Raw genomic sequence first — 104,414 nt, 5'->3', positions numbered from 1 at the left:
AATTCCATCTTTTACATTAATTAGAATAATGATAGACATCAGCAGTCCTAAATGTGAACCTTGTGGCAAAAGACAGAGGTGCATCTCATTCAGTATTGCCTACCAAACAACTTATTTCCAGTTCATTTTAATACACCCAAAAGGTTTAGACCTTTGTGGTAGGTCATTGTATGCAACAGTCCAAAATCCCTTCCAGAAGTTCTAAAATGTCAGCCAGAATTCAGAACCATTGATCCAGAGACTTGAGTTTGAATTTCACAGAACAGTTGAGGAACTTAAGTTTAATTAACTAAAACAAAAAAAGAATTTCTGAAAAACTAATAATGGTAGCTTGAAGATGCTGGAATAAACTCAACTAATTCACTTATCTGCCATTTTCTCCAGCTCTTACTTATATGTGATTACAGATCAACCAATGTCGTGACTCTAACCTGCCCCCTTGGTAGAGGGGCAATTAGGGGCAATAACTAATGATATCTGCATCTTGTGAACAACTGAAAGACCCCACCTCTTTATGTTGGATTTCTCATCTCAAGTTCAAAGTCAATGTAAATTTATTATAAGAGTATATATATATATGTCACAATCCACTACTTTACAATCATTTTCTTGCAGGCATTTACAGGAAAATAAAGAATTACAATAGAATGTATGATAAAACTATACATGAACAAAGACTGACAAACATTCAATGTGCAAAAAAAGACAAATTATGCAAATAAATAGATAGATCAAAGTCCAAAATAGATTTATGAACAAAGTACACAGATGTCAACCCTGAGATGCATTTTTTGCGGGCATTCACAGTAAGTGCAAAGAAACAATTGAATCAATGAAAGATTGCACACAAGACAGATGAACAATCAAAGAACAACTAATTGTGCAAATATAACAAAAAAAACAAAATGATAAAGTAAATAAATAAGCAATAAATTTCAAGAACATGAGATGAAGAGTCTTTGAAAGTGATTCTATAGGCTGTGGGAACAGTTCGGTGTTGGGGTGAGTGAAGTTATCCCCTCTGGTTCAAGAGCCTGATGGTTGAGGGATAATAACGGTTCCTGAACCTGGTGGTGTGAGCCCTGAGGCTCCTAATCTTTCTTCCTGATGGCAGCAGCGAGAAGAGACCAGGGCCTGATGGATGCTGCTTTCCTGAAACAGCACTCTCTGTATATGTGCTCAGTGGTGGGAAGGGCTTTACCTGTGATAGACTGGGCCATATCTACTACTTTTGGCAGGCCTTTCTGTTTAAGGCCATTGGTATTTCAATACCAGGCAGTGATGCAACCAGCCAATATAGTCTCCACCACACATCTATAGAAGTTTTTCAATGTTTTGGATTGATAGATAATCCGTCGTCATCGTGGCTATCCCTCGAGGTTGAGGATGATGGTCTTCGTTCTGAAGAAGTGGCCCACAGAGTGAAGAGGCCTGTGCGTGTATTTGTTTAACGTGTACTTGATGTTGCACTCCAAGAAGCACACGATACTTCACAAATCAACCAACTGATTCCAATGGCATGGAAACCACGACGATTGAAGCTGATGGATTTGTTGCAGCCTTCATCCGCCTTCACAGCCGTTGAGTTCGAAGTAACTTCATCCGCCTGGTCCACCGTTGAGGTCTTGGTTGGATTGTTCTTTGTCAGGGACCTCACCCTCGACCTTACCGCCATGGGTGACCCTACTAGGAGCATAGCTCTAGACGGCATTGTTCTCGGGATCACAGGACCACACAAGCTTCTCCACCACGACAAGGTGACAATCCAAGGAGAAGGATAGATAATACCAAGAACCTGAGTTATAGAGTCCTTGAAAGTGAGTCTGTAGGTTGTGGAATCAGTTCAGAGTTGAGGTGAGTGAGGTTATCCACGTTGGTTCAGGAGCCTGATGGTTGTAGGATTATAACTGTTCCTGAATCAAGTGGTGAGGGACCTAAGGTTCCTATGCTTCCTGCCTGATGGTGATAGTGAGAAAGGAACATGGCCTGGATGCTGGGTGTCCTTGATGATGGATGTGACACTGTTCCTTGCAAATGTGCTTAATGTTGAGTAGGACTTTGCCTGTGATGGACTGTCTGTTCAAAAAATAATCTCATAAACTTCAACCTTTATTTCTTGCACGTTTGGAGCAAGACTCATGTCTCTATAATTAAAAGATTCGTCCCTCTTTTTAAGATGAGGAATGTTTGGTTTATACCAGTCTTAGATAATACAGGCTTCACTGAGAGCTACAGTGCATAGTGTTTTAGCTACTCTGCAGTGCTTGTTGCCAAGAGAATCATCTGCTGTCCAGCTGTTTAACATCACTGATTGGCAAAGCAATCTGAATGGACGGGTCATTAATCAACATTATTAATATTATTAATGTTTGGTAGGATTGACCGATACTGGCTCTTTTATTAATACGGGTTTTCATGTGTTCTTGTGAATAAATAATTGATATTTACAACTATAAAGTAACTGCTGTTCCCTACAGTTTGACCTATTGTGTTGTAGGAATGAGTAATTTAAGATTAATAAAGTAAAGTTTGGAGGAGTCCAAATGAAGAGTCTCAATCTGAAACATCGACTGACCATTCACCCTACCCCCACAGATGCTGCCTGACCAGCAAGAGTTCCTCCAGCAGTTTGTTCTTTGCCTCAGATTCCAGTGTCTGCAATCTCCTGTGTCTCAATTTAAGAGTAACCTTGTATTAATGCAAAGCTCTACTTGGTGTTTTTTTTGATAGACTGTACTATTACGAGTCCTGATGTCGTACTGAATGACCCAGGAGAGAGAACTTTTGCCGAGATATATAGGGGCAGCTCAGCCACACTTTATAGAATGGAGAAAAGCACAGCAGTGGAATAGCCTCCCCTCCATGGACTGTCTATTTTTCTCACTGCTTCAGCATAAGCAAATACCCTGCGCAATCCAGGCATTCTCTCTTCCCCTCTCTCCCGTGGGGCAGAAGATACAAAAGCTTGAAAACACGTACCACCAGGCTCAAGGACAGCTTCCTATAGGACAATTGAACAGTTCCCTAGTATGATAAAATAAACCCTTGACCTCATAATACACCTCGTTATGATCTTGCTCCTTATTGTTTACCTGCACCGCACGTTTCATTAGTTATTTCCCTTTATTCTACATCTTGTTATTGTTCTACCTCAATGCACTGTGTAATGATCTGATCTGTATGAATGGACATTTGATCTGTATGACAAGTTTGCCAGACAAGCTTTTCACTGTATCTCAGTACATATGACAGTCATAAACCAATGCTAATTTCAATTCCCTTTTGCCAATAGTGTTGTTCCAAACTAATTAAACTAGTATTAAATGCTTAGCCAAACTAATATCTTCTGCATATGCAAGGTCCATATCCCTTCATCCCTGCAAATTCATGTACCTCTCCAAGAACATCTTAAACTCCTTTTTGGTATTTGCCTCCACTACTGCCCCTGGCAGCCCATTCCAGGCATCTAACATTCCCTGTGTAAAAAAAAAAATGCTCTGCACATCTCCTTTGAACCTACTCCCTCTCACCTTCAATGCATACCCTTTAGTATTAGAGACCGACACTGGGTAAAAAGTGCTGGTTGTCTACTCTATCTATGCCCCAATAATCTTAGAAACCTGTCACATCTCCCCTCAGTATCTGCTGCTCTACAGGATACAACCCATGTTTTTCCAATCTCTTCCCCGAATCTCTTGCCCCCTACTGTAGCCACAGTCTGGTAAACCTGTTCTGCACCCTCTTCAAAGCTCCTGTAAGCCTCCATAATGGGGCAACCAGAACGGAATGCAATACTGCGGTTGTGGCCTATCTGACTCTTATACCCAGTGCCTTCACTAATGAAGGCAAGCATGCCATATGCCTTCTTTATCACCCTATTAACCTGTGCAGCAGCTTCAGGGAGCTATGGACTTGGACCCTAAATCCCCCTGTACATCAACACTGTTAAAGGTCTTGTCTTTAACAATGTACTGTCTCTTTACATTTGATCTCCCAAAGTGCACTTGGTCACTTAATTAACCTTTGTCATTTCTCTGCCCCTATCTGCAACTAATCTATATCCTGCCATATCCCTTGACAATCCTCTACACTATTCACAACACCACTAATCTTTGTATCACCTGCAAACGTACTAACTCACCCATCCACATTTTTATCTTGGTCATTTATAGATACCACAAACAGCAGAGGTCCCAGTGCAGTCAGAATAATTCCCATTAACCACTCCCCCTCTCTTCTGTGGGAAAGGCAATTCTGAATTCAAACAGCCAAGTTACCACGGATCCCATTCATCTTAATCATCTGGTTGAGCACCCCTTGAGACACCTTGTGAAGCACCTTACTAAAATTGATGTAGACAACATCCACAACTCCACCTTTATCAATCACCTTCAACACTTGCTCGAAAAAATCCAATTAAGCTCAGGCCGTGTAGCGGTTAGTATAACGCTTTACGATGTCAGCAGTGGGAAGATTGGGGTTTAATTCCCTCTGCTATCTGTAAAGAATTTTTATGGTTTCCTTCCACATTCCAAAGACATATGGGTTAGGGTTAGTCAACTGTGGGCATTCTGTGTTGTCGCCAGAAACATGGTGACTCCTGTGGGCATCTCCCAGCACATCCTCGGACTGTGTTTGTTGATGTAAACAACACATTTCTCTGCAACATACATCAAAGTTGCTGGTGAACGCAGCAGGCCAAGCAGCATCTATAGGAAGAGGCGCAGTCGACGTTTCAGGCCGAGACCCTTCGTCAGGACAACACATTTCTCTGTATGTTTTGATGTGCATGTGACAAATAAAGCTTAATCTTTATTTTTAATCAAGTTAGCGAGAAACATCTTGGCCTGCACAAATCTATTCAGGTGTCCGTAATTAGGCCGGAGTTTTCCAAAATGTTACCCCTAAGAATACTCTCTAATAGTTTCCCTACCACTAACACAATACCCAACTTTCTATAGCCTTCAGGTTCATTCCTATTTCTCTTCTTGAACAATGGAACAACATTAGCTATTAGCCAGTCCTCCAGGACCTCGCCTATGGTTCTGCGGATGATGGTGGGCAAAAGCTTTTCAAAAAACATTCTCCTGGATGAGCTGGCACTCAGTGGCAGCATTCTCAAGATTTATGTGTACCCTCTAGAATTAGTTGTCAGATTACCTCAATTATAAAGGTGATTGGTAATGGCTTTGCTGATATTTCCTACGTCAATTTCAGGGTCAGATTTTCAGTGTCAACAAACCTAGCCAAATAGAATGAGATTAAGTAATTACAAACCTTCTTGCAGGTGACATTATGAATGATTGAATAATAATAATTAAGCTGTAATTTAATCAGTAATCTTAAAAGACATTATGGACAGATCTCCAGTTATTGTGGCATTAAATGTCAAGTGCTCTTTACGTTAAATACTTTACAGATTAAAAACAGAATAAATCTTTATCTCTGAACTAAAAGCAGAAAATACTGAAAATACTTTGCAGATGTGAAATGAGAAACTAAGAGTTGACATTTCAGGTCAAATACACTGCTTGACCTCTGAGCATTCCCGGCATTTTCTGTTTGTCTTTCAAATTTCTGGATCTGCAGCTTTTTTGATTTTTAAATCTTGACTCCGTTAACTCCTCTGCCTTATTTCTGGAGACACTAACTTAATTCTAGTCCTTTTATTCTATTTAACATAGAAAAGTGATGTTAAATTGAGTTATGCCCATCGGAAGCTGAATTGCATCAGTCTGCCTTCATTCCAAAGCTGATGGATGGACTTTCTCAACTCATAATTTTAGTCTAAGCTTTGCCTAAGTAATGCCTTTCTCAAGTGATATTTTAATTGAATAGGGACTGCATTAATTTTCATCACAATACAGAGCACAGAAAATTTTGACCAGTCCTAAACCCCTGCTAGCATCTGGGCTAAATCAATATGATGTGCCTCTTCACATGAATTGTCTGTGAACCTGCTAAAAATGGATTGCCTCAATCAGAGTCTTATTGTGCATAGGATTCCAAGTAATTTGGGACTATATCGTGCTGAATAAATTTTGCCCATTGGACAATGAACCCCTAAAAACCTCTCCAAAAAAGGTTAATGTTGCACAGAATTCAGCCTCTTCATTGTTGGTCTCTCCACATCTCTGCTTCCTTACAATCAATCTACATCCCTCAATCCCTAATAGATTTTGAACAGGCAGGGTGTATGACAAAGCGTCTGAAATTCCCACTTCCAGTCCAGGAAACAGACAGTTGTTGAACCTTTATATGACCCAGGAATTGTCTATACTTAGAAAGAATAGTTCTCCTGCTCAGAGAAAGATGATCAAGAAGCACTTTCTGTGGTCTGGCACCAGTCATGCCCCTAGTTGCCAGACTAGAGTTTCAATCTGTATTATCTTTAAAAAAAATTAACATTAATAAAAACATGAAAGTTAATACACACACACACACACACTTAAGGAAAATAAACAGACTTAAATTCATTAAAATTAGACAAAATTAAAAGCACTGCTTATTTTTGTGATGGCAGCTGACTGCAGCCCATTCATTTCAATGGCCCTGCTGAACCTGTGACCTTACTCATGGGTGACTTCGCTCACTTCATCTCTGAACTGATTGCACAACCCATCGACTCACTTTCCAGGACTCTGTAACTCATGTTCTCTGAATCATTCCAATTGAATTGACTTTATTTCTTACGTCCTTCACATACATGAGAAGTAAAAATCTTCATGTTATGTCTCCGTCTGAATGTGCAATTTATAGTAATTTGTAATAAATCGCATTTACTTCTTTAGTGTTTGCTTGTTTGTTTGATTTTTGTATTTGCACAGTTTGCTTTCTTTTGCACATTTGGTTGTTTGTCAGTCTTTGTAGTTTTTATTGATTTTATTGTATTTCTTCGTTCTTCTGTGAACACATGCACAAAAATGGATCTCAAGGTAATATATGGTGACATATATGCACTTTGATAATAAATCTACTTTGAACTTTGAACTTGTCAGGTTAATCTGCCAAGAGTTTGGGGCACAGTATTCCACCCCGAGAATTGCAGAATCTATGGGGGTACTGGTCCACTGGTTTCCATGCGGAGTCCACTGGCATAGCACATAACCTGCTGCCATTGATTTGCTGACTAGATGACTATGCTACAACCTTTGCTTGGAAACTGCTCACTTACAGAGATATCGACCAGCTGGTAGATATCCATACAGATCTTAGTGTAATAGCGGCTCGCTCGTGGCTAAATGTGTAGAACCATGGTTGAACCACAGATGGAGCACGGGATACCGTCTCAGTCTCAAAAATGGTTAATGAAGTGCAAGGGAAGCGGCAAGAGACTGACAAGGCTGAAGAGAGATTATAATAATCAAGAAAAAAAAACACAAGGTGGTTCTCCTTTCTCTGGATAGAGATCTATAAATTATGAGGGAATTGACAAGTTGGATGCAACGAAACTAGGGTTCAACAATATAAGTCACTTCATTTCCTGACTGATTACTTTTTACAAACTCCATTGTAAGAATGTGGAGCTTGTAACATGTAATCAGTGGAGGATTAAAGAGGAATTGGGGAAAAATATTTCACCAAGAAAGGGCCTGAGATTGACACCTCACCGTCTGAAAATTTGGTATTTCAAAAATACCTGAACAACTATGACCTGCAGGGTTACAGATCAAGCACTGAAAGGTGCAATTTGCCCTAGTAGTTATTTTAGATTGGATTAGATTAGATTCAACTTTATTGTCATTGTGCTGCGTACAGATACAAAGCCAATGAAATGCATTTAGCATCTGACCAGAAATGCGAAGAATGGTGTTAATTACAAAATAACTGCGAGTAAAAAGAGTGCTACAGCACACAAATATAAAAGTACTGAGACAGTATAATACAGATGCAATTCTGCTTAGTGCTGTGATGAGAGGTTCAGCAGTGTCACAGGCTCAAGGAAAAAGCTCTTCCTGTGCCTGCTGGTGCGGGAGCAGAGGCTCCTGTAGCGCCTACCGGATGGGAGGAGAGTAAAAAGTCCATGGTTAGGGTGAGATGCATCCTTGATAATGCTTTTTGCCCTGCCCAGGCAGTGTTTATAGTAGATTTTCTCAATGGTGGGCAATTGGATGCCGATAATCCGCTGGGCAGTTTTTACACTGGAGTGCTTTGCGGTCTGATATGGGACAATTGCCATACCACACTGAGATGCAGTTGGTGAGTATGCTGTCAATGGTCTGGCACAGATATGATGGGCTGAATGACCTCCTGTATCATAACTCCTCGAATTCTATGATTCTTGTTAACACATTGAGTACTTGAGCTGCCTTTAACAGGAATCTAGGTAAGTCGAGGACAGAATGAACAGAAGGATTTGATAATAGGGTGAAATGAAGGGGATAGTTTGAAGATGGCAGGAAAGGGAAAGGAAAACAGAAAGAATCAGAGGAAGGGAGTTGAAATTTTACATTAGACTTTATGGATACCGGAGAAAGTAACAACAAATGTAACATTTTTAACATAAAAGCATTAGAGGTGCATTATAGAAAGGGCATAATGTGTGACAGATGATAGAAGGCACATAATGGTGCATTTGGAATCAATGAAGTTATCTGATACGCACCATAGACTAGACTTGGAAGTTTGTATATCTTTGTTGGTAAAGTCTTCTTTTCCCAGCTTTTGACCTTCTGAAGGTTAGCTGCTCCTGCAATGAAGTACAGAGCAATGGGATTCTAATCTCTTCTTTTGCTCACCCTATTTACTCAGCTAATAAAGTTTGACTTTGTGAGCTGTAGCTACCTAGGTTACAGCTCGGATTGTACAGTGTTTGAAAGAGTTCACAACACATGGAACAAGAACTAGTGGTGAAATGTATCACTGCTTTTTGTAACACTGCAATGCAAGAATTGTTTGTCTTAAAGGTCAACAGCTGTATGAAACTTAACACTTTGGCTCCCTGGCAGTTCTCTCACATTCAAGGAGTTGCGAGAATCAAAGGTAACTGCAGATGCCGGAAATCTAAACTAGAAACAGAAATGTTGGAAACACTCAGCAGATCAGGATGCATCTGTGGGAAGAGAAACAGTGTTAATGCTTCAGGTAAAAGACCCTCATCAGAACTGTGATGGAGTCAAACAAAGCTTGTTAGACTGTAAGGAGGGTAAACCTGGAGTGATAATGGGGATAAATCATTAACAAGGTAACCTGGTCATTGAGTGAATGAGACCAGTTAGAGAGTGAGAACATAGATTAGACAAAAGAATGTCAGAGTTGCAAATGTAGAGTGGGAATAGATACCCAGTGGTGGTTATTATCACTTACAGATTCTTCAGAAGGAAATTGCTTTTGCATTTGTTTGCAGCACTGTGGTTGAAACCACAACACCAGAAAAGTTGATAGGTTAAGTGTACGTTATGGACAAAGCTTCTTGTCAGAAAGTGAGATGACAGTGAACCCCTTTATCATCAAGGCAACATCTGACTGTTAGTGGTGTTAGAGCATATTCTAGAGTTAGGGTGTATAACGAAATATTAAGTTCGGTAACTAATCCTTAGAGCTGAACATGGACTGTAGATTAAATTTTAAATGCAGCCCTGGACAATAGGCTCCTGGAGCTGTGAACAGCAGTTAATTGAAAAACCAGACAATGCAGGTTAACATTCATTTTGGTTGTCTGGAGTGTGGTTGTGAAGAAGGAGGTGTGAAAGTTATATATAATTCAAAGGAAGCATTGTAGATACGTTGTAAATATATAATTGTCTTTTGATCTTTAGCATATAAAATATCATCTAATATCTGGTCAGACAGGCCTCTTCCTCCAAAAGGGTCTCAATATGATATCTGCTGTGTCTCATTTTGTCAAATAAAAGACCACTTCATATCTACCAGCTGCGTCTCTCCGGTGACTGTATTCACATTACAACAAGCGGCATCAAGGAACTCTGGTAAAGACGAAGTTAGTGGCTTCACAAGGAAAACACTCTGTTGGTTGGAGTCACTTGATTGCACCCCTCACCATCATAAATCTCTGTCTGTAAACACCTGTTCCCTCCAGTAACAATAATACATTCAAGCAACACACACAAAATGCTGGTGGAACGCAGCAGGCCAGGCAGCATCTATAGGAAGAAGTACAGTCAACATTTCGGGCCGAGACCCTTCGTCAGGACTAACTGAAAGAAGAGATAGTAAGAGATTTGAAAGTGGGAGGGGGAGGAGAGATCCGAAATGGTAGGAGAAGACAGGAAGGGGAGGGATGGAGCTAAGAGCTGGAAAGTTGATTGGCAAAAGGGATACAAGGCTGGAGAAGGGAGAGGATCATGGGATGGGAAGCCTGGGGAGAAAGAAAGGGGGAGGGGATAACAATACTTTACTAATCTAGAATCTCTTACCATTAAGAAGAACAAGCCCACCAGCCACATGGGAACACCACCACCCATGGCTTTTACTCCAAGTCACACACCATCCTAACTGGGAAATATATCACAGATTTTTCTTCATGACATGTTCTAAATCCTGGACATTCCTGCCTAAGAGTACTTTAAGTCTACCTCCACTTGCAGAATTGCAGTAGTTCAAAAGGAAAGCCCGGCCACATCTTTTCAAAGGCAGTTACAGATGGGCAATATATACAGGCTTTGTCAACAGCACCAAATTCAGAAATATTAATTTCAAAACAGTTGTTGGCTGTCATCTATATTCTTTACTTCATTTTGATGTTTCAATTTACATTTGCTAAGATCTCTTAATCATTACCTTTGATTCACCCTTGTAGCTCAGGTGGAGAAGGGGCACTTTTAGCTTTGAAGATTACATGTAACATAGAAACATAGAAAACATAGAAAACCTAAAGCACAATACAGGCCCTTCGGCCCACAAAGCTGTGCCGAACATGTCCCTACCTGAGAACTACCTAGGCTTTACCCATAGCCCTCTATTTTTTCAAGCTCCATGTAGCCATCCAGGATTCTCTTAAAAGACCCTATCATTTCCGCCTCCACCACCGCTGCCGGCAGCCCATTCCACGCACTCACCACTCTCTGTGTAAAAACTTACCCCTGACATCTCCTCTGTACCTACTTCCAAGCACCTTAAAACTCTGCCCTCTCATGCTAGCCATTTCAGCCCTGGGGAAAAGCCTCTGACTATCCACACGATCAATGCCTTTCATCATCTTATACACCTCCATCAGGTCACCTCTCATTCTCCGTCGCTCCATGGAGAAAAGGCAGAGTTCACTCAACTTATTCTTATAAGGCATGCTTCCTAATCCAGGCAACATCCTTGTAAATCTCCTCTGCACCCTTTCTATGGTTTCCATGTCCATCCTGTAGTGAGGGGACCAGAACTGAGCACGGTACTCCAAGAGGGGTCTGACCAGGGTCCTATATAGCTGCAACATTACCGCTCAGCTCTTAAACTCAATCCCATGGTTGATGAAGGCCAATGCACTGTATGCCTTCTTAACCACAGAGTCAACCTGTGTAGCAGCTTTGAGTGTCCTATGGACTCGGACCCCAAGATCCCTCTCATCCTCCACACTACCAAGAGTCTTACCATTGATGCTATATTCCGCCATCATATTTGACCTACCAAAATGAACCATCTCACACTTATCTGGGTTGAACTCCATCTGCCATTTCTCAGCTCAGCTTTGCATCCTATCAGTGTCCCATTGTAACCTCTGACAGCCCTCCACACTGTCCACAACACCCCCAACCTTTGTATCATCAGCAAATTTACTAACCTATCCCTCCACTTCCTCATCCAGGTCATTTATAAAAATCACAAAGAGTAGGGGGTCCCAGAACAGATCCCTGAGGCACACCACTAGACACTGGCCTCCATGCAGAATATGACCCGTCTACAACCGCTCCTTGCCTTCTGTGGGCAAGCCGGCTCTGGATCCACAAAGCAACGTCCCTTTGGATCCCATGCCTCCTTACTTTCTCAATAAGCCTTGCATGGGATACCTTATCAAATGCCTTGCTAAAATCCATATACACTACATCTACGGCTCTAGCTTCATCAATATGTTTAGTCACATACTCAAAAAATTCAATCAGGCTCGTAAGGCACGATCTGCCTTTGACAAAGCCATGCTGACTATTCCTAATCATATTATGCCTCTCCAAATGTTCATAAATCCTGCCTCTCAGGATCTTCTCCATCAACTTACCAACAACTGAAGTAAGACTCACGGGCCTATAATTTCCTGGGCTGTCCCTACTCCCTTTCTTGAATAAGGGAACAACATCTGCAATCCTCCAATCCTCTGGAACCTCTCCCGTCCTTATTGATGATGCAAAGATCATTGCCAGAGGCTCAGTAATCTCCTCCCCCTCTTCCCACAGTAGCCTAGGGTACATCCCATCCGGTCCCAGTGATTTATCCAACTTATCAAACGCTCCAGCACATCCTGTTCCTTAATATCTACATGGTCAAGAACAAGTCCTAATGATCCAGAAATCTGAATCCCTGCCCCCTTCTCCAATCCCTCAGCCAAGCATTTATCCTTCACCTCATTCTATTCCTATACTCACTGTCGTGTGGCCCAGGCAGTTATCCCAAGATGACTACCTTTGAGGTCCTGCTTCTCAACTTCTTTCCTAGCTCCCTGTAGTCTGTTTTCAGGACCTCCTGTCTTTTCGTACCTATGTCATTGGTACGAATATGTACCATGACCTCTGGCTGTTCTCCTTCCCACTTCAAGATATCGTGGACGCGATCAGAAACATCCCGGACCCTGGCAACTGGGAGGCAAACTACCATCTGTGTTTCTTTCCTGTGTATACAGAATCACCTGTCTGACCCCCTAACTATATAGTCCCCTATCACTGCTGCCATCCTCTTTCTTTCCCTACCCTCTGAGCCACAGGGCCAGACTCTGTGCCAGAGGCACGATCACTGTTGCTTCCCCCAGGTAGGCCATTCCCCTCCAACAGTACTCAAGCAGGAATACTTATTGTTAAGGGGGGCAGCCACTGGGGTACTCTGTAGTACCTGCTTCTTGCTCTTCCCTCTCCTGACAGGTACCCACTTCTCTGTCTCCTGTGGCCCCGGTGTAACCACCTGCCTATAGCTCCTCTGTATCACCTCCTCACTCTCCCTGACCAGATGAAGGTCATCGAGCTGCAGCTCCAGTTCCCTAACCCGGTCTCTAAGGAGCTGCAGCTCGACGCACCTGGCGCAGATGTGGTCGTCCAGGAGGCCGGGAGTCTCCAGGACCTCCCACATCTGACACTGAGCACAGAAAAGCGGCCTGACGCACATCCTTTCTGTCTTTATTTTAAACATATATCCTACCTGGCCTCGACCCGTTATCACCGAAGCCCTGTTGAGACAAAGCCTTCCTACTCTGTCTCCCTCTACTCAGTTGCCCGCTCTGCCGACGCCCACTCTGTAAATCTATCTTCTTTTTAAACTCTTTCCGCTGTTCTCACTGGCTGATCTTCACATGCTTGCACAGTCATGTCCCCTTCAAACCGCTGAAGAAATATAGCTTTGGATAACTTTCCATCTGCTAACTACAAATTTTGGGCAACAGTGTATATACTCCAGTGAAAGCTTGAGCATTATGTCCTCCTAATATATTAATTAATAAATGAACATTAATTATTGTAATCTTTGTTTTGTTTTTTTCCCTTAAGTGTCTGAACTTGTTGCTGGCAAGAACTTCTATTTAGTTTTGTACATGCAAGCAACTGAAATGAAGACTGCTCACCTTTGTAGCCATAGCAGAGTTAATGTTCACATTCATTCTGATACCTGGCTTTGATATTTACTGGTAATTTGTTTTAGAGTCAGGCTTGTTGGACTGTGGGTTAATGATATTCCTATGAAAGAAAAATGCATGAATATGAAAGGTGCTTACTTTTTTCATTTCGCACTGCTGGGCTGGGTGTGGGAATCCCCGGTGGAGTTAAAGAGATACTGTACTTCCATGGTGACAACATGATTTGCTTGAAATCTTAGCAAACCTGAGAAGTTTACGCTGCAATCGTTTCAATGCTAATTAGGCTCGTTACTCATAAGATTGTCCAAGTTGAGACAAATGTCTGAGGACTGCACTGCAGTGGTTTGTGGGAGGTGGCATTACTGCAAGTTCTATTTCTTTAACATTGTTAGCTGGAAACTTCGAGGTGTCCTGTCAGCTTTTCATGAGCCTCAAACTGGAAAAAAAGGAAGGCTTTAGACAATTATCCCTCACTTTTAAAAATAATAAAGAGGCTATGATTTTATTAGAAATATAAATTAAAGTTTGTAAGAATGTGATACTATTTTGAGGTGGCTTCCAGTTGGAGGTAACCTTAGAATTGTTAGAGGTTCTGATGAAGGGTCTCGGCCTGAAACGTCAACTATTTATATACCCTTTTCCATAGATACTGCCTGGCCTGCTGAGTTCTTCCAGTATTGTGTGTGTGTATTGCTTGGATTTCCAGCATCTGTAGATTTTCTCTTGCTTGTAATTGTCCCCTTAGCTGTGTTTTATGCTGTTCATTTTAAATCTGTCCAAAATGAATGCATGTAGTGCAGAACGATGCAGAATATATATAGTGCGGCTGGACTCCAAGAGTTCTGTATTAATTCTTCTGGCAGGTACGAACTCTGTCTCTTGGATAAGCTCAATCGAATGTATTTAGGCTAACAGTTCTCATGGTGATACTGACAATGGAATCTTTCTGTGTGTACCTGTCCAGCACATTTGCAAACACTGAGTTCATTCACTGCAGGAAATGGTGGTTTTCTGTGTGTACAGAACACTTTGAGAAATATTTTGTTCCGTTGGCATATTTACCAGAGTGCAACCTGATCTATGAAAAAAATCATGCAGGTCTCAGAAGATATTTTTTTGTTTGTATGGGGCAGTGTATTTACATGAATGGGTGTATCTGGATAGATAGAAACAGTGTTGTTGAGATTTCAACAATCAAACATATTTGTAACATGATTATAGAAATTCTGACATTTTTAACATAATATGGTAAAGCACTTTGGTCCATGATGTTGTGCCAGTCTTTTAATAACTGTAAGATTAATCCTTCCCTCCCACATAACTTAATGTTCCTAATGTATACGCCTCCATCACCACTGAAGAAAGTGTGCTCCACAAATTCAACATTTTGTGTGTGTAAAACAAAACTACCTTTGACATTCTGTCTATACTTTTCACTAATTAACTTAAAATTACAGCCTCTTGTATTAGCCATTTCCGCACGGGCGGGGGGGGGGTGTCGCTGTTATCCACTCTGTCTTTGCCTCATAAACACAATATGTACGGAAACACAATAAAAATACGACGATTGTCAGAAATGTTGAGAAGCTTGGGCAAATGCTGACGGCTTTAACTTGTCTCGGAGCCGAGGGGCGTGGCTTTGCCGTCAGTCAGGATTTCCCGGGTGGAATCTGTTCTGGCCCACCCACCTGTCTCGGTCACGTTGCACGAATACCTGAGGGGGTGGGGGTGTCGCTGCCTGGCTGTTGGATAATCACAGTTAGGGAGATTACCTATCTGAACGCGGGCAGGGCAAGTGCGCAGAGTCGGCGTTGCTCTTGCTCAGAGCTAGTGCGGTCAGCCGGCTCCACTCAGGAAATCGACGTCCGTGCTTTGCGTTAAGTCATGATAGGTACTGAACAGTGCACGCTCTGCATTTGTAATGGTACTTTAGAGCTGCCTTCTTTACCTTAAATGTTTTACTGATTTTTTTCCCCCCGTTGTAGACCTACTATCATGTGTGAGACTGAGATAATCTCCAATGAGCCCAGTCGCCCAACATCACCGTTCTACGGGGAATCATCCGATTCGTACTACCGCGTGGATCGGTGGCAGAAACTCCGAACTGCTGTCAGAAAGCTGGAGTTCTGGGAAAACTTCAGCTCCGAATTGGCAGGAAGTGGGTTCTTTTCTAAAGTGTACAAGGTAAGGGAAACTGTCCACAATTTTGAGTGCTGCTTTTTGTGTTTGCTGATCTCTTTCATCGATCGGCTGAGTGCTGTGGAAATGAGCAGCGTGAAGGCGTTACTAGGCGATGGATCGAATTTCCTTTCAGGTGCACGGTGCTTGGATGTGATAATTAGGTAACTGTTGTTCGGGTTTGCTTTGAGCTTTGTTGTGGCCCCACAAGTTTTTGGGTCTCTCGTATGGTGTCAGAAAATATTGGTTTATTATTGTCAGATGTACAAAAATACAGTGTCTTACGGAGCAAACCATTACACCGTGCATTGAGGTAGAACAAGATTAAACACTAACAATGCAGAATAAAGTGTAGCAGCTACAGAGAAAGTGCAGTGCAGGTAAACAATGAGATCATGACGAGGTAACTTGTTAGGTCAAGAGTCCAACTTATTGTGCAAGGGATCCATTTAAGAGTTTGATAGCAGGATAGGCGCTGCCCTTGACTTTGGTGGTGTGTGCTTTCAGACTTTTGTACCTTCCTGTGGGAGAGGTGAGAAGATAGAATGTCTGGATGGGGGGGGGGGGTTGATTACAAGCAAGAGAAAATCTGCAGATGCTGAAAATCCAGGCAACGCACACAAAATGCTGGAGGAACTTGGCAGGCCAGGTGGCATCTATGGGAAAGAATCAACAGCTGACGTTTTGGGCTGAGACCCTTCATCAGGACTGGAGAAAAAAAAATGAGGAGTCAGAGTAAGAAGCTGGGGGCAGGGCAAGAAGAAACACAAGATGATAGGTGTAACTGGGGGGGGGGTTGAATTAAAGCTGGGAAAGTAATTGGTGAAAGATACAGGGCTGGAGAAGGGAGAGACTGATAGGAGAGGACAGAAGGCCATGGAAGAAAGAAAAGGGGGAAGAGCACCGGAGGGAGGTGATGGACAGGTTAGGAGATAAGGTGAGGGAGGGAAATGGGAATGGTGAAGGGGAAGAGGTGGCATTACCAGTAGTTTGAGAAATCGATGTTCATGCCGTCAGGTTGGAGATTACCCAGACCTGCGATCGCGACTGTACAGTAGGCCATGAACTAACATGTCGGAATTGGAAGTGGAATTAAAATGGGTGGCCACTGGGAGGTCCCACTTTTTCTGATGACGGAGCGTGGGTGCCTGGTGAAATGGTCTCCCAGTCTATCCCGGGTCTCACCAATGTACAGGACGTTGCATCGGAAGCACTGGATCCTGCGGATGATGCCGACCAGACTCTCAGGTGAAGTGTCGCCTCACCTGGAAGGACTGTTTGAGCCCCTGAATGTTAGTCAGGGTGGAGGTGTAGTATTTGTTCTGCTTTCAAGGATGAATGCCAGGAGTGAGATGAAGTGAGGATGGACGAAAGGACAAGGGAGTTGTGTAGGGAGTGATCCCTGCAGAAAGTGGCGGGGAGGGAAGCTGTTCTTGGCGGTGGGACCCTGTTAGAGATAGCGGAAGTTATGGAGAATTATTTGCTGGACGTGGAGGCTGGTGGGGTGGCAGGTGAGTCCAAGAGGAACCCTATCACTGGTGGGGTGGCAGGAGGATGGGGCAAGGGCAGACATGCGCAAAATGGAAGAGATGCGGTTGAGGGCAGTGTGGATGGTGGTGGAAGGGAAGCCCCTGTCTTTGAAGGAGGAGGACATCTTTGTTCTGGAATGAAAAGCCTCACCCTGATCATGCTGGTTGCTTCACTGAGGCAATGAGAAGTAGAGACAGACAGAGACCATGGAGGGGAGACTAGTTTCCATAATGTGCTGAGCTGTGTCCACAACATTGCAGTTTCTTATAGTCATGGCCAAAGCAGTTGTAATGCCAAGCCATTATTCATCCAGATGGGGTGCTTTTTATGACACATTGATGAAAATTAGTAAGGATCAATGGGGACATGCCAAATATTTTTGGCCTCGTGAGGAATGTTGAGTTCTGTAAATTTGGACTATGTAAATATTTACTAGGATGCACACTCTCCCTGTTATGCATGTGTGTAGGAAAAGAGGTATTGGTGGATGTAGAGATGGCAGCCCTTGGTTATTGAAGGAAGACATTGGAAGTAAAGTTGTTTAAACAAAAGAAAAATGTGTGCTTGTTGTTTGGGCATTAACAAGGAAGTAGAGGTATTGATAACTTTTCTTGGCCATGACATCAGTGTGGTTGGATCAAGGCAGATTATTGGAAATGTTCATTCTTAGGAGCTAAAGGCTTTCAATCAAAGGTTTTCAAAGTCAGTATCCTGTGTGTGAGTGTTTCCAGTGTAATAGATCTTAAGGACTGCATGTCTGGACAGTCTTACTCATGCGAGAAATCTAAGCCAGCAATCTCCATGTCTTCTCATCTGGATTTGTCTACTTCCTGCTAGCTTGGTCTCTTCCCTCCTCCCCTACCTTTTTATTTTGGCTTCTGCTCATTTTCTTTCCAGCCTTGATGAGGAGTTTTGGCCCGAAACATTGACTGTTCAATTTCCTCCATGCATGCTGCCTGACCTGTTGAGTTGCTCTGGTATATGTGTGTGTATCTCCATGTTAAAACCTTGTTTTAATCATATAACATGCAGCATTTCATCCTACACTCTACTTTTTCACATGTACCATACAGAATACCAATTAAAGGTGTTACATGTAAATAGTTGAATGAAGCCATAAAGAAAATAAGAATGGGAGCGAAGCATTTTGCCTACTATCCAGTGACAAATTTGTAAACTAGCTTCATACACGTGGCTTTGTCCATCATCCCATAATATCTTCGGTCAACGGCAACGGTCGCCTCCCTTGTGTGTTCTGTAACCTCTACTTCAAAAAGACTTTGCCTCCACTGATGCAGGGTCTTGATCTGAAATATTGAGATATGACTTTTTTTCTCTCTGTACCTCTTCATAGTTAGAGGAATAGAGATGAAATTCTGTGGATGCGATAGAGACACCCGGATGGTATGTATGCCTCCCAGGTGCCAGGGTCTCGAATTGGATCTACAACATTCTAAACGGAGGGGGTGAACAGCCAGAAATCTTGTTACATACTGGCACCAATAACATAGATAGGAAATGTGAGGAGGTCCTGAAGAGAGGTTTCAGGGAGCTAGGTAGAACAGGGGAAAACTTTATCAATATCCTTGTGGGCAGGTTTGGTACAGCTGTTTGAGAGGATTTGAACTAATAAGGCAGGGGATGGGAACTGGATTGACGGTGCTGAGGATGAAGTTATTGGTTTACAAACAGAGACGGTGTGTAGTAAGACTACTAGCAAGGACAGGCTGACGCTAGGGCAAAATTGTAGTTAACAGGATGTGTTGCAATGTAAAAGGGGTCAAAACTGAAAAAGGGTGATGAATACAGGACTGAAAGTGCTGTGTTTGAATGCATACAGTATATGGAATAAGGTAGATGAACTTGTAGTACAGTTGCAGATTGATATGTATGACATTGTGGGTATTGCTGAATTGTGGCTAAAAGACAATTATAGCTAGGAACTTAACATCCAAGGATACATATTGTATCAAAAGGACAAGCAGGTAAGCAGAGGGTTTGGGGTGGCTGTGTTGCTAAAAAATGAAATCAAATCCTCAGCAAGGTGATATAAGATCAGGAAGTATAGAATCATTGTGAGTAGAGCTAAGAAGCTGCAAGGGTAAAAAGTCCCTGATGAGACTTGTATATAGACCTCTGAACAGCTGCAAAGATGTGGTCCACAAATTACAATGGGAGGTAGAAAATGAATGTCAAAAAGACAATGTTGCAATAGTCATATGGGGATTTCAATATGTAGGCAGATTGGGAAAATCAAGTAGGTGCTGAATACCAAGAGGGGGAATTTATAGAATGCCTGCAAGATGGCTTTTTAGAGCAGCTTGTGGTTGAGCCCACTAGGGAAGCGGTTCCCAACCACTGGGCCGCGGGCCATGAGGAAACGATATGATTTGGTGATATGAAACGATATGAGTCAGCTGCACCTTTCCTCATTCCCTGTGACGCCCACTGTTAAACTTTAACACACGCGAGGTCATCAGTGACCCAAGACGCAAATGACCCAAGACGCAAATGACCCAAGACGTGCAAAGGAATGGGTCCGTGACCCATTTGTGAATGTTTCCGGTGAATCTTCCATGTCAGCGTGGGGAAAAGTTCAACTCTTCGAGCTTGCAAATGACGATGGGCTGAAAAGTATGTTTGACATAACATCTCTGCCGGCATTCTGGATCAAAGTCAAGGCTGAATATCCTGAGATAGCCACGAAAGCACTGAAAACGTTGCTTCCATTTCCAACATCATATCACTGCAAAGTGGAGTTTTTTGTCATGAATACAACGAAAACTAAATTGCGGAATAGGCTGGACATAAGGAACCCCCTTCGAGTATCGTTGTCTCCCATCACCCCTCGATGGGACCGTGTTATTGCAGGAAAACAAGCCCAGGGCTTCCACTGATTCAGCAACATTGGTGTGTGGCAATGATTTTATATGTTCATACAAGGAAAATATGTGCTGTGTGTTTAATAGCCAAATGTTACTTAAAATGTTATGATGCTACTGACTTGTAAGTGACTTATAATTCAGTTGTCCCCAGCCTCCGGGCTGCGAAGAATACAACGGTGGCCGGAACGCACCCAGCACATCTTTTTTTAAAAAAAAAACCGAATAAACAACCGAATTAATTAGGTGCCGCCTGGTACATAAATGTCGGCCCAGATCAGAGACGATTGCCGATTGCATCGCCTCTGATCTGGGCCGGCATTTACGTGCCGGGCAGCACCTAATCGATTAGCTTGTTTATATCGGCATTTTTTCTTAAAGACGGGCTGGGTGCATTCCGACCACTGCTCTACCGCTGCATTCTTCACGGCAATGTATCAGCCCGTGGCCCGGAGGTTTGGGACCACTGTTATAATTCACTTATCACTACATTCATGCGAGGAAAATGTGCGCTGTGTTTAATATTAAATTCGTTAGATAATCCCCTTTAGAAACGAAATTGAATTTATTAGCCACTTATAAATGACTTATCACCTATATTCCGGTTGTGAGTAACACCCCCCCCCCGCCCCCGGTCGGTCGGTCCACAAGAATATTGTTAATATTAAACTCAGCCTCATTTTAAAAAAAAGTCAAATGCTATGGAAATGCCAAAAATGCTACCTGATGCGTCACAAGGCATGAAAAGCAACAACGTATATACAAAGGGAATTTTAGAGGAAGGAGAGATGACCTGGCCAGAGTTGATTGGAAGAGGACACCTGCAGGGGAGATGGCAGATTAGCAACGGCTGGAATTTCTGGGAGCAATTTGGAAGGTTTAGAATAGATACATCCCAAAGAAGTAGAATTCTAAAGGCAGGAGGATGCAACTGTAGCTAACAAGAGAAGTCAAAGCCAAAGAGAGAGCATATAATAGGACAAAAAATAGTAGGAAGTTAGAGGATTAGGAAGTTTTTAAAAACCAACAGAAGGCAACTTAAAAAGATTGTAAAGAAGGAAAAAGATGGAATATGAAAGTAAGCTAGCCAATAATATTAAAAAGGTGCCAAAAGTTTCTTCAGCTATATAAAGAGTAAAAGAGACGACAGTAGATATCAGACCACTGGAAAATTATGATGGAGAGGCAGTAATAAGGGACAAGGAAATGGAGGAAGAATTGAATAAATATTTTGCACTGTGGAAGACACTAGCAGTATGCTGGAATTTCGAGGGTGTCGGGGCAGAAGTGATTGAAGGTACCATTACTAGGGAGAAGGTACTTGAGAAACTGGAAGGTCTGAAGGTAGATGAGTCACCTGGAACAGATGGTCTACATCCTGGGGTTCTGAATTAGGTGCTGAGGAGATTGTGGAGGCATTAGTAATGATCTTTCAACAATCAGTAGATTCTGGCATGGTTCCAGAAGACTGGAAAATTGCAAATATCACTTCACTCTTCAAGAAGGGAAAGAGGCAGAAGAAAGGAAATTATAAGCCAGTTAGTCTCACCTCAGTGGTTGGGAAGATGTTGGAGTTGATTGTTAAGGATGTGGTTTCGGGGTACTTGGAGCCAGGTGATAAAATAGGCCAAAGTCAAGCATTATTCCTTAAGAGGAAGTCTTGCCTGACAAATCTGTTGGAATTCTTTAAGGAAATAGCAAGGAGGATAGACAAAGAAGAGTCTGTGGATGTAGTGTACGTGGATTTTCAGAAGGCCTTTGACAAGGTGCTGCTCATGACGCTGCTTAACAAGTTAAAAGTCCCTGGTACAGGAAAGGTATGAGCATGGGTAGATGATTGGCTGACTGGCGGGAGGCAAAGAGTGGGAGTAAAGGGAGCTTTTCTGATTGGCTGCCAGAGACTGGCAGTGTTCCACAGGGGTCTGGTTTGGGACTGCTTTTTCCCTTGTATGTCAATGGTTTGCATGAAGGATTGTTGACTTTTTGGCCAGGTTTGCAGACAATACAGTACAGAGATAGTTGGAGTGACACGTAGTGTTGAGGAAACAGGGAGTTGCAGATGGAGAATAGGCTGATCTAATACAGCGTTGGGAAGTGTATAGTCATGCACTTTGCTAGAAGAAATGAAAGCATAGATGTTTTCTAAATGAGAGAAAATTGGAAAAAATCCGAGATGCAAAGGGACTTGTGACTCCTTATGCAGGATTCCTTAAAGTTAATTTGCAGCTTGAGTCAGTGGTGAGGAAGGCATGTGCAATGTTGGCATTCAATTCAAGAGGACTAGAATATAAAAGCAAGGAACTAACGCTGGGGCTTTATAAGACACTGGTAGGCCCTCATTTGGAGTATTGGGCCCCTTGTCTAAGAAAGAATGTGCTACCATTGGAAAGGTTTCGGAGGAAGCTCACAAGAATGGTTCTGGGAATGAATGGGTTACTGTTTGAGGATGGAGTGATGGTTCTGGATCATTTCCGACTGGAATTCAGAAGACTTTGCGGCGGGGGGGGGAGAGATTCTCATTGAGACTTATCAAATGTTCAAAGTCCTCAATAGAATGTACGTGGATAGGATGTTTCCTGTGGTGGGGTGGTTTAGGACCAAAGGGCACAGCCTCACAATAGAGGGGCGTTCATTTAGAATGGAAGTGAGGAATTTCTTTAGATGGGTAGTGGTGAATCTGTGGAATTTACTGCCACATGTGGCTGGTAGAGGCCAAGTCACTGGGCATATTTAAGGCAGAGGTTAATAGATTCCTCATTGGTCAAGGCATGAAGGTTGAAGCGGGGAATGCAGGAGATTGGGGCTGAGAGGAAAATGGATCAGCCATGATGAAGTGGCGGAGGAGACTCAGTGTGCCAAGTGGCCTAATTCTGCTCCTTCATCTTATGGTCTTGTAATGTTTTTATCAATTACTCTAATCTAGGTGTGCAACATTGAAGGGAAAATTGGAGATTATTGTATTTGTATGCAGGTGCAACCCTTATTCTTTTCAGTAGTAGGGATTGTTATTTTGGGAGGTGATGTCGAAGTAGCCCTGGTAAATTACTTTAATTGAATTGTACTGAGGTTATTGATTTCTTTTTTGTGTGTATGAGCTGTACACATCTAAGCAAAGAATAATCTGCACCATTCCCAATTTGTGCTTTGTAGATGATGCAAAGCCTTGGTAGAATTAGAAGATAAATAATTTGTCACTGAATTCTCATTTAATAACCTGCTTTTGTACTGAGGATATTTACTTGGCTGAGCCAACTATGTTTCCTGGAAAGTTGATTTAATGGACGTTTTAACGTTGTAAATTACAGGAAAATGTCTGTCTTTTGGAAGCCATTCCTCATAATTTAACAAACAAGGCAAAATCTGCAGGTGCTGGAAATCTAAGTGTAGCACCCACCCCCCACCCCCGGCCAGCCTCAGGGTCGCTCGGCTCGCTATCGTCTAAGGAAACAGCCCTTGGCCCCAGCAAACTGGGTAATAAGTTTGCGTGGATGCTGTGTGATGTACCCCACCCCACTCAAATAACAGACAATACACCAGATACGATTAAATGATTTACAGTTTATAGATATTACTGGAACTATATAATTAATAGAGAATAAAATATAAAAGGAAAATAAAAGGCGCCACACTTATCAAAGTTCAATCTCTTCATGCACAAACAGTTGGAGCTCAGGACCCTTCATCTTCACCCTGCGACCCTTCGGACCACCTCGACCGGCCGCCTGGGACCAACAACGGTGGTTGACCAGATGCTCCACACAAGTCTGTCTCCGTCTCCTCTCCTCGCCGAACGCCCTGCTCGGCGTCTGACCCCGTTAGCGGACATCACAGTACCTGGTCCATCTTCTGTCTCTCTCTCTCCCGCCTTCTGCCCCAAAACCCCACACATACAGTATCTTCAAATACACCAAAAACATAACAACTATCCCAATTGGTTCGTAACATAATCTTATCACACTCCAAGCCAAAACAAGCTGCTAGCGCAAGAACTTTCTCAGCGTTTAACATAACAGAGAAGCATTCCCAAGTATAACATAGCAAAGAAGCCATTTTAATTAGCCTACACAGTAACATAAAAGACAAAACCCCCTTACACAAGCAACACACACAAAATAGCTGGAGGAACTCAGCAGGCCAGACAGCATCTTTGGAAAAGAGTACAGTGGATGCTCTCAACACGCTGGAGGATCTCAGCAGGTCGGGCAGCATCTGTGGAAACGATTAGTCAATGTTTCGGGCTGGAACCCTTCATCAGGACTGAAGAGGGAAGGGGCAGAGGCCCTATAAGGAAGGTGGGGGAAGGGTGGGAAGGAGAAGACTGCTAGATTCCAGGTGAAAAACCAGTAAGGGGAAAGATAAAGGGGTGTGGGAGGGGAAGCAGGGAGGGGATAGTAACGCCAGTGATGTTGTGGGGATGGAACTGGACTCTCTGACGGTGGTGTCTGAAAAGAGGATGCTATCCAAGTTGCATGCCATCTTGGACAATGTCTCCCATCCACTACATAGTGTACTGGCTGGGCACAGGAGTACATTTGGCCAGAGACTCATTCCACCGAGATGCAACACAGAGCGTTATAGGAAGTCATTCCTGCCTGTGGCCATCAAACTTTACAACTCCTCCCTTGGAGGGTCAGACACCCTGAGCCAATAGGCTGGTCCTGGACTTATTTCCTGGCATAATTTACATATTACTATTTAATTATTGTTTTATTACTATTTATTTATGATGCAACTGTAACAAAAAACAATCTCCCTTGGGATCAATAAAGTATAACTACTATGATAGGCAGAAAAGGTGAAGAAGGAATAGGGGAAAACACTAAGGGTAGTAGAAGGAGGCGGAACCATGAGGGAGGTGATAGGCAGCTGGGGGAGGGGGCAGAGTGAAATAGGGATAGGGGGAGGGAATTACTGGAAGTTGGAGAATTCTATGTTCATACCAAGGGGCTGGAGACTACCTAGACGGTATATGAGGTGTTGCTCCTCCAACCTGAGTTTAGCCTCATCATGGCAGTAGAGGAGGCCATGTATGGACATATCTAAATGGGAATGTGAAGCAGAGTTGAAGTGGGTGGCAACTAGGAGATCCTGTCTATTGTGGAGGACAGAGCAGAGGTGCTCGACGAAGCAGTCCCCCAATCTGCATCGGGTTTGACCCCAGCATCTGCAGAGTATTTTTTGTTTACAGTGGACACTGTGGTAGCGGGTCTGGGTGAGCACATGGTCCTGTGGTAGCGGGTCTGTGTGAGCACATCAGGTGAGCCAGTCCTGATGAAGGGTCTCAGCCTGAAATGTATACTATAATCTTTTTCTATAGATGCTGTCTGGCCTTTTGAGCTCCCCCAGCATTTTATGTGTGTTCCGTGTAATATAACATTTAAGTACCATTTCAAATTGCATTCTGGTACAGCTACTGTGAAATATAAATCCTTTGGTCGAACTGTATAGAATGGCTGTAACGTATTTCATTACATTATAGTCATTTTTTAGCCTTTAAATTATTATCTCTACGTGTTTATTACAGTTTAATAGAACCATGGAAAATACAGCACAAAAATGGGCCCTTCAGCCCATCTATCCATGCCAAACCATTTAAACTGCCTACTCCCATCGACCCGTTTTTGGACCACAGCCCTCCATACCTCTACCATCCATGTACCTATCCGAACTTCTCTTCAACGTTGAAATCGATCTTGTGTATAGCACTTGTGCTGGCAGCTCTTCACACTCTCATGACCCTCTGAGTGAAGAAGTTTCCCTCCATGGTCCCCTTAAACTTTTCACCTTTCACCCTTAACCCATGACCTCTCGTTGTAGCTGCACCCTTGGTGGATAAAGCCTGCATGCCCTATCTAAATCCCTCATAATTTTGTATACCTCTATCAAATCTCATCTCAATCTTCTATGTTCAAAGGATTAATGCCCTAACCTATTCAATTTTTCTTTATGACTTGGGTCCTCCAGACCTGGCAATATCCTCGTAAATTTTCTCTGAACTCTTTCAATCTTATTTACCTTCCCCTGTAAGTAGGTGACCAAAACTGCACACAATACTCCCAAATTAGGCCTTGCCAGTGTCCTGTACAGCTTCAACATAACATACCATCTCCTGCAGTCAATACTTTAAAGGCGAATGTGCCAGAAGCTTTCTGAATAATCCTACCTACCTGTGATGCCACCTTCAATGAATTATGGACTGTATTCCCAGATCCCTTTGTTCTACTGCACTTCCCAGTGCCCTACTGTTCACTGTGTAAGACCTACACTGGTTGGTTCTATTGAAGTGCAACAGCTCACACTTGTCTGCATTAAATTCCATCTGCCATTTTTTCAGCCGATTTTTCCAACTGGTCCAGATCCCGGTGCAAGCCATGATAGCCTTCTTTGCTCTCCACTATGCCTCCAAGCTTAGTGTCATTCAGAAATTTGCTGGTCTAGTTAACCACATTATCATCCAGATCATTGATATAGATGAAAAATAACAACACTCAGCACTGATCACTGCGGCACACCACTAGTCACAGGCCACCAGTCAGGCAACCATCTGCTAACACTTTCTGCCTTCTCCCGCAGAGTCAATCTCTCATCCAATTTACTATCCCATCTTGAATGCTCAGCAACTGAATCTTCTTGACCAACTTCCCATGCAGGACCTTGTCAAAGGCCTTTCTTAAGTCCATGTAGACAACCTCCACTGCCTTGCCTTCATCCACTTCCCTGGTAACTTCCTTGAAAAGCTCTATAATATTGGTTAGATATGACGTACCACACACAAAGCCATACTGATTATCCTTAATCAGTCATGTCTATCCAAATGCTTATATTTGGATAGACAAGGAAGGTTCCTTGTAAAACTTTCCATTACCTTCCAATAACTTTCGCACTACTTATATCAAGCTTAGTCACCTATTATTTCCAGGTTTATTTTTAGAGCCTTTCTTAAACAGCAGAACCACATCGGCTATCCTCTGGTACCTCACCTTGCTCTTGTATATAAACCCCTAAGCCTCTTTGTACCTCTATTGTTTCTAACCTTTCATCCTGTGGAGGATGCATTGTATTTTGTTCCTTTTGTGGTTCAAATATGCCTAAATTGAAATCATTCACTACAATCTGTCTATTTGTTTAATCTCCTAATAATCTTATTGTAATTTTGTTCTTTCTCCACATTGCTTAAAATGCTGCTTATCTTTGTGTCATCAGCAAATTTTGTGAGGCTGCTTTCTATTTCATCAGCTAAGTATCTTGAATAGTGGAGAACCCAGCACATTTGTGTGGAAAATGCACTGATTGAAGGGATATAGGATTCCTTTCCTGTAGTGCTCCAGTAAAGTGAGATGATGCATGCTTTGCTGTACTCAGCTGCACCTTTCGGTATTATTGTGCTTAATTGGTAACAGCACTGGAGAACTATCTTCAGTGGGTCTGGGCCAGTAAGGTTGCAAGTGTAAACCTGCATCAACCATTTCAAAGCATCCTCAGCTAACGCACACAGCTTGAGATGATACAATCTGAAAGAGCAAGAAGATATTGCACCTGGAGGCTCAAGCTACTTTTTGACACACTGAAACACCATTTTTAAAAAGGTCTGGATAAAATTAAGAAAAAATTAGGCAGCAGCAGCTACATACTGTAGAATGGGCTGCTCCCGTGCTTCAATCACTTCCCAACCCCAATTTTTTTTTTAGATATTTTAAATTCATGTAGTTTAACATTATAAACACCATTAGTACTTCTCTGAACCTTGATTATTTTGGTTAAAATAACATCAGTTTCTTATTCTCAATTTATGACTAACACATTCCAATTAGTATTTTCCTCATCTGTACAATCTATGCAATCTTATTCCTTTTCCATGATTTCTCAATGTAAGTGTTAAACACCAAAATAGAGGCTAATCAAGTATTCTCAGAGGTTTTAAGTATACTCTATTTATTAAAAGTTCTTGTGCACTGATCAGAAAGCTATACTTCCAAGAAGTAATTTATCGGTGAGTATGAAGACTTAATGGTTTTGGAATGTGCACACAGTGGCCATTTTATTAGGCATTCCAGGGACAAAGTCACTTAGATGTTTGATCTGAACAACAGCTGAACCTCTTTGATCATGTCTGCATGCTCTCGAGCATTGAGTTGCTGCCATATGATTAGCTGATTAGATTTTTGCATTAGTGAGCAGATGTATAGGTGTACCTAGTAAAATGACTACTGACTAAAAAATGTGCAAGATTGAATAAAAATAACTTGGGAAATCCTGCTTGTTTGAGGAGATTGTAAAGGTCGCTCCTAGAGAAACAGACTTTAGAATTTATTATAAGACCATAAGCCATAGGAGCATAATTGGGCCATTCCATCATAGTGATTATTCCATTCCTCTCCAATTCTTTTTCCTGCCTTCTCCCCGTAACCTTTGTGCCCTTATTAGTCAAGAAACCATCAACCTCAGCTTTCAATTTTTCTAATGACTTGGCCTCCACAGTTATTTGTGTCAGTGAATTCCACAGATTCACCACCCTCCTCAGAAGGAAGGAATTCCTCCTCATCTCTGTTCTAAAGGGACATCCTTGTATTCTGAGCCCATGCCCGTGGTCCTGCACTACCCCACTACAGAAAACATCCTAACCACATTACTCTGTCTAGGCCTTTTAATGAGACTATAAGACATAGGAGTAGAATTAGGCCATTTGGCCCATTAAGTCTGCTCCGCCATTTCATCATGGCTGATCCAATTTTCCCCTCAGCCCCAATCTCCTGCTTTCTTAAAATATTATTATAGAAACCATAGAAAAACTACAGCACAGAAACAGGCCTTTTGGCCCTTCTTGGCTGTGCCGAACCATTTTCTGCCTAGTCCCACTGACCTGCACACGGACCATATCCCTCCATACACCTCCCATCCATGTATCTGTCCAATTTATTCTTAAATGTCAAAAAAGAACCCAAATTTATCACCTCGTCTGGCAGCTCATTCCACACTCCCACCACTCTCCGTGTGAAGAAGCCCCCCCCCAATATTCCCTTTAAACTTTTCCCCCTTCACCCTTAACCCATGTCCTCTGGTGTTTTTGTCCCCTTGCCTCAGTGGAAAAAGCCTGCTTGCATTCACTTTATCTATACCCATCATAATTTTATATACCTCTATCAAATCTCCCCTCATTCTTCTACGCTCCAGGGAATAAAGTCCTAACCTATTCAACCTTTCTCTGTAACTGAGTTTTTCATGTCCCAGCAACATACTTGTAAACCTTCTCTGCACTCTTTCAACTCTATTATGAACCTCTTTTGGATACATTCCAATGCCACCATGTACCTTCTCAGGTAAAGGCCCAAAACTGCTCACAATGCTCCAAGTGTGGTTTGACCAATGCCTTATAAAGCCTCAGCATTACATCCTTACCCTTGTATTCCAGTCCTCTCAAAATGAATGTTAACATTGCATTTGCTTTCCTTACTAGCGACACAACCTGTAAGTTAACCTTTAAGGAATCCTGCACGAGGACTCCCAAGTCCCTTTACATCTCTGATTTCTGAATTCTCTCCCCATGCCTTTATCTCTTGTACCAAAGTCCATGACCACACACTGCCCTACACTGTCTGCCACTTCGGTCCATTCTCCTAATCTGTCTAATTCCTTCTGTAGACTCTCTGCTTCCTCAACGCTATCTGCCCCTCCACCTATCTCAGTATTGTCTGCAAACTTGGCTACTAAGCCATCAATTCTGTCATCCAAATCATGACATATAACGTGAAAAGAAGCATTCTCAATCCCGACCCCTGCAGAACGCCACTAGTCACTGGCAGCGAACCCGAAAAGGCCCCCTTTATTCCCACTCTTTGTCTTCTGCCAGTCAGTCATACCATGGGCTCTTGTCTTGTTCAGCAGCCCCTTATCAAAGGCCTTCTGAAAATCCAAGTAAGCAACATCCACTGAGTTGCCTTTGTCTATCCTGCATGTTATTTACTCAAAGAATTCCAACAGATTTGTTAGGTAAGATTTCCCCTTAAGGAAACTATGCTGACTTTGGCATATTTTTATCATGTGCTTCCAGGTATCCTGAAATCTCATCCTTGATCTTCCCTGACACTTTAATGTCCTTTCCTCTGCCTCTCTTGCTTCTTGAAGAGTGGAGTGATATTTGCAATTTTCCAGTCCTTTGGAATCATTCTGGAATCTAGTGATTCTTAGAACATCACTACTAATGCCTTCACAATCTCCTCAGCTACCTCTTTCAGAGCCCTGGGGTGTAGTCCATCTGGCCCAGGTGACTTATCTACCTCCAGAGCTTTCAGCTTTCCAAGCACCTTCTGTTATGTGGAGGGTTAGCTTATTTGCGGATGGAAAATTGTTCCGGAAGTCGCTTCCACTGTGCTGATTAATGATGTTCCTTCCTGAGGTGTGTAGCCAGCATTCCATTGGTCAGCTTCCAGTTTCTGGTCCCAGGTCATGCGTTGTGATACCAATTGGCTTCTGGTCCTCAGGTGTATAAAGGTGAACTCACATGTGTATGTCTCTCTTTTTTGCTCTGAGCTGCAGACAGCACTAGAGTAACCATTTAGAAGGTGTGTTGCAGTTAATAAGTGGAGGGGCTTGTTTTGGAAGCACACCTGGTTAAATAGCTGTTTACTGCTCGTTTAATCTTGCTGTGTAACGTGGACAGATTAACAAGTGTAGTGAGTACTTAATGCTGTAGTTTCAATCGTTCGGGTGTCTTGGATGAGTGCTTGTTCGACTTGCATGTGAGTGAAGTTTCGTTGCTTGCTTGTGAATAAACAGTTGCTGTACTTGTCCTGCAATAGCGTCTCCTGCTGCACCTACTGAACCTGTGAATCTGCTCCTTCACCTTCTCTCTCTTTAACGAACTATAGAAGTTTATTTACATAACAATCACACAAGGTACAGATAGTCAGTATTTACAAGACTGAGTACACTCAGATTAAGATATGGTTACTACCATCTATTAAACAGTCAACATCCTGAGAGGCCCACTGCTCCTGGAAGTGCCCCAGTGTACTGATTGCCACTGCGTACTCTCGCTCTAAGGAGAGCTGGGCACAAACATATCCTCGGAATAGGGGCAGGCAGTGCCTTCCACTTTCTGCCACCTGGACCCATGAATGCCCATCTTAGCCAGGCCCAGGAGCAAGTCCACCAGGAGATCCTCCTTACAATCCATCCCTTCCGAACTGCCTTCTACTGAGCACGAGCCACGACGCCCACTTCTGTCCCCTGATACTTTTGAATTTCAGCACATTGATGGTATATTCCATGAAGTACTTATTGAGATACTTGTATAAAATACTTGAGTTTTTCACCAGTTTACCAGTCAACCTAATACATCCAAAGTAAATCAATGTTTAATGAAGATGCACAATAAGGAGCATGCTAATATTAGCATAATATTTCAAAGCACATTTTTAGATATTAAAACACTCAATAAAGTTATATTATTGCACCTCTAATTAAATTATGAAGGCACAGTTAATTATGTTCTTTGAACCATTGCTGGTGTTTATGGAGAATGGTGAGTTTTTCATGGTGTTATTTAACTTGGCAGTAACAGTGCAGTCATTACTGTAAAACAAAGTCTTTGTGTAAAAGACCAAATGTCACAGCAGGCCTGTACTCAAATTTTAAATGTAGCTACTTTCAAAATTTTGCAATACAGATTTCATATGATATCCTGCAATATTGAGGTACTATAATTAGTTTTATTCTTTGAAAGTAAAACTAATTAGAAAATGATATGTTAATTTTGAAACAGTATATAATTAAGTTGCATGAAAAATGATTTGTAATAATCTATGGAAATCTAGAGGATTAAGATGTGTATTATTTTCCATTTTTAGTTGTACAAATTTGATAAGGCACCTTCTATATTATAATATATCGATATTACAGATTATATGATCAAACGCGGAAACTCCTTCAGTTTGGAACATTTGATTAGTACTGAGTGTTGTTAAAACTGTGACTATTTCTGATTGGAGGATATGTGTCAAGCAGAAAGTTGAATCACTTTTTATAGACTGGGCTCTTTTCATTAACTAGCAGAAGATGCTGTACAGCTTTTGATGAAATTGTATGGACTGAGTCTGCGGGAATATAGCCTACACCTCCTGGGTGTAGGTGAGGGCAGCACTGCCGATCTGTTTGCTAATTGTGCTAGCTTCTCCAGGAATGATTGCAATGAAGAACACTGCTTGCCTTCATCCTTGGCTCACCTGCTAAAGAACCCACATCCATACTTTGGTTATCTCTAGACTTGACTGTCTAGATTGAGGGTTCCCAATCTGGGATGTACGGACTCCTTGGTTATTGACAGGGCTCCATGGCATAAAAAAGTTTGGGAACCCCTGGTCTAGATGCTCTCTGAATCATTAAATCTCTGTAAACCTAGCTAATCCAAAATTTAACATGCAGGTAGTCTTGTGCGTTCATTGACCTAGTGTTTACTGACCGGCATAGGAATCCTCTCTGGTAATGTTTTGAATTTTCTATTCTCTTCCTTGGTTCCAAATCACTCCATCAACTTCACTCCTATTTTTTTTTTGTTGCCCACTTTGAACTCAGAAGTTTGAACACATGGATGTCATGGGCTGAGGACCTGTTTCTATGCTGTACAACTCTGTGACCAGCCCCTACACACTATCTGATTGTAATGAAAGGCTACAGTGAAAGTTGTTGTGTCTGTGTCAAAGTAAGGTTGTTAGCAAAGTATGTATATGTCACCGTATATTCATTTGTTTTGCAGGCATTTCGGGAAAATAAAGAACCATAGTAGAATTTATGAAAAACTGCATAAACAAAGACTGACAAATAACCAATGAGAAAAAAAGACATTGTGTTTCTCTCTCCGTAAAGGTTCCCTGAACTGCTAAATACTTACAGAATTTTAGAGTTGTGTAGAAGTAGAGCACAGAAACAGACCCTTTGCCCCATCTAGTCCATGCCAAAAGCATTTAAACTGCCTACTCCCATCAACCTGCACCAGGACCATTTCCCTCCATACCCCTGCTGTCCATGTACGTATCGGAAATTCAAGTCACCAAATTTTCTGCGTTTGTCTCCACTTATCCCACTGAAACACCAATTCTGCTGAATCCTCCGGACACTTGTTCATTATGCCCAGAGCTGGAACATCCTTTTTAGATTCTTTGTAACCTTTTAAGAATTGATGGTACCACATTGTATGATTTTGGATGCATTGTTGTAATGGACATTTTCCATTAGTTGAGAATGTACTGCCTTCAGTAATGCCTCAAGGATGTGTGCTTAGTCCACTGCTCTATTCTTTGCACCCACGACCATGTGCCTAGGCACAATTCAAGCACCATCTACAGATTTGCCAATGACACACCTATTGGCAGAATTTCAGGTGGTGACGAGGAGGCGTACAGGAGTGAGATAGATCAGCTGGTTGAGTGGTGTCACAACAACAACCTCGCACTCAACATCAGTAAGACACAGAAATTGACTGTAGACTTCAGAAAGGGGAAGTCGGTACACAGATCAGCTCTCACTGGGGGATCAGAAGTGGGAAAGGTGAACAGTTTCAAATTCCTGGTGCCAATATCTCTGAAAATCTATACTGTGTCAAACATACTGATGCAATTACAAAACAAAATCTGACGGAGGCAAATTTCATTAGGAGCTTGAGGGCACTTGGTATGTTATCAACGACTCTCACAAATTTCTACAGATGTACCATGGAGAGCATCCTAACTGGTTGCATCACCGTCTGGTATAGAGGGGCCACTGCACAGGATCGGAAGAGGCAAACTCAGCCAGCTGTATCATGGGCTCTAGCTTCCCCAGTATTGAGGACATCTTCAAAAGGCAATGCCTCATCATTAAGGACTCCCATCACTTAGGATGTGCCCTCTTCTCATTGCTACCATCGAGGAGGCGATACAGAAGACTGAAGCCATCCACTCTGTATTAGGAACAGATTTCTGAATGGGCAATGAACCCATGCATACTAATTCACTTTGCTCTTTTTGCACTACTAGTTTATTGTTTATCTAGTTCTTAGTGGAAGTTGAAACATATCAGCTCCTGCCTGAGAGGCAACTTAGATCCACTTCAATTTGCCTACCGGAGCAACAGGTCCCCAGCAAGTGCCACCTCATTGGCTCTTCACTCAATTCTGGAACATCTGGACAGTAAAGATATATACATTAGGATTCTCTTTATTGACTAGAGGTCAGCACAATGCCATTATCCCCTCAAAACCAATCAATATGCTCCAAGACCTTGGCTTCAATACCTTCTTGTGCAATTGATCCTGGATTTCCTCACTTATTGACCCCAGTCCATTCAGATTGGCAACAACGTCTCCTCCATGATCTCCATCAGCACAGGTGCACCCCAGTGCTATGTGCTTCGACCCCTGTTCTACTCGCTTTACACCTATGATTGTGTGGCTAAGTACAGCTCCAATACCATATTCAAGTTTGCTGATGACACCACTGTTGTGGGCTGTATCAATGGTGGTGATGAATCTGCATACAGGAGGGAGATGGAAAATATGGCTGAATGGTCTATAACAACACCCTCTCTCTCAATGCCAGGAAGCCCAATGAGCTGATTGTAGATTTCAAGAGGGTGATACCAGAGCCCATTGAGCCAGTCCTCGTCGGGGAATCAGAGAATCAGAGATGGAAAGGGTCAGCAACATTAAATTCCTAGGTGTAACTTCAGAGGATCTGTCTTGGACCCAATGCATCAATGCAAATGCAAAAAAAAGCAAGGCAGCGTGTCTGCTTCCTTGGGAGTCTGCAGAGATTTGGCATGTTCATCTAAAACTTGGACAAACTCTTGTGCAGTGGAGAGTATATTAACTGGCTGCATCGTGGCCTGGTACAATGCCTTTGAATGGAAGATCCTATTTTTAAAAAAAAAGTAGTGGATTCGGCCCAGTACGTCATGGGTAAGATCCTCTCAATCACTGAGCACACCTACGTGAAACGCTGTCATAGGAAAGCAGCATCCATCATCAGAGATCGCCACCACCCAGGCCGTTTTCTTTCCTCGCTGCTGCCATCAGGACGAAGGTATAAAAGCCTCAGGATAGGCACAACCAGTTTCAAGAACAGTCACTACCCCTCAGAAATCAGGCTCTTGAACAAAACGGGATAACTACGCTCACTTACCCATCCATTGATAATCCCACTTTTAAGACTCTTTATCCAATTATCTCATGTTGCCATTATTTATTGCTATTTATTTATATTTGCATTTGCACAGTTTGTCTTCTGCACTCTGGTTGATCTTTCATTGATCCTGTTATAGTTACTCTTCTGCAGGTTTGCTGGGTATGCCAGCAGGAAAATGAATCTTGGAGTTGTACGTGATGACATGTATGCACTTGGATAATAACATTTACTTATTATTTATTGCACCTGTGATATTAAACCCGATTCTGATTTCTTTTGGTAGACTGCCCTTGTTATTTGCACTGGTAAGCCCTGCACTAAAAAGCCCACAGTCATTATAGCCACCGTGGACCCTAAAAAGTTATTGCCCACTATGACTTCATAGGCCAGCAGTGTGTCAATCTACCTGTGAATGAGCTTCAAACCTAGCAACCTCCACTGTTCGCCCATTAAAACTTGCCCCAAGCTAATTATGTTTGTTCTCACTAGAGACGTAACTAACAGTTATTTACAGGACACTCCAGTCGTGTGCAACCAGCTCACCAACGTCACTTTTGGTTCTGGGATTAACCACCTGCGTCACACACTGGGAAACGCAGTACTTTATTGTGTACACACATAGTAGCACAATATCCAGTCCTAAGACTAACAGTGGGGCTGCAGTTAATATTGCTGCTGCACAGCTCCAGCTACACAGGGTTGCTTGTGGCCTCTGGCGCTAACTTTGTGGGGTTTTTTTCCTCCCTCTGAGCATGTGGGTTTTTCTGCCACCCGTTTCCTCCCACATTTCTAAAGCTGTGCCTGTAAATTAATTAGGTATTGTACATTGTTCCCTGCATAGCATGGTTGCAGGAAAATCAGAGGAGTCATTGGGTTTCTGAGAAATCATAGGTTGCAAGGAACAGGAATGGTAGTTTGGTTCTGAGAGCTGGCATGGACTTGAAGAACAAAGTGGCATTCTCTATGTCATTAGAAAGTATGAAAATGGGAAAATAATGTGAAAAGATTGTAAGGCAATAAGAGTCTGGTTAATGTGGCCAGAACTGTCCCTGATCTCGTGCCATATTTCCATCATTCTGTGATGAACAGTTATCAAAGCAAACAGCATGGTTGAATTAATCTAAATTTGCACTGAAGCCTATTTGTCTTGGCAAGATTGTTATGAGAAACCATGAATAAATAATAGTCTTTGGGGTCTGTTTGTACTACCGTTATTATTGGCAGGAGTTGTATAGTTTGAATTTTAAGATCTTGTCTGCTTCCAAAAGTGTGGAGAAGGTTTAGGCATGGAGTGAGTGGAAATTGCTCTGAAAAGATTCACCAAGTTCAAGGATGCCAAGGTTGTATAAACATTAAAAGTGAGCTTGAATGCAACAGTAGTATTTATTTTAGTTTTCAAACTGCATTTGCATTTGAACAGCATTTACTACTGTCCCAACAGCATGATGCTAAAACAATTTAAGCAGAGCTAACAGTTAAGCTGCTTATTACAGCACAGGCAGTTCATAGTTCAATCCCCATTCAATCACCTTGCAGACTGCAACGCAGGGCAGCTGTATTAGGAACTGTGGAGAAGATATGGATCCCTAAACACATGCAATAGACCAATGATCCCAGGCTCAGATGTTTTATTGCAATATTATGCACACATTAAAATACTGACTTCATCTATACAGTGGCATGCAAAAGTTTGGGCACTCCGGTCAAAATTTCGGTTACTGTGAATGACTAAGTGAGTAAAAGATGAACTGATTTCCAAAAGACATAAAGTTAAAGATGGCGTATTTCTTTAATATTTTAAGCAAGAAAACTTTTATTTCCATCTTTTACAGTTTCAAAATAACAAAAAAAGGAAAAGGGCCCGAAACAAAAGTTTGGGCACCCTGCATGGCAGTACTTAGTAACGCGCCCTTTGGCAAGTATCACAGCTTGTAAACGCTTTTTGTAGCCAGCTAAGAGTCTTTCAATTCTTGTTTGGGGGATTTTCGCCCATTCTTCCTTGCTGAAGGCTTCTATTTCTCTGAGATTCTTGGGCCATCTTGCATGCACTGCTCTTTTCAAGTCGTCACTTTTTATTGTCATTTCAACCATAACTGCTGGTATAGTACACAGTAAAAACAAGACTATGTTTTTCAGGACCGTGGTGCTACATGAACAATACAAAAACTACACTGAACTACGTAAAACAACACGAAAACTACACTAGACTACAGACCTACTCAGGACTGCATAAAGTGCACAAAACAGTGCAGGCATTACAATAAATAATAAACAAGACAATAGGCACAGTAGAGGGCAGTAGGTTGGTGTCATTCCAGGTTCTGGGTATTGAGGAGTCTGATGGCTTGGGGGAAGAATCTGTTACATAGTCTGGTCGTGAGAGCCCGAATGCTTTGGTGCCTTTTGCCAGATGGCAGGAGGGAGAAGAGTTTGTATGAGGGGTGCGTGTGGTCCTTCTTAATGCTGTTTGCTTTACCAATGCAGCGTGTGGTGTAAATATCTGTAATGGCGGGAAGAGAGACCCCGATGATCTTCTCAGCTGACCTCACTATCTGCTGCAGGGTCTTGCGATCCGAGATGGTGCAATTTCCGAACCAGGCAGTGATGCAGCTGCTCAGGATGCTCTCAATACAACCTCTGTAGAATGTGGTGAGGATGGGGGGGTGGGAGATTCACTTTTCTCAGCGTTCGCAGAAAATAGGTTGTTCATTGCAGCCAAAAAGTTCTATTTTAACTTCATCAGTCCCCAGGACTTGTTTCCAAAATGCATCAGGCTTGTTTAGGTGTTCCTTTGAACCTTTTGAATAGAACTTTTTGGCTGCAATGGGCAAAGGTATGTTTGGAGGAAAAAAGGGAGCAGAATTTCATGAAAAGAACCCCTCTACAACTGTTAAGCATGGGGTTGTATCAATCACGCTTTGGGCTTGTGTTGCAGCCAGTGGCACGGGGAACATTTAATGATAGAAGGAAGAATGAATTCAATTAAATGCTGGCAAATTCTGGAAACAAACATCACACCATCTGTTTAAAAAAAAAAGCTGAAGATGAAAAGAGGATGGCTTCTACAAGAGGATAATGAACTTAAACACACCTCAAAATATACAATGGACTACCTCAAGAGGCACAAGCTGGAGGTTTTGCCATGGCCCTCACAGTCCCCTGACCTAAACATCATGGAGAATCTGTGGATAGACCTCAAAAGAGCAGTGCATGCAAGACAGCTCAAGAATTTCACAGAACTAGAAGCCTTTTGCAAGGAAGAATGGGCGAAAATCCCCCAAACAAGAATTGAAAACACTCTTAGCTGGTAACAGAAAGCATTTACAAGCTGTGATACTTGCCAAAGGGGGTGTTACAAAGTACTGACCATGCAGGGTGCCCAAACTTTTGCTTCGGGTCCTTTTCCTTTTCTGTTATTTTGAAACTGTAAAATATGGAAATAAAACAGTTTTCTTAAAATACTAAAGAAATGTGTCATCTTTAACTTGATGCCTTTTGGAAATCAGTTCATCTTTTACTCCCTTAGCTATTTACAGTAACAGAAATTTTGACCAGGGGTGCCCAAACTTTTGCAGCTTCTCAGGGTTGCTGTTACCACCTGGGGATGGTGGACATGGTCTGAGAAACACAAACTGGTACTAAATCAGGGAAGTTTTTTGGCAATTCCACAGAATACAACCTCAAGGGGGGAGATACAACCTCAGCAAAGGATATTGCTTTTGTGGTCTATGTGCCTTGTTCTCAAGGTTCTTATTATAAACCATCTCTAAATGTCTTGAACTGAGCGGCCTATAGAACCATTTGGAAGTGTTGTTGACTGTTTGCCTGGAATCATTTAGCCAGATTTACCTCTAAAGACAACTCATAATCTTGTTGGGATTTTACTTGTACATAATATCAGTTTAACCAAATGTTACATTTCCTTTGTAATTTATTTATTGAATTTCATAATCAAACATTCCATAAGATGTATTTCAGATACTGTACATATATATCATATGGTCATATTTGTCACAAATCTCCACATAATATTTATCTGAGGTATTCACTTATAGAAGGGAGAGGAAAGAAAGAACAATCGAAAGAAGAAAACTACGTACAGAGTATGGAGTGATTTTTTTTACAACATATTCATTGACTTGTGAGAATAAAATCAGGCCTATGAGGTGTTATGTAGTTGAATCATTTTTTCCAGTATGAATAAAATTGTTCCAACTTGTGATTAACAGATGCTGTTATCTTCTCCATTTTGTAAATGTCCATTGTTAATTTCCATCCACACATTTAAAGTTGGGCTCTCCTGTGATAATCATTTCCTGGTAAGGGTCTTTTTACCAGCCACCAGCAGTACATTCATTAAATACTTATCTCTTTTCAACCATTCTTGAGGTATATCCCCAAAATATATGGTCTTACTCTCTAAGGGTATTTCACATTTAAAGATGTCTTGTAGGGCATTATGTATCCCACTCCAATAGTCTTTGATAACGGGGTATTCCCAGAAAATACGATAATGGTTTGCATTTTGATTTCCACAATTTCTCCAGCAAGCAGGGGTTTGCTATTATCATGGGATTTCTGAGAGGGTGTAATAAAATATCTTATCAAGTTTTTCCACATGAACTCCCTCCATTTCTGTGAACTGGTACACTTCCATTGATACCTCCATATTATTGTCCAGTCTTCCTCATATTATTTATCCCTCCTTCCTTCCCAAAGGTGGTATTTAAATTTCTTCTCATCATTTTCCTGGATTGTTACACCAGCAACTAAATTAGTTTCCTTTTCACAGCAGAGCTGATGGAACATGATTTGTGAGCAAGAAGGCTTGGTGATTGAGTATCATGCCATGGTCTGTGGTTTCTTGCGTTCTTATTGAATGCAATACTATCTACTCAAACAACCTTCTGAAGGGGTGAAAACTCCAAAATAAAAGCAGCAACTGCAGCAATCTAGTATAGAGATAAGAAACGGATTTAATGTTCAAGCTTAATCAAGCTGAAATATTAACTCTATTCACAGGAGCCAGGAAATGTGGTAGCCTCTTTTTCAAATCATCAGTAGATTTCTCAACCAAAAAAAATGTTGCATCCTTTCACTCATCATTATCTCCTATTCAGATACACAGATGCAACAGGAAACCCTCTGTAACAAAAAATAGTTAATAAATATAAAGTTCTTCCAGGAATTTCAATCTGTAATCCTCACCAGGAGGAAAATTTACTAGTTCAAATGGAGACATTCATGAATATTGTATTCCATTAGACAGACTAACATTTTATAATGGAAATCATAAATGAAAATGCGTGGTAAACACAGACAATTATGCTTGTTCATGTTTAGCTTTTAGTTGATGCTACTTTGCTATCCAGATCAACAGACTGTATGTTCATTGAAAGCTGATTTTTTTTTTATTATAACATTGGAATAAAACATAGACAGAAATGAGAAGGAATTTCATTGCTGGTACAGAGGATGGGCTGAATTGAAAATATCAATAATGTTGCGAAACATTTGCCTGTACCTTGAAAGCTGGAAGAAACAGTGAATTTATCTGTTTCTGCCTTTGTGTTTGTGTTCAAATCACCATTAGATTCAGTTTCTTTTTGAAATGTATGATAGGATTATTTGATTATAAGGTTAGCTTTATTTGTCAGATGTACATTGAAAATTGAAAAAGAGAGTGAAATGCATTGTTTGTGTCAACAACTAACATAGTCTGAGGATGTGCGGAGAGTAGCCTGCAAGTGTCACCATGCTTCTGGTGCCAGTATAGCATGCCCACAACTCACTCGCCCTAACCCGTACGTCTTTGGAATGTGAGAGGAAACTAGAGCACCCAGAGCACGCCCACGCCGTCACGGGGAGAACGTACAAACTGCTTGCAGACAGCAGTGGGAATTGAACCCTGATCACTGATGTTGAAAAGCGTTATGCTAACTGCTACGCTACTGTGCCAATTTGGAGAAATGTTTGTTTGATTACAGGTTATAAGATGTGAGCCCGTGGAATTCAAACAGTTGATACCGTTCCTTGGGTCAGTGGAAAGATACCCCAGAATTCCATTTCAGTTCCCTGTTTGTGATAGAGAATACCACAGGTTTACCACATCTTGGGTAAAAAAAAATATTCTCAGTTCCTGATGGCACACCCCATTTCCTGAGATTCTGACTGCTGGTTCTGAACTCCCCAGTCACCAAGAATCTCCTGCTCGGAACTGGTCTGTCTGGTTTGTTGGAACTTTTAAGTGTTTCCAGTGACATTTCCTTTCATTCTTTGAACCTCATGAACATGGGCCTGACCACCCTACTCTCTCCTTGTATGCCAGTCTCTGGATGAAGTCCAGTAAACTTTTGTTGCACTCCCTTCTGAGAAAGTACTTCCCACCTTGGATGTGGAGAGCAAAAAATATGCACACAACTCTGAAAGACCCCAAACATCTGTGGCAAGGTATCATTGTTCCTGCACTCAAATCTTTTGCGAAGAAGGTCAACATATTGTTTCCCTTTTTAAACCTCTTTCTGCACTCTAGATGTTTGCTTTCAGTGACTGAGGTCATGGTTTCAACTTCCACTTCTCAGTCTATCACCTTTTGAATTTACAAGCTATTACTCTGTTTTTAAAAACAATGTGTGTAACTCTACATTGTCCAAGTTAAATTTCATCTGCCTTGCTTTTACCCACTCATCTAACTTGTCTAATGGAAACTGGAGCTTTTTTTTTGCAACTTCTTCACAACTTGTGCTCTCTCCCCTACTTCTAATTTTTGTGTCATCTACAAGCTCAGAGATGTTAGTTCTCTTATCTTAGTTTTTGATAACATGCTGAGTAGCAACAGCTCAAACACTAATCCCAGCAGCGTTTGCACTAGCCGCTGCCTGGAAAAAGATCCATTTATTCCCACTTTGTTTTTTGTCTTGTCAACTAATTGTTAATAAATGCCAGTATATTACCCACAATTCTAATTAATTTAGAATACATAAGCAATGAGTTCAGTTCTTAGAATTGTCTGTTACCAGGGAAACACTCTAATGCAGTCTTTGGACCTATCAGGTTAAGATTTTGGAGGAGTGAATGGAATTCCGTTGCCACTGACAGAGTCAAAAAGGACCTTGCTCTTTCAAAACGTGTGTATTCTATGTTTACTACCCCTTATGCCTCCAGTATTTTGGGCAGTGACAAAGTTCTTCTGCCCCTCTTCTTCTTTTTCCTCCCTCCCCATCATCCTCCATACAGATGTGCCCCGGGGCTGAATGCTGAGCCTATTGCTGTACACTCTGCTCACATTGGCAAACATCTGAGTCATCACAGCATCAAGTTCACCGATTGCACTACAGTGGTGGGGCTCTTGACCAACAACAATCAGACGACCTACAGAGAGGAGGTGGAGGAGCTTGACGCCTGGTGCCAGGCAAATAACTTCCTCATGCCAGCAAGACAAAGGAGATGGTTATCGACTTCAGGAGAACTCGCACCACTCACTTCTTGGCGGCACAACAGTGAAAACTGCAAGCAATTTCAAACCCCTGAGAGTGCACATCCCACACACAACCACTCATGGTCCTGGAGCACATCTAACACTGTTAAGAAAGCTCACCAATACCTCTTTTTTTTTTCTTTCTCTCTCTCCGAGGAGAGCTAGACTTTGCACACGTCATTCTACAGATGCGCGATAGGGAGCATCCTGACAAGCTGCATTGCTGATTGCTACAGGAACTGCACTGCTGCAGTCCGGAATCATCCACAATGGGTGGTCAAAGCCGACACCACCTTACCCACCAAGTGTATGTATACAGAAAATTGCTGGGAAAGGACCAGCTAAATCATGACGGATCCCAACCACCCTGCTCATGGACTGTTTGTTCCACTCCCATCAGGGAGACTATGTAGCATCCATGCCAGGACCTCCAGGCTCAAAAAGAGTTACTTTCTCCAAGCAGCAAGTCTGATCAACACCTCCACCCATTAACTCCACCACTATATTATTTCCTGTCAGTCTCATTATGTACGTTCTAGTGTCACTTTTTGGACATTCAGGCAATCTATGTATACAAACTATTGTGTATTTATATTTATTGTTTTTATTACTATTGTACTTTTCATCTTTTTGTTTTTATTGTGCTGCGTTGGATCTGAAGTAATAATTATTTCATTCTTCTTGAATTGAATTGACTATTTCTTACATCCTTCACATACGTGAGGAGTAAAAATCTTTGTCTCCGTCTAAATGTGCAATTTATAGTAATTTATAATAGTATGTGCAACAGTACAATTAATATAGCATAGAAATAGAATTCTATCAGTGTGAATTAATCAGTCTGATGGCCTGGTGGAAGAAGCTGTCCTGGAGCCTGTTGGTCCTGGTTTTTTTGCTGTGGTACCATTTCCCGGATGGTAGCAGCTGGAACAGTTTCGGTAGGGGTGACTCGAGTCTCCAATGATCCTTTGGGCCCTTTTTACACACTTGTCTTTGTAAATGTCCTGAATAGTGGGAAGTTCACATCTACAGATGTGCTGGGCTGTCCGCACCACTCTCTGCAGAGTCCTACGATTGAGGGAAGTACAGTTCCCATATCAGGCAGAGATGCAGCCAGTCAGGATGCTCTCAATTGTGCCCCTATACAAAGTCCTTAGGATTTGGGGACTCATGCTGATCTATTTCAACCCTCTGAGGTGAAAGAGGTGCTGTTGTGCTCTTTTCACCACACAACCGGTATGTACAGACCATGTGAGATCCTCGGTGATGTGTATACTGAGGAACTTAAAGCTGTTCACCCTCTCAATCCCAGATCCATTGATTTTAATATGGGTTAGCCTGTCTCCATTTCTCTTGTAGTCCATAATCAGCTCCTTTGTTTTTGTACTTGTGTATAGGAAAACAATCTTGGTTTTTGAACTCCAACCTTGCTCCAGGCTCTGCTGTTCATCTTCCACAGCTCTTTGCCATGTTCCTCTGATGACGGGCCAAGTAGCTTAATTCTGCTCCAATGTTTTATGGTCTTAAAAGATTCAGGGGAACTTTCCAAGGCATATTTTACGAAACAACAGTTTTGTCATATTGCATTATTCACCAGCACTCCACTCAATGGAATATGCTAAGGGTTTGCACTATGATCAATTTTAAATCTGAGTTTAGTGCTGCATTTTGATGGTGAGACATTGTGAAAGGTTTTGAAATCTATTTCATTATGGTTAATTTTCAGTATGGTTTGCTGTGATTTTTTTTAAATCTTGTATTTGACATGGAGTGTTGTTTGTGATGCAAAAAGTACTGTATCAGGGTATTCTAGGGGTGAGAAGGGTGTTCATGTGATGCCTTTTTGACTGTTTCTGTGTGCATTGCGTTACCCAGTCAGTTGAAGAGAATTGCAGGCATGTTTCTGATGCATTGCTGATTTCAATTCGAGGTTCCCTTGGAGATCAATCCTGCTTGTCAAGTTGGAGTGGAACCCTTTTGATGTTGATTGTATGCTGAGGGATTCCATGTGCCCATGTATTGCTCCTTAGGCTGCTCCTGTGAATTCTGAAATTCCAGGAAGCGAGTGTAGAGTTGCCAATGCCATTGTAACTATAGTTCAATTTTGTTTGATTTGCCCTTTCTGAGATCTGCCTTGCTTTTTCTGATAATTACCTTTGATGTTTGTTGGGTACCATAGCTTGCTTGGCATGAGTGAAAATGTAACACAGTCTTTGAGTGCTTCTTGGCTATTTTCAATCTAACCTCACTTGTCCTCTTATCAGATGTTTTTTCCCCCTCTTGTGCTGATGTGAATGGAGGGGTCAGGATAAATGCTTCTAACTGGGGATTTACCTTGAACAGTTTGATATACAAGGCAACCCTGCCAGGAGTTTTCCTGTTTTTTGTTGTTTGTGGATTTGTCAATCTTTGCTGGTGTGTCTGTGTTAATAGCTAGACCTTTATGTACCTCACCAATGTCTCGTACAACTTCAACATAACATCCAAACACCTGTTCTTATTGCCCTGATTTATCATGGCCAATGTGCTGAAAGTTCTCTTTACTACCGTGTCTATTAACCTGTGATGCTACTTTCTTGAATTATGAACCAGTACTCCCTGGTCCCTTTGTTCTACCACACACCTCAGAGTCCTACCATTCTGTTTTTTTATTTATTAAGAAATAAATTTCTGTGTTGCGTTGTGTCTGACATATTTTTGTTGTACAGTCATAGAGCACTGCAATACAGAAACAGTCCCTAAGGCCCATCATATGAATGTCGACCTGGTCTTCTACCTATTCCCACGTACCCACACCTAGACCATGTCTCTCCAAACTCTTCATGTCCATGTACCTATGGAAGTGTTCAGGCTGGGCCTGAACACCTCCCTCTGCAACTGGCTCCTAGACTTCCTGACTGGGAGACCTCAGTCAGTCCAGATCAGGAGCAGCATCTCCAACACCACCACACTGAGCACAGGGGCCCCCCAGGGCTGTGTGCTCAGTCCACTGCTGTTCACTCTGCTGACCCACGGCTGTGCCGCAACACACAGCTCGAACCACACCATCAAGTTCGCCGATGACATGACCATGGTGGGTCTCATCAGCAAGAATGATGAGTCAGTATACAGAGAGGAGGTGCAGCGGCTAACGGACTGGTGCAGAGCCAACAACCTGTCTCTGAATGTGAACAAAACAAAAGAGATGGTTGTTGACTTCAGGAGGACACGGAGCAACCACTCTCCGCTGAACATTGACGACGACTCTGTTGAGATCGTTAGGAGTACCAAATTTCTTGGTGTTCACTTGGCAGAGAATCTCACCTGGTCCCTCAACACCAGCTCCATAGCCAAGAAAGCCCAGCAGCGTCTCTACTTTCTGCGAAGGCTGAGAAAAGTCCATCTTCCACCCCCCATCCTCACCACATTCTACAGAGGGTGTATCGGGAGCATCCTGAGCAGCTGCATTACTGCCTGGTTTGGAAATTGCACTGTCTCAGATCGCAAGACCCTGGAGCAGATAGTGAGGTCAGCTGAAGGGATCATTGGGGTCTCTCTTCCCGCCATTACAGACATTTACACCACACGCTGCATCTGCAAAGCTAACAGCATTGTGAAGGACCCCACGCCCCCCTCATACAAACTCTTCTCCCTCCTGCCTTCTGGCGAAAGGTATCGAAGCATTCAGGCTCTCACAACTAGACTGCGTTACAGTTTCTTCCCCCAAGTCATTAGACTCCTCAATACCCAGAGTCGAGTCGAGTCTAGTGTAGTTTTTCTCGCTCTCACTCTCTCCTCCCCTCCCCCATTTCTTTCTCAATTCCTGCTTTACATCACTTATTATTATATTGTAATTTGTCCTTTATTGTACCTATTGTCTATTTTAATTTTCTACTGTTTTGTGCACTTTGTGTAGGCCTGTAGTCTAATGTAGTTTTGTGTTGTTTCATGTAGCACCATGGTCCTGGAGCATGGTTGTTTCATTTTTACTGTGTACTGTACTAGCAATTATGGTTGAAATGACAATAAAAAGCGACTTGTCTTGACTTGATCCAGATTTCTCATAAACGCTACAGATGAACTCATAGCTTCTGTGGGCAGATCTTTCCTTGCCTATGCTAATAAAGTTTCCCCACTCAAAATTCCTGTAAATATTTCACTGTTTATTCTGAATTTATGACCTCTACTTCTAGTCTCAACCAATCTGAGGGGAAGAGTCTTCATGCACTCACACTATTTATACCATATAGGAGCAGAATTAGGCCATTTGGCCCATCGAGATTGCTCTGCCATTTCATCATGGCTGATCCAGTTTCCCCCTCTCCCCCAGGATCCCTGCCTTCTCCCCGTATCCCTTCATGCCCTGACCAGTCAAGAATCTATCAACCTCTGCCTTGAACATACATAAAAACTTGGCCTCCATAGCTGCCTGTGGCAAAGAATTCCACAGATTCACCACCCTCTGGCTAAAGAAATTACTCCTCATCTCTATTCTAAAAGGATGCCCCTCTATCCTGAGGCTGTGTTCTCTGGTCTTACTCTTCCACCATAGGAAACATCTTTTCCACATCTGCCCTATCAAGGCCTTTCACAATTCAATAGGCTTCAAAGAGGTCACCCTTCATTCTTCAGAATTCTAGTGAATACCAGGCCATGACCCATCAGACACTTTTCATATCACAAGCTGTTCAATCCTGGAATCATTTTTGTGAACCTCCATTGAACCCCCTCCAGTTTCAGCACATCCTTTCCAAGAAAAAGGGCCCAAAGCTGTTCACAACACTCCAAGCGAGGCCTCACCAGTGCTTTATAAAGTTTAAACATAACATCCTTGGGTTTACATTTTACTCCTCTCAAAATGAATGCTAACGTTGAATTGGCCTTCCTAGCCATATACTTAATCTGCAAATAAACTCTGAAGTCCCTTTGCACCTCAGTTGCTTTTTATTTTCTCTCCATTTAGAAGATAGTCAACCTTTTCATTTCTTCTACCAAAGTGTATGACCATGCACTTCTGGGCACTGTATTCCATCTGTCACTTCTCTGCCTATTCTCCTAATCTGTCTCAGTCCTTCTGTAGCCTCTCTACTTCCTCAAAACTACCTGCCTATCTTCATATTGTCTGCAAATTTTGCAACAAAGTCATCAATTCCATCATTCAAATCCTTGACATATAACGTTTTTTTAAAAAAAAAGTCCCAATGCCGACCCATGTGGAATACCAGTAGTCACCGACAGCTAGTCCTAAAAAACTTGCTTTATTCCCATTCTTTGCCTCTTGCCAATCAGTCATTGCTTTATCCATACTATAATATTTCCTGTAATACCATGAGCTTGTAGCAGCCTCATGTGCCACCTTGTCAAAGGCCTTCTGAAAATCCAAAAGCACAACTTCAGCCAATTCTCCTTTATCTATCCTGCTTGTTACTTCAAAGAATTCCAACCAATTTGTCAAGCAAGATTTTCCCTTGAGGAAACCATGCTGACTACAGCCTGTTTTATCATGTGCCTCCAAGTACCCTGAGACCTCATCCTCAATAATCAACTCCAACATCTTCCCAACCACTGAGGTCAGACGAACTGGACTGTAATTTCATTTCTTCTGCCTCTATCCCTTCTTGAAGAGTGGAGTGGCATTTGCAATTTTCCAGTCTTCTGGAACCGTTCTAGAATCTAGTGCTTCTTGAAAGATTATTAATGCCTCCATGATCTCTTCAGCCACCTCTTTCAGAACCCTGGGATGTACACCATTTATTCCAGGTGATTTTATCTACTTTCAGACCTTTTGGTTTCACAAGAACCTTCTCCCTAGTAATGGTAACTTTGTGCCCCCTGACACCTGGAGCTTCCAGCATACTCCTAGTGTCTTGCACAGTGAAGACTGATGCAAAATATTTATTCAGTTCATCTGTTATTTTCTTGTCCCCTATTACCATCTCTCCAGCATCGTTTTCCAGTGGTCTGATATCCATTCTTGCCTCTCTTTTATACTTTTATGTATCTGAAGAAATTTTTGGTATCCTCTTTAATATTGGTTAGCTTACTTTCATATTCCTCCTTTGCCTTCTTAATGACTTTCTTAGTTCCCTTCTGTTGGGTTTTTAAAAGTTTCCTAATCCTCTAACTTCCCACTAATCTTTGCTCTATTATATGCCTTCTTTTTGGCTTTTATGTTGGCTTTGACTTGTTAGCCATGGTTGTGTCATCTTTCCTTTTGAATCGTTCTTCCTCTTTGGGATGTACATGTTCTATGCCTTCTGAATTCCAGCCATGACTGCTCTGCTGTCATCCCTGTCAATGTCCTTTTCCAATCAATTCCGGCCAAACCAACTACTCTCTCATGCCATTGCAATTCCCTTTTACTCCACTGTTATACTGATACATCTGACTTTAGCTTCTCCTTCTCAAAATTCAGGGTGAATTTGATTACCTTCCTCCTGAGGTTCTTTTACCTTAAGCTCTCTAATCAATTCTGGTTCATTGCACAACACTCAGTCCGGAATAGCTGATCCCCTAGTCAGCTCAACCACGAGCTACTCTAAAAAGCCATCTCATAGGCACGCTAGAAATTCCCCCTCTTGGAATCCAGCACCAACCTGATTTTCCCAATCTGCCTGCATATTGAAATCCCCCATGACTATTGTAGCATTGCCCTTTTGGCTTGCAATTTCTATCTCCCATTGTAATTTGTATACAACATCCTTACCAATGTTTGGGGGGGGTGGTCTGTATACAACTCCTATTGGGGTTTCTTTACTCTTGCAGTTCCTTAGCTCTTTAGCTCTATCAACAATGGTTCAACACCTTCTGACCCCATGCCACCTCTTTCTAATGATTTGATTTGAATCTAACCCACGGAGAAAGGCTGCCCCTTCTGCCTTCCTGCCTGTCCTTTTGATACAATATGTATCCTTGAACATCAAGCTCTTGTCTATTATCTTTCAGCCATGATGCCTACAACATTATACCTGCCAATCTATGAGTTCATCTACCTCCAATCTGCAACTGTGCTGCAAGTTCATCTGCCTCATAATTTTGTATACCTCTATCAAGTCTTCCCTCCTCCTACGCTCCAGGGAACTAAGCCATAGCCCATTCAACTGTTCTCTGTAACTTGGGCTGTCAAGTCCTGGCAACATCCCTGTAAATTTTTTTTCCCTGCACCTTTTCAACCTTATTGGGATATTTCCTGTAGTTAGATGATGAGATCTGCACACAGTATTATAAATTCAGCCTCACCAATGTCTTCTAAAACTTCAGCATAACATCCCAACCTCTGTTCTCATTATCCAGTGTGCTAAAAACTCTCTTTGCAACTACTTCTACCTGTGAAGTCACTCTAATGGATTTGTAAATCTGCTGCCAGGCTCCTGTGTTCTACCACACACCTCAGTCCTACCATCTCCAATGGGATCCTACCACCAATCACATCTTTCCCTCCCCCACCCCCAACCCAACCTTCTGCTTTCCGCAGGCATCGCTCCCTACGCAACTTCCTTATCCATTCGTCCTTCCCCATTGATCTCCCTCCTGGCACTTAGCCCTGCAAGTGGAACAAGTGCTACACCTGCCTCTACACCACCTCACTCACTACCATTCAGGGCCCTAAACAGTCCTTCCAGGTGAGGTATATACTGCATACGGTGCTCCCACTGTGCCTCCTGTATATTGGTGAGACCTGACCTGACTATATTGGTCTGCCAGAAAAAGTGGGATCTCCCAGCAGCCAACCATTTTAATTCCACTTTCCATTCCCATTCTGATATGTCTATCCATGGCCCTCTCCGCCGTCGTGATGAGGCCACACTTAGGTTGGAGGAACAACACCTTATATTCCATCTGGGTAGCCTCCAACCTGATGGCATTAACATCGATTTCTTGAATTTCCGGTAATGCCTCACCCCCACACCCCACTTCACCATTCCCCCTTCCCTTTTCCTTCTCTTACCTTTTTGCCTGCCCATTACTTCCCTCTGGTGCTCCTCCCCCCTTTTTTTATTTCTTTCATGGCCTTCTGTCCTCTTCTATCAGACTCCCCCTTCTCCAGTCCTATATCTCCTTAACCAATCAACTTCCCGGCTATTTACTTCATCCCTCCCTCTTCAGGTTTCACCCATCACCCTGTGTTTCTCTCTCCCCTCCCTCCCCAGCTGCGGCTCAGCTTTTTTTCCTCCAGTCATGCTGAAAAGTTTTGGTCTAAAACGTTGACTGTGCTCTTTCCCTTAGATGCTGCCTGGCCTGCTGAGTTTCTCCAGCATGTTGTGTGTGTTGCTTGGATTTCCAGCACCTGCAGATTCTCACTTGTTTGTGTGCTATCATTCTGTTCTTTTCCTGTTGTCAGTAGGCCTGTACCTGAGCATCATTATTTATGTTTACCAGTTGCCACTGATGAGCTGTGTTATAGATAGTTCCTTGTTCACCGTACACAGCAATTTGTGTTGGAGTTATCAGTGTTGCTTTCTCTATTCTTACAGAATGCTTAATCTTCCTATGTTCCTATTGAGGCATCTGAAACAAACACGGAAAATACTGGAAAATCTCGGTGTCAGGCAGCATTTGTGGAAAGGAAAACAAAGTGAACATATCAAATTGATGAAGGTTTTTTTGTCTTTAACAGTGTTTAATCAGTTACCCTTAATGACATCAGGTGTCCTATGGGTCACTGCATGGCTGTTGCTTTAGCTCTGACTGTTGTGATGTTTTGACCTGAATTATTAATTCAATTTACCTTTGCAGAGGTGGTGCCTGACCTGACAATTTCCTGTGTTTTTATTCCAGAGTTCCTACATTTGCAATTTTTTAAAAGTTCTTTTTGCTCCTGCTGTTAAAATCTGGATTTTTTTTTTGTACAGGTACCAAATATTTTTCTCAGGGCTTATCTGGCTTCTACATCCCAGCAAATTATTAGTCTCTTCTACTTGGAGTCTAAACAGGACCCCTGTTCTGTTTTCAGATTGTTGCCAGTTTGATCTATTAAGTGTTGATCTCCTCGTCTGCATTTCCCTTCATTAAGGTAGAAGGGACTGAAGCCTGTATTTTCTCAGCGGAACCAAGGCGTTCAATGTTCAGAACATTAGCATGTTAATACTTTAGCTTGTGGTGCTTGTTTGGTGGATCCTTCCCAATCTGGCTTGAGATAGGGTGTCACATTTGTTGGTGAGCATTACCGTTTTCCATTACTTGCCATATTGGCAGTCCAGTTCTTACCTCTACGGTTTGGAGAACACCCTATCATCTCTGAATTTCCCTGTGATAAAATAATGTTTTGCAGATGACCAAGTGTTCCTACTACAGAGAGCAGCAAGCCTGTCTTCACTTCCACCCATGTTCCCACCTTCCTGTCTTCCAATTATAGTGAATGCTGGATAATTGGGGCACATCTGGATCAAGTACATTTTTGCCCAAATAAGCAGCTGCCCCAATTAGCTGAAATTTCATGGAAATAGTTAAAAAGTTTTAAAAAAACAAACAAAAATGTATATAAATGAAATGCAGAACACTCAAGACTACAGTACCATAACTGTATTATTTCCTAATAGTTATTGAGGGAGGAATTCATCCAGTGTACTCTGCCACATTCTTTTGACTATAAATAAACAAAATCAGTGCAAGCATCGAGCGTAGATAATGGAATTGCTTTCATTATAATGTTTTTGACGATTGCATCTCATTTTCATTGTAACATTCAAGATGATTGTCGATACCTTCGAACTCTTCATAGTTCCTAACATGTTGAACTAATGAAGTTGTTTAATTTTTACTCCCCACTGTTTGTGGCATCTCCAACCCTGAATGCTTGAAACCGCAGTGAACAAAACAGTTTTGAATTGTTTTGCTGCTTTTTTTTTGCCAGCACATGCAACTGATGCTATTTAAAAGCTACATACACAAGATGTTGGAGGAATTTAGCAGGCCAGGCAGCAACTATGGGAAAGAGTAAATAGTTGACATTTCAGGCCAGGACCCTTCATCTATTTACAAACTGTTTGATCTAAGCGCGGTGTAGTGTCTAACAACCACACAAGTGCATGTGTCTGATATTAGTTAGAAATGGTTTCCTGTGCAAATTAAGCAGCACAGTGTCCCAAATAGATGAAGGTAATTCTGGCTATTTTCTTCTTGTTCTTTTAGAGTCGTCCCAAATAAGTGGTTGCCCTGATTAGCTGATAGTTCTGTTTTTGGTCTCTGGTATCCTTAGCGCTCTCTCTAACTCTGAGAATGAGAATTTGGTATTTGCTTCTTTGTTACCATCACGTTAGAGCTCTGTGTTGTTTCCACAATCCTGCGAGTGATGGGCTTCCTCTCAAATGGGGCAGTAGCACTTCCTTTAACAAAAGGATGGCCATGCCCTGATTGGGTTGCCCCAGAATACAAGTGCCATCACAAGGAAGGCACAATAGTGCCTCTACTTGCTTAGAAGTGTGCAGAGATGTGGCATGTCACCAAATTTTTAACAAACTTCCGTAGTTGCACAGTAGAGAATATCCTGATGGGTTGCATTGCAGCCTGGCATGGAAACATCCATGTCCAGGAATTGAAAAGACTGCAGGAAGTGGTGGATACAGCCCAGGTGAAACACTCCGCACCGTAATCACACTTACATGGAACACATCCACAAGAGAGCAGCATCCACCATCCAGACCACGTACTTTTCTTGCTGCTACTGTTGGACAGGAGATAGAGAAGCCATGTTCAGGAATCTGATCTGGCATGGATAACTTCATTCACATCAACATGAACTGATTCTACAACCTACAGATGCCCCTTAAATGACTCTTTCCAACTTGTGTTATTGAGCAGGCTAGACAAAGGAGAGTCAGTGGATCTTCACTTGGAATTTCAGAAGGCCTTTGACATGTGAGACTGCTTTAAAAAGTGCCCACCATATTACAGAAAAGATGCTAGCATGGGTAGAGCATTGGCTGATTGGTAGGAGACAAAGTGTGGCAATAAAGTGGGCCTTTTCTGGTTGGCTGCCAGCGACTAGGGGGTCAGTGTTGGGACACTCTTTTTGTGTTATATGGCAATGATTTGGATGACAGAATTGATGGCTTTGTGGCCAAGCTGGTGAATAATACAAAGGTAGTTGAAGGGGCCTGTAGTGTTGAGGAAGCAGGGATCTGCAGAAGGACTTGGATTAGGAGAATGTTGCAAAAGAAGTGGCAGATCTAATAATATGTTGGGAAGTGTATGGTCATGCAATTTGGTAAAAGAAATAAAGGTGTAAATGAGAGAAGATTTAAAAATGTGAGGTGCAAAGGGACTTGGGAGTCCTTGTGCAGGATTCTCTAAAGGTTAACTTGAAGATTGAGTCATTGGTAAGGAAGACAACTGCGCTGCTGGCACTATTTCAAGGGTTAGAATGTAAAAGTAAGGATGTAATACTGAGGCTTTATAACACATTGGTCAGATTGCACTTCAAGTATTGTGTTACGAGAATACACATAAAATTAAGATGTTTGCTGGCCTGGGCTAGCATCAGTGGCATCAGCAGTTGGTCTGCCACCTGCCCTCAGGGGAAGGAGAGATAAGGAACAATGGAGCAGCGTCTGGAGATGTGTAATGAAGGGATGTGGGAGAGAGAGCTGTCTGGAGCGGCTCCCCCCTTTGAACCCTGAACTGTTTGAAGTGATGGACAGGCGATACCCCAGCAGGGGGATAAAAAGGGACAGGTTCGCTAAGACGGACACACACGCCACCCGAGGTAACGAGACCCTGGAAGCGGTGCGCCTCTCACGAGTGGGTGAGAAGTGCCAGACAACGACAAGGGTGGAAAGGTACGATCAGCGGGAACCCGGTGTGTGTCCGCCCTTGCCTGGGTGCCGGGTTCACTGCAGAGGATCGACCGCATCTGGAGGAGGGGTCACAGTCGGTGACCTCAGGTGACATCACCAAGGACCCGCCCAAATGCCGTTTGTGAGCAATCTCGCTGGTCTGTGAGTGAAGCCGTTCTGAATGATGAGTTGTTCCTATTCTATGTCTCTCTTCCCCCACCTTGTCCATCGCCATGGCAACGATTACTGCGAACTGAACTACTAACTGGACTGAACTTTGAGTCATTTTGAAATTGGTCATTTACCCCTAGACAACGATAGAGCTTGATTGATGCTGTTATCTTAATTCTGTGCACATGTGTGGTTATCATTGTTGAATTGTTGCATTTATTATCCTTTCGATTACTGTGTTGCTTGTTTCTTTAATAAAACTTTCTTAGTTCTAGTACTCCAGACTCCAACTGAGTGATCCATTTCTGCTGGTTTGGCAACCCAGTTACGGGGTACGTAACAATTGTGTGCAGTTTTGGGGCCCTTGTCTAAGAAAGGATGTGGTGGCATTGGTGAGGGTCCAGAGGAGCTTCATAAGATTGATTGCAGGAACGAAAGGGTTAATATGTGAGGACTGTTTAATAGCTCTGGGTCTGTACTTGCTGGAGTTTAGAAGAAAGAAGGGAGATCTCATTGAGGCCTATCAAATATTGAAAGGCCTAGATAGAGTGGATATGGAGAGGAAGTTTCCTATAGAGAGGGAGTCTAGGATTAGACTCAGAATAGAGGGATATCTATTTAGAATAGAAATGAGGAGAAATTTGCATTCCCACAGACGGCAATAGAAGCCATGTCATTGGGTATGTTTAAAGCGGAGGTTGATGGGTTCTTGATTAGTAAGGACATGAAAGATTATGGGGAGATGGCAGGAGATTGGAGTTGAGAAGGATAATAACTCAGCTATGATGGAATGGTGGCACAGACTGGATGGTCCAAATGGCCTAATTCTGCTCCAGTGTCTTACGGTCTAACATTCTATGTATTATTTTTTTTAAATTTATTTGTCTTTTGCACATTTAATGTTTGCCAATTTTTATATTTTTTTTGTAAATTCTACTTAATTCTTTATTTTCCTGTAAATGCCTGCAAGACCATGAATCTGAAGGGATATATGGTAACATGTATGCACTTTGATAATAAATTATACTCGGAACTTTGATCCGAGATTCATCAGAATTTCTCCTTGTGCTATTATTGATCTTCCTGATCCCATGGGTCTGCTCTCCGGACACCCAAGATGTATAAGCTGTGACCTCTCGTCTCTGCTGTGGCCACAGCTCTTTTTTTAGAGGCAAGAGGTGGCCTGCACTGCCATGAAATAAAATCATGGCCGAGCTGATTGTAATCTTTACTCTCAGGAATCGATCAACCTTTTATTGTATTTCCACTACTCTTGGAGCAGGGGCCCTACTTTGTACCTTGCAAAAGTATTGCTAATAATTAGCACGTGACTTGAGCGTTGTTCTTCGCGATCATTGTCTAACATCCTTTGGTCTCTGATCAATTCCTACAATGTAAAGTATTCTAATGTAATTCTACTATCTAAAAATGAAATGAAGGGAGAAAGTCGGTTATCCTGACTGGGATAACAAGGAATATGCTTGGATTCATTATTAAAGGTGTATGAACTGATTGAGAGAGACAGAGGAATAGATGGCTTTGTTGCCAAGTTTACAGATGATATGAAGATTGGTGGAGGGGCAGTTAGTGTTGAGGAAATAGGTAGGATGCAGAAGGACTTGAACAGATTAGGAGAATGGGCAAGAAAGTGGCAAATGAAATACAATGTTGGAAAATGCATAGTCGTGCACTTAGTAGAAATAAATGTGTGGACTATTTTCTAAACTGGGAGAAAATCCAGGAATCTGAGATGCAGAGGGACTTGGGAGTCCTTGTGCAGAACCCCCTACAGGTTAACTTGCAGGTTGCGTCGGTGGTGAGGAAGGCAAATACCATGTTAGCATTCATTTCAAGAGGTCTAGAATAGGAAAGCGAGGATGTGATGCTGATGCTTTATAAGGCACTGGTGAGACCTCACCTTGAGTATTGTGAATAGTCTTGGGGCCCCTCATCTTAGAAAAGATGTGCTGGCATTGGAGAAGGTCCAGAGGAGGTTCACAAGGATGATTCCAGGAATGAAAGGATTATCATGCGAGGAATGTTGGCTCTGGGTCTGTACTTGCTGGAATTCAGAAGGATGAAGGGGGATCTCATGGAAACCTTTCGAATGTTGAAAGGCCTAGACAGAGTAGATGTGTAAAGGATGTTTCCCAATGTGGAAGAGTCTAGGAAAAGGGGGAACAGCCTCAGGATAGAGGGGCACCCTTTCAAAACAGATGCGGAGAAATTTCTTTATCCAAAGGGTGGTGAATTTGCGGAATTTGTTGCCGCATGCAGCTGTGGAGGCCAGGTCGTTGGGTGTATTTAAGGCAGAGGTTAATAGGTTCTTGACTGGACAAGGCATCAAAGGTTATAGGGAAAAGGCCGGGAACTGGGCTCGAGGAGAAGATTTAAAAAAAAAAGGATCAGCCATGATTGAATGGTGGAGCAGACTGGATGGGCCAGATGGCCTATTTCTGCTCCAATGTCTTCTGGTCTTATGAGACAGCACAGAAACATGACTTTCAACCCATTGAGTTCATGCTGACCATTAATCCCATTTACTCTAATCATGCATTAATCCCTTCTTTTTTAAACATTCATCCCACCTTTTCATTAACTCTCCTCAGTTTCTACCACACAACAACTCAGTAGGGGCCAATTAACCTGCTAATCTGTATATTTCTGAGGAACCAGAGCACCCAGAGGAAGCCGACTTGATGACAGGAAATAAACTCCACACAACACTTAAGTCTCAGGATTCAGCGTGGTCAGGGCCCAAACCTTTGGAAAATGATGGCAGGATTGCTCGAAGTCAGCATGGATTTGCAAAAAGGAGAAAATAAAGATTTGAATAAAAGAAAAATCTAAAACACAATTACAAAGATGGAAATCTGAAATGTAGTCTGAAAACATTTGGAAAAATTCACTGATCAAGCATCATTTATATATTTTTTAAATTAATAGCTCCATTACACCACCCCATTACTGACATTTCCTCTGCGTCACCCATTGCTCTCCTGACCTTCTCTGCTATCTGGAATGATTGACTCTCTCCTCAATTTTGATGAAGCGTTTTGACCTGAAGCATTAACTACCTCTTTCCAGAATTAGTACCTGACCTGTTGAGTTTTTCCAGCATTTTGGTTTATATTAAATAAAATAAAAAGCTCCTATTCTGAGTGGTAAGAAATGAGTAGTCAGTACTTGGACCTCACCTTTTACGCAATATATGTTAGTGAATTAGGTTTTTTATTAATTCATTGTCGAGAGATGGGAACAGGATGTGGTGACACCCAAATGACCATCTATGTCAATCATTGAAATTAAGCATACGAGTGCAGCAAGCGTTTAATGAGGAAAATGGTATGCTGACCGTCATAGAGGAACTGGGGAGCAGAGAAGGGATGTCTTGCCTTGCCTCAGTGCAACCAACCTTCAGAGTATGCTTGTATAATATCTTCAATGTCCAGAGGTACTCTAGAACAGGGGTCCATAGACACTTTGCTTAATGGTATTGGTCCATGGCATAAAATAGGTTGGGAACCCCTGCTCTTAAAACAACTTGTAAGCAAGGGGCAAATAGATTTAGAGATTGTGTCTTGACAGGTAAATGTGTGGCCATACCATGGTGCAGTGACTAAACTTAGGCCAAAATTTGATGCTTTCAAGATGAAGGGCTAGAGATGATTAGAGCCGTAGAATAATACATTATTTTAGTTCCTTTTCGATAAACTTGAAGGGATTTGTCAGACATGACTCCCACACATAAAACCTGATTAGACCATGACTATCCAAATGATGGTAAATCTCGTTACTCAAAATTCTTCTAGTAATGTCCCTACAACTGAAAGACTGAAGTCATGCTAACAGACCTGTAGTTCCCAGGCCTGTCCTTGCTTTCCTTGAACAAAGGAATAACATTAACCACCCTCCAGTCATCTCGACTAAGCAAGTCTCTCTACAAAGACCTCTGTAATTTCTTCACTGGCCTCCCATAGGTTGCAGGGTGCCCATGGTCAGTCCCTGTGGATTTGCCCACCTTAATGCACCTCAGATCTGCAGTCACCTGCTCCCTTGTGTTATGGATATGTTTCAACACCTTACTACTTGTCGCCCTCATTTCTGTAGCATTCATGATTTCCATATTTCCTCTGAGAGTGTCTTCCGAGTAAACACTAAAGAGAAATAGCCATTAACAATCCTGACCGTTACCGAGATAGAAAATTTGACTTCCATGAAGGAACTTGAAAATATTAAGACTTTCAAAACTAAGATGTTTAATCAGAAGTCAATGTTCGTTCGGAAATAGATGGATGTCAGTTGAATGATTCTTGGTGTGCTGTGGATTTTCAAAAGACCTGAAGTTTACTGGCAGCAAGCAAATTGGGAAGTAGTTGTTGGGATAAAGGCAATGTTGTTGGAAAGCATCCTAAGGTATGTTTGTGGGCTCACTACCAAGAGCTCAAATATATGATTTGGGAAGACTCTGCAAGTAATTGTGAAGATAATGTGGATTCTAAATGGAGGAAAAAATTCAAGGAAGATGGAAGGATAACTGATGTTCACAAAGTTATATTGGTATTAAACAAATGTAAGTGTCCCCTTAATACAAATAGTTTCGATGTTAATAGAGAACTAAAGGATTTGAAGGCACATTGATTTTGTGTCCCATCTAGATGATGGCACTGAATCAGAATTAAGTTGATTATTACTGACATAGTGTCTTGTAAAAGTATTCTGCTTCGCAACTGTTTGTTCACGTAAATGAGTATTACCACCAACAATTTTGATCAATTTAACTGAGAATTTTTATTTGTGAATCGCATACACATTGTTCCACAGTAGAGCCCAAAATACAGGGAAAATTGTAAAGCATGAAAAACTATAAAAATCCAAAAACTGAAATATCAGTAGCTCAAAAGTATTCATCCCCCTTTGCTCAGTACTTAATGGAGCCACCTCTCGCAGTTATTACAGACGGTAGTCTTTTTTGGATAAGTCTCTGTTAGCTTTGCACAGTGTGATGGAGCAAGATTTGCCCATTCCTCCTTGCAAAATTGCTTAGGCTGTGCCAGGTTAGTTGGGGAGTGGTGGTAGACAGCATTCTTGAGGTCTCACCGGAGATGTTCGATCATGTTAATGTCAAGATTTTGACTGGGCCACTCAAGGACATCACTTTTCTTCATTTGAAACCACTCCATGGTTGCTCTGGCAGAGTCCTTTGGGTCATTGTCCTTCTGAAAGACTAACTTCCTCCCCAGTCTAGGTTTTCTGGCAGATATGAACAGGTTTTTATACAGGATCTCTCCTGGATATTTAGCCACATTCATCTTCCCATCAATCCTGACCAGATTGCCAGTCCCAGCTGCTGAAAAGCATCCTGATATCATGATGCTACCTCCACCATACTTTATGGTAGAGATGGTGTTACCTGGCTGATGTGCAATATTAGAATTTTGCCACTTCTTTTGCTTAGTGTTCAGGCCAAAATATTCTGCTTTAGTCTCAACCGACCAGAAGACCTTCGTCCACATGTTTACAGTATCTTCTAAGTGATGCTTTGCAAAATCTTTATGGGCAAGGATATGCTTTTTTTTTTAAAAGCCCGGGAATCTTCCTTGTACTCTTCCATAAATATACGTAGATTGTGGAGAACTGAACTTCATCTGCAGTTGCAACTACTGACTTCTGCAACTCACCCAGAGTGACTGTTGGTGCCACAGTAGCCTCTCTTACAAGTGCCATTCTTCTCTGGTGACCAAGTTTGGAGGGGCAGCCCAAGTTTGGCAGCGTGGCTGCGGTTTCCTATTTTTTCCACTTTTTCACGATCGACTGCACTGAGCTCTGAGCTATGTTCAGTGTCTTTGGGATGGTCTTGAAGCCGCCTTTCCCAGATTTGTGTTCATGGACGGTTCAGAATCTGATGGCAGAGAGGCTGTTTCTAAAATTTTGAGTGTGGGTCTTTGGGCTCCTGTACCATCTCCCCAGTGATAGTAATGCAGGAGGCACGATCTAGATTAGGTGGTGAGGGTCTTTAGTGATGGATGCTGCCTTCCTGAGGTCCCACTTTTGAGCATGTCTTTAGTAGCAAGGGGGGTTGTGCCTGTGATGGAACTGGCTGAGTCTAGAATCTTCTACAACCTCTTATGATCCTGTGCTTTGGAGGCTCTATACAGCCAATCAAAATGCTCTCCAAGGTACCTCTGCAGAAATTTGCAGATTTGGCTTGGCTTTGGTGAAGCACCAAATCTGCTCAAACTCCTAATGAAGTGGAGCTGCTGGCATACCTTCTTCATGACTGCATCAATGTGTGGGGCTCAGGACAGATCCTCTGAGATGTTGATGCTCAGGAAGCTGAAGTGGATCACTGAGTATGTCCCTGTTCACTGCCGGTTTTGGTTCCTTAAATAATAAAAAAAAAAATATATTATTTGGAGAGGCCACTTCATTGCTAGAGCAGCTGGTCAAAAATGTACAAAATGGGGCCTCTTCTGTGGATCTGGCAATGGTCCCTTTATTGTGGCAGTTTAAAGGATCTTTAACTCAAAATCCAGTTCTGATTGCTTGCTGCTAATGAAAATAAAACCTGAGGTAGTGCTGTTTCTGTCAACAATCCGTGCTGTGTCCTGATCATCAATTCTAATGAAAGATCATTGATCAAAAATGCTCTTTCTCTCCTCATCCTTAATTTAATCCGCTGAGTTTTCAAACTTTTCTGTTTAGTATCAGTAGTAGGAAAGAATGGTAGAACAAAACAGCTGGTGTTAGCCAAGCAATTGGACAGTCTTATTTGTGCTCTGATGTTTCAAAGGGAAAGGTAGAGTATTTGGAAGGTTTCTAATTTTTTGGGGTTACCTATTGAATTATTCCGTGTGATGTTGTGCTAAAACAATGCCGAGGCTATTGATGCTTTACCATAAAACTTTCAGAAACTACAGTTGCACAGTTAAACAGGAACTCTTGTGTCTAAGTTGGCCTAAGACCACAGAATTTGTAAGAGACTTGGCACTGACAGACACTATATTTGTTTTGTGTGTGTTTATTTATATTTGTATTTATTTATTTCTGTGTGTGCACTTTTAAGCAATGCGTTAAATCTTAATAACTAAGCAATTCGTCTTGTAACAAAATTTGAATTTATACAAGTGCAGAGTTTAATTCTTTCAGATTTTAATTATTGTTAGAAATACTTCAGGATTAAAAGACCTGCATGCATTTGTAACGTTCTCCTCCTTTTACCTCCTTGATCCAACTACTTTCCTCTCATTATTTCACTGTCTGTGTAGTTGTCAGTAGTATTAAACTTGCTGTCCCTGGTTCTCTCATTGCATGACAGACAAGTTGTGCATTTAAAGTGATGTATGTTTGCTTCTCCTGTTCCTGCAGCTAGCAGATGCTGTTATTCCCTGTAGCAGATGTTGATTTTCTAACCACCACAACGATGCTGAATAGCAAGGTCAAAAATAATGCATAGGAATGTGTATATACAGAGAACATGCCAATGAATTTCTATCCTTGGAAAGATGTCACTGAAAACATGGGTTAAAAACTGCCTTGTTAACCAACTCTGTTTCTTTCATGGGATTTATTTGATAATATTCTCTTCCCCTTTTAACAGGTAACTCATAACACCACTAATAAAGTAATGGTGGTAAAAATTTACAAGAAGGATGTTGACCAAGATGTCATTGTACGTGAGATTAGCCTCCTTCAGAAACTCTCTCATCCAAACATTGTCAGGTAAAGTGTTCGAAACGATCCTCGTGCTTCATTACAAAGTTCCTTAGGATTGCATTAAATGATGGTAATTGCAAAATGTAGTAATATCTCTTTGCCTCAGTGGATACTAAATAGAAAAATCAATTTTATTTTTCTTTGTTCTTGCATTGCAGGTGATGTTGAAATCTGCTCAATTTTAGTTGCTCTTGCAGACCTTAACCTGTAAGTTTGTTAGTCCAGTTGAAGACAGTGTTTAAGTGAGACTAGATTTGAGTTATAAGTTGCTTTTAGTACAATACATTAGTGATTTATTGCATCTAATTCCACAATCTACTAGTTCAGTTTCAGAGCAGCTGTATCACCATACTTGGAATTTTGTCTACAATAAAACAAAAATGCTGGAAATATTATCCCCTAATTTCCTCACACACTGCATCTGTACAGATGTATATCTCTTGTGTTAATCCAAGTATCAAAGGCAGAGAGATCATTTCTTTTCTGATCTTGACTATAAAGCCTCCCCACTTAGCAAATGTCATGTCCATTTATAGAAAATTCTTCAGTGGTTGACAAGTTACTGGACTTCGAATATACAACGTAGATCATCTTTACGATGTATATGACACTGGTCATTTTTTACTACAGAAGTTATAATCTAAAGAATTTAGATTTGCATTTTATAGCAATGAAAATATTAGAAGTTATTCAAGGAAATATGAGCACTGGATAAAGATTTGTGATCTAGGAAAGTTCCTGTATTTAGCTGCTTTGCTTTTCAGACTTTCAAGTTATTGTGGGTAGTTTTAACTTCCCTAATGCTGACTGCAACTATCATGCTGAGGGCTCGTATAGGGTCGAATTTAAGTGTGTCCTGGAAATTTTTCTTGAGCAATATTCAGCAAATTTAGCAATATGGACCAATTAGTGGGGGAGCAACCTTGACTTCCTCTTGGGAAATGTTGCACAATAGATGGGGAATATCTGACATAATATTTCTCATCTGTAAATGTTGCCTGGATTGGAGAGCGTGCCTTATGAGAATAGGTTGAGTGAACTTGGTCTTTTCTCCTTGGAGTGACGGAGGATGAGAGGTGACCTGATAGAGGTGTACAAGATGATGAGAGGCATTGATAGTGTGGATGGTCAAAGGCTTTTTCCCAGGGCTGAAATGGTTAACATGAAGGGTATAGTTTTAAGATGCTTGGAAGTAGGTACAGAGGGGATGTAAGGGTTAAGTTTTTCACCCAGAGTGGTGGGTGCATGGAATGCACTGCCAGCAACAGTGGTAGAGGTGGATATAATAGTGTCTTTTAAGAGACTCCTAGGTAGGTACATGGAGCTTAGAACAATAGAGGTGGGGAAATTCTAGGCAGTTTCTAGAGTAGGTTACATGGTAGGCACAACATTGTGGGCTGAATGGCCTCAATGTGCTGTAGATTTCTGTGTATATACCATGCAGCAAGTTATGAAAGCTAGAAATTTTGGAGAAGAGAATACTGATGTTTTGAAACATAACCACATTACAAAAGATAGGTGCTGATGAACTTAAGGTTTGCAAAGGTGAATAGAATCTCATTAGGTGTACTCTAGGACATTGTGAAAAGCTTGGGTTTGGGGGCTTGTCTCTTCCTAGTTACCCTTTATTCTTAATATACTTAGAGAAACTTTTGGGATTCTCCTTTACCTTGTCTGCCAAGGATATCACATGTCCTCTTCTCGCCCTCCTGTTTCCTCCTAACTGTAAATCTAGAATAGTGTGTGCAGTTTTAGTCTCCTAAGCTCCTTTTCTTTTTTTAAAAAAAAAAGATGCAGTATGGAATCCAAAGACTAATTCCTGGGAAGTGAATGTTGTCCTATAGTGATAGGCCAGACAGTTTGGTCTTGTAATCGTTGGAGTTTAAAAGAATGTGGGAAGGTAAAGAAGAATGATAAAAATAAGATACTGAGGAGATTTGACAGGATAGGTGCTGTGATGTCTCCAGTAGTAGAAGATTATGATCAAAGGATTCAGCCGCAAAATTACAGATCTGTCATTTAAAATCGAGGACCATCAATCTTAAAATTCTTCCTCTTCCTCTTCAGTTTGACTGTGGCTGAACTCTGTAAGCCTTGTGTGCCAGTTTTCCCTGAACATCTCAATTCCTTGATTAAAATGTGTTTAATCATCTGGCTGTCACCACCATTAGGGTATCTGAGGAAGAACTACTTCACCTAAATAATGGTTGCAGTGTGGACTGCAGTGTGAGTGGAAACAGAGACTTGACATTTTAAGTAATATCTGGGACCAGCACTTGAATCTCTGGAATGCCATCTCATATGTGAAATGGCAGTTCCGGATCAAACTTGAATCGCTGTGGGATGTTCGACAGCTGTGGCGGGGCTTGAATGCCGTTACTTATAAAGTGAAATGAAGCAACATGGGTGACAACAACGCTTTGCTTCCAGGTGAGCTCAGTACCTCCTATGCTGGCTTTGACTGTCAAAACACAGGGGAACCTTCATGAACTCCGACAGCCCCCAATGACCCTGTGACTTCATTCTTTGAGAACAGCCTTAAGGAGGATGAACCCATGGAAAGCATGTGATACATATTGGGTATGTGGCCAATTACTAAAGACCTGCGCTGATCAACTGAGTGTTCACCGATACCTTTAACCTCTTTCTTCAGCAGTCCGAGGTACCCTCCTACTTCAAGCAGTCTTCAATTATACCGGTGCTTAAGAAGAATGTGGTAACCTGCCTGAATGGCTGTCATCCAGTAGTGCTTACATGCACTGTGCTGAAGTACTTTGAGAGGTTGGTGATGAAACACATCAACTCCCGCCTGAGAAGCATCTTGGATCCACTCCAGTCTGCCTGCTGGCACAACAGGTCCACGGCAGATGACATTTCATTGGCTCTTCACTCAATCCTGGAACATCTGGAAAGCAACAATGCATAAATCAGGTTGCTCTTTATCAACTACAGCTTGGCATTCAATACTATCAGCCCCTCGAAACTAATCAATAAGCTTCGAGACCTTGGCTTCAACACCAGCTGTGGAATTGAATCCTTTATTTCCTCACTTGCAGAACCCAGTCAGGTCAGATTGGCAAAAACATCTCTTCCACAACCTCCATCAGCACCGATGCACTGTAAGGCTGTGTGCTTAGCCCCCTGCTCTATGACTGTGTGAGGCTAAGCACAGTTCCAATACCATATTTCAATTGGGTGATGAAACTACAGTCACACGCTGAATCAAAGGCGGCGAAGAATCAGCATATAGGAGGCAGAGTGAAAATCTGGCTGAGTGGTGCCACAGCAACCTCTCACCCAGTGTCAACAAGACCAAGGAGCTGATCATTGACTTCAGGCAGAGGAAGCCAGAGGTGCATGAGCTAGTCATCATTGTAGGATCAGAGGTAGAGTGGATCAGCAGCTTTAAATTCTTCTGTGTTCTCATTTGTGAGGATCAGTCTTGGGCCCAGCAGGTAATGCAATTCCAAGAAAGCACAGCAAGGCCTCTACATAGAAGCCTGCGAAGGGTTCAGCATGATATCTAAAACTTTGGCGAACTTCTACAGATGTGTGCTGGAGAATACATTGACTGGTTGTACCATGACCTGGTGTGGAAACACCATTGCCCTTGAATGGAAAAGCCTACGAAAAGTATTGGGTATGGCCCAGTTCAAAACGGGTAAAGCCCTCCCAGCCATTGAACACATCTACGTGGAGTGCTGTCGCAGGAAATGAGCATCATTATCAAGGACCCCCACCATCCAGGCGGTGTTCAGTTCTCATTGCTGCTAGCTATCAGGAAGAAAGTACAGGAGCCTCAGGACCTGGTTTAGGAACAGTTATTACCCCTCAACCATCAAGCGCTTGGATAGAGCAGATAATTCACCCAGCTTCACTTGCCCCATCACTGAAATGTTCTCACAACCTATGGACTCACTTTCAAAGACTCTTCATCTCATGTTCTCGATATTTATCGCTTATTTATTTGTCATTATTTTATTTTGCATTTGCGCAGTTTGTTGCCTTTTGCACATTGGTTGTTTGTCCTGTTGGGTGTGGTCTTTCATTGATTCTGTTGTGTTTCTTGGATGCCCTCCAGAAAATATATCCCAGGGTTGTATATGGTGACATGTACTTTCATATAAATTTACTTTGAACTTGAACTTTGAATTGCTCAGGCTGGGAAGGCTATGGACCGAGTGCTGCTAAAGGGACGGATATTTGATGGTCGACGTTGATGTGGTGCACTATAGAGCCTGTTTCCAGATGTGCAACATTATGACTCAACGTGCACAGCCAGCAAACATTTGCAGGCTGCTTTTCAGCTGATCCAATTGCCTCTGAAGGAATCCAATCTAAATATAGCCCTCCAGCCAGTAAACTTGGTTCAGACTAAACCCTGTTAGTCAACTTTGACGTAATGGAAAGTGGAACAATGAAAATCCCTTGTACCAACAGAAAAATGTTTAGAAATGCTGAGTCTGACTTGTAGGTTAGATAGCTGAACATGAGACAAAATGCTGATGTTTGCTGTTGTCTTCTTGTGACCGCTTGTGACATTGATCATGCGTGTATCCTGTATCATTACATATAAAGTGTGGAAAATAGTATTGATTGTAAAATACATCAAAATTCATGCTCTGTCCGCCAGAAAAAGCAGCAACTCTGGATGGCCATCTATTTCAATTCTACTTCCCTTCCCATTCTGATATGTCAGTCCATGGCTTCCTTTACTGCCTTGATGAGGTCACACTCAGGTTGGAGGAGCAACCCTTTATATTCTATCTGGGTAGCCTCCAGTCTGATGGCATGAATATCTGGTTAAATCTCTCCCTTGCCCCCCCCCCCCACTCATCACCATTCCCCGTTCCCATTTCCTCTCTCACTTTATCACTTTGCCTGCCCAACAACACCTCTGCAGCTCCTCCCCCCTTCCTTTCTTCCTTGGTCTTCTACCTTCTCCTATCAGATACCTCCTTCTCCAGCCCTTTATCTCTTTTACCAATCAACTCCCCTGCTCTTTACTTCACCCCATCCCACTCTCCTGGTTTCACGAATCATCTACCACCTTGTACTACTTCCTCCCCTCCCCTCCACCTTCTAACTCTGACTTCTTAGCTTTTTTTTCCATGCCTGATGTAGGGTCTTGGCCTGAAATGTCGACTGTTTACTCTTGTCTATAGATGCTGCCTGCCCATTGCATTCCCCCAGCATTTTGTGTGTGTTGCCTTGGATTTCCAGCATCTGCTGATTTTTCTTACGTTTGTGATTCTGATGGGTCGCTAATTTTCTTTTACAAATTAACTTAAGTCAGTACTAAAACTACTCACCAAGCAGGTAGCTGGGCTTGAGGTAGAACAACTTAGAGATAGGGCCATCAGTTTTAGTCCTTGACTTGTAATTTCTTAGTTTGTGGCACTAGGGATCTGTGAATGAATGAGATAGCGATTTGCAACATATTGGTACTCGTTTACAAATGTTTAGCTTTTTAATTTCAGTCAATCTGATCAATTCTCTCTGAGCAGGATTTCAATTGGTTGAACATTATACTTTTCAAATCATTACAAATTGCTTCTTGCGACATTATAATGATACCAAAGTAATCAGAAACCTTTCAAATCAGAAAGCTCCAAAAGTCAATTAGAAAAGAGAATAATCCCCTTTACCTGCAACAATTTAAGCACCTCACCTTAAGAAGGGCTCCAAGGGGAACAAAATAATTGCGAGATTTAATTGCAAGAAGCAACTTAGAACCTGTAGTGTTAAGTGGTGAGGTGAGGCTCTCGGGCATATCATGTGACCCTCTTTGTTAGTAGGATTTGCCACTTGGAAGCATCATTGCAAACCTATTTATTCTGCAGACAGTTTAATCCTAATGATATTCAGAAGTTTAAAAGCACAATTTTATAGTTTGCATGCTTCGGATTTTTTCTTTATTTGCTGAATGGTTCTCTATTCCTAACAGAATAAACAAATGTGTTCTTACTCTATTTTCTCTCCCTCGGTTAAATTCTCTGACTGGGGTTTTTTGCAAGGATCTAATCAGAATCAGAGATTCAGTTGTCGGTCTGATTCTTTTTTTTCCTCTCCCATTAATCTTTTCAATTGTGGAAGGCTTCAGAACTATGCCAGATTTTGGTGTACAGCAACTGAACAACGTGACAAAACATTAGTAAGTTGCATCTGTGTAAACAGCACATGGGAGGATGTAGGATTTTGTGAATAAAACATATGAGAGTCATTTGTTGTGCCTAACAAAAGCCCAGCCCTTTACTGCCATTATGAATAAACCAAAAGCAGTTGCTTTGCACTGACATCATTATGTCAGACACCGCCTGTTAAAGTGAACACCATAACTCAATGACGGTGTTTGTGAATTATGTAGAGCAGTTTCTATTATGAACAATGTGTGTCATCTATTACATTACCCTACAAGGACATTAAGGAGTGATGATGAACAGAAAGACTTGGGGGTCTGTCTATATTTCCCTGATTGTGCCAATACAGACCGGTTGGTTGTTTGGTTACCAATTAACCTACTAAGTGGTATGTCCTTGCACTTTTGGAGGAAGCCTGTGTGATCACAAGGCAAACGTACAAATTCCTTACAGGCAGTGGTGGGAATTGATCCTGGGTCACCTGTACTGTAAAGCACTGTGCTAAACACCACACTACTGTGTCACCCATGCTTGTCCCCAAAGGTTGAGGAGTTGAATATAAGAGTTAGGACAGTAAAGTTGTGACTTTACAAAACATTGGTTAGGCCATAACTGCAATATTGTGCAGGTCCATTTGCCACCAGAGAACTTGGCTATGGGCTGAGTTTGGATAGGCTGTGCTTCTCTCCCTGAAGCCAAGGTGGTTGCAGAATGCCCTGAAAGAGGTGTATAAAATTATGAGGCATAAATAGAACTCATAGTTGGAATCCATTTCTCATGATAGGGGTGTCAAAAACAAGAGGCCAAAGTTTTTAAGATGCGAGGAATGAGCTTAAAAGGAGATTTGATGGGAAGAGTACGATTGATATCTGGAATGTTTGGCCAGTGGAGGTAATGGCATCAGATATAATCTGTAATTAAAGAGACATTTAGACAGATACTTGAATAGGCAAGGCATAGATGAATACATTCCTAATGTGGGCAGGTATTAGATAAAAGAGTAAAAAGGTCGGCATGGATGTGGAGGACTGAATGGCCCATTTCTGTACAATTGTGACTCACTAATGCCACCATTTAACGTACCTGTTTCCACTTCAATAACACGCCCAGACCCTACAACACATCTGCTTTGGAACATTTCATTCATAATTTCGATCCCAGTTGACTTGAATATTCAAATGTGTACCTGCCAACCTTTATTGTTCTCATCCCCAATAACTCAAAGATCTCACTCATGTCCTAACTTGTAGCAAATCCCACTCATCCATCGTCCTTGTACTTATTGGCTGACAAACGCTTATGGTTCTGCAGTGCCTTGATTTTCCACAATCTGTCTTACCCTCTCCATCCTGCGCAATGCCTGAGGTATCTGCACTCCTTAATGAGCTGCTTGCTCATTCTTAAATCATCGCCTCCATCACTGGCACCCATGCTTTCAGCTGCCAACATTGCAAGTTATGAAATCTGAGGGAAGTGAGATTGGTAAAAAGAAGATATGAGATGGATCTGGTCAGCAGGATTAAAGAAACTCCCAGGAGATTTTATAGGTATGTGGAGAGTAAAAGGGTGGCTAGGAGAGAATAAAAATCAAGATGTGGAACCACAGGAGATGGGAAGGAATTTAGTGAATATTTCTGATTGGTTTTTACAGTGGAGAAAATAATGGATGCTAAAGGAATGAGTGTTGACTTGCAGCACATACAAATTACCAGGGAGTAGGTATTGGCAGTCTTAAAGGGTATTAAATTGGACGTATGTCCTTAAGTGGATCGTTGGGATCTTCTGGGAAGCTAGGGAAGAAATTTATGAAGCCCTTGTGCAGAGGTATTTGCTTTGTCCTTAGCTATGGGTGAAGTCCCTGAAGACTGGGTGTGCCCAATGTTGTATCATTATTTAAGAAGGGCAATGAAGACTAGTTTGGGATCTACAGTTCAGTGAGGTAATTAATGTACGAGGTGCTGAGTGACAGGATCTGTCAGCGTTTCAGTAGACACTGAATGGTGTCAGTCTGCGTGGCTTTATGCATGCATGTCTGACAGGTTTCACAGGAGTAACCAAGAGGAACGGTGAGGGTAGAGCAGTAGACGTTTTCCATGTGGACATTAACGAGGCTTTTGTCAAGGTCCCCCATGGTAGGCTAGTGTGGAAGATTAGATAGTGTGGGATCCAGGAAGAAGTGGGCTGCTGAAGTCCTAATTGGTTCAATGGTAGGAAGCAGAGGGTCATGGGTGTTTGGCATGCTGCTCTTCATCTGTCAGGGCATCTAGCATAGGAATTGGCGTGTTATATTGCAGTTGTACAAGATGTTGCTAAGACTTCATTTCGAGTATTATGTACAGTTTTAGTTACCCTGTTATAGGAAACATTATTCAACTAGAAAGAGTAGAGAAGATTTGAGGATGCTGCCTAGACTCAAGGGCCTGAATTCCAGGGAAGAGTTTGACAGGCTAGGACTTTATTCCTTGGAATGTAGGACATCGAAGGGTGGCCTTACTTCTGCATTAGTCTTCACTGGGAGACCCCAGTAGCATGCCAGAAACTCGAGTGCGTCGGGGTCAGAAGTGAGTGCAGTTGTTCCTACTAAGGAAAAAGCTTGAGAAGCTGAAAATATCTAAAGATAGAAAGGTGACCTGGACCAGATGTTATACACCCCAGGGTTCATAAAGAGATGGCTGAAAAGATTGTGGAGGTATTAGTAATGATCTTTCAAGAATCACTAGATTCTGGAATGGTTTTGGAGGACTGGAAAATTGGAAATGTTACACGCTCTTTAAGACGAGAGGGAGGTGAAAGACAAGGAATTATAGACCAGTTAGCCTGATTTCAGAGGTTGGGAATATGTTAGAGTCTATTATTAAGGATGAAGTTTCGTGGTACTTGGAGCCACACAGGGTTTCCTTAAGGGGAAATCTTGCTTGACAAATCTGTTGAAATGCTTTTGAGGGAATATCAGGTAGGATAGACAAAAGAGAATCAGTGGATGTCGTTAATTTCAGAAGACCTTTGACAATGTGTTGCACATTGGGCTGCTAAATAAGATAAAAGCCTATAGTTATATGGGAATGATACTAGGATGGATATACGATTGGCTGACTGGTACGAGGCAGAGTGGAAATAAAGGGTGTCTTTTCTGGTTGGTTGCCGGTGATTAGTGGCGTTCTATAGGAGTCAGTGTTGGGTCTGCTGCTTTTTGTGCTTTATGTCAATGGTCTAGATTATGGAATTGATGGCTTTGTGGTCAAATTTGTGGTGTATACCCTGGGGTGTATACCACCTGGTCCAGGTCATGTTTCTATCTTTATGCATTTCATTTTCCCAGGCACTTTCTCCTTAGTGAAAACAGCTGCATTCACTTCTGACCCTAACACTCTCGAGTGTCTGGCATGCTGCTGGTGTCTTCTAGTGAAGATTAACGCAATATAAGCAGCTTGTGATACAAAGACAGGTGGAGGGGCAGGCAGTGTTGAGGATAGGTAGAGAGTCTACAAGTGGACAGATTAGGAGAATAGGTAAAGAAAAGGCAGATACAATATGATGTAGGAAAGTATATTTCATGCACTTTGGTAGAAGGAATAAAGGCATAGTTTTTTAAATGGGGAGGAAAGTCTGAAATCGGAGGTCCAAAGGGACTTGGGAGTCCTGGTACAATTTTAGATTCTCTGAAGTTTAACTTGCAGGTTGAGTTGGTGGTGAGACAGGCAAATGCAATGTTAGCTCTCATTTTGAGGGGACTAAAATACAAAAGCAAGGATGTAATGCTGAGGCTTTATAGGTTAGACCACATTTGGGGTATTGTGAGCAGTTTTGGGCTAAATAATGAAAAAATGTGTTGGCATTGGATAAGGTCCAGAGGTGATTTATGAGAATGATTATGAATGAAATGGTTAACACATGAGGACCGTTTGATGGCTCTGGGTCTGTACTCACTAGAGTTTAGGTGATGAGGGGGAATCCCATGGAAACCTACCTAATATTGTCATGACCAGATAGAGTAGATGTGGAGCGTATATTTCCAATTGTGGAAAAATCTGGGATCAGAGGACACAGCCTCAGAATAGGAGGAATTCTCTTTAGAACAGAGATGGTGGGGGGGATTTCTTTAGCCAGAGATTGGTGAAATTGTGGAATTCATTGCTGTGGAGGTCAAATTATTGGGTTTATTTCAAGCAGAGGTTGATAGATATGTAATTTGTAATGCTGTCAAACGTGGCCAAGTGGTTAAGGCGTTTGTCTAGTGATTTGAAGGTCGCTCGTTCGAGCCTTGGCTGAGACTGCGTGTGTGTCCTTGAGCAAGGCACTTAACCACACATTGCTCTGAGATAACACCGGTGCCTAATGCCCTTCCCTTGGACAACATCGGTGGCGTGGAGAGGGGAGACTTGCAGCATGGGCAACTGCTGGTCTTCCATACAACCTTGCCCAGGCCTGCGCCCTGGAAACCTTCCAAGGCGCAAGTCCATGGCCTTATGAGACTAACGGATGCCTAAATGCTGTCAAAGGTTATGGGGCAAGGGCAGGAGAATGGGGTTGAGAGGGATAATAAATCAACCATAATGGAATGGTGGTGCAGACTCAATGGGCTGAATAGCTTAATTCTGCTCCTATGTCCTATGTCTTGTGTTCATGTAGATGCATATGAAATTGGACGGCAAAGATAGAGTGAATGCACATAATCTTTTTCAGGACAGCAGGTGAAAGGTTTAAAAGGGGGTGAAGGGGAAACTTTTTCATACAGAGAGTGGTGCATATATAGAATGGGCTGGAGAGTAGGTGGTTGGAGTAGTTACAATAATGATATTCATAAGGCCATTTGATTAAGTACGTTGATAGGAGGAGTTCAGAAGTATATGGGCCAAACACAGGCAAGTGGGACGAATTTGGTGGACAGTGCGGTCGGCATGGATAAGTTGGGCTGAAGGGCCTGTTTTCATGCTGAGTTACTCTATCTTTATTGTCACCCTGTGTAACCAAATATATATATTCAGTTGTTCGATTACACTGGTCAGGTAAGTGGGGAATTTATTGCCATAATTGTTGGCGAACACGTGTCCTAAAATTTAGATGAGGTATTATTTATCTCTCTTCTCCCCCCTGCCCCCAACCATCAAATAAGAGTCTATGCCCCAGGTATGATTCGAGCCTCCCTGGCATTGGCACTTTTGTAGAGATGAGTAATCTGTGGGCAGTGACAGGGCTTCAAGTGATAGGTCCATGAATCCGCTTGACTACCCTCATGGTCCTTTGATAGCTATGTGAATGGCTTTTTCAACTTTCTATGTATGAAATATTTTATAGAAACATAGAAAACCTACAGCACAATACAGGCCCTTCTGCCCACAAAGCTGTGCCAAACATGGCCTTACCTTAGAACTACCTAGGCTTACCCATAGCCCTCTATTTTTCTAACCTCCATGTACTTCTCCAGGAGTCTCTTAAAAGACCCTATCATTTCCACCTCCACCACTGCTGCCGGCAGTCCATTCCACACACTCTCAACTCTCTCCATATTTTAAAAAAAAACTTGCCCCTGACATCTCCTCTGTATCTACCTCCAAGCACTTTAAAACTTTGCCCTCTCATGCCAGCCATTTCAGCCCTGGGAAAAAGCCTTTGACTATCCACATGATCAATGCCTTTCATTATCTTGTACACCTCTATCAGGTCACCTCTCATCCTCCATCGGTCCAAAGAGAAAAGGCCGAATTCACTCAACCTATTCTCATAAGAAATGCTTTCCAGACCAGGCAACATCCTTGTAAATCTGCTCTGCACCATTTCTATGGTTTCGAATGTCCTTCCTGTAGTGAAGCGACCAGAATTGAGCACAGTACTCCAAGTGGGGTCTGATCAGGGTCCTATATAGCTGCAACATTACCTCTCGGCTCTTAAACTCAATCCCATGGTTGATGAAGGTCAATGCACCATTTCCACATCCATTATGTTGAATATTGGATGAAATAATTTAAGTAACATGACCTGCAGTGCACAGGTGCCAAATTCTTGAACGCACTGGCCCACGTGATGGTGTTAACCAGTGGTTCTCTGTGGAACTGCTGGCACGAGAGTAGTACGGTGCTGGCTATTACTACCAAATTCTTGTGGGAGTGCCTTTAACGCTTGTCACTGTAAGGCCATTGCTTAAGTATTTTCTGTGGCATGTTAGATGTGGAAAAACTCCAATAGTCTGCTGTCAGATTATTCAGAAATTCTGATGGTTTAACACCCAATTCACCAGGAATTGTTTGCTGTGCCACTTTGACTCACCACAAACCCATTTCCCATGCTCCCTTTCCACTCCCCCATCCCCTGCACTCCCTCTAATCCACCCAGGCCCAAAATGTATATTGAAAGGCTTTGTGAGTCAGCTGCCTGTTACAGTATTTAATATTTAACTTCAAACCGATACCTTTAAGTTATCAGAACAGGGAACCACCCCACCAGCTTCACCAAACATAATTGCTATCCATAGTGGTGGAGTTATCCGGCACAGAATGGTGCTGATGAATATGCCTTCCTGAGCTAGGTCCATTTGCCTGCATTTCCTCAAATGCCTCTTAAACCGCTCTGATCCATGATCCTATCCTGATGTCTTTTAAACATTGTAATTCTATCCACTTTTACCAGTTTCTCTAGCAACTATGCAGCAAAGCCTGCTCCTCTTAACCTCTCCCCTCTTAACCTTTCCCCTCTTAACCTTTCCCCTCTTAACCTTTCCCCTCTTGCTGTAAACCTATTCTTTCTAATTTTGGACTCCCCTACCCCGTGGAATAAGACTGACTTTATATTTGACCTTCATGATTTTATAAACTTCTATAAGGTCAACCCTTGGCCGCCTCCACTCCAGAGAGAAAATTTCCAGCCTATCAAATTGCTCCTTATAACCAAGTGCTCGACACCAGGCCACATTTTTGTGAAACTTTTCTGCACACTTTCTAGCTTAATTTCATTCCTCCTATAGCATGAACCTGTCCTACAGGCAACCAAACTGTGCACACAAATCCTGGTGTGATCTCGCCAACATCTCTGTTCATCAAGTTCAGGAAATGTTTTGGAGTTATCCCCAGTGTTCTGCTTTTAATTCCTTTAAAATTACATTGACCGAGAAAAGAATGCCACTCCAAGGAATTTTCTGGCTTTGATAGAATCAGTAATTATCCAGATACAATTTTTTCATTGTTAAAAACATGAAGGATATTGTTCAGCATTTCAAGGTCATGGTAATTTTGATTCCAAATACCATATCAATGGATTTGCTGACGCCATAAACATTAATGGAACTTGTGATCCGCTGTACAAAAAGCATTTTCTTATTGACTTTTTCAGATATCTTGGGGTATGTGTTAAAGAAGATAAACTCTATCCTATGCTTGAGGTAAATATTATTTTACCACACAAACACAATGCAAATAAGATATAAACAAAATAGTCCATTTGTGTTGTTAAGTGTTTGCGAATGTTCTGATTTGCAGTATATTAATGGTGGATGCCTGGAAGAACTGCTAGCCAATAAGGAAGTTAATCTGACTTGGAAGGAAAAAGTAGATCTTGCATCAGACATTACAAGAGGAATGGTGTATCTACACTCAAAGAATATCTATCATAGAGACTTAAACTCCAAGGTAAGGTACAGACTACAGTTGAAATTTATCCTCTGTGTAAGGTGCTAGACACAGGGTGAAGTAAAGCACGTACGTGTGTGTGTGTGTGTGTTTGTGTGTGTGCGCACTAATAGTACTAAAAGTTCAATGATATAGTTATATATTTGAACCTTTCATGCTATTAGAAAATAATATTAACAATATTTCAAAATATAAAAACATAAGGAAACCGTAGCAATTAACTATATTGGAATTAATTCAATTTGGATTGTGTATAGCACACCCAGCTCCCTCATAGCCATTTCCATGGACTGAATGGGATTGCTGAACCTGGGGCCAAGTCAAACTGTCTGTTAGTACAATAGGCAGCTATCCCTGTAAGTGCCAGGAAAATGTATTGCTATGTGCGGTTGGGATGGCCCCAGAACTCAGCTGTGTGGAAGGCTTCAATTTTAAAGATTGAAAGTACATTTATTGTCAAAGTATGTACACGAACTTGCCTATTTCTGCATGAGCATCCCCAGTTTCAGCATAATTTCAGAGATAAAAGCAGGCATCAGAAGTTCAGTTCTAACAGAAGTTTTGGGGCTTTTATTTTTGTTTTTGAATCTTGTTAATCATTAAATAGAAACTATTTATCCTTAAAAACAGTTTCTGTTAGTTGCTTTAAAATGAGGAATTTCATAACGTGGCCCATTGTTGTTTCATTTCTGGAGATGAGGTTTGAATCTCGTATTGTTCTGAAGTGATTGGATAGTCTCAAACCAATCTGTAGTTCAAACAATGGGGCTATATTTGTTTTACTTCAATGCAAATAACCAGATAATTGGCAATCTTGTCTAACTCGTATCTCAGATGCTGCTGAGGGAATAGAAACACTATTCTTGGCACAGCATGAGTGAGAGCTTTTAGGAAAGGTGACAGAATTTTGCAAATCAGAAACCAAAAGGCATTTAAGAGACTGCTGCATGTCAAAGTCTGGAAATAAATGCAACTGATGCAAAACAGATCTTTGAAATTTTATGCATACACAGACATCCCACCTCTCCTGGAAGTGCCGGGAGTCTCCCGCATATTAATAGTGGCTCCCTGATGCCCGCAAATTATATACAATGTCCCGGAAACTGATTTTTTTGAGAGCGAGCGTGAGAGAACATGCGAGAAAGAGCGAGCGCAAGAGCAAGAAAGCAAGCGCGAGTGAGAGCGAGAGCAAGAAAGCAAGCGCGAGAGAGCGAGTGAGAGCGACCACGAGCGAGAGAGCGCGAGAGAGAGAGAGAGAGAGAGAGAGAGAGAGAGACACACACACAGAGTTCCAAAAAAAAAGTCAGAGTGGCAGAGTGTTCTTAAAAAAAAAGAAAATATAAAATGTACGTCACCCCAGACTACACTAAAGTGTACCCCTGCCTAATAGGGGTCAAAATAATGACAGTGTTGCTCGCTGCACTGTTTGCAACAGTGACTTTTCTATTGCCCATGGTGGGTTAAGACTGTAAAAGACATGTTGAGATGAATTTATCAGGTGTCATTCGTTCATTAGCATAGCTAACATTATTTAAACCAGCTGGTTAGCTGCTAAGGAGCTACTCTATTGCAGACATCCCACCTCTCCCGGAAGTTCCGGGAGTCCCCCGCAAATTGATGGTGCTACCTCCCTGAAATGAGTTTTTGCAGGGTGGGATGTCTGCATACAGGTACGAAAAGGAAATTAATAACGCAAATTACAGTAACGAACCAAGTTGTGTGGAATCACCTTATCTTTGCTTTAAATTTGATGTAAAAAAAAAATTGGAAATTATCACAAAATTATGCTTCCTCCTTCAAATGTGGGATGAATTGAAAGTTTAAAATGAGTGCAGTTTCTGAATGGAAATATTGTGAGATGGCTAACAGGTATTTTGTTTAAAAGGGATAAAAGGCTAACAGTCCGTATATAGTTATTCATTACCAATACAGAGAGAATAAAAAGTGAGCATATTGAAATATTAATAAGGGTCCTGTAAAATATATATAATCATTCTGTTCTGTTTTCATTTAGCTGTAAATGAATAATGTGCTTCATTGAGTCTGATAAAGACTATTTCCTCTTTATTATGTAGTAAGCAACATATTGTGTGGGAGGTAGGTAATAAGGATTAACTTTGCAGTTTACCACAGTCAAGCTGCTTTACTCATTCTTCACCTCCTGTATTTGAATGGCATTGTACAGCAAAGCTTGTCAGCACAGAACACTCCCACTGCACGTCATGTGATGTGATAAATTATTGTTCAGTCATTCTCAAAAAGAAGACCCTCTTCTGAGCTGTACAGTGTGTTCATATTCAAATGAATCGCTTTTATCCAGACTTCAAACAAGATGTCTCATATAGCATACTTCACATTTGCCTGGTTATAAAGGCCACTGAAAACAGAATAAGCAAGAAGATCAGCACATGTGAAGGTACATTTGAAAGGCTCCTGCCGTGCTCACAATCTGACAAATGAATGAGACACCATTCATCATTAACTACAACAGATATGGGAGAGACTGCAGACAGGAGAAAGAGCTTGGCTGAACCATAATCTAAATAGGATGAATTGGAAGGAAATTTGCGTCGACTCGCTCTCCATAATAAATGAACATACAGTATTTTACAGGGAAGAAAATAAAATGGTGTTGAGGTTCAAAGTATGTTTATTATCAAAGGTGAATGCAAAAATTTACTTCAATGGCTGGAAGGAAGATAAGATAAAATCATTTTAAATTTGTGAAAACTGCTTTGATGTTTTATTAAGAACCACCAGCGAATATGTCCAAGCAAAAGTGGGAAAAAGATCCATTATGCAGCAATGATCATATAATAGAAGAGTTAGTTCATTTGGCAATGATCTGTAATGAGCGGGGCACTTCAAAGTAAATTTATTATCAAAGTACATGTATGTCACCGTAGACAACCCTGAGATTCATTTATTTATTTAGAGTTAATACATGAAATACAATAGAATCAATGAAATAATAAACATGAGAAAGTCTGCAAATGCTGGAAAACCAGAGCAATACACACACAAAATGCTGGAGGATCTCAGCAGTTCAGGCATCATCTATGGAAATGAATAAACAGTTGACGCTACAAGCCCAAGAACCTTCAGGATTGCAAAGGAAGGGGGAAGACACCAGAAGAAAGTTGTGCAAAGGAGGACTAGCTGGAAGGTGATGGGTGAAGCCAGGTGGGTGGGAACGGTAAGCGGCTGGTGAAGAAGGAAACACGAGGAATTCTGCAGATGCTGGAAATTCAAGCAACACACATCAAAGTTGCTGGTGAACGCAGCAGGCCAGAAAGCATCTCTAGGAAGAGGTACAGTCGACGTTTCAGGCCGAGACCCCCTCCTGTCTTCTCCTATCATTTTGGATCTCCCTCTCCCCCTCCCACTTCCAAATCTCTTAGTAGCTCTTCCTTCAGTTAGTCCTGATGAATGGTCTCGGCCTAAAACGTCGACTGTACCTCTTCCTAGAGATGCCGTCTGGCCTGCTGCGTTCACCAGCAACTTTGATGTGTGTTGGTGAAGAAAGAATCTGATGGAGTGGATCATGGGAGACAGGGAGAAGGAGGGGAACAAGCGGGAGGTGAAAGGCACGTTAGGAGAAGGGGTAAGAGGCCAGAGTGCAGAATAGAAGAGGGGAAGGAAATAACATTTTACTGGAAGAAGAAATCAATGTTCATCATATCAGTTTGGAGGCTACCTATTTAAGTCTTAAATGTCATATTTAAATTTCCTGACACCATCAGGAGATCAAAGGTAGAGATGCTAAGCAACTTTAAATTCCTAGGTGTTATTATTTCGGAGGACCTGTCCTGGGCCCAGCACATAAGTGCAGTTATGAAGAAAGCACAGCAGAGCCTCTACTTTCTTAGGAGTTCGTTTGTATATATTAAAAAAAAATTTGGTATTATATCTGAAACTTTGACAAACTTCTAAAGATGTGTGGTATTGATTGGCTACATCACAGCCAGGTATGGAAATAGCAATGCCCTTGAACAGAAAGCCCTACAAAATGTAGTTCATCATCGGTAAAGTCCACCCCATCATTAAGCAAATCTACATGGAATATTGTTGCAGGTAAGCCGCATACATCATCAGCGACCGCAGCATCCAGCTCGGGGACCTCTGATATCCAGGTCATGCTCTCTTCTCGCTGCTGCCATCAGGAAGCAGGTACAGGAGCCTCAGGACTCTCACCATCAGGTTCAGGAACAGTTATTACCCTTCAACCATCAGGCACTTGAACCAGAGAGGATAACTTCACTCAACTTTACTTGCCCCATCACTGAACTAACTGTTCCCACAACCTATGGACTGGCTTTCAAGGACTCTTCATCTCATGTTCTCGATATTTTTTGCGTATTTATTTATCATTATTATTTATTGTATTTTCATAGTATATTGTCTTTTGCATACTGGTTGTCCATCCTGTTGGTGTGGTCTTTCATTGATTCTATTATGGTTATTGGATTTATTGAGTACGCCTGTGAGAAGATGAGGCTCAGGGTTGTATATGTTGGCGTATGTTTACTTTGATAATAAATTTACTTGGAACTTTGAATCTAAACAGAATATGAGGTGTTTCTCCTTCATCCTGAGAGTAGCCTAATTATGGCAAAACCGGAGATCAAGAAGCGACATGTCGGAATGGGAGAAGGGATAGGAATTAAAATGGTTTGCTGGAAACATCAGCTTTTGCCGGATGGAGCAGAGGTGCTCCACAAAATGGTCCCCAGATTATGTTGGGGCTCACAAATGTAGAGGAGATCATATTGGGAGCACTGGATACAGTAGACGACCCCAACAGATTTGAAGGTGAAGTGAAAGACCACATCCAACAGCGTAGATAATCAATCAGTGTGCAAAAGACAACAAACTGCAAACACAAAAAGTAGTAGTAATAATAATAATGAATAAGTAACCAATAAATGTCGAGAACATGAGAAAGTCCTTGAAAGCGAGGCCATAGTTTGTGAGCTAATAATTGGTTCTAAACCAGGTGGTGTGGATCCTGATGCTCTTGTACCACCTTCCTGATGGAAACAGTGAGAAGAAACCATGGCCTGTTGATGGATGTTCCTTTCCTGCGACACTATTCCATGTAGATGTGCTTAATGATGGGGAGGGCTTTACCCGTGATGGACTGGGCTATATCCACTATTTTATTTTAGGATCCAAAACCCGAGCCTCAGTACCTCCCTCTACAACTGGATCCTTGACTTCCTCATCGAGACACCACTGTCAGTGCAGATCAGAAATAATATGTCCTCCTTTGGCAGTCAAAACTGGCGCATCTCAAGGATGTGTGCTTTGCCCACTGCTCAACTCTCGGTACAGCCACGACTGTGTGGTGAGGTGCTGCTCAAACTCCATCTATAAATTTGCTGATGATGCAGCTATTGATGGCAAAATTTCAGATGTTGATGAGGAAGTGTACCAGAGTGAGAAATGTCAACTGCTTGAGTGGTGTTGCAACAGCAACCTTGCTCTCAACGTCAGTAAGATCAAGGAATTGATTGTGGACTTCAGGAAGGGGAAGCTGAGGGAACACACACACCAGTCCTCATCGAGGGATCAGCAGTGGAAAGGGTGAGTAGTGTCAAGTTCCTGGGTGTCAACATCTCTGAGGATCCATCTTGGGCCCAACAATTACAAAGAGGCCATGACAGTGGTTATATTGCATTTGGAGTTTGAGAAGACTTGGTATGTCACTGAAGACTCTTGCATATTTCTACAGATGTACTGTGGAGAGTATTCTAAGTGATTGCATCACCGTATGGTGTAGAGCGCTATTACACATGATTGGAAGAAGCTGCAGAAAGTGGCAAACTCGGCCAGCTTCATCATGAACACCAACCTCCTCAGCATCGAGGACATCCTCAAATGAAAATGTCTCAAAATGGCAGCAACTAACATTAATGACCGCTGCCACACAGGACACATTCTTTTCATTGCTACCATCAAGGTGGTGGTACAGGAGCCTGAAGACGCACTCAACACTTTACGAACAGCTCCCCCCCCCCCATCACCTTTTTTACCTCACTTTTTTTGCACTAATTTAATTTTTTATATATACTTATTGGAATTAATATTTTTATTATGTATTGCAACATACATTTGTTGTAGAGAAAAATTCATGACGTATGCCATGAATTACGATATTAAACCTGATTCTGACTACTTGCATAATTAACAATATGTAATTGTCTTTTGAAATATGTGAAGGATTGAATAAAGGATGCCCTTCTGGAGTTCGCATTTATTTATCACTGATCATTACCTAGAATGTTTTCCTTGCTATATCTCTAAACCTTTTCAGCTAGCACAATGAAGGCATTGTACATTGCTGCTGAAGTTTGTTCCACTGAAGCCAATGGAAAGTACTTATGGAAAGAACTTCAGAAGCAGATGTATAGCACTATCCACTGAGATGACTTTCTAAGGCCTCTTTTTTTTGATGAAACTTCTTGAATGATAACTACTGGGTTGAAGTTGCAGCAACAGTGAATTTCCTACAATCACCACTCACACTTGAATGGAGTTCAAACTTAGCTGAAGGGATCCATACAATTAGCAATTCCAATGAAAAATCAATTTAATTCTTTGCAATGAGACATGTCAAAGTGTCTTTTGTTGCACAATGTTATTGTGGCGAAAGAGCATTTTCAGAATAAGCCTCTCCACAAAAATGGTGAAGCGGTACTTGTCCCTGGCTTACTAGGTCTCAACATATATTGTGTTCCCAGGTGTTTCTGAAATACGAGAAAGTTCAAAACTAAAATCTTTTCATTAATGATGCTTAGAAATATTATAAAATTGCCTGCATTCAGGAGAGATTAAAATGCTCATTGAACAAGAACAGGTCTCACTTGACACCAGAGATATTTGACCCAGCAATTAACCCCAAGTCCATCATGAGTGGCCATCTCTGCTGTGTTGTGGTCAGTAATAAAAAGCAGCCAGGATTTCCTTTCCAGGACATCAGAGATGCCCTCCTTCAAAGAGCAGGAGTCCTTTCCTCCACTATTGATGCTGCCCTCACCCGCATTTCCTCCATTTCTGGACATCCACACTCACCCAATTGTCCTGCCTCCTTAACAGGGATGGAGTTCCTCTTGTCCTTGCCTACCACCCCTTGAGCCTTTCCATCCAGCATGTCATTCTCTGCAACTTCTGCCATCTCCAAAGGGAGGCTACTACCAAATACATCTTTACCTCCCCCTCATTCTCTACGTTCCACAAAGGTTATTCCCTCCATGATCCCCTTGTCCATTCGTCCCTCCCCACTAATCTCCCTCCTGGCACTTATCCCTGCAAGCAGCCAAAGTGCTATATCTGTCCCATTCACCACCTCCCTCACCTCCATTCAGGGTCCCAAACAGTCCTTCCAGGTGAAGCAACATTTCACCTGCAAATCTGCTGGGATTGCTTATGGTATCCAGCACTCACGATGCGGCCTCCTCTACATTGGTGAGACGCATCGTAAATCTGCCAAAAGCGGAATTTCCCAGTGGCCAAAAATGTTAATTTGGATTCCCATTCCCTTTCTGTCATGTTGGTCCATGGCCTCTTGTGTCACGATGAGGCCATCCTCTTGATGGAAGATCAACACCTTGCATTCTGTCTGGGTACTCTCCCTCTGATGGCATGAATATTGATTTTACCTTCCGGTAAAACAAAAATTCTGTTCCCCTCCCCTCTTCAATTTCCCCACTCTCACCTCTCATCTCTTTCTGCCTGCCTATCACCTCCCCCTGGTTTCCCTCTTTCCCTTTCCCCTATGGTCCACTCTCCCTTCCTATCAGATTCCTTCCTCTCCATCCCTTTACCTCTCCCACCCACATGGCTTCGCCTTTCACCTTCTAGCTATCCTTCCCCCACCTTTTTATTCTGGCATCTTCCCCCCTCCTTTCTGGTCCGGAGGAAGGGTCTCTGCCTGAAACGTCGACTGCTTATTTACTTCCATGGATGCTGCCTACTTCTGTGTTCCTCCAGCATTTTGTGTGTGTTGCTTTGGATTTACAGCATCTACAGAATTTCTTGTGCTAATAACGGCAGCTTTATTTATTTATTGAGATTCAGTGCGGAATCGGTCCTTTGAGCCGAGCTGCCCAGCAACCCACCAGTTTAACTCTTGCCTAATCACAGGACAATTTACAATGACCAGTTAACCTATCAATCAGTATGTCTTTGGACTGGGAGGAAACCGGAGCACTTGGAGGAAACCTATGTGGTCATGGGGAGAACATAGAAACTCCTTCCAGTCAGTGGTGGGAATTGAACCGGGGTTGCTGGTGCTGTAGAGTGTTGTGCGAACCACTGTGCTGCTGTGCCGCAATTGGTTTATTGTCGCATGTTGGGCGCCACAATGGCGTAGCGGTTAGCGCGACACGATCACAGCGTGGCGCATCGGAGTTCAATTCTAACATCATCTGTCAGAAGCTTTAACATTCCTCCCCATGAATGCGTGGGTTTCTTCTCACGGTCCAAAGACCTACTGGTTGATAGGTTAATTGGTCATCGTAAATTGTCCTGTGATTAGAACATAGAAGGGTACAGCACAGGAGCAGGCCACTTGGCCCACAATATTGTGCCAAACCAGCTAAAAACATCCAAACACTAATCCCTCCTACCTACACTATGTTCATTGTTCCTCAGATTTATGTTGTGTGCTTGTTATAATAGTGCAGAAAGCCACAGGCAGGCCAGAGAGGGATTTGGATGGGTATTAAAGTGGCAGCCAATGAGAAGCTGGGGGTTGCCTCAGCAGGTGTTCAACAAAGTGGTTAGCCATTCTGAATTTGGTTTCTCCATTGCTGAGGAAAGCACATTGTGTACACGGAGTATGGTGCGCTAGATTTGGAGAAGTGCAAGTGACTTTCTGATTCACTTGGCATTTTGAGTATTCTGGTTCAGCCAGAACTCTAAGTATTGTGCCTGGTTCTAAGTAGCACACAAGAAAGGAATATGTAGACTAGAGGCTTTGTAATGGATGATATAATGGAGATTAGTTAAGATTATTAAATTATTCCAGGGATAAAGGGCTTAAGCTTTGATATATTGGATGAGCTATTCATCATCATCATCATCATCAAGTGCCATGCCCAGTTTGAGCTTTGACTGCCATGGCCCACATACTCCTGTTTCGGGTCAAGTGGATCAATTCATTGGTATTCATTTCCAGTTCTCTGGCTGCTGTCTCCATCATCATTTGTCTTTGTCTTCCTCTTGCTTTCTTCACTTCAATCTTTCCCATAATTACTGTGCATTCTAACGCCTCTTACCTAATCACATGTCCAATGAAGTTACATTGCCTTTTCATGATCTCATACATTATTTCTCTTTTTGTGTTTGCTTTGTTCATGACATCCTCGTTAGATATTCATTTCATCCATGATATTCTTTCCATCCTTCTCAAAAACCACATCTCTGCTGCTTTAATTTGCTTCCTCATGTTACTAGATATTATCCAACATTCTGATCCATATAACTGGATAAACGTAACATTTCAGTACTCTGAGGCGGGTTGTCATGCCTAGTTTAGTATTGGTCAGTATACTCTTCATTCTCATAAAGGTGTCTTTTGCCATCCCTATTCTTCTTTTGATGTCCATGTCGCATCTGCCCTCTGATGTCACCCAGCTTCCTAAGTAGCAAAAGTTCTGTACTTGTTTTATGTCTTCCCCATTTATTCTCAGCCTGCCGATAGGATTCTCCTTTTTGGATATCACCATACATCCTGTCTTTTTGCAATTGATAGATAAGACCCATTTTGCACTTAAGAGCTACTGGGCTAGGGTTAAAGAGAGCGGTTGCTGGGTGGTGCGGCTCGAAGGGATAGAAGGGCCTGTTCTGCACTGTATCCCAAAGTAAAATAATAATATACCAACACACAGTGAAAATTTGCTTTGCCATCCATGCAGATCATTCTTAAATCGTAATTTACAGTGAGATTTAGAACTGTTCTGCAGCAAATCTGTTTTGGCACTGCCTAGGTTTATTTACCAGGCCCAAACAGTGAATTTGTTTGTCCATTATAAATTCAGTCATCTTGAGTCACAATTTTACACAAGTAGATTCTACTAATTGGTCCCGAAAGGGGCAATCTTGGGGTTTATTGTTCGCATATAACCTCTAATGGATTGAATTGCATTTAATTGTTTTTATCTGTATGCTTTCATACAATGCTATCTGTGTGCATTTTTTTTAATGTGTCTCTAAGAATTACTTTTGGCAAAATTTGTACTTATTCCTAAGCCTATGATCTCATTCAACGCTTGAACAGATTTGTGGAACTTCGTTCACCCTGTGATCCTATAATGGCTCTCAGTAATTTACATGTTTTGCTTCTCATCAGAATTGTTTGATTCGGGTAACGCCACGTGGGAGAGAAGCCGTAGTCACTGACTTCGGGCTGGCACGGGAGGTGGCCGAGCTGCCCACAAAGGACTTTGACCGCAAGTTGTCCTTAGTGGGATCTGCATTTTGGATGGCACCTGAAATGTTACGAGGTGAACCTTACGACAGGAAGGTAACGTGCAGCCAATGTTTTTGTAGTTCTTCAGAGCAAGGGTTGGGTCCCTTCACATTTTTCTCACCTTAAGGTGATGTACTATTATTTCGATACTGAGATACTTATTGTATGAAGAAAATAATGAACTTAAAATTAATAGAAGTACATGTATTTAAAAAAAAATCAAACTTGGTAACTTGGATACTCTGGCATCTGGAAGGTCATACAATGCACGGCAAGCCACCAGAAGTTTCTTTTAAGGGCCTCCACTGTAAAATCTTACCGTACGTGAGTTACAAAGCATCTTTGACATAGTGCAATATTCTTTGTAGGGAATAGAATTCTCAGAGGTACTGTAGTGAAGTGTAGTCCTGCTGTTAAACCACAAGTAAATCCCTTTATATCTCTCCTTCCTAATGCTCCCATGTTCTGGAACAATGTACTACCTTATAATCCTGTAATTTAATTATTTGGATTTTAATATTTATGCTTTGCAAAGGGCATACTGATTATGTCCTAAATCAATTAAAAAGTCCAAAATTATTGGTAAAAGCAATTATCAAAATAACGTAGGGTAAGGTATTTAATAAGAATACATCAGGATAAATTTCCCAAGCTACTTTTTTATGGCATGGACCAATACCACTAAGCAAGGGGTCAGTTGGCTCAAGGTTGGGAACCCCTGCCATAGAGAGAAAAGTAACTGTTGGGTTCCAAGAGAAGTCAGATCATTAGATTATGAGGACACTCAGTCCTCGTTTATTGTCATTTAGTAATGCATGCATTAAGGAATGATACGATGTTCCTCCGGTATGATATCGCAGAAACACAAGACAGACCAAGACTAAAACTGACAAAAACCACATAATTATAACATATAGTTACAATAGTGCAAAGCAATACCGTAATTTGATAAAGAGCAGACCATGGACACGATAAAAACAATTCTCAAAGTCCCGATAGCCCCATCATCTCACGCAGATGGTAGAAGGAAGAAAAACTCTCCCTGCCATGAACCTCCAGCACTGCAAACTTGCCAATGCAGCACCCTGGAAGCACCCGACCACAGCCGACTCTGAGTCTGTCCAAAAACTTCAAGCCTCCAGCACCGAGCACAATCTCTGCTGAGCACTTGACTCCGGCCCCGGCTGTCAAGCAACAAGCAAAGCCGAGGATTTGGGGCCTTCCCCTCCAGAGATTCTGGATCGCACAGTAGCAGCGGCAGCGAAACAGGCATTTCAGAAGTTTCATCAGATGTTCCTCCGTGCTTCTCACGTCCGTCTCCATCAAATCAGGATTGTGCAGGGCATCCTACTTGACAAATAACAGATATTCATTCTGGAGTGGCCGCTGCGCGCTGCGTCGCGCCACCGTCTTCTCTTCCATTTTATTCAGATCTCACTGACCCTTTAAAATTCATTCCTGGAGTGAAGATACTTCAGTTCTGACTCTTGTGTCCACCCTTAATTTCTTCACAACAGACCAGTTAGTTGTGATTACAAAACAGAAGCAGGAGGGAGGCCACCAGACCCCTTGAGGGTGCCTCGCTATTCAACGTATTCATGGCTGATCTGTGCTATCCTGGACTGCTCTTCATATTCACAGGCCTCAGTTCTTCAACCTTACAAATATTTGTCCAGTTGTATTTTTTGAGTCTAATGATTTGCCCCACTCACCATCTGGGCCAGAGAATTCCAGAGATTCACCATGCTGCTGATTGATCATCCATCTCTGGCAGTGTTCAGGGCTTCCTTCATCATGTCAGTAGATTCCTCAGTTTTCACTACCGTCAGTCATGCAAGGCCCAGGTGGACACAGGAATGCCGTCACTCTCGGTTGTAGAAGGATTCTTCATTGCTGTTTCCATAACACTTTTGTTTTACCAGCCGGGGTTGTTAGTCCTGAGCTGAACCCCTGAACCCAGAGGACCAGTGGACCACTGTTAGTCTGGTCTCCACCCTTTGCCCTGTTTAGCATGATTGACCGTACCAAGAGCCAAAGCATAAAGCTCTGACTCCAGCCAACTTAGCTCTCCGGGTTGTTGAGGAGGCACGTAAGTCTCCAAACCACAAGATTGTGGTCCTCTTGGAGGACCATACCCTGAGAGAAGAAATTTCTATGGACCTCAGCTTTATACCCCTCTTCTTGTAACTATGTCGCCTTCTTCATAACTTTTCTGCTACTGAAAACATCTCACCATCTATCCTGTCATTTTCTGTTAGGATCTTATTTATTTGAATAAGGTTACATGAACACACAGGAACAAAAACCAAGCTGTATGGCCTCTGATAGGCTAATTTCTGGGAATGTCCTGCTGTATATTATTTGAACTGTCACCAATGCAATTATATTCCATCTAGGTAGGGGAACTAAAGCACAGTCAGTTTGAGCCACTGACATTAGAGCATCTAGAATCATATATAGGCTACATCGAGTAAGGGCAGGTGAGCTTCTTAATAAGAAAAAAATAAAAACAGAAAATGATAGAAATTCTTTGACTATTACACAATTTATGCAGAGAGTATTAGCATTTAAGGCTGAGACAGACAAATGTATATCAAAGGTCATGGAGATCCAGTAGGAAATTATTGAAGCCAATAATCAGATCAAGCCTTGGCCCTATTGAATAACGGAGCAATCATAAGCGGCCTTATAACCACGACCACCTCCAGTTTCATCAGTTAAGGTGCAGCTCAACATGGATTTGCAAAACGTGGTCTTGGGATCGAACAGATTGCTTTTGTTCCAAAGGAGCATGCAGTGGATTTGATTCTAAATACTGCTATGTCATGAAAGTTGTACTTTATGGCAACAGTACCATGCAAAGACATAAAAAATGTTACTTTTATTATTTTGATGCATTTTCTTTATGTCCCACTCGTAGTGGATTTTATTTATCTTGCTGTAGATCACATAGGCATTTAATAAGTTCTTAAATATTGGGAAGTCACTGGCATGGAAGGATAGAGCATTGACTTTCTTCAAGTTGCATTTTCAGGTCCAGGCAGAGTTGACTCATTATCAATACAAACTAACACCGATCTCTTGGAAGAAGTTTTTGGACATTTTCAATGTTATTGTATTCTAACCACATAGTCCGCAACAGGAACAATAGAGACATAATGGGAAATCTAAGGGGGTTCCATTCCAGCACAAAACCTTGGATTACATTACAGTACTTGGATGAGGAATATACAGTGCCTTGTAAAAGTATTCAGCCCCCAACCCTTTGTTCACATAAATGAGTATTACAACCAGGGATTTTGATCAATTTAGCTGAGAATTTTTATTTGTGAATCACATGCTTCTTTTTCACAGTGGAGCCCCTATTTAGCAGCATTTATCTTCCCATCAATCCTGACCAGATTTTAAGTCCCTGCTGCTGCAAAGCATCCTCGTAGCACGATGCTACCTCCACTGTACTTTACAGTAGGGATGGTGTTACCCGGCTGATGTGCAGTATTGGATTTATAGAATATACACCTTTTAAAGTGGAACTTTTTGGCCTCAACATTGGTTTCTTCTGACCACAAGACTTACTTCCACATCTTTACAGTTTTTTCTAAGTGACACTTTGCAAAGTCTTTATAGGCAAGGATATGCTTTTTTTTTTAGCTAGGGCTTCTTCCTTGCCACTCTTCCATAAATACCCTTTTTGTGTAAGACCTTGGAGGTTGTGGAGCCATGAACCTCAACCTATTTTCTGTAGCTCACTCAGAGTGACAGCTGGTGTCATAGTAGCCTCTCTTATAAGTGCCATTCTTCTCCAGTGACTAAGTTTAGAGGGCCTGCCTGACCTAGGCAATGTGCCTGTGGTTTCATATTGTTTCCACTTTTGTTTCCAATTGGCTGCACTGAGCTCTGAGGTGAGCTTGTACCCTTCTCAAGATTGGAACTTCTCTATTATCATTTGCCTGATTTGTCTTAAATAATGTTTTGTCTTCATTTTGATTTGGTCTGTTGAAAATGTCTGTTTAAATCTTACAGAGAGGGGGAATATTTATTCAGGTGATCCTCCAATTTTCTACATCAACAAATTGGGTAAGTTGGCAGGGTAATGTATAGTATTGCACCTGAGGAAAGTTAGCGTAGTAATAACAAAGGGGACAAATATTTTTTCAGCCTCACAATTTTGGTTTTTACTCTGTAGTAAATTGTTGACAGGTTTTGGAATTTGTCTTTTGACTTGACATGATCCACAATGTTTTGTAAATTAGCTCCAAAATCCTACTTCAATATATTTTAAATTTAGAAAATGAGACAATAAAATGTGAAAATAGTTATGATGGCTAAATACTTTTTAAAGGCACTGTGTATGTTCAGAATGATTCATCTAATAGCCTTTACCCAGGTTTTTTGTTCGATAATCCTGCATTTGATTGATCTATCATGCAATGTTGCATTTCTGAATGCTATAAATGCCATGGTCTGATTTATCTACAAACTTGATTGTTTGTAAAAGCATGTTAATGCCGGGGATCAAATTGAGCATTGTGCTGATTGTTTTTAATCATTGCATATTTTACAGGTTGACGTTTTTTCCTTTGGTATAGTATTATGTGAGATACTTGGCAGAGTTCCAGCTGATCCTGAAATTCTACCCAGAACACAGGTAGGTGTAACTGAGTTGCTAACAGCAGAGCCAAAGAATCTAAGCAATAACTGAAGTCGGTTTGCCTAACACTATTGCAACCAGGCAACCCAGTTCCAGTTTCAGTTTCACTGCTGTCTGTAAGGAGTTTGTACGTTCTCTCTGTGGCCACGTGGGTTTCCCCTGGCTACTCTGGTTTCCTCTCACACTCAAAGACGTGTGGGTTAGTAGGTTAATTGGTCGCGTGGTACAATAGGGTGGCATGGACTTGTTGGGCTGGAAAGGCCTGTTACCATATTGTATCTGCAAATAAAATAAGTCGTTCAGTGGGATGGAATTGGCTCCAGAGTATTTGATCATGCATTTGGGATTGGCATCACAAGTGCAATGGGAAAAAGAATCAATGCAGCAGAGATGTGGTTCCTCAGAAGAATGCTATGCATATCATACATGGACAGGATAACCAACGAAGAAGTTCTACAGAGAACAAAAACAAAACGTATGTTACTTATATAAAAAAAAATCAGAAAACAACAATCAAATTCTTTGGACACATCATGCGAAGAGAGACATTAGAACATTGAGTTACATCTGGAAAGCTGGAAGGAGAAAGAAGCAGAGGCAGACAGAATGAAAATGATAGACGGAATAACATCATGGTTAGAAACAGGGGAGGCAACAGCTACAATTCGGAGGGTCAGGGACCGTGATGGATGGAGAGACACGATCGCCTACGCCGGACGGCAAGGCCCCTGAACTGATCATTGCGACAGCATAGTGGTTCAACAGTCTTGTTTTGAATAATGAAAATCTCCTCTTTGAGACTGGATGAATTGTGAAATTAAAACTCACATTTTAAAAAAAATCTTGTTTCCTTCCTGAATATGCTTTCTGAGTTTAACAGTGTACTGCAGCTACTTTCACAGGCATCTTCACACCTCTGGTGCTCTGCCACACAGCAGGCATGCAAAGATCTTTCCTCTAGATTTAAAGTGTATCCTGTCACCTTACTGGGGATGGTAAATGTATATTACTGACGTAAACCAAACTTCGCAATGTTGCATCAGCGCCACAGTGGAATATCTCTTTGTATAGCTTCCACTGCAGCTTCTCAGCCTTTAGTTGAAATCAGTTCCCGGAAGGAAATCCCTTCCCTAAATGATTCTAACAGCCCCAGATATTATGTATTTCAGTAGGGCGACTTGCTGTAGCTCCCATTGATATAAGTGAGTGAATTGGTGAGGGTGGGGTGAGTGATAAATGCACTTGTTGCAGTTTATAGCTGAACTGATTTTGGTTTGAATCTTGCGAGTGAATGCTGTCAAATAAATGATGGAGGTTGATCTTAATATGGGAAACGTGTCGAGGTGGAATCAGAACAGTGAATTGGAAAATGCTCTGTAAGTAGGCATATGAAGGGTACTTGAATATAATATATATGCATCTATTTAATATAAACAATGAAAATCAATTAAATTTCATTTCCTGTGGAACAAGTCAGAAGAAATAAAAAGACTTGGAAAAATAAAAGCAATATTAGCATTTCCTTTCATTACTACTTTAGCCATTGAGTCCAGGCTGAATGGTTCCTTTACATGTCCGCCCTCCAGAAGCTACCAGGGTGCTATTGTTGAAACGGTGCGATGACGGTTTTGATTCAGCCCAGTCAGCACTGAAAGTGACAGTGGCGCAGACAGCAGATTAAGAGAACCACCGATCTTCCGTGAGATCAGCCGGCTCAGCTGAGCTTTGGGATGAGAAGGCTCTCTGGTTCACATGGCCCTGCTGTTCATGTGTAAATTACTGAGCCAGAGCGCTTCCATTGAAGATCTTGCAAATGCTTATTATTGTTTTTCACTGTTTCTGTTCTATCCGTACACAGTAAATAGTCATGGAAAGATGATGACAACTTGATGCTAAATAAGGGAAGGAATCTCCATGCCAATGTACTGTGGCTGGCCCAGTGAGGAGCTCCTAATTCAACTAGTCAATTAGACACATGTTGATTCCCTTACTTAAACTCCATGCAAGTTCAATTAATATTATGATATTTTCATAATAAGATCAGTTAAGAGAAATAATATCAACTTCAATATCAATGGGTCTGCAGTTGAGAGGGTGAGTAGTTCCATATCACATCACCGAAGATTTCACCTGGACTGTGCACACAGTCTGTGTGGCAAAAAAAACTGCAGGTGACTGAATAAGTTTGACATGATCCCTCAAATCTTCAGACCTTCTACAGGGGCACCATTGAGAGCATCCTGACTGCCTGTATCCCCACCTGGTACAGGAACTGCACTGAGCACTGTAGAGAGTGGTCCAGACAGCCCAGCGCATCTGTGGATGTGAACTTCCCTCCATTGAGAGCATTTACAGCAGCAGGTGCAGAAAGGAGTGCTGGAAGATCATTGAGGACACCAGTCACCCCAACCATAAACTGGTTCAGCTGTTTCCGTCTGGCAAACGGTACCACAGCAATAAAGCCAGGACCAACAGGCTATGGGACAGCTTCTTTTTACAAGCCATTAGACTTACAAATTCACAGGTCTGTACGTTGGGATGGAATCATAGCACAAAGATTTTTACTCCCCCACATTGTGGGCTGGATGTAAGATTTAAATAAATCAATTCAAATAAGTGTTGTGCATTCTCCCATTATTAAATTTTTTTTTTTGAATGTTGCACCTTTTCAACAGGAATACTTTTTGATCTCCGAAGGTGTTTCATGGAATGGTCATTAAACATGTAACATTACCAAAGGCATGAAGACTAATAGTTGGTCAAAGTAGTAGTTTAATAAGAGCATCTTAAAATGGGAGAGGGAGATGCAAAGCAGGGAATTCTGGGGCCTATGTCATCCCAACCTTACCTATGAGCAGAAGCTGTGTCCTGCAGTAGTGAAGCAATTAAAATTGGGGATGCTCAGGAAATCAGAACTAAAGAGGAATTGGGTTCTTAACTTCAACTTGTGTGTTCACATCTGTACCAGACTAAAGAGGCAAAATCATTGAGTATTTGAATTTTTCTTAAATCAGCGTATTGATTTACCAGTTGTATAGGTCAAATAGCTTTGGAGGTGATAGGTAAAAGACCATGATATACAGTGCTTATAAAAAGTATTCATTCCCCCCTTGGAAGTTTTCATGTTTTATTGTTTTACAGTATTGAATCACAGTGGATTTAATTTGGCTTTTTTGACACTGATCAACAGATAAAGACTCTTTTGTGACAAAGTAAAAACAGATCTCAAAGTGATCTGAATTAGTTTTTTGAGGAGGTATCTAAAATTGAAGGCAGGGCAGTTGACATTCTTTCTATGGACTTTAGCTAGACATCTGACAATATTCCGCTTGGTAGGCTGGTCCAGGAGGTTATGGTGCTTGAGATCTTTGAGGAGGTAGTTAAGTACAATAGAATCCAAAATTGGCTTGGTGATGAAAAGCAGGTGGTAGTGAAGGAGGAATGCTTTTCTGATTGGAAGCAAATAATCAGCAGTGTACTGAAAGGATCGGTGCTGGGACTCAGTGACATGAATGTAAATCTGGGAAGTGTGATTTAGTTTGCAGGTAACAGGAAGATTGTTGGTGTCAAAGTAAGGAAGAGTGTTAAGGCCACGGCAGAATATAGATCGGACAGCATTGGGTGAAGTAATGGCAGTTGGAATTCACACCCAACAAGTGCAAAATGATGGATTTTGGGAAGTCATTTTGGGGTAGAGCATGTGCAATGAATGGTGATATACTAAGGAATATTGATAATCAAAGCGATCTTGGAGTTGTATTCCATAATTTCCTTGAAGTCAGCACCGAGATCAATAGAGTGGTGAAGGATGTGTTTGCCTTTGTTGGGACAAGAATACAAAATATAGAACGTTATGTTTCCACTTTACACAATGCCGGTTTGGCTGCACTTGGAAAGTTATGTGGAGTTCTGTTCACCACATTACAGGAAATATGTGGTTGTGCTGGAGAGAGTGCAGAAAATACACCAGAACCTTGCCAGGACAGAAGGACTTTAGATATGGAGAGAAATTGAATGGACCAGGCACGTTTTCCCTGGAGTGTTGGAGACTGAGAGGCATCCTGGTCGAGGTATATAAAATAATAAGGGGTTTGGATAGGGATAGTCAATTTCTTTTCTCACTTTATGGATATCAAAAACAAGAGGGCAAAGTTTTGAGGTGAAAGGAGATCGGAAGCTAGTAGTATTCTTTATAGATGATAGTTAATATATGTACTAGATAGATTACAAATACCTTGGGATACGAATTGACAATAAACTGGACTGGTCAAAGAACACTGAGGCTGTCTACAAGAAGTGTCAGAGATGTCTCTATTTCCTGAGGAGACTGAGGTCCTTTAACATCTGCCGGACAATGCTGAGGATGTTCTACGAGTCTGTGGTGGCCAATGCGATCATGTTTGCTGTTGTGTGCTGGGGGAGCAGGCTGAGGGTGGCAGACACCAACAGAATCAACAAACTCATTCGTAAGGCCAGTGATGTTGTGGGGATGGAACTGGACTCTCTCACGGTGGTGTCTGAAAAGAGGATGCTGTCTAAGTTGCATGCCATCTTGGTCAATGTCTCCCATCCACTACATAATGTACTGGGTGGGCACAGGAGTACATTCAGCCAGAGACTCATTCCACCGAGATGCAGCACAGAGCGTCATAGGAAGTCTTTCCTGCCTGTGGCCGTCAAACTTTACAACTCCTCCCTTGGAGGGTCAGACACCCTGAGCCAATAGGCTGGTCCTGGACTTATTTCATAATTTACTGGCATAATTTACATATTACTATTTAACTATTTATGGTTCTATTACTATTTATTATTTATGGTGCAACTGTAACGAAAACCAATTCCCCCCAGGATCAATAAAGTATGACTATGACTTAATAAACTGGAATTTGCCACCGAGCAAATAAAATCAATATGTTTAAGCAATGTTTAGAAAGGCACTTGAGCAGGCAAGGCATGGAAGGATACAGACCTAATGTGGACAGATGGGATTAGTGTAGAGAAGCAAAAGGGTTAGAATATATGTATATGGTGACCGAAGGGTTTATTTTCTGTGCTGTGAAGCTCTGTGGCATTCAGAAGGGTGACGCCAAGAGGAGTAGTGATGCCTAGAGCATCAGGACGGAGCAGCGGTGAGTTTGCATTATTACAACAAATAAGAAATTACAATGCAATGTTTATTTTGTATAATTTTTATCAATAACATTCATTCAGTAGAATTAAGAGTACTGTAAAACAGCCGTCCCCAACCACCGGGCCGCAAAGCATGTGCGAGGAAATGATATGAGTCAGCTGCACCTTTCCTCATTCCCTGTCACACACTGTTGAACTTGAACATAGGGTTGCCAACTGTCCTGTATTTGCCGGGACATCCCGTATATTGGGCTAAATTGGTTTGTCCCATACGGGACCGCCCTTGTCCCGTATTTCCTCCACTAAGGTAGAGCGTTCCTATGAAACCTTTCGTGCTGAAATGGTGTAAAGCGAAGAAGCAATTACCATTCATTTATATGGAAAAAATTTTTGAGTGTTCCCAGACCCAAAAAATAACCTACTAAATCATAACAAATAACACATAAAACCTAAAATAATTCTAACCTATAGTAAAAGCATTAATGATATGATAAATACACTGCCTATATAAAGTAGAAACAATGCATGTACAGTGTAGTCGGGAAGATTAAACCAAAACCGATCTGTGGGGGGGGGGGAATCGGCACGTACGCGCATGCGCACACAGGAGCTCGCACAAGGCTTCATGGTCATGGTAGTCTTTCTTGGGGTAAACACAAGTGTCTCGTCAACACACACACAAAAAATGCTGGTGAATGTAGCAGGCCAGACAGCATCTATAGGAAGAGGTACAGTCGACATTTCGGGCCGGGACCCTTCGTCAGGATTTGACTGCTACTTTTGTCCCTGATTTGGGAGTGAGAAAGTTGGCAACTCTAACTGTAAAAGACATGTTGAGGTGAGTTTAACCCTACCGTAACACCCCGTGCCCCCCCACCCCCGGTTGGCCGGTCAGCAAGAATATCGTCAATATTAAACCAGTCCACGGTGCAGAAAAGGTTGGGGACCCCTGCTGTAAAACACAGATATTTATACTAAACAACTTGATAAAGGTCTGACAAAACCAACGAAACAGTTTAAAATCATTGTCAGAGACATTTGAACGTTGATACATACACATACAAATGGCTTAAATTGATTATTAATTCCAATGCAATTAAATAATTGTGCTTTTTGATTTGTTTTGTTTTCTAGGATTATGGGTTGAATGCTGAAGCATTTGAGGAAATGGTGAATGGCTGTCCAAAACGGGTGCTGGAAGTAACTTTTAACTGTTGCAGGGTGTGTATTATTTCTGATTTCTCAGCATCTCTGAAAACCAGTTGCACTGATCTCAAACATGTCAGCACTACTGCAGAGTAAGTTTTGTACTGCTTCCTGACCAAGGCTGACAAAAGTAGGAACGACATCTGAAAAATAGTCCCTTTCTGTAGCAAATAGTGTTTCCCAGAAAAACTCTAAAGCATACTGAAAAATATTCTTGACAGCTTGATTAATGTCGTGGGCGAGAAAAAGATGAACATGCAGTTGGATATATTGTTGGGGCAGCTTCAATAAGTAGGTTGGGCCCTCTACAGTCATCTAGTGCGTAACTTCAAGCCAAATAGGTTCATATAAGGGGGCAACACACACAAAATGCTGGTGGAACGCAGCAGGCCAGGCAGCATCTATAGGAAGAAGTACAGTCGACATTTCGGGCCGACACCCTTCATCAGGACTAACTGAAAGAAGAGATAGTAAGAGATTTGAAAATGGGAGGGGGAGGGAGAGATCCGAAATGATAGGAGAAGACAGGAGGGGGAGGGATGGAGCTAAGAGCTGGAAAGTTGATTGGCAAAAGGGATACAAGGCTGGAGAAGGGAGAGGATCATGGGACAGAAGGCCTAGGGAGAAAGAAAGCGGGAGGGGAGCGCCAGAGGAAGATGGAGAGCAGGCAAGGAGTATTTGTGAGAGGGACAGAGAGAGAAAAAAAGAGGAAAAAGTAATAAATAAGGGATGGGGTAAGAAGGGAAAGAGGGGCATTAACGGAAGTTAGAGAAGTCAATGTTCATGCCATCAGGTTGGAGGCTACCCAGACAGAATATAAGGTGGTGTTCCTCCAACCTGAATGTGGCTTCATCTTGACAGTAGAGGAGGCCATGGATAGACATATCAGAATGGGAATGGGATGTGGAATTAAAATTCAAATAAAACTTTTGTCTGAATGTTAAGTAAAGGACCCTCATTGAAGGTATTATAGCTGAATATCACATAAAATTTACAACAACCTGCATCATCTCCTGAGCAACACACAAAATGCTGGAGGAACTCAGCAGGTCAGGCAGCATCTATAGAAATGAATAGTGACAGTTGGGGTTTCGGGCTGAGACCCTTCTTCAGGGTTTTGTGTGTGTTGTTTTGGATTTCCAGTATCTGCAGACTTTCTCATGTTACTGATTTGCTGCATTATCTCCTGCTTAGTTTCTGATAAAATTGGACGCAGTCCTGCTCAATCCAATATGGGAATAGGTAAAACAGTAGATAAACATGAGTTTTATAAAGATTATCTGGCATATCTCCTCTGTTTCTAATCTATTCATTCTTTAAGTGAAACAATTTTCAGACACTAGAAATGTACATAAAGAAAATTATAATTCATTACTGGTACACCAATGGGTTGCACTAGTGTATGCAGCCTCCTTTAGCTAGATATTGGGATACCTGGGTAGTTCTAAACATGGTTGCCTTTTTGTGGGTCATTACTCATTTGTGTGTGTGCACATGTGTAATTCATGCATGCCTTCAGCAATGGAGTGGAAGTGAGTTGTGCTGGATCTTAAGGGAGTGCTGAAGATGATGTACCTTTAAAGGAAATGTAAAGATGTGTTGGTTAAATTCAGACCATGCCATTTGTTTCTTCCACTACAGATTGACGCCTTTAAGAGGCCATCATTTACCGAGTTACTGGACCAACTGGAGGATGTAGCTGAAAGCTTAGAAACAAATAAAGACCGTCAGATGCCTGTGTGAAGCTATCATTGCTTAACTCTGCCAAGGGACTTGTGTGAGTGATAGCAGTCATTGTTATCATCATACTAGTAAGAGAGGATTTGTGATCTACAGGAATTGGAGAACTGTCAGCAAGGACTGACTTTCAGATTCAAGTGAAAATGCACAACATCAGTTGATTAATACCTATGGGGAGGAATCTGTACTTTGGAGAATTATGTTGCTGACTTAAGCACTTCCCTCTTTGGAAACTAAGTTGAGAGATATAAAATGGTTGCACATTATACGATTGTGGATTTTGTATTATTACCTGAAGTCCAAATTCCAGTATCTTCATATAAGTGCATTTGCAACATGATTCAAACTCTGGCATTTTTTTTTGGAAACTGCCAATACAAATGTGGATTATGTGTTGCTGTGCAGCTAAGTGTTTATATTCAACACAGCATTCCTTCTGGGCTGTAATGTGCATCTTTTATAATGCTCTGGGAAAGAATACAGCTTTTGAGAGCTGACTAATCTTTACGTCAATGAATTTTCTCTGCAGACTTCTCACTCTGTACTCTAATCAAATTGCACTTAATATACTCTAGCTGTTTTTGAATAATTTCAAGCCAGAATCAGAATATGTGGCATGATTCAGCATTAGTTTTCCATGGACAATATTTCCTGAAAACTTGTTTTTGCTCAAAACAAAGTCTCTACCAGGGTTAAGCAGTAATCTTTAGTGCACCAAGGCACATTAAACTTTAAATCCAGTAGTTCTCTAAGGAAGTGTCTCATCCATGATAATTTATTATAGAAAAATTTCAGTGGGTTTGAATTCCCAAGTGGGTGTATCTCTCAGTTCCCTGGAGATTCAGACTCAGTAAAGCCAATTTTGGGAACGTCTCCCTGGAATAGCCAAATGCTCGTTAGATTCAATGTTTGAATCTCGTGTTGTGTTTAACAATGAATTAACCTTAACAAGTAACTCCTTGTCTTTATTGGTATAAATGACCTGAAGTGGATAACATGGTGCCTGGAAGGTGAATAAGAAACAGAAAAAATATCCTGAGACAAACTTTACAGTGTTCTTCAAAAGGACACGTCATTGTGATGAAATGTGTCTGGTTTTTAATGAAAGAACAGTTCCTTAGTGTATCATACTGACATTTTATTTTGCTTAGTGACACTACAGTTGGTAGCATAAGAATTAATTATCCCACAGTAATGCATATATTTTGGAAACTAATTGCGTGGAAAAATGAGTTTTTATTTAATTGGCCAACAGTGTTAATTGTCAGTATTATTCATGCTGATAAATTATCGCAATTAACATTGACGTCAGGTAATCGATTATTTTCTCGCTGTCTAAATACGCTGTTATGGTTCTTTTGAAAATGGCAGTGATCTGCTGAAGTTGAGGACCCACTCCAGTCCCAAAGCCTTTTGCAGCCAATATTTCATTATGTGATAAATGATGGCCAATGTGTACAACAGAAGGATAATAGCCAAATACTTGTTTTGAAAATTAATGTTGGTTGAGGAAATATTGGCAAGGAAACTGATTATCAGGTACTGCCATGTAAATTCTCCAGGTCTGGGCCAAATCATTTTAAGTAAATGGTACTAATGTCTTCAGCAACTTTGAGCTCAGAAAGATGAAGAACAATGAGATTCCCACCCTTGGCTTATCAATGCTGACTGTTTGGAACATGTGCACATGTGAGCTGGACAAGAACAGTATAGGCTTAACTCGGATGCTGTTGTGAAACTGTTGTAATTAGTCACTTTCAGAATGACCCAGAAATACCAACACTCAGTCGAGGTACAAAGACTAGTTACCAGTTGCGTAAGTGGGAGCTGGCTTATTTTAGACTCTTGGAGCGAAGCAGACGAAGTAGGAGAGGACATGAGGACAGATAGTGTTTTAAATGTCATTTACTGGACGAGCAATTGCTGCTTGAAGAAGGCTGAAAATACTTCCTGTGCCTTTCTTGGGGGCTGTTAAGTTCACATTACAAGATACCTCAACAAAGTGATAAAGGTTTTGTACAGATTACAGATGGATTTTGAATGCCCTGCTGCCATGTTTGATGCCCCAAATTTTTGAATCACCTGACAACATTTTAATTGGCTTAAAAGCATTGCTGTTGTTGGTTTGGGTCAATGTCTCTATTGGGATTAGTCAGGATGCCAATGCATTATTTTTCATCACTGACTACTTACAAATTTAACTGTTGAAAGTAAAGAACAGAAGTTATACTCCAGTTTCATCGGCAACTCAGTGATCTAACATTATGTTGAATTATCTCTCTTGTGCTATCTGCCTTAAAACAAGTGCAAATTAAATGTTTTTAGATATCCCAGTGTTGATTGTAAAAGTAGATCTGAAGTATTTAATATGATTTATAGTTTGGTACGTGACTCTTATAAGGTACAATATGAACACTGACAGGAAACATTTCTTAATTGCAGTATTTTCTCCTAACATTTAACTTTGAGGCTGAACTCCAGGTGAAATAGAATTGTTTCCTTTTGGGTCAAGCTGACTTATCTGACAGTGTTGGGTGAAACCTGGCAGAACATATTTTTAGACCTTGCTGAACTAACAAAACTTAAAAGCAGCTGATTTGTTTAAGATATTAGTTTGAGACTTTGGCCTGGGGATGTCCGATGTGTTGTACTAGATGGTAGACCAACACACTGGTCATGCATGTCTGTTGCATTTGCCAATGGTAGTGATTCCATGGTTAGATTGAGAGGTCCTAGGAACTTCATAAAACCTGGCTACTATATTTCCCAAGCTAGAGTGGAAATTTGGAAAAGCCTTCTGCAAAGATACTTTGAGTTGATGTTCTGCCCTTTCGTCTGCTGGTTCATCACTGGCTTTGGGAATATCTTTTGTCTGCTCCTTCAAAGAGGAAATCAATACCAGTTTAAAAAAAAACACAATCCTTTTAAGCTTTAATGGATATTTAACTGCAAGCCTAAAATTAACATGGGGAGTTTCTTTGACATGTGGAATCTGTATAGGCCTTCAAAACCACCAGAGACTGGCTTAAAACCCATAAAGCTCCTTACTATATCCTTAATATCAGAAAACAGCTTAACATTTCTAAGCATAAAATGCCTTATTACCTAGCAGAAAGACCTGGAGATTGAATCATGAAAATGATTGGAGAGAATAGGAACCGATGAGCATTAAAGTGCTATGTTCTTTGTGCTATCTAGAGTTCATTGTAAAAGAGCATTTAACTCGTTTGTTCTTTCTGTATGCCAAGAAATCTGTATGTGATTTTATGTTACTTATTTTAAAGAATTTATTCTCACCTGGTTTTGTTTTATTCTCCTTTCCGTGTTACATTTGTTGATTATCGAGGTTGTTTCTGATACTTTTGAGTGAATGCTGCATTTTTGTACATAATGTACAGTAGACTTATTGACAGATGACATGTATAGATTTGATGGATACTTACTGATTAAAGAAGGTGGTTTGATCAATACCTGCTGGCTTTGGATGGTGCTAGAATATTGAGAAAACTGTTATGCAGATTTGAACATGTCCGAACAACTTTTTAAAAAAAAAGTTAAAATATGACTTACATTTGAAAACCTGAGCTCTTGATGCTCTCTTTGGAAAATGTTGGATAATGTATATTTTGTTAAGACATATTACTTTGTAGCCTCTGTTACTTTTTTAAAAATCTAGTACTGGCTCTAGGCAAGGGCAACAAGGGGTCATTCACCCCATCAGTATAAAGATAGTTTAAAAACAATAAAGTTCAAATGAAAGATGTGTTGGATTCCTTTTTTTTTATTTACCACTAAAATAAATGGGTTCAAGTATATGATACTTCTATATCCAGTTTACATGGAGAGTTCACTGATCAGACAAGTGTTGCCCATGTTCCAGATGAGTCCTGTCTTCATTGTTGTTAGAAAGTTCCTTTTCCAGATGCCCGCTTCCTCATTTTTGTTTGGAAATGAAGGATTACCTTACTGACGGCCTGATATCCAGAGGAAAATGACATCCTCCACACAGCACGATGCATACACTCCTTTTTGTGACGTAGTTTCTCATGCACTTTCAGTCTGCTAAATACAGGCACTTCATGTAATCTGAAAATACAGACACTTTAGTCTTGGAGGTAATGAGAATACTGTATATACAATAACTAAAATCTCAAAAGCTTTCTCATTTCACTTAACATTAAAAGTCTACTCATACTTTATGACAAATTATTATCTTGCAGAACTGAATACAACTTGTACTTCAGTTAAGCAGAATATTAGTGTGACCGTATCTGGAGAATTTGTATGCTATTGGTCTTATTGAAGGAAATGCATTGGAAGAAGTTTAGAGAATGGTTACTGAGTCAATACTTGAAGGGGCAGGTTGTCTTATAAGGCTAGGCTTGTATCTGTTGGAGGTTTAGAAGACTAATCAGAATCAGGTTTAATATCACCAGCATATGTGGTGAAATTTGTTATCTTTCTGGCAGTAGTACAATGAAATACATGATAAATATAAAGGGGAAAAAACTGAATGTGTGTGTGTGTGTTGGTGTTGGAAGATCCTGACAGGATTCAAAACAGTGAATGTGAACACACTCTTGTGGGAGAATCTGGAATGAGGAGCTACTTTTCAACAATAATGTTACCTATTGAAGACAGACATAAGGTGATATGTTTTTCCTTTCGCAGAGGGTCATGATTCTTGGGAACTAGCGGAAGCAGAGTTTTCAGGATGGAGGTAGATGTGTGCTTGTTGCGGAAGTGGTTGAAAGGTGGGAATGTGGACTTGAGGTTATCATCCAGTCAGGCATGATCAGATTATATGGGAGTACCAGCTCCATGGTGAAGTAGACTCCTGCACCTGCCTGTGTCCTGCTGCTGTTGTGCTTG

At 41.6% G+C, this 104,414-nt stretch overlaps 1 protein-coding gene across 3 annotated transcripts; it reads left to right on the top strand.

The window, feature by feature from the left end:
• Nucleotides 1–15,443: 15,443 nt before the first annotated feature.
• zgc:162952 (PKc_LIMK_like_unk domain-containing protein) lies at nt 15,444–103,299 on the top strand. Of its 3 annotated transcripts, XM_063073950.1 has the most exons (9): nt 15,445–15,611; nt 15,706–15,904; nt 62,467–62,588; nt 76,046–76,094; nt 76,192–76,341; nt 86,696–86,869; nt 91,380–91,463; nt 97,731–97,817; nt 99,444–103,299. In XM_063073950.1, the coding sequence occupies exons 2-9, from the start codon at nt 15,716–15,718 to the stop codon at nt 99,543–99,545; spliced, it is 957 nt and encodes a 318-aa protein (XP_062930020.1). In that variant the 5' UTR covers nt 15,445–15,611; nt 15,706–15,715; the 3' UTR covers nt 99,546–103,299. The 3 variants fall into 3 exon arrangements, with proteins under 3 accessions (XP_062930021.1, XP_062930020.1, XP_062930019.1); XM_063073951.1 differs by lacking the exon at nt 62,467–62,588 and having other exon boundaries at nt 15,444–15,611; XM_063073949.1 differs by lacking the exons at nt 15,445–15,611; nt 62,467–62,588; nt 76,046–76,094; ... (3 more) ...; nt 97,731–97,817; nt 99,444–103,299 and adding an exon at nt 42,702–52,334 and having other exon boundaries at nt 15,766–15,904.
• Nucleotides 103,300–104,414: the final 1,115 nt, after the last annotated feature.

The sequence above is a fragment of the Mobula hypostoma genome, chromosome 21, assembly GCF_963921235.1.
Source record: "Mobula hypostoma chromosome 21, sMobHyp1.1, whole genome shotgun sequence".
Classification (NCBI taxonomy): domain Eukaryota; kingdom Metazoa; phylum Chordata; class Chondrichthyes; order Myliobatiformes; family Myliobatidae; genus Mobula; species Mobula hypostoma.
This window is presented reverse-complemented; position numbering and strand designations above follow the sequence as displayed.

Coding starts and splice junctions, on each gene's coding strand:
- zgc:162952 (XM_063073949.1), top strand. CDS start 45,746: ATGTCTCTCCAAACTCTTCATGTCCATGTACCTATGGAAGTGTTCAGG.